This window comes from Coffea arabica, chromosome 2c (genome assembly GCF_036785885.1).
Source record: "Coffea arabica cultivar ET-39 chromosome 2c, Coffea Arabica ET-39 HiFi, whole genome shotgun sequence".
Lineage (NCBI taxonomy): Eukaryota > Viridiplantae > Streptophyta > Magnoliopsida > Gentianales > Rubiaceae > Coffea > Coffea arabica.
The window spans coordinates 74923494-75052700 of NC_092312.1; the positions used below are offsets into that span (position 1 = coordinate 74923494).

At 36.4% G+C, this 129207-nt stretch overlaps 15 protein-coding genes and 1 long non-coding RNA gene across 22 annotated transcripts; 9 read left to right on the top strand and 7 right to left on the bottom strand.

The window, feature by feature from the left end:
* Positions 1–26764: 26764 nt before the first annotated feature.
* Positions 26765–29409, bottom strand: LOC113728040 (endonuclease 1-like). Its single transcript, XM_027252510.2, has 7 exons — positions 28787–29409; positions 28200–28295; positions 27992–28075; positions 27811–27906; positions 27590–27654; positions 27376–27449; positions 26765–27266 (listed from the first exon to the last, which is right to left on the bottom strand). The coding sequence occupies exons 2-7, from the start codon at positions 28257–28259 to the stop codon at positions 27112–27114; spliced, it is 534 nt and encodes a 177-aa protein (XP_027108311.1). The 5' UTR covers positions 28260–28295; positions 28787–29409; the 3' UTR covers positions 26765–27111.
* LOC113724696 (uncharacterized) lies at positions 29393–31352 on the top strand. Its single transcript, XM_027247574.2, has one exon. The coding sequence runs from the start codon at positions 29615–29617 to the stop codon at positions 31070–31072; it is 1458 nt and encodes a 485-aa protein (XP_027103375.2). The 5' UTR covers positions 29393–29614; the 3' UTR covers positions 31073–31352.
* A 2061-nt stretch (positions 31353–33413) lies between these two features.
* Positions 33414–45838, bottom strand: LOC113728042 (K(+) efflux antiporter 2, chloroplastic). The gene is made up of 21 exons (XM_027252511.2): positions 45536–45838; positions 42839–44578; positions 42519–42690; positions 42318–42408; positions 41902–42038; positions 41740–41799; positions 41506–41625; positions 40667–40735; positions 40465–40530; positions 40000–40089; positions 39640–39744; positions 39399–39527; positions 38833–39042; positions 37501–37650; positions 37054–37107; positions 36851–36909; positions 35476–35542; positions 35225–35401; positions 34945–35001; positions 34009–34083; positions 33414–33895 (listed from the first exon to the last, which is right to left on the bottom strand). Exons 2-21 carry the CDS (start codon positions 44494–44496, stop codon positions 33773–33775), a joined length of 3669 nt encoding a protein of 1222 aa, XP_027108312.1. The 5' UTR covers positions 44497–44578; positions 45536–45838; the 3' UTR covers positions 33414–33772.
* A 3664-nt stretch (positions 45839–49502) lies between these two features.
* LOC113728043 (LIM domain-containing protein PLIM2c) lies at positions 49503–50564 on the bottom strand. Its single transcript, XM_027252512.2, has 5 exons — positions 50430–50564; positions 50206–50305; positions 50092–50117; positions 49901–49990; positions 49503–49787 (listed from the first exon to the last, which is right to left on the bottom strand). The coding sequence occupies exons 1-5, from the start codon at positions 50562–50564 to the stop codon at positions 49503–49505; spliced, it is 636 nt and encodes a 211-aa protein (XP_027108313.1).
* Positions 50565–55309: 4745 nt separating this feature from the next.
* Positions 55310–61823, bottom strand: LOC113728045 (uncharacterized). The gene is made up of 14 exons (XM_027252513.2): positions 61590–61823; positions 61209–61268; positions 60907–61108; positions 60518–60592; positions 60301–60402; positions 60111–60142; positions 59617–59730; positions 59138–59252; positions 58837–59027; positions 58608–58724; positions 58003–58083; positions 57559–57791; positions 56385–56424; positions 55310–56048 (listed from the first exon to the last, which is right to left on the bottom strand). Exons 1-14 carry the CDS (start codon positions 61806–61808, stop codon positions 55479–55481), a joined length of 2151 nt encoding a protein of 716 aa, XP_027108314.2. The 5' UTR covers positions 61809–61823; the 3' UTR covers positions 55310–55478.
* Positions 61824–63619: 1796 nt separating this feature from the next.
* On the top strand, positions 63620–68701 carry LOC113728046 (acetyl-coenzyme A carboxylase carboxyl transferase subunit alpha, chloroplastic-like). Of its 3 annotated transcripts, none has more exons than XM_027252516.2 (11): positions 63620–63805; positions 64320–64734; positions 64954–65028; positions 65183–65290; positions 65377–65537; positions 65925–66039; positions 66138–66292; positions 66513–66564; positions 66644–66712; positions 66962–67039; positions 67526–68701. In XM_027252516.2, exons 1-11 carry the CDS (start codon positions 63774–63776, stop codon positions 68540–68542), a joined length of 2277 nt encoding a protein of 758 aa, XP_027108317.1. In that variant the 5' UTR covers positions 63620–63773; the 3' UTR covers positions 68543–68701. The 3 variants fall into 3 exon arrangements, with proteins under 3 accessions (XP_027108317.1, XP_027108318.1, XP_027108319.1); XM_027252517.2 differs by having other exon boundaries at positions 63638–63805; positions 64301–64734; XM_027252518.2 differs by having other exon boundaries at positions 63638–63805; positions 64343–64734.
* A 1846-nt stretch (positions 68702–70547) lies between these two features.
* On the top strand, positions 70548–76791 carry LOC113733155 (DEAD-box ATP-dependent RNA helicase 8). Its single transcript, XM_027259345.2, has 10 exons — positions 70548–71026; positions 71576–71636; positions 72567–72801; positions 73546–73784; positions 74507–74758; positions 74834–75014; positions 75175–75263; positions 75354–75427; positions 75538–75668; positions 76445–76791. The coding sequence occupies exons 1-9, from the start codon at positions 70770–70772 to the stop codon at positions 75614–75616; spliced, it is 1467 nt and encodes a 488-aa protein (XP_027115146.2). The 5' UTR covers positions 70548–70769; the 3' UTR covers positions 75617–75668; positions 76445–76791.
* Positions 76792–78631: 1840 nt separating this feature from the next.
* Positions 78632–82125, top strand: LOC113728048 (transcription factor MYB17). Its single transcript, XM_027252520.2, has 3 exons — positions 78632–79780; positions 80572–80701; positions 81175–82125. The coding sequence occupies exons 1-3, from the start codon at positions 79645–79647 to the stop codon at positions 81848–81850; spliced, it is 942 nt and encodes a 313-aa protein (XP_027108321.1). The 5' UTR covers positions 78632–79644; the 3' UTR covers positions 81851–82125.
* A 1119-nt stretch (positions 82126–83244) lies between these two features.
* On the bottom strand, positions 83245–86576 carry LOC113728049 (remorin). The gene is made up of 5 exons (XM_027252522.2): positions 86299–86576; positions 85143–85193; positions 84810–84897; positions 84224–84305; positions 83245–83769 (listed from the first exon to the last, which is right to left on the bottom strand). The coding sequence occupies exons 1-5, from the start codon at positions 86423–86425 to the stop codon at positions 83572–83574; spliced, it is 546 nt and encodes a 181-aa protein (XP_027108323.1). The 5' UTR covers positions 86426–86576; the 3' UTR covers positions 83245–83571.
* Positions 86577–88128: 1552 nt separating this feature from the next.
* LOC140035444 (uncharacterized) lies at positions 88129–89225 on the bottom strand. The gene is made up of 2 exons (XR_011839669.1): positions 88686–89225; positions 88129–88304 (listed from the first exon to the last, which is right to left on the bottom strand). It is a non-coding gene; the product is annotated as an uncharacterized lncRNA (long non-coding RNA).
* A 2426-nt stretch (positions 89226–91651) lies between these two features.
* On the top strand, positions 91652–97416 carry LOC113728051 (tRNA-specific adenosine deaminase TAD1). 3 transcript variants are annotated; one of them, XM_027252526.2, is made up of 11 exons: positions 91652–92092; positions 92201–92321; positions 92830–93020; positions 93120–93248; positions 94043–94141; positions 95003–95163; positions 95253–95329; positions 95415–95534; positions 95802–95889; positions 96755–96868; positions 97147–97416. In XM_027252526.2, exons 1-11 carry the CDS (start codon positions 91870–91872, stop codon positions 97192–97194), a joined length of 1371 nt encoding a protein of 456 aa, XP_027108327.1. In that variant the 5' UTR covers positions 91652–91869; the 3' UTR covers positions 97195–97416. The 3 variants fall into 3 exon arrangements, with proteins under 3 accessions (XP_027108327.1, XP_027108325.1, XP_027108326.1); XM_027252524.2 differs by having other exon boundaries at positions 91656–92092; positions 95003–95172; XM_027252525.2 differs by having other exon boundaries at positions 91658–92092; positions 94049–94141; positions 95003–95172.
* Positions 97417–99722: 2306 nt separating this feature from the next.
* On the top strand, positions 99723–105198 carry LOC113728052 (uncharacterized). The gene is made up of 6 exons (XM_027252528.2): positions 99723–100446; positions 100612–101171; positions 101904–102096; positions 102859–102923; positions 104004–104214; positions 104715–105198. Exons 1-6 carry the CDS (start codon positions 100261–100263, stop codon positions 105078–105080), a joined length of 1581 nt encoding a protein of 526 aa, XP_027108329.1. The 5' UTR covers positions 99723–100260; the 3' UTR covers positions 105081–105198.
* Positions 105199–107902: 2704 nt separating this feature from the next.
* On the top strand, positions 107903–110477 carry LOC113723749 (uncharacterized). Its single transcript, XM_027246726.2, has 5 exons — positions 107903–108225; positions 108998–109190; positions 109507–109571; positions 109704–109914; positions 110115–110477. The coding sequence occupies exons 1-5, from the start codon at positions 107918–107920 to the stop codon at positions 110475–110477; spliced, it is 1140 nt and encodes a 379-aa protein (XP_027102527.1). The 5' UTR covers positions 107903–107917.
* A 935-nt stretch (positions 110478–111412) lies between these two features.
* LOC113724697 (uncharacterized) lies at positions 111413–114653 on the top strand. The gene is made up of 6 exons (XM_072077323.1): positions 111413–111818; positions 112172–112695; positions 112834–113026; positions 113595–113659; positions 113744–113954; positions 114148–114653. Exons 1-6 carry the CDS (start codon positions 111699–111701, stop codon positions 114496–114498), a joined length of 1464 nt encoding a protein of 487 aa, XP_071933424.1. The 5' UTR covers positions 111413–111698; the 3' UTR covers positions 114499–114653.
* A 1388-nt stretch (positions 114654–116041) lies between these two features.
* LOC113728053 (actin-depolymerizing factor 7-like) lies at positions 116042–118494 on the bottom strand. 2 transcript variants are annotated; one of them, XM_027252530.2, is made up of 3 exons: positions 118281–118494; positions 117046–117311; positions 116042–116540 (listed from the first exon to the last, which is right to left on the bottom strand). In XM_027252530.2, exons 1-3 carry the CDS (start codon positions 118281–118283, stop codon positions 116390–116392), a joined length of 420 nt encoding a protein of 139 aa, XP_027108331.1. In that variant the 5' UTR covers positions 118284–118494; the 3' UTR covers positions 116042–116389. The 2 variants fall into 2 exon arrangements, with proteins under 2 accessions (XP_027108331.1, XP_027108330.1); XM_027252529.2 differs by lacking the exon at positions 118281–118494 and adding an exon at positions 117520–117788.
* A 4173-nt stretch (positions 118495–122667) lies between these two features.
* On the top strand, positions 122668–128053 carry LOC113728054 (FT-interacting protein 7-like). Of its 2 annotated transcripts, XM_027252532.2 has the most exons (3): positions 122668–122910; positions 123918–124001; positions 124501–128053. In XM_027252532.2, exon 3 carries the CDS (start codon positions 124590–124592, stop codon positions 127602–127604), a length of 3015 nt encoding a protein of 1004 aa, XP_027108333.1. In that variant the 5' UTR covers positions 122668–122910; positions 123918–124001; positions 124501–124589; the 3' UTR covers positions 127605–128053. The 2 variants fall into 2 exon arrangements, with proteins under 2 accessions (XP_027108333.1, XP_027108332.1); XM_027252531.2 differs by lacking the exon at positions 123918–124001 and having other exon boundaries at positions 122771–122910.
* Positions 128054–129207: the final 1154 nt, after the last annotated feature.

The following is a 129207-nucleotide window of genomic DNA, read 5'->3' on the forward strand; positions in this document are numbered from 1 at the left end:
AAGAGGGTAAGGAGAAGCGTTTTTCGGAAGTTGAAAAAGAAGAAGAAAAAGAGAAAGAAGAAGAAGAAGGGAATGGTGGATTTTTCTTTAAAGGTAAATATTTTGTTATTTTTACATTTGTATATTTCATTGGGATCTGTGCATAATCCGTTTCGATCTCTCTCTCGCCACCCCCCCACTCCCTCCCTCCCCCCAAGGTATGGATAAGATGGTTAACAACCATTTTCAACAAGCTTTTCGCTGCCACCGTTAGCAACAAGCTCGGAGTTCAGCACCTAGCTGCAAAGATCTTGGTTCTTGCTGGCAAGGCCCTGTCACGCTCCATTTTTCGCGATGGAAAAAATAAGAGGTAAAAGGTGTTTATAAAATATGTAATTTTATTTTAAAACAAGTGAAAAAGGACCTAGAATGGGACTTTGAAAAATGCGACAATTTGGGTACAGAATTTAGCCTAAAAAGGTTTTTTAAAAAAGAGAAGTCGCCACTTGGTATTGAGTTTTGGTGTACCAAGTCACCCTAAAAATATTTTTTGACAAAAATAAAATAAAACAAAACCCTTTTTGACAACTCCAGATCTTTGAAAAACAAGAGAAAATGGGTTTGGGAGTCACGGTTGAAAAAAAGGAAGGCAAAAGTTCGATTAACTCAAACCTAAGACACCCTTTCAATCTAGTCTAAGCTAGTTGCGAGGTTTAGTCAAAATTTTCCTAATCTAACCCTTAATTTTATCACGTTTGGATGTTTCCTACATGGATGCAAATATAAATTTATAAAAATATCGAAAGGAACAAAATATTCATTCAAGGGTTTAATTGAACCAATCACATTAATTGCGAAGGCCAAAATAATTCTTTGAAGGGATCACGAGCATGCATGAATGAAATTAAAAGAAAATAAAAGAAAATTAAATTATATACATAGATATAAGTGATAAAAAAAAAGGAATGCAACATAATGGTACGGGAGGCAAAAACTTGTGACATAATAGTTTTTATACAGGGATTAATGGGGTATTTAAACTAAAGAGTTGTAATCACCAATTTCCCATGTTCAAAGAATAATTCTCCTAATATGAACAAGCAAATAACAGTACGTTTAGTGGTAACGGATGGCTTCATGCACCAACACTACGACCGAAATCATGTTCATTCTGGAAATCAAATCCATAATAAGAGAGCGAGTGAAATCAAATCCATTCCTGTATCATTCTGGAAAGACACCATGTCGCGAAGCTTGTTGAGAAGAATTTTTGCCGTGCACCTTCCATTCCCAACTCCTAACTCCACTGCCTTTTACCGCCTTCCACCACCACCATCCACCACCATCACCCCATTAAACTCCCTCTTTTCGTCCTCCCCAACTCCCCAAAACTCCTTCCCCGTTCCATCCAATTTCGATGGAAATCCAAACGGCCAACTAATCATTTGAAGCGAAAGGAGTTCCGATTTTTAACTAAACAATGCCGCTGCAGAGAAGACAGATGCGGGAAATCTTTTAAAACTCCCAAGCAACTGGATGATCATTATAAGCTTAAGCACAAGATTGCAGAAAAGCATTTGATTCGCTGCACATGTGGGAGCCGCTTTCACTTAGCCCAATCACTGTCCGAACACAAGATGAGTGACTGCCCGGTAAAGAGTTTCAGAAATTTGAAGCACTATCGAAAATATGCTACAAGCAACAGACGAAAAAAATATAACGGTCCAACAGGTATAGCTAGATGGGAAGACAAAGAGGAAGAAGAAGATGAGGAGGAGAAGGGAGAGCCTAAAGAGGGTAAGGAGAAGCGTTTTTCGAAAGTTGAAAAAGAAGAAGAAGAAGAGAAAGAAGAAGAAGAAGGGAAGGGTGGATTTTTCTTTAAAGGTAAATATTTTGTTATTTTTACATTTGTATATTTCATTGGGATCTGTGCATAATCCGTTTCGATCTCTCTCTCGCCACCCCCCACTCCCTCCCCCCAAGGTATGGATAAGATGGTTAACAACCATTTTCAACAAGCTTTTCGCTGCCACCATTAGCAACAAACTCGGAGTTCAGCACCTTGCTGCTAAGATCTTGGTTCTTGCTGGCAAGGCCCTGTCACGCTCCATTTTTCGCGATGGGAAAAATAAGAGGTAAAAGGTGTTTATAAAATATGTAATTTTATTTTAAAACAAGTGAAAAAGGACCTAGAATGGGACTTTGAAAAATGCGACAATTTGGGTACAGAATTTAGTCTAAAAAGGTTTTCTAAAAAAGAGAAGTCGCCACTTGGTATTGAGTTTTGGTGTACCAAGTCATCCTAAAAATATTTTTTGACAAAAATAAAATAAAACAAAACCTTTTTTGACAACTCCAAATCTTTGAAAAACAAGAGAAAATGGGTTTGGGAGTCACGGTTGAAAAAAAGGAAGGCAAAGGTTCGATTAACTCAAACCTAAGCCACCCTTTCAATCTAGTCTAAGCTAGTTGCGAGGTTTAGTCAAAATTTTTCCTAATCGAACCCTTAATTTTATCACGTTTGGATGTTTCCTACATGGATGCAAATCTAAATCTATAAAAATATCGAAAGGAACAAAATGTTCACGTTTAATCAAAATTTTACTAATATAACCCTTAATTTTATCACGTTTGGATGTTTCCTACGTGGATGCAAATCTTAATTTATAAAAATATCGAAAGGAAAAAAATGTTCAGTCAAGGGTTTAATTGAACCAATCACATTAATTGCGAAGGCCAAAATAATTTTTTGAAGGGATCACGAGCATACATGAATCAAATTAAAAGAAAAGTAAATTATATACATAGATATAAGTGATAAGAAAAAAGAAATGCAACATAATGGGTACGGGAGGCAAAAACTCGTGACATAATAAATTTTATACAGGGATTAATGGGGTATTTAAACTAAAGAGTTGTAATCACACATTTCTCATGTTCAAAGAATAATTCTCCTAATATGAACAAGCAAATGAACTAACTTAAATGAGATGGAATTCTAAATGTTATGATTAACACATATAGATGATAGGCGATAATATAATAGGAAATATCATGCAAATGAGAAAAGATTCTAAAAATGAAATTATGTATGAAAATGTAATGAATATCACACAAAAATGAATCTAATCGTACGAATGATCTAAGGTTCTAGCATTGGACTAATCTATTTCTAAAAATCCTTACTAGCGTTGGACTAGCAAGCAAGCGGAGGGGGAAAAGCCACAACTAGCATTAGATTAGTGTGGTGATATCATACATTTTAAATACATAATATGACAAGTAGACTTAAATTAAAACAAATAAGCACATACAAGAGCACGTAGCACGTAACACATAGACATAATATTTAGATGTAAAGATCCTAAGGAAAATGGGTAAGGCACGTAACACATAAGCCACATAAACATACAACCTACCTATTACATTGGGGAGCGCCTAACTACAATCTAAAAGGGAAAAATATAATAAAACAAATCTAATTATCCTATCTCTTACATTTTTTTTGAGGTATTCAAATGCCTCTCAAATAATTATAAAATTAACTAAACAAACATAAGAAAATTTAAATGAACATTCAAATCAAATAAACAGAACATATAAAAATATGTAAACACATAGGAACACGTAAGAGCATATAGAAGCATGTAATTGACATTGAAATAATAATAGGGGTACCTCCCTTTTGAAATGGTGACCAAATGGAATCAAATTGCCCTATTTATACTCAAAATGAACAAAAGAATCATGGCACCAATTTAATTGAAAATAATAATAATGATAACAAAATACTAAATTAACCTTAACATGTCAAATGTAAGGAAATTTAAGAACATCTAAAATTACAAGTTAAATATACTCAAAAGTAACATAATTAGCTATTTAAGAAAAGTAACAATTATAATAAAAAGAGACAAAACTCACTAGGGACTGAATTGCAAAAATTGAAAATTTTTAGGGACAAATTATATTTTTACAAAGTTTAGGGGTCAAAATTAAATGAAAGATAAAATTCAGGAACCAAAATGCAATTAATTTAAGGATCTAAGTGAAGGAAATCTAAAATATTCTGGGCCACAGTAAAATGACTCCAAAGAAAAAGGGCTAAAGTGCAAATTTTACTAGCAGATCTTCTTAAGAAAATAGGTCACTGGGCCATTTTCTATTTTTCCAGGGCCAAAGGCCACTCGGCCCAAACGAAAGTTCAAGCCAAAATACCCAGAGCAGCCCGTCTTTTTGTTACTCAAGCCTAACCAAAAAATACATGGGTTCCAACCTCCTAACTCAACCGAAACCCAAAAGAAATGAACAAAGATCTAGTCCCAAAAACCCAACCAAAACAACCACCAGCCCAACAGAATAAAAGACATTAGCCCAACCATTTCTTTTCTTCTCTTTCTTTTCTTTTCTTTCTTCTTCCTCCACTTCCCATCCGTTTCTTTTTCTTCTTCTTCGGCCAACTGAAGAAGTTTCAGCTAGTGGCCATGGTGGCCGCCGGCGACCGGTTACCAAATTTCACCAAAATATGTCCCCTCACTCGATTTTTCGCGTAGAATCCATTTTTGAAGTTACTTTTTACAAAAAATGACTCGAAAGTGGCCAAAAAAGCAAAAGACAGACCGGTGGTTATTTTTTCAAATCACCATATCTTTCACTAAAAATTATAAAAAATATACTACAACACTCCTTGTGATTTTTACAACCTAACTATGAACTGAAATCAATAAAAAGCAACAACAAATGTGACAAAATTAAAATAAAACAGTCCAAAATGAAGAAAAATTATTCATATGCTTCTAAAGTTCAAACTCCCAAAATGCTTGAGCGACCTCACGTTTTCAGGCCTTGCACTAACCATAATTATCTATTTTAACAAACAAAATGCACGATAATGGGTACTTTAATTCGGTTTTTGATTTAGGCATTTTTTCAAACACCTAACATGCATATACAAAATCTATTTCCCTTTTCCCTAATCTAGCTCAAGCTATTTCCCAAATTTTCATCCATACAACACCAACAAAAACCAGCAAAAATAAGCAACAAAAAAGGTAACCACACATACATTCAATCTAGTTAATTAAAAAAAGAAAAGTTGGAAAAAAGGGAGACATATACCTCAATGAAGAGTTTGGTCCCTTTGCCAAGGTTTTTGATGAAATTGCCAAACTCCAATCCAACCGATTGCTGCCTTGTTGTGTGCAAATGTGTTGGAAAAAATTTGGGAGAGAGGAGAGCTGAGAGGGAGAGAGGAGTTTTTCTTTTTTTCTTCTTCTTTTCGGTTGAGACAAGAGAGAGGGCCGAGAGAGTTTTTTAGGATGAAGAATGCCTTGCTTCTGTCCTGTGGGAGAGAGCCGAAAGAGGAGATTTTGTAGCCAAAAGTAGAGCTTTTGTGTGTGTGTTTTCTCCTCCGGAAAATGTTGAGTGTTGAGAGAGCCAAAAATTCATGGCCGAGAGGGAGTCAAACGGGTTTGGTTTCCTTCAAAATGATGGCTTCTGCCAAATGAAAAGAAAAGTCCATGGGAATTGAGTGTAGAATGGGTTAATAGGGGTTTTGGTAGAGAAAATGATTATGATGATTTTTTTTAATTTTTTAATTTTCTTTTTGTTGTTGTTTTGTTTCGATTTTTTTTTGTTTGTTTGTTTGTTTTTTTTTTGTTTAAAGCAAACCTGCAAAAATGAGAAAAATGCACATTAAAATGCTAGAAAATAAATAATTCATTAGATAGAAAAATCTTGAGAAAATATTAAAAATTTGACAAAAATTTGGTGTCTACAGACCCAACAAGAGGAATTTGGTGTCGGTGCTATGTTGTGCATCTCTTTTGCAGGGGAGCTCCTCCAAAATGCTGAGGACCTCATCGGAAAATGGGTCTGGACCCCAGCACTATTTATGCAATTAACGAGGTTTCTTCCCCTGCCGCCATGTTTAATGCCTCTGCTACATGAGTTTAATCAAATTCTACGAAAGATGTGTTCGGTTATTCAGTCTGCTCCGAACAGCACTTGTTTTCTATTAACTGTGAAAACTTCCAAAATTTCTGGCCGTGCTTGTTTTTAAGAGGTTTCAGATCATGGCAAATTGTTTTATGCTTCTCATGACGAAAGTTAGGAAGGACACTACTCTTGTTGATTTATATATGATTGATATTCATTCTTTATCAGGAGCATTAAAACTTTGCAATCATTCCTGCAGGTTGCTATATTTGCTGGAGGTGTTGATACAACCGCCACAGAAACAAAAGGAACTGCCTTAATCCACAAAGCTCAACAGGCATTAAGGGGGGCTTCTAGTCCTTTAGATATTTGTTCGTAAAGACCTGAACATGGTTTTTCAAAGACTAAACCCGTTTTCACATGGTATTTATAATGTTCATCTATTTTGTTTGCTTTTGTGGAATTCTGGAGCATTTAGTAATCTATTCTGCGTTAATGCGCTCTCGTCTCAGAGTCTGGTAATTGTTAATCTGTTCTGCTTTTGCAGGTTGAAAATTATGCCAAGATTGGAGCAGCTAAGGTTGGGGAACTCATAAAAGCAATTGCAGGATCTGGTGCAAAGGTTATTGTTAGTGGAGCAGCTGTTGGAGAGATGGCACTACATTTTTGTGAGCGTTACAAGTAAGCCATTTTCTCAGCCTATTGCTTTTTTTTTTCCCTTTATGTCTACAGAGAAATGAGAAGTTGAGTGCCTTTTCATTTCTGCTAACCTAGCCCATTGATGGAATGGCTTAGTCTCCTAGTACAAAGAGAGTTCTAGTTTGCCTTTGTATCTCAGTATGAGGTTTCTGTACAGTAAGAGAGAGGTAAGAATATCATGTCCTTATGGGAATGAGGTAGGGCCTGAAAATATTGGCACATTCTGCATAGTAAACTACTGAAAGAACGTGTGTATTGGTCACTTGTTTTGACTACTTTACATCTGCTTAAATTTCTTGGGAAACTCGAATAGGCAATTAATCAGCTTGAAACACGATTACTTTCCTTTAGCTTTGTGTCATTTTACGTTCCCTTACTCACCTTGGATACACTGCAGAAATTTTCCGTTATTAAGCTATTTTGTACAAGAGAAGATGTGTAAAATCTGCTTGTTCCTAACTTTTTCCATTATCTCTATTGTTTTCCAATTTTTTTTTTGTTTTTTTGGGGAGGGTGGGGTAGGTTGTGGGTTGGTGTTTGGTGGGACACGGTAATCATATTTGGAGTGTTGGACGATTTTGTGGTTTTCCTTGACCTGGATCTTGAATTGCTATCATCATGGTTCATCTTTTCATATGCATGCACAATACTTGCATCTGGAATATCACGTCATTTTGCTTAATTGTCTACTTGCCTGTGAACCTATTATGTTGAACAACTGATTAGCTAGTACATATTCTTTACAGGCTCATGGTCCTAAAGATTAGCTCCAAATTTGAGCTTCAACGGTTTTGCCATACCACTGGTGCTGTTGCTCTTGTAAGCATCTTGCAGTCAGAGAGTATTAATGATACGAATACGCGGATCTAGACGAACAATCAAGTTGAAAAGGCGGCACGTATGACCCCTCTAAACCCCGAGTTGATGAACTAAGATGAATCTCAACCCAACAACTAACGATTTAGTGAACCAACGGTTTGGGTAGAAGAACGTCACAATCAAGGAGTATACTTGATTGATAAGTTCAATTTGAATAACTCAAGAAAACTCTCAAGTATTCAAGCAAAGCTCTCTTGGAAGAGAAAAGTGAATAAACTCACAAATATTATGTAATTTCTGACCCCCCTTAACAAGGAGGAAGTATGGCTATTTATAGCCTTTACAAGAATTATCCCTAATCCCAAAATTGACTAAACTAACCCTACCAATTAATGAAAAGGATTCGGCCAGCCCTAAGTTCATAATGGACTGACTTTAATTAATATTTATTAACTATAAAAGGATAAATAATAGAACTAACTTAACTCCTCCTTAAGCGTGACCCCTATGTGAAGGCACGCCTAACTAGCAACAGGCGCTGGAGGGTCTTCTACTTGGAGCAAAGTGTAAAGTTTTGAATCTTCATTTTCCAAACCTTCAATAATCTTTAAATCTTCTCCAATGCGACCTTGGATTGTACTCACAAGGGCTTGTAAAGATTTACACATCTTCTTGGCACGAGCTCTTGTGACTGGACCACTTGGTACTTGAATGACTTGTGCAACTTGTTTGTGACTAGCCTTGAGCCCCTCATCAATCCCCTCCTCTTGAAGGCGATTTGTCCCCAAATCAAGCTCGTCATCTGCATGAAAAGGACTCAAGTCAGCCACATTGAATGTAGCATGTACTCCATACTCACCTGGAAGGTCAAGTTTGTAGGCATTATCATTGATGCGCTCCACAACTTGAAATGGGCCATCACCCCGTGGAAGTAGTTTGTTGCGCCTTTGGATTGGAAAACGCTCCTTTCTCATGTGTATCCAAACCCAATCACCTGGTTCAAACACCATCTTGCGACGTCCTTTGTTGGCACTTTGGATGTATTGAAGGATACGTTTCTCAATATTAGCTCTAGCTTTGGTATGCGAATCCCGCACGAACTCAGCCTTTTTCTTACCATCTAGGTTAACTCTCTCAGAAATAGGTAAAGGAGACAAGTCTAAAGGTGTGAGAGGGTTAAATCCATAAACAATTTCAAAAGGTGAAAATTGAGTAGAAGTATGCATAGTGCGATTATATGCAAATTCAACATGAGGCAAGCAATCTTCCCAAGATTTAATGTTCTTTTTAATAATTGCGCGCAACAATGTAGATAAAGTCCGATTAATCACTTCAGTTTGTCCATCAGTTTGTGGGTGACTAGAAGTAGAAAAAAGCAATTTAGTCCCTAGTTTACACCACAAAGTCTTCCAAAAGTAGCTAAGGAACCTTACATCCCTATCAGAAACAATGGTACGAGGTACCCCATGTAAACGCACTATGTCTCTAAAGAATAAATCAGCCACATGTTTAGCATCATCAGTTTTATGGCAAGGAATGAAGTGAGCCATCTTTGAGAAACGATCAACTATCACATAAATGGAATCATACCCTTGTCTAGTTCTAGGCAATCCAAGTACAAAGTCCATAGACAAATCTACCCAAGGTTCATGTGGAATGGGTAAAGGAGTGTAGAGTCCATAAGGATGTACCTTTGACTTTGCTTGGTGACAAGTTACACACCTTTGTGTATGCCTCTCGACATCCCTCTTCATGCGAGACCAGTAGAAATGCTCTTGGAGAATTGACAAGGTCTTGGCCACTCCAAAATGTCCCATGAGGCCTCCACCATGAGCCTCTCTAACCAACAAAAGTCGCAAGGAGCACATTGGTATACATAGTTTACCTTTGTAGTACAAGAACCCCTGCGACACAGAATAATGCTCACGAGTAACCCGTGGCAAGGTGGTGAAAATCTCACCAAAGTCTAGGTCAGCTGTATATAAATCCTTAATGAATTCAAAGCCAAGCAACTTAGTGTCTAGTGTAGTGATTAGTGTATACCTTCTAGAAAGTGCATCCGCCACTACATTAGTCTTTCCAACCTTATATTTGATGACAAAAGCAAAACTATCAATGAAAGCCACCCACCTCGCATGCCTTTTGCTCAATTTGGTTTGTGATTTGATGTGTTTGAGCGATTCATGATCAGTGTGGAGTATGAATTCCCGAGGTCTGAGGTAGTGTTGCCAAGTTTGGAGAGCTCGCACCAATGCCATCAACTCCTTGTCATAAGTTGAATAGTTCAACGAAGCACCATTCAACTTCTCACTAAAATAGGCCACCGGTTTCCCCTCTTGAATGAGCACAGCTCCAATACCTACACCAGAAGCATCACACTCTACTTCAAAAGCCTTGTCAAAATTAGGTAAACTTACTACAGGTGCATGTGTGAGCTTGTGTTTAAGTAATTGGAAAGACTTAGCTTGTTCTTCTTCCCATTGGAATGACACATTTTTCTTGATAATGGCTGTAAGTGGGGCAGCAATGGTGCTGAAATCCTTGACAAAGCGTCTATAAAAGCTTGCCAAGCCATGAAAACTCCTTACCTCACTTACACTGGTTGGTATTGGCCACTCATTTATGGCCTTCACCTTTTCTTGGTCAACTCGTATTCCCTGGTCACTCACAACATAACCTAGGAAGACAAGTTGATTAGTGCAAAAAGTACACTTCTTAAGGTTAGCATAGAGGCTCGCCTTTCGAAGTGCATCTAAGACCATTTGTACATGCACAACATGCTCTTCTGCACTCTTACTATAGATCAAGATGTCATCAAAGTAGACTACCACAAATTTACCAATAAAAGAACGCAAAACATGGTTCATTAACCTCATGAAGGTACTAGGTGCATTAGTTAAGCCAAAAGGCATGACCAACCACTCATACAGACCATGTTTTGTTTTAAATGTTGTTTTCCACTCATCCCCTTCTTTCATTCGTATTTGGTGATAACCACTTTTCAAGTCAATCTTAGTAAATATAATAGCACCATGTAACTCATCAAGCATGTCATCTAATCGAGGTATGGGATGGCGATACTTTACCGTTATGGCATTTATGGCTCTACAATCAGTGCACATCCTCCATCCTCCATCTTTCTTTGGCACAAGTAGGACAGGTACAGCACAAGGACTTAGACTCTCTTGAATCCATCCCTTAATAAGCAAGTCCTCTACTTGCCTTTGTTGCTCCTTAGTTTCCTTCGGATTAGTCCTATATGGTGCCTTATTAGGAAGGGAAGAACCAGGAATGAAATCAATTTGATGTTCAATTCCCCTCAAAGGTGGCAACCCATTAGGTATATCCTCAGGAAATACATCTTGGTACTCCTGTAAAAGATTAGCAATAGCACTAGGCAAAGAAGCACCAAGTTCATTAGTGAGCAAAGACTCTTTACAAAACAAGATAAGCAAAATCTGGTTAGAGTGCAAAGCCTTTCTCACATCTCTAGTTCTAGCAAGCATGATGGATTTCCTCTCCTTTTTTCCTTCAATGGCCGAATGTGAAGTGTCAATTTTATGAGAAGATGGTTCGGCCATTTTGCTCTTTGTATCATGCAAATATTTCTTTTTAATGTCACAATGCATGTCATATTCCTTTTGCAACCCAATTTGGTCCTCATGCACTTGTTGAGGTGTAAGAGGTGCAAGTGTGATCTTTTTAGTATTGTGCACAAAGGAATACTTATTCAAGAATCCATAAAAAATGACCCTTTTATCAAATTGCCATGGCCGACCCAAAATAATATGAGTAGCTTGCATAGGCACAACATCACATAAAACATCATCTTTATATCTACCAATGGCAAAATTAATTAAAACTTGCTTATGAACACGTACCTCACCACTATTATTCAAACATTGTAGTTTGTAAGGTCGGGGGTAATCACTTGTTGGCAAGTTCAATCGTTCCACCATGAGTGCACTAGCAACATTGGTACAACTCCCTGGGTCAATTACCAAGCTATAAAGCTTGTCCATCACATGGCACCTTGAGTAAAATATGTTCTCTCGTTGAAGGTCATCTCTACCAGCTTGAGTAGTTAGAGCTCGTCTTGCAACCATACCAACTTTACCATGAGCTGGTATCTCCTCAAATTCCTCATCTTCCTCAACCAAGGGAGGCATGTCCTCACACTCATCCTCCTCATCCGTTTGTACTTCCCCATTTGGTAGCATAAGCATAACCCTTTGATTTGGGCATTGGGAAGCAATATGTTCAAATCCTTGACACTTAAAGCACTTAGTGTCTCGGTATCGAACTTTGCTTACCTCATGAGTAGGCCTACCATCGCCTCTTGAGGGTGGTTTCGAGGAAGTTGCATTCGGCCTTAGTGATTCCTTGGTTGTCCCACCTTGTTTGGTCAAAGGGAATACACTAGAGGGGCTGACCTCCCTCTTGAAGGGTTGGTTTCTCCAATTTCCAACTTGAAAGTTGGAATTTTGTCGAATTGGACCTCTCCTCTTGAGCCTCCTTTCAATCTTAATAGCTTTGTCTAGCATATCATGGAGGTCCACATAATGGTGCATCTCCACTTGATCCGCTATTTCAGGCCTCAATCCACTTAAAAATCGTGCCATAGTAGCTTCCCGGTCCTCGACAATGTCAGCCCTTAACATGGCTATCTCCATCTCCTTATGGTAGTCCTCCACGCTTTTGGTTCCTTGTGTCAAATTTTGAAGTTTGAGGTACAAGTCACGGTGGTAGTGACTAGGAACAAAGCGTTTTTTCATGACACCCTTCAATTCGGTCCATGTAGTGATAGGGTATTCACCACTTCGCCTTCTACTAGTAGTGATTTGATCCCACCACACTATGGCGTAGTCGGTGAATTGCATGACTGCAAGTCTCATTTGCTGCTCCTCGGTGTAATCATTGCAATCAAAGATCAACTCCACTCGTTTCTCCCATTCCAAATAGACATCGGGGTCGGATTTGCCTTGGAAAGTAGGCAATTGCATTTTAACGCCTTTGATTGGATCCACACCAGCTTTGCGGTGTTTATTCCTCCATGTCCTCGACCCATATTCCTCCTCGGAGTTGGAACTTTCATAGTCACGGGTTGGTGCATTGTGTCTCCGGGACTTAGAATTGGTTTGGGAGTGTTCGAGACTATCCATCCTCTCATGCAATGGTTCTAATTCCTGTTTCATTATCTTGAGCAATTTTTCAGTCATAGCCTCCATCACAAGTTTAATATCAAAAGGAGTAGTTTCCGTCCCTTCGGACATGTTGAGGTATTCCTGCAAAAATAGGGTTAGTGGAAATAACACCTCACTCACTCCCTTAGTATATCACTCACACTCGTGTTTCACTCAAGTGTATTAAAACACTCTAATGATCTCACCAATCACTTCTCAAGTCACTAGGTTGCTTTTCTTGAAGAAATCAGAATTTTCTTGAAGAAATTCAATCAAACTTGAACCAAATTACACCCAAGTGTGGCGGATGAAGGCTGTGATTTTTGGAAGTTTATTGGACTGATTTGAAGACACAAAAGGAAATGTATAATATGCTGGAAAAATACCCTAAGCTGTCCGCCCAAGAAAAGGGAAAGTGTGGATTGTGACTAGTAGCTAATTTTAGGAGTTAACTACCAAGTGGAATCCAAAACTGATTAGGACTCTTGGGACTTGTAAACCACGTTTTTATTGGCTGGAAATACTATAAAATATGCACCAAGGATCGGCTGGGCAGTTGGCACAAACCACAATCAAGAAACAAAAGCAAGAGGTGGCTACAAAGTAGGAAACCCCTATCTTATCTTCCCACCTTGTGTGGCTATTTAATAGCAAGGTTTCTTGGTTGTTTTGGGGTGTTAATGGCTGCTGGTTTTCTGGTATTTCGTGGACAAAGAGAGACGGCCAATAGTTCAAGATTGAAGGCAACAAGGTTTGTTCTTTCAACCCAAGCTCGGCTAGGCTACCCAAGCAAATTATTTTCTTGTTCTTGAAATCCGATTTGTGTTTTCTTTTTCTTTCTTGTGTTGTTTTTTTTTTTTTTTTTTTTTTGCAAGATGGATCTTTCTTTCTTTTTCAATTCGGATCCTACACACAAGAAACAAGATCTTTGTGTCAAATTTGAGCAAAGGCAGCTGCAAGTTCAAGACAAGAATTTTCGGATGAACAGTGTTTTCGGGTGAATAGTACCCGATGAACACTAACCTTTTTTTTTTTTTTGGATGACTCTATATGAATTCAAGACTTCAAGATACAATACACAAGACCCACGAAATCAAGACACACGATGGATGAATTGCGGACAACAACCAACAAACAATCAACGAAAACAAGATAAACAACAAGAACACAAGACAAAACCCTAGCCGCTTATGGAATTCCTATACGACCAGAATTTAACACTATAAGAAACGGAGAAAAAAAAATTTTTTTTTGTTACTTTAAGGAAAACTTACAAGATGCAATGGGATATACTTGATGTCGTCGACTAACTCTTGATACCAACTGATACGAATGCACGGATCTAGACGAACAATCAAGTTGAAAAGGCGGCACGTATGACCCCTCTAAACCCCGAGTTGATGAACTAAGATGAATCTCAACCCAACAACTAACGATTTAGTGAACCAACGGTTTGGGTAGAAGAACGCCACAATCAAGGAGTATACTTGATTGATAAGTTCAATTTGAATAACTCAAGAAAACTCTCAAGTATTCAAGCAAAGCTCTCTTGGAAGAGAAAAGTGAATAAACTCACAAATATTATGTAATTTCTGACCCCCCTTAACAAGGAGGAAGTATGGCTATTTATAGCCTTTACAAGAATTATCCCTAATCTCAAAATTGACTAAACTAACCCTACCAATTAATGAAAAGGATTCGGCCAGCCCTAAGTTCATAATGGACTGACTTTAATTAATATTTATTAACTATAAAAGGATAAATAATAGAACTAACTTAACTCCTCCTTAAGCGTGACCCCTATGTGAAGGCATGCCTAACTAGCAACAGGCGCTGGAGGGTCTTCTACTTGGAGCAAAGTGTAAAGTTTTGAATCTTCATTTTCCAAACTTTCAATAATCTTTAAATCTTCTCCAATACGACCTTGGATTGTACTCACAAGGGCTTGTAAAGATTTACACATCTTCTTGGCACGAGCTCTTGTGACTGGACCACTTGGTACTTGAATGACTTGTGCAACTTGTGTTTGACTAGCCTTGAGCCCCTCATCAATTAAGTTGTGAAACTTTTTTGTATTGTTTCTGATTTTTTTTGTCATCTCGATACAGTTGAAACTTAGTCCGCCAAATCCAGATGATCTTGGATATGTTGATTCCATTTCAGTGGATGAAATTGGTGGTGTTAAGGTATGATAAGACAGCCCGTGGCGCTGTTCCTCTCCAATATGTAGTTGTTTCAACTGCTTGTATATGATTTTTATGAATGATGAATAGGTTACAATTGTAAGAAATGAAGAGGGTGGAAATTCAGTATCCACAGTTGTTCTGCGAGGCAGCAGTATATTAGATGATCTTGATAGAGCAGTTGATGATGGAGTTAATGCATACAAGGTACCCTTTGCTGAATATAAAAGATATACATATGGAATGATGGGTTGTCTTCTAGATGCCTTTGCAAGTTGTTAACTATTTGCTTCTAGGTGATTTGCAAGTTTTTACTTGCAGTTGGGATCTAATAGACTTTGCTATTTCCATCTATACCAGGCAATGTGCAGGGATAGTCAAATAGTACCCGATGCTGCAGCTGCTGAGATTGAATTAGCCAGAAGACTAAAGGAGTTTTCTTTCAAAGAAACTGGGTAATACACTTCCTTGCAGTAAAGCATGTCTTGTTTTAGGTTATTGCAGCTGTGCTGAAGTGCAAGATATACCTTCACATGCTTGAGCAATTATTCTATCCATTTTGCAAGTGTATTTTTATAGTCCTTGTTTAGAGAAGTTTATGTGCATCTGCTTGTGGCTGCCAACTGTAACATACATCTTTCTACTATATACGTTTGTTTGATTATTTGCACGGGATAAGTTAAGGTTGAATAAATTATTGGACTTGCTTGTTTCTCATGCATTTTTTGGCTCAACTGCTGAATGATCCGCTTGAAGAGTTAGTGTTCTGGCTCTATATGATTGAACAGTGTGCTAATCTGAGTTAGAGGACCATTTTATTGACATTAACTTGATGACAAGTGCTGCAATCTATTTCTGAAAGTGTTTTTGTTGAATGTTTAATATTTACTGGCTTCTCATAGCCGTTGGCATACTGTAACTCGTCTAATGTTAGCTTGATTTCTTGTCAATTAGTAAACTGAATTGTAGATGATTCGTTTGGTTGAGGCTCAGATTTTTCCATTGCCTTGCAGCTTAGATCAGTATGCAATTTCCAGATTTGCTGAAAGTTTTGAAATGGTACCTAAAACCCTGGCTAAGAAAGCTGGGCTTAATGCTATGGAGATCATAGCATCTTTGTATGCCGAACCTGCATCTGGGAACACCGGTGTTGACATCGGTTTGGAGGAAGGTGTCTGCAAAGATGTCTCCACAACCAGTGTATGGGACCCATATACCATAAAGTAAGCTTTTTTCTTATATTGCTGAAATCCACATTCAATTTTTTTCTAGCATAGAGGGTTCAATTTTGAAGATTAATAGCAATTTTTACTTTTAAAGTCATTCTTGGAGTAAGCATTAAACCCTGCTGGTGAAGGTTGTTCAGAAGATTGTTTAGCAATTTCTAGTGACCTGCATATGTCATGCATATTAAAGGCTACCACCTAACTAAATCTAGCTTCTGTGGAGCAACGTAAACAAAAGCTCAATGGAGATCCTGAGCTCTGTTGATCTTGGTCATTGGATCCTCAAAATTAATCAAAAGATCCAAGCAGCCCAGTTGTGCATGAGCTTGTGAAAACTGGAGCTGATACTCAAGTGCTTGCCTGCTTGGGTTTTTTTCTGCCCATGAAGGAGATCTTTTTTAGTTTACTCTCCTTGGGATTGATGCATTCTAGAATATTCTTCAGCAACTCGAGCTACTCTGAAATATCGAATTTAATGAAGTGTCAGATGGTTCTTAACTAGGGATTTGATTCAATTGACAGGTTTTTTTCTCTCAAATATGCTGCTAATGCTGTTTGTACTGTCCTGCGTGTAGACCGGGTGAGGCATTCTTGGCATCTTTACTTTTCTTGTTTGTAATGTTGTTGTCATGATACTGGTGGTGAATTACCCGTTTTTGTGGTTTATTCTGCATTTAGTTGGTTTTTTTTTTTTTTAAATATGAAAGAGTTTCACTTGGTGGTAGAGAATTCAATGTAGTTTATGGAGCGGATATGCAATAATTGGCAGGATTACTTGGTAATTGGTGCGTAGGTGATGGCCATGGTTTTAGGTATAGGTTTTCAGTTGATCAAGTTATTCTGTGGGTTGTGTGATTGTCTTTTGAATGCACTGCCTAGAAGTTTCCCTTATTGGGGCTAAGTGAGGATATAGGTGAATTTGCAGACTTTCCAAGTGTGGAGATCTTAGATCTCCTAAGTGGATCAGAAGTCATGCATGATGACAGGATTTCTTGGGCATGCTAAAAAGCTCATACTATACCCTATCACTAGTTTCAAAAGAAGGCTTGGGTTAACCACAATATTTAAGTATAGTTGGAGATTCTTGTAGTTATTTTGCCTTAGTTTGGGACACTAAGGTCCCATAAGGAGGGTCTAAACGGCGCTGCTGTTGTTAATAACTGTGGATGCCTTTACTGGAAATTTTGATCATAAATCTCATCTGACTTTTAGTAGGTGCAGTGCAATATTTTCAATTGCTTTGATATTGCTACAACCAGCAAAAGGAACAATATTTTCCATCAAAATCCACAGCAATGCATTTTGGTCTAAAACATGTGCATTTGTTCCACCCACAGAATGATGGAAATGGTTCTTCTCATGTTTCAACGTTAAGAAGTTTTCCTCATCTTTTACAATAATTGTGATTATGTGCTGTGTATTGGTTTCCCGATACAGATTATAATTGCAAAACCAGCTGGTGGTCTGAAAAGAGATCCTCCTGTGGAGATGGATGGATGGATGGATGATGGAGTGTTGAATATGAATGTAAGAGTGATTTAGATTTTGCTTCTAGTTTTCTGGGCCTCTAGTTTCCTGTGAATATGAAAAGAGATCCAACAACTGAAAGCCCATTGCCCATTGCAGTCGGCTCTCACACATGAAGCTGGTGCAAGGTTTTTGCCTGCAACAGATGAAACTTAGTAGTATTATAATTTTAGTACAAAACTAAGACAAAATGAATTTTGACAAAGATAAATAAATAATTAAAACAAAATGGATTGATATGTTTTTAACACTGAGAATAATCATTCATACACACCTTAGCTAGCTAGTCTAAGTGTATAACAACAAATCATAGTAGCGGGATTGCCGGGATCTGGTTTTATAATTATGGGTTCTGCATTTTTGCCTAAAATTTGGAAAAGAGAGAGAGAGAGAGAGAGAGAGGTTTGGTAGAGTACCTTGGGGTCTCCGCAAGTGAAGGAGCAATCAATTTGTCCCGGGTTTGCATTCTTGATGACCATAACTAGAAGTGACAAAATATATAACGACATGGTGAGTTGTGTGTGATTTAAGAGAGCTATTCATACATTTTTGGTCGACGGTCCGTGTAAGTTGATGGCTTGGCCAAATAGTAGACATTGTGAATCCCTCGAGTTGATGACAACTAGAAGTGGCAAAATGGATATATGGTTGATAAATGATTTTAGTTAAATGGATAATGGATCAAATTGATCCAATCTAATTAAAACCATTTAATAAATGGATCTAAATGGATGTCATTTAAATGGATAGTGTAAACCATGATCAATCCATTTATCCATTTACTCTCCCAAATGCTAAATTTAAGATCCAAATATTTTTTTCCAAAAAATACAGATCCCCAAAGTTCTATCCTTAAATCACCTAAAACATTTTGGTAATAACAAATGCTTGTACTATACTCTATTTCAGTTCTTCATAAAATTAGTTTAGTTCCAAGAAAATTTATCTGCTGTAGTCAATTTAACCTTTCATCATTACTTTAAGTATCATTTTGTAAAGTAATGCACAATTAAGAACTTCGCTACATTTTTATAACTTTTGGGTGAATTGAATACGGCTTTACAGTGAAAGAAGTTTACGTTTCCAATTTTTTACACTCCTATTCAAGTGGGATGCCTTGAATAAAAGTGTAGTTCTAATAAGAAATCTTATGTTATTTGACAAGTAAAATATTTTCATCACATGTGCACGTAGTACCTAAAAATGTATAAAATTTCTTATTATACTATTGATATACAAGCTACATTATATTACTTAGTAAATTATGTGTCTTTTTTTTTTGATAGTTGGGTTTGATGATAAGGGGAGAGGGATTGTAAGTATGAGAATTTGGATTCAAAACCTTCAACTTATTAAAAAAAAAAAAAAAGAAGGTGTCATTTACGTTTCTTAACCAATATTGCGGGGTACTCGTTAGAAAAATTCTTTTTATAAATAAAAGAAATAAAAAAATGAAAAACTATTTTAACTGGACCCACCAAAACCCATCAACAGCCGTACGTTGCATCACATGTCGCTAAGTCACCTGATTGGATTTCCCCAAGAAGAAATATCATCTGATTGGAAGGTGCAACATTGTATAATCCCATCCTATTTCACCTTAACATAGCTCTTACCCAAATAAATGGGTCTCTTTGGTAACCGGCCCTTGTGGGGTTGCCATCCCACATCGGTTCCGAGGGGGTTGGGTTTGGGTTTATAAGTCCCCAGAAGAACCTCAAGAGTTGCCGGCTTTTGAGGTTTCTTCTGGGAGTTAGGTTTATAAAAGCCGAATTTCTAACTTTTGTTAGAAAAGGTTAAGAGCGGTAACTGGGCCCACTAATGCTTGTTACACGTACAAGTGTCACGTGTCCAATTAATAGACAACATGAGCGATACGGTTAAAGCTCTGATTCACTCAACTAATGAAAACAGAAATAAGAAAATCCACCCAAAAAGATTTGTAAGCACTAATTAGCTCCTAGTCAATCCTATTTATGTTGACTGTTTTTTAAGTTAAATGGATGTATATGGATTACATGGATAATCCATTTAAATCCATCAACATAATTGGATTTAAATGGTTATCCATTTAAAACCATAGAATTTATATGGATCATCCAAATCCATTTAAAGTTGGTTTATATGGATGGATTGGTGGATATGAATCCATTTTGCCACTTCTTGTCAATATCAACGTATATATAAAAGTAGCTATTTTAATCATAGTATTTCTCACTCCAATATAGCATGCCTAATTGAAAGAATGAATGAATTATGGGTCACTTGAGTTTTATCCATACTGAATCATATTTGAATTATATTATGTGTTTAAAAATTATCTCTAATTTTAAAATAACTTTAAAAAATAACTAATCTTATCTTAACGATATTTGCTTTCTATCAAATTATTAAAATGATTATATTATATGTTTAAAAATTATCTTTAATTTTAAAATAATTTTAAAAAATAGCTAATATTATCTTAATGATATCTGCTTTTTACCAAATTATTATATAGAAATATAATAAAACCTTTTTGAATCACAATCATTGAAATCTTACAAATCCCATAAATTACTTCCTTTCACCACTATATCATTGATTAGTATTCAAATTTTTCATTATCTCTTCTTAATTTTGAATTAATTTAGTGTAAAAAAGAGAATTAATTGTTACACCTATAAATTTATCAATATTACTGAAAAATGAATATTTATTGATGAAGAAAAATGGATTAATGCATCTTTTTCTACTTAATTAAGTATGAATATATAATTCTAGGTTTATGGTCATTATAAAAATTTAAATTTTCTAAAAGAATATTTATAAAAAAGAATATCTACCAAGTTTTAGATATGGGGTACATTATTTGATGTATACTATCATATCATAGTGAAAAGTATGTAAACAAATTTTTAAAAATTAATAAATAATTGAACATTTAAAATACATTAATTTTTTAAAATTAATATGAATGAATATGTAGAACTGTTGTTAATTTTTATATTTAAATTATTCATATTTGTATAAATTCACCATAAATAAAAAAAAAAGGACCTTAAAATTCTAGTATCCATTTGATTGCTAATAAATATTAGAAACCATTGCTTGTCGGATAATGTGTGTGTGTGTGTGTGTGTGTGTATAGGGATAATTTTAGAAGCCTCCCTTGAGGTTTGTAAAATTATACTAACCTCCTTTGAAGTTAAGGTTTTGATAACAAAATCAATCCAAATCAGAAAAAGTACCATTAAAAAAGTGTTTTGAGAAAAGAGATAGTATTTTTATTCTACAAATGTCCTTTTATGCTCGTGTATAAGCTGTATTGTAAAGGAATGAAATACATATTAACAAAAGTGAGGGAAGATAAGTGCAAATAGCAAAGAGTAAAAATAAGCAGTAATTGATTTTCTCTACAAAGTTGGACTTAGGGCTAGTGCATTGGATTACAACAGTTATTTTTTCACGTCTTTATCATTTTGCATATAAAAGGCAACAAGAAGCATTAAAATGGATCTCACTTTCACCTAAAGCAGTAAAATTTGAGGTGGGAAAATAGTGATTTTGTGTGGATTTTGCAAGTTGAAGGTGAAGTATATATGTAGAAACTATAGCCCCATTAAGCTACATGAGGAAATCGTAAAATTCACTCATATCCTTTTACATCAAGAACAAATATTGCAAGCGTAATCACAAGATAGTTGTGAAGATTTTTGAGAGAATAAAAAATTCAAACAAATTACTGTTAGTGTATCAATTCAGACAAATTCAACTGTGAAGATTTTTGGTGTATCAATTTCTGAAAGTGAACACAGATTTGGTGCATGAATTGGCACCATTTTGTAATTACAGGTTATTGTTCATCATTAAAAATTTTCTAATAACTATTTTTGTTAATTAGTTAGTAACAGTTAATTAGCGCCCTAATTACTTAATTGCCAGATATTAATTTCCAATAAGACATAATATCTTAGGATATATGAGTAATTTTCCTCCAATAAGACACTATAAGGGAAGTTAGTATTACTTTGCAAAGCTATTACTAATTTGTAACCCAGTGGACTATTTTGCACATTACTCAATTATTTTTGGTACATTTTTCTTATTATCAAGCAATTATCTTACTAATTCATACATGAATGACAGTGAAACTCGTTAAGATATTTAAATAACACCTAACTTACTATGTTATTATATATACTTACTTATACTGCTCACTTGCACTTAAATATTATCCAAGAATAAATATCGTTTGTATAGTTAAATCACACATAACTCACCATGTCCTTATATATACTCATTTGTAAATTGTGATGCTAACTTTCAATTAGATATTATCCAGGAATATATTTTCTTATTTTTTATTTTAGATAGATAAAATTTCATACAAATGATTTAATGAAGATTTGATGAAGGATAGGAGAGCTCGTTAAGATACCTAAATAACACCTAACTTACAATGTCCCTGAATATATTTAGTTGAATTGCTAGATTGCATTTAGATATTTTATCGAAGAACAAATTTTCTTGCTTTAATTTTAGTTACTATTTCATGCAAAATGCTCGCTTGCACTTAGATATTATCCAAGAATAATTTTCTTACTTTTTATTTTAGACGAAATTTCAAGCAAATGATGGTTTAATGAAGATTTCATGAAAGATTGGGGAATTCATTAAGATATTTAAATGATACTCAACTTGCTATGTCGTTACATATACTCACTTGTAATGCTCATTGACACTTAGATATTATCTAAGAACAATTTTTTTTTTTACTTTTTATTTTAGATAAAATTTTTTGTAAGTGATTTAATGTAGATTTGATCAAGGACAGGGCAACTTGTTAAGATATTTAAATTATACCTAACTTACTATGTTATTACATATACTCGTTTGTACTGCTCACTTGCAATTAGATATTAATTATCCAAGAACAATTTTTTTACTTTTTATTTTAGATAAAGTTTCATGCAAATAATTTAATGAAGATTTGATGAAGGATAGAAGGACTCGTTAGGATATTTAAATAATACCTAACTTATTATGCCGTTACATATACTCACTTGTACTGCTCACTTGCATTTAGATATTATCCAAAAATAAATTTTCTTACTTTTTATTTTAGATAAAATTTCAAGCAAATGATTTGATGAAAATTTGATGAAGGATAGGGGAACTCGTTAAGATATTTAAATAATACCTAATTTATTTTGCCGTTACATATACTCACTTGTACTGCTCACTTACACTTAGATATTATCCAAAAATAAATCTTCTTACTTTTTTTTATTTTTGTTTTAGTTACCATTTCATGCAAATGATTTATCCTCGAATGCAATACCATATAGTAAAGTGATATCAAATATCATCTTGCAATATACGTGTGCTATTTTTTTCTAGTTCTTTCTATTAATATATATATTTGTAAAATGCGAAGTTACAGAAAGAAAATGATGGTTATTCTCGACTTTTAAGATTTTGAAACTACTTACGTTTGTACCGAACGATAATTACGGATTGAACCATTAGGCAAAATATGCCTTACGAAGGCCTTCCTAATTAAGTTTCAAGTTTGCCCATCATGGATCAACCTTAAACAACTTTAAATGTTAGAAATGTTAGAAACAGCTCCACCATTTTGTCGAATTCTACTATTGTGAACAGAACTTTTCTTTTGCGTGCTGCTCATCGTGCCTGATCTGGAAAGTCCAAATTTTTTGTAACAGTCTTCGTTTTTTCTTCTTTTGAAGTTAAAACTTTGACACGTGGTTGACAGCACAAAATTTTGTCTTGCCTATAGGGGAACGAAACGGGGCATGGATCTAACAACCGTTCATAGCTCAGTAGTTGTTCAAGAATCAAAATTTCAAAATATTTAGACCCTGTTTAATAACTCAATACAACACTTAAATTTAATGGATTAAAATCTTAATTAATATGTTCAGACGTGTTTAATAATAAAAAATTAAACATTTGAATTAATTAAGTGGCATTGAATTTTCTAGACAAAAAATTACTTATAAAATAAGTGATGAACTATCCACATATCACTTAATGTGATATACACTCGAATGTATCAGATTTAATATTTAATAATTTAATGGATTCATAGTTCAAATTTCAATTTTGAGTTTTAAGACTTTGGTTTTATTAAACGCATCCTTAATTCACATGACACTGTACAAACCCTATATGAAGCGTAAACTCTTTCATCATCTATGGAATTCAATCAAAGAAATTAGGAGATAAACTCTTTCAAGTTCTAAATTATGGTACAATTTTCAGATCTTTCAGTGAGAATATAATTTTTTATTATGTTTCTTTTTTTCTTTAGAGTTTTTTTTTAGCAATTTCCAAGATTTTGTTAAACATTAACATTTTGTTCACGTTTTGTTTTCATAAACAAATTGCATTCATATTATTCATTCTCTACAAATCGCTGAGTTTGCATTCTGGTTTGGAATACTGCCATGTTTGGATTGCTTGTTTCCGTCAGAAAATATTGTCGTTTTTCGTGATCACATTTCCCTATCACCTTTTTCCCTCACATATATCAAATCGCTACAGTAATTTTTCCATGAAAAATGACGGAAAATGCAATCCAAACACAACCAGTTTTCAGTTGAGTTGAAACATCGCAATTCGACTCTTATATGTTAGGAGTCATCAGTTTGAATAATGCAACAATCACTAAAGTCAATTACACAAATCAATCAACTCATTAGCAAGGCAAACAATTACAGAACAAACCACACCGTTCAAACAATTCAAATGCAATATAAACCACAATATAAAAGAAGCAATTACAATAGTTTTTTGATTGACCTTATTCCAAATACTCCCTGCAATTAAAGCTTCTTTGACAGTTGCTCCAACCCTATTCCAATAAACCAGAGCATTTAAATTATGCACACCAAATACAATCCTAATTAAACATTTAACATAGCAGTAATCTGAATCTAATATGAACTGGATTTTACTTTATTACAAATGTCAACCAAATTTGGAATGAAGATAAAGCAAATCAGATTATCCAAAAAAAAAAAGAAAGAGAGAGAACCCATTTCAAATTGAACCACCAAGAATAACTGCATTGGAGAATCATTCTCAAATTGAGATGGCAATGGCAATTCTGTTAACCATTAAGGGAAATGCAAAAAGAAAACGAAAGAATTTGAAACATATGACATTCAGAGGGGTAAAGGTGAGAGATGCTCAGACATAAAGTTGTTTCTTACCCACGTTCTCCTCACTTTAAATGAGGTAAAAAAAATGCCAATAACTAATCTGTAGCTTGGTCTTGGTGGTGTTTTATTGTCTCCTCACTTTAATTGTGCGGTAAGGTTTGGTTTACGTTAGTGTGTTTTATGTTAACCAGCGGTCATAACTAACACTGAACTAATACTAAGGATGGCAATGGGGCTGGGTTGCCTACAAATTCCCGCCGCCCCCACCCCACCCCGCTTGTCCAGCGGGTGCTTTCGTGGGGCTAATACAAATTTATTATAGTTAAAATTTATCAAATAATCAAGGACTAAAATATCAATATCACCAAGTTATTATTAATTGTAATTTCACAATTAAAACTTATAAAAACAATCAATCAAAAGTTATTTGAATATAATCCAACATGATAAAATAAATACATCTAAAGTAGTCAAGTTTTTACTTTTGGCACAAATACAATCACTAATTCATTATTGTACTTGTGCTTTTTTTTTTTTTTAGAAAAAAGGGTTATTGTATTAAGTGTAATTAGGAATTTAGTATAAATGTATTAGTAAATTTAGTATAACTAATTAATAATTTCTATTAGTATATATATATATAATTATTAGTATAATTGATAATATCAATTATATTACATATACTAATATACATTATATAATACATATAACTAATAATATCATTATCATAAGTTTGTTACTAATTAAATTAAATATTGTATATTATTATATACATATATATATATATGTATATATTTTAAACGGGTGGCGGGGCAGGGGAAAAAAATTCCTCCTGCCCCGACCCTCGCCCCATTAGCCTCCTGCGGGGCGGGTGCCCACGACCACCCGCCCCATTGCCATCCTTAACTAATACTACTAATGAATGTCTCATGAAGGACATTCAAGTAATTTCACCGACATATAAGCCAGTGGAAGCTGTACCCATTACACAAAAGAGGACCAAATAATCTCATGTTCCCGATAAAAAACCCAAATTTCTAGCCAACGCACCACTTCATATGAAAAAAATACAAAGCCACTTTCGTAAATACATCAAAATCCGTGCTACATTAAGTAATACCCAATAATAAAATTTCACTCCAAATAATCCTACATTTCCAAATACCCCCATCCACGCAATTGAAATTCAAAATCACCTTTGACTAAAAAATACATATATATATATATACACACTCGCCCACAAGAGAAAAAATGGCCCAAATGCGAATTCGACCTAGGGTAAATAAGTCTTTTTAACAGATGGCATACGGATAATAACAGGCGGGAAACCATTGAACAAATGGAAGGAAAACCTATTTGGCACGCACGCTTAGGGTGTCATATACAAATACTACTTAGAAGTGAAAAGAGCGTGGCGCTGGCCATCAATTAGCACTTGGTATCCTCGGTAACATGTTTTCTATGCCAATCCAATGTCACCTATAATATTGTACCGAGTGTCCTGTTATTATTTACACTTAGGGTACGTTTGGTTCTACAGAATTAGAATTGAAATTCTATGAATTGGAATTCCAAGTCATTTCAATTCTTTCGTTTGGGAAATGCATAGAATTGATACGGAATTTATTTGAAATTTCAAATTCTTTGTTTGTATGAGAGAAGAATTCATTAGGAATTAGAATTGTTTCCAACTAATATTTCCTTACATAAAAAATTTCTTTTTTTTACTATATAATAATTTTTTAACATTTAGCTAATTGTTACTAAAGCTTTAAGGAAAAAACCAATTAGTACCTTTAATAATTTATTTTTTCTTGCATTTAACTAATTGTTAATAAAGCTTTAAAAGAAAAAAAATTAATTCCTTTTTTGCAAAAATAAAAAATTCTTTTTTTAAAAAAAATTAAATTATATTAAATAAAAAATAATTGTATATTCTAACTTAAAAAGTAGTTAATATTTATCGAGTTAAAACCTTGATACGTTTTTAAAGTTAAGAACTTTAAATTTTAGAAAATCAAAAGCCTACTCTATGATATGAATTGGGAGGAAAGTCATAACTTGTACCTATTATAAATATTTGAGTTTTGTATCTTACAAGAAATTTCAATATAGGAATACAAGAAATAGAGGAATACGCAAACAAAGTGTTTTTAGCCAAAAAAAAAAAAAAAGAAAAAAAAGCACAATTATACATTGCTACTATTTTTCAATAAATGGCCATTCTAATATGAAATTAAGTTCGAATAAATTCCTATCAAATTTCAACTTCCATGATGGCCTTGTCTAATTTGATAGTCAATAAACATTGCTCGTGCTAAAGCATTCCTAAATTGTGTCCACTCGCTAGTTGGTTGTACTGTTCGAATTCGATTCTCGTTAACAGCATTTACACCACCATCATTATTTGGACCATCATCTTCCATTCCATTTTCCTCATCTTCATCTTCCATTTCATCTTCATCATCAACCTCATGTTGTACTCTTCGCATCTCAGCATCAACTTCATCCAAGTAAGGGGCAGTCTAGAGTTGAAGTAATCGTCTGTAATCAAAGAAGCCAAAGCATTATTCTTTTGGCTTAACAAGCAATAACAACAGATGAAATGGAACTTTAGTTTTGGATTATTAGAGGATCAAATTATTTGTAATACCAGAGAGAGTCTCTCCAGCCTCAACTCCCTTGTAACCCCATTTGCAAGCAATATTGATGCTTTCTGCTGCATACCTGTGTTTATGAGGAAAAACATCCGTCAACAATTAAAGCCTACGTCTAAATTTTGGCACCAGAGAGTAGAAGCAGAGTGCCTTCTTCTCACTAGATCATTTTCTTGGCTTGCCTAAAAGAGATTCAGGGAGAAAGCTCACTTGGTTACACAGGTATGGAGATCACTGCAGTCCCTCCAGGAGTCAAGATCGTCAGACCAGATTCCCTGTTCCATGAAGCAATCTATAAATTTAGTTAATGGAAAAAGTGGCCCTAAAGACTATGAATGTAACAGGCAAGAAAAGCCATGCTCAATATGTTAACCAAGCTCCCAAATTATATGTTACAAGTAGGATACAATCCAGTTTATTTAGATACTTACATCTGTAAAGTTACTTTCTATGTCTTGCTCAAGGAGGTCGACTTCCTTCCCGTAGTAATCTGCAGCAGCCGTAAGAATAATCTCTCTGTCCCAGACCTATATGCATAGATGTGAATAATACGTGACAGTTATCTCCCAAATTTGTGATTTCATGACAGGTTAGATCGATGTCAATACTCACATGGTGCAGATTGGATTTGTGCCTAAACCAGCGCAAATTTATGGTGTTTCCTCCTTCATCACTTGTAAAGCCTACATGCATTGGCTGAGAGAGTAAAATGAAACAGAAGCAACAAATTGCGTTAGATATTCACAACTATCAAATACAGTGGCAACATGAACACTAAACTAATTGAACAAGAGAGAGAGAAATTGTGCCAGTGCCTCACTTGATCAGGCCATACACACAGGGCTGACAAGTCCCCGTTAACATAGTCGGGCAACAACATTTTGACCGCATGGGCTGCATCAGGTTCCAGGAGATCCTGTTCTCAGAGAAGATAAATGTTAGAGTCGAAATTATTTTCACTATGTTTATCTAATTATTTCTCGTATAATACGATTAACCAATGAAAATAAATGATCCTACACATAATTCCTACTCAGAACTTCTTAGTTCATCTGCTTTCCATCTAAAGGGCTTGGAGCTTCAAATTCTAACAGCTCATACAGATAAACACGTCAATTCAATCCCAGCTCATACCACTAGAAACATGAAGAAGATGGTATCAAATTGACGAGTTTCCCCAATCCAAAATATACCTGCTTACCGGAAAAGTCAATAAAATTCTCAAATTGAATCATATTATCCAAAAACCCCAAATTAGAAGCTAAACAAAAGATAAAAGAAGGTCGCGGAAAGTCAACTGTATACTGTATACCCAAAACATCTGAAAACGAAGATGGAACCCATCATTCCTTTCACAAATTCAAGTAATGGGTCATTTACGACATAAAGAAGTAATCAAGTAGGAACCTTGTCGGATTCTTCCTCCGCTCCACTTCTATCCGGATTGCTGCTGTCTTCAGGTAAAGAATTCGGCGAAGAAGGACGATCTTGAACTAAAGTATCATCAGTGGAAATATCATTAGATGGAGCTGTGGAAGCAGCCACCGCAGCAGACGGAGCCTCCGGCAGCTGTATCGTCTTCCCAAACAGCGTAAATGAAAGTAGATGTTCAATGCTGGGAAAAGGCAGAGGAAGAAGATGAGTAAGAGGAGAGACAAGGCGTCAGAGATGGAAGTATAGGTGGTGGCAGAGGAGGAAGTATGGGAGGACTGAGGAGGCGGAGAAGGAAGATGCGGAGAAGAAAGAGCTACAAAGAAACGGTGGTTGGCCTGTGACGAGAGAGAGAGAGAGGGGGGGAGGACTTTCATTTTCAGTTTTGTTTTTGTTGATTATATGGAGATCCGTTTTATTGATTTAATCTACTTAGGATCCGCGTACCAACCCGAATAGAAGATGAAATTATGGAATTGGAATTGTGATTCTTAGGTCTTACCAAAGAATTGAATTTGTGGAATTGATGGCCCATAGAATTCGAATTGAATTCTAATTCTCTGGCATTGCCGGTGTCCAAACTGAAAAATTGGAATTGGGACTCCAATTCCAATTCTAAACCCCAGTTCTATGGGAAACCAAACGAACCCTTATATTAAATCAAACCAAATTGAATTATTAGAAAATTAAAGTGTAAATAATAACAGGACACTTGGTGCAATACTATAGGTGGCATTGGATTGGCATAGAAAAACATGTCACTGAGGATTCCAAGTGATCAACTAGTGTTTCAGCATCCAACAGATGAGATCTATGTCTAGGGCGAAGTCCTCCTACATGCGAGACTTGGTCGGAAGATGGCCGGCAGGGTGTTCGGGAGCCGGTTCCCTTCTTCGTCGGCATTCCAACTACAACAGTTTCTACCGCTGTTTGGGAAACAGCAGCGGTGTTACTGTGTGTACAAGTAACGAATCACCTGCTACCATCTTCTTCGGTAGTGGTGGTGGTGGTGGTGGTGGTCTTGCGGATCAATTGTTACAAAAAACAAAAGTTTCTCCTTGGCTCCTAATCCCTCCTCCTGATGCTGCCGCCTCCGCCGGAAATATCGTCGGCAACAAGCAGAGAAGTTGTTTCTATGACTATTATTACAGCCTGGCGGAGAACAGAGTGAAAAGCATCACGGCTGCCGAAAGTAGTTGCAGTGGCATGCAGAATTCAGAAGATGATGCTCTGTGCATTGGGTCATCTCACGGGTGGCTAGCTATCGTGAACCGGCTCAATGATTCTGTTTTCCTTTTCAATCCCATAACACAGCGTAGGATCGAGCTTCCCTCCATCCGCACACTACCAGTTCATGATCCAATTTACCGCACACTACCAGTTCATGATCCAATTTTTTGCAAAACTATTGGGGCTATTGCTGCCTCGTCATCGCCAGAAGCGGCTGCAGAGGACTGCAGATTCATGATCTCCTACTACTCCGTGGAAGCAAGAGGATATAAGCTGGCCTTTTGCTGTCCCTCTCGCGGTGAAAAAAGCTGGACTTGCCTCCAAAGTCCTCTGGTAGACTATAACTGCATAGTTTATTCCAGAAGGCACCGAATGTTTGTCGCGGTCAATACAGATTTGGAGATGGAGTGTTGGGATCTTTCTAATCCTCTGTCCCCGAAAAGGACTCGCATTAAGAACCTAAAAGTGGATGTGGAGGAATATCCTTGCTATGATTCCTTAAGAACTGAAGCTGAGGAAGAGGAATTCCTCGAAAAATTGGTGTCCCACGATAGGCTTTTCTTGGTCCCATATGCTGATCATGATTCCTCCTCCTCGTCGTCTTCGGGCCAGTTCTTTTGGGTAACGAAGTACACTGCGTACAGCGTCAACCAGGAGGACGGTTCTTTTGTAGATGACCCTGATTGGACTCTTCCATACAAGACTTGGACTTTTGACGTTCATAAATTTAATCTCACTGATAAAGTGTTGAGGTACATGGACAACTCTTTGGAGGATCACGCCACTTTTATTGGCATGAATGATAGTTTCTCGCTCTCTGCAAAGGATTTCCCTGAGGTGAGGCCTAATTCCATTTACTTCACTGATGATTACTATCTCTCATCTGGAAGAAATAAGTCTTGGGGAGGTCACGATGTTGGGATCTATAACTACAAAGACAAGACCTTCGAGGACTGCTATTTCCCGTGTGATTACAAAAACATTAGGAGGATCGAACCCTATCCAATTTGGTTTATTCCTAATCCACTCTAGGCTGCCCCTTCCTCTCCCGCCAATGCCGTCTGTGGGTTTCTTTTGCTATATGGTACTTGCGTGTCTTGTCCGTTAAGTTTTATGCTCAGAAATTTCTTATGTGTGCTAGGTGTAACTGTGAAATTGTTGCCTCCGTTAATGGTGGTTTACCTTTTTCAGTTAACAAAACTTCTTATGGAGTCACGTACCTTCTGGTTTTGGTTTTTAACATGGCAGTCAGTAATGTATGTCGTTAAGCATATGCCTTGAACTTTGCTTAATGCTACTTACAACTTACTTATGGTTTTTACATTGCAGTTATTTAATCGCGGCTGTTTGACAACTCTATACATACATATCAATTAGAAGGAGGAACAAAGATTGAAAATTTTGAAAAGTGATGAAGAAACAAAGATATCAACATGAAGAGGATGTAGATTTTGAAAATATAAGAAGAACAAAGATTGAAAATATTGAAAGGTGATGAAAAAACAAAGATATCAAGATAAGGAGGATGTAGATCAAGATCTTTTCAGATAAAGACCATGCTTGTGTCTTCGTTTTTGTCAAGAGACTAAATATAGCCTTGTTAGCATTAATAATTAGAAGGAATTTTTTTTTATATCAAGAATCGATGATGGAAGTGTTGGAAAAACTTTTTTTAACTTCTACGAAGTTCTGCATTTGGATGATTTTTATTGGATTTGATTTTGTTAATATGTAATCACGGGTTGGTGGTGGTTGAGATTCTTTTAAGTATAATGTAATACTTTAGTTTTATTTTTCCTGAATAATCAGAAGAATCCAAAGAATGAAATTTCTTTCTTGCTTCGTATCTTTTTTCTTTCTTTTTCTATTTTGGGAGAACAATGGCGATTAGATAAGGGTGTTTATCGCCCGTAATCAATTATTCAGTAAAAAAAATAAAGCCAATTTTGTTTTTCATCAAGGTCACATCTAATTAAGAATTGGCAGTCAATCAATTCCTTCACCGTACATCTGAAGAAGTAATCCAAAAAAAAAAAAAAAAATAGCCAACATCAAAAAATCACAATTTATAGATAATGAAGGAAACCGAAAGGTAAGAATTATTACAATTTGCATAGAGCAATAGAAGTCAAATATGGAAACACAAGATTAGATGTATCAATCACAACCCAAATATGTTGATCTACCCAAACTCGTCCATCAATAATCCGTCCAATCCCGCCCATTAATTTTGAATGAGTCTAAATGGATGCTCAATTAAACCATTTTAATGGATGGGCAGTGGGTTGAATTGATTCACCCATGTATATCCATTTAAAAATAATTATATATTTAAAACTCAACTTTTAGTGAGCGTTAAACAAATAAATTTGAATTTCTTATCAATCTAATAACAATAAAAGACCATTATTTCTCATCAAACAACATTAGAAAAAAAATAAGTAGAATTTTGAGTAACTTATAAATGAATAATTAGATATACTCATACCCATTTATTAAATAGGTATAAATGAATTATACTCGTTTATTTAAATAGATATAGATGAATTGATCCAATTATATCTATTATCTAATTATAACCCACCCAAACCTTGCCCGATTCTCCCATTTTGATACCTCTTGCACAAGATAATCATAATCGTAAACATGTACTTGCTGCTTGGATATTGAATGAGATGTGGAGTCTGTTTTGAAGCGTGTTTTGATTCTTCTAGATCATTCATTTAAGCATGAGGCATTTCTTATTAGAGAGCTATTCATACATTTTTGGTCGACGGTCCGTGTAAGTTGATGGCTTGGCCAAGTAGTAGACATTGTGAATCCCTCGAGTTGATGACAACCTTTTCTATCCAAATACTCGAGGTGAATAGTAGGGGGTTCAAAGTTACCTCTCGGGTTGATTTTTTTAAGTTACATTCATCAACTCTCCCAATGAAAATAACAGAACTGTTCTATTTTGGATGAACACAGTTCTCTTACCTATGGTCATAAATAAGGGTGTTTATCACCGGCAAGCGGTTATTCGGTTAAAAATAAAGCCAAGTAAGAATTAGCAGTCAATCAGTTCCTTCACCGTACATTCGAAGAAGTAATCCACCAAAAAAAAAAAAAAAAAACCCAACATCAAAAAATCACAATTTATAAATAATGAAGGAAGCAAAAAGGTACGAATTAGTTCAATTTGCATGGAACATTAGCAGTCAAAATATGGAAACGCAAGATTAGATGGGTCAGTCACATTCCAAATATGTTAACTCATCCAAATTCGACCACCAATAACTCGTCCAATTCCGTCTTTTAATTTTGAATGAGTAGTTTTTTTCCCCCAAACGATAACATAATTTTGAATGAGTTTAAATGGATAAAAAATAAGTTGACTGGATTCCCTCTATATATATCTTATCCATTTATTGTAAGAATTAATTGATTCATTCATACATCTGCTCAGAAGTTTTTTCAGACCACTCCCCAAGTCCACCACCCTCCACCACCATCACCATATCAGCTTCACATCTGCTTTTGCCAATTCGTGTTTTTGTCATTTTTTGGCAAGCGGCATGGACCTAACCCTAAAAGCGTGCTATATGGGGTACAAGGAGACTAACTGAACTGTAGACAATCATTGGACTTTGATCTAATGGCTAAGAGGAGGCCCTTTGATCTAATGTCGATCCTTTTTGGGATCGACAAAAATCCCCTCTTGGTCTTTTTGCTCCCATCAGGCAAGATGAACTATACTGCCAGTATTTCTTCATTGACTTGATTATCGTCAGAAGACTCCGGTGGCTGCAATTTCGGTTTGTTCATGATCTTTGTAAATCCATAACCAAGAGAACTTCCACTAGTTTCACAAAGCTGAAAATAAGAAACAGAAATTCAGTTGAAAGCCGGTAGAAGAGGTAAGCCTGATTAGCGAGTGGTAGATCAAGTAATAACTCATCCAAACATGAAGTCCAAATTTACTATACCTCAGTAAGCTCTGAAAGATGTCGTGACCTAAACTCATTGATTGCTGCTGCAATCTCTGACGCAGGCAGTTTAGCCTGGAAGAAAGGTAAAGCATATAAGCAGTAAATTAAAATGTCAAAAAGCATAACTAACTATGATCAGTTATCAAGGCTGCCAATGGCACTATGGCAGTTTTAAGAATGATCATCTCCATTAACTGATCCAACTTTCCCATTTTTTAGATCATACTGTAGGGGGGCACAGACAGACAGAGAGAGAGAGAGATCATACTGTAGACCTAGAGCTGGTCAAACTGCCATCAGTTCATTGCATTCCCATAATAAATCAACATAATAGTAACTACCAATTCAAGGAAAAGGAGAGTTACGGTACAAAAGCCCCAACAACGAGACGCTTGTTCATACATTATATGTGGATAAACGAACCACAACATTTGATTTTTTTTTTCTGCAGCAGAATTCCCAAAAGCAAGGAAACAATTGCAAAAGAAATTCATTACACAAAACTCAAAAAACTCGTGACAAAGAAATGAATATTGAGACCCCTTTTATAATTAAAAAATCATAAACCAGTCTATATTATTCCAAGACAGTCCCACTTCAAGAATACAATAAAGAAACAAAAGACAGATGTTTGAAATTGACCCAGCTCCAGGACATAAATATAGACTATGATTTTTTTCTTTTTCTTTTTTTCAAGAGGGTCAATAGTGGTTCCCCACTTAACCCCCCTTGATGCCTCGAATCCATGACCTATCTGTCACCAACTAGGTTGCGCTTCCTTGTCAAAAATACTATGATTGCGTACTATTTATGAGCCATTCGACAACAAATTTTTGCTTATAAACGACTTAAAAGACCAATCAAAATAGTTCAGCTAAAAGAGGTGCAAAAAAAGGAGCAAAAATGACGTATTCTAATATCCTATTGACTTACTTGTGCGAGTACTGCAGCTGCTAACTGTAGACTTGGTTCCAAAGTCTCTGGAACTACCTGCAAAACTTCTTCAATTCAGAACTCAAAGGCGAAGCATGAATTCCCCACTTTTACTGAAGTGCAAGTTATATGCAGAAAGTTGACATGGCTCTGAGGGGAGAATATTCAAAGGAAAAAATCTAGATAATGTAATCCTGAAAGAATTCGTTTATGTTCCAGTCCATGCAGGATTGAAAGAGTGAGGGAAAATGATAAGAGGTTCAAGGTAAGAGAGAGATACCGCTGTTGCCCCAGCCTTTTCCAAATTGAGGCCATGATCAACATCATGAGCACGGACAAATGTCTTGACATTGGGAAAATACTTGCTTAGAGCCCAGACAGTTCTGTAATTTGCACCAGGAGTATCTAAAGTAATTGCTGCCGCACATGCTCTTTCAGCACCAACTTTATGGAGGACCTAATTTTCAGAAAAGGGAGTGGGTCATGACAAGAAGGTGCAATCAAACAAGAATGATGCAATGGTGTGTTTACCTCTCGACTGCCAGCGTCACCAAAATATACTGGAAGGTCAAGTTGACGACCAAATGCCACTCGATCACTGCAATTGTAAACAATAGTATTAACAATGTGGGTGTAGTTGATGGGTTCACTAATGCTATATTTTTAACCTTCTACTTACAGACAAAATCAATCTCGATGTATAAACATTTACTGTAATTGTACGCACTGCAACATGAAGCAACAACCGAACATTTTTGTGAAAAGACTAGAGATCCATGATTTTGTTCAGCCTTTGAAAGCATTGTCACTGGCTCCCACCCAACCACCCCCCCCCCCCCCCCAAAAAAAAGACCCCAATAAAAAAAGTTAAATTTCAAAGGAAAAAAATTAAAGAAGCTTCAAGCCTATCTTCACCTTCATTAACCTTTTCCCCCCCTTTTATTTTGCATTTTAAGGGGTGTTGGGCAGCCCAGGGAGTTCCCCCACTTGCAAACTACACCCTAAAAAAACTTGACCAAAAAACACTCTTTTCTTGTGTTCTAAGCCATTCCAACATAAATGGCCATGATGGTGGCAAAGAAGTTGACTGGACGATGAGATAAATAGATACCTAAAAATAAATAAGACAAGCTAAGGCGATATAAAGTAAAATAGCTTCTGTAATTTGCAAGTGATTACTTCGTCGCCTTCTCTATTGCAATTTTAGTGTGAAGTAAGTGGTCACCAGCAAACAAAGGAACTGCTTTGCAAGATCTCATGGAATCAGAAAGGAAAAGGAAACAGAGTTTCCAAACTCTGCATGGATGTAGCATATAAGAATGGTGAACAATCTCCATGGATTCAGCTTCTTTCAGAGACTATACAGACTGACTCTCAGACATTAAGACTCCAACCAAATTCCTTGTTTCCAATCACTTACTGTATTATATGCATCAACATCGTTATATTTTCTCCACCCATAGTGTCATGTTTATCATGTTTGTTAGTTTTTAAATCTTTAATGGAAACATTTTGTAAAATTTGATTGAAATCAAGCAACCAAAAAGAAAACTATCCATTCATACCTAGTTTGCTTGCTTCAGCTGATTTTCATTATCAACAAAATTATCTCTACATTGATTTTCATGCAAATTTAACAGAAGGAACTAGCATGAAGGATACTTTCCTTGCTGTCTGCACTGACATTTACTAGTATTAGTTTCTCATTCATCTAGTTTATCGCTCCATTTGAAAAACTATCAAATTAAACTGCAAGTCTGATCAACATAGCTAATATTATCTCGAGACAACATCTATAAAGAAAACCAAGTTAACTACCCAGTACATCAAAAGAAATTTTATCAGAAAACAAGTGCCATGTTATTTTGATCTACTTCAACATAAAAGAAATCCAGTAGATTATTACCTCCTCACATCAAGAGCAACAAATGGAATTAGCCGTTCTGAAAGAAGCTGGGCAATGATCTGTTATAAGGAGTTGGGCAGATCATTACTCTGAGAGGTAGATAATACAGATGAACTTTCAAGAAAATACTAGCATATGAGACTTCCAATGCAAATGATTTAAAACAAAGCAAAAAAAAAAAAGGTATGGATATATGCACAAACCTGACCAACACGTCCAAATCCACAGAGAATGATATGACCTTGCAAATCATCAGTCTAAAAGTGCAAAAAGAATTGGAAAGAAAAAGAAAATTCTTCAGATGTATGAGGCTATTCAAGGAAGTAATTCAATGATCCAAAAGAAAAAGAAACAGGTGACAGTGAAGGCCTAGCGTATTAGGACTCTTCAAAATTGATCAAATACTGGTTAAATTTACAATGAAGTTGGTAAAGGTTAGCTTCAGCAATTCAACAAAAGGAACATAAGGAAATTGGGGAAAAAAAAAAAGAAGATAAATAGGAATGCTCTATTGAGCTCCTTCAGAAGATTATACTCTTATCCTACACACAAAATGAAGTCCAGTAAACTAAAATCAATTTTGTGAACTACCAAGAGGGGCTGATCTAGATATCAGCTAGCATCTGGTAAAAAAAAGTTGAGTAATTCACCTCACTTTCCACAGGCAATAAGCTTCGGACATCATGGAGCTCAAAACGAGAGGCTATTAGCTGGCCTCCAGCAGCTAACCAAGGTGTAAGGGCCATAGAAACACCCACCACGAGAAACAGCAAAGATGATAGCTGAGAAGACATTATTCCCTGAAGACATCAGCAAGTTAGAAAAAAACAGTTAAAACTACAGCTTCAGGGTCCAAAGCTTCTTGTTATAAACTATTCCAAATGAAGTACGTTATGAGCTGGGTAACAGACACGAGGGCCCCATCTGTTTTAAAGCCATTGCAATGGAAGAATCTAGTTCTCTTGACAAGGCAAAAATGTAAATGACACAATTATGGCATACCAACTATTGCAATCTAAGAAAACTGTTATCAATAGAGCAAAAAATCTTACATGAGAATGAAATTTATCCAGAGGGAAGTGGATCATTTTGTATGATATTTTACCACAGCAAATCAAACATGTACAGCAAGTTTACCAGCTAGTAAAGACGCTCATAAAAGCAACTATGTTTCTACCGAAAAAAAAATCTTCAGCTGCGGACAAAAAGTCAAAGAACTAAACCAGATTTACTTTTAAGATCTCTATTTGAAAGAAGAGGCATCTGATGACAAAGATGTAATCTTTGGAAGGTTTATCAGGAGTCGAAATCCACAGGCATGCATGCTCATATTCCATCAGGCACAGGAAAAAAAACGAAAATGATCTACCACTCTCACCCAGATTTAAATCAGGAAAGATGTTGTCAATAATGAAGAAAGGATAGAGGAGGATATTGGTTGTGAGGAGCTCAAAATAGAAAATTGGTACCAAAGCTCCCATTGACCCTCCTCAATGAGATACTTTTCGCCTTATTTAAATCAGTTAAAGAAAAGCCAGCCATACTTCAAAAAGATATATCCTAGCAAAGTCAACCATTTTATCAAGAAATAATCAAATGGCTGCACATATATTTATCATGTTCAGGGTATCATCCCAGGTACCTCTAGAGAATGTCTATGGTATCATTAAAATATAAAAATAAAAAATGAGCTTTTTAAAGAAGCATACTGTTAAAAGAGTAAGGGTATTCTTGTAAATAATATGATGACTAGATGTTTCTCCCAAAAACATATTATCACACACGTACACCAAGATTTCATAATCATATAGTGTCAATAAAGAAAATGACAACATTAACCAAAAGGGAAAGAACTGACAAGTTAGGTGGTAAATCACATAAGCAATGTCCTGAACCTGGTATAAAGTTTATCATATAATAACTTTAGATGGACAGAAGATGAATAATTGTCCACAGATAAGAAGGAAATATTTCTAGGAAACCTGATTAACAGCTTCACCAAAGGCGACAAAGGCAAACTCTCCTCCCGGAGCAAGCAGAAGGCCAACTCTTATAGCTGATATAATTGAAATTCCAAAAAGTTTACCAACTAAAGCAACCAAAATGGTCTTGCCAGCTATCAGAAGTCCTAATGTCCCCGCTATGACAGGAAAGTTAGAAACAAGAAGTTTAGGATCAATTGACATTCCAACCTGCAACAGGAAAATGTACTGCAATTAGATGCAAGTAATTCTGACTTTTGTTAAGAGATCCAGTTCTGCCAATATTATCCTATTCATGCACTTCCATTTGTAAACCTTCTTCTTTAGTCTACAGTAAAAAGAATATTACAGTGTAATGCAAACACAAGTTTACTCTCTCCACTAGTACTCCAGGGAACAAAACGTAAATAACAGTCAGCATTGAGAAAAGCTGGAAAATGTTCAAAAGAAGAATCTGAATGTAGATAGGGCCATTGTGGAGAAGATAAATCAGACAAAATAAGAAACTTGCATATGTGGTAAACTTTGTTCATATTTGACTTACAGTTGGAAACATGAGGACCTACCGTCATGAAGAAAAGGCCCAATAAAAGGCCACGATATGGAGCAATATCTGATTCCACTTGCAATGAAAATTCAGTCTCTGCTAGAAGCAAACCAGCCAAAAATGCACCCAAAGCCATAGATAGGCCAGCCTGTTTCAGTATTGCAGTATCCCCATTATTGCATGAGCCAGAGTAACAAGTAGTGATATTAGACCAAATCCAAGAATAAGTAACAACCAGAGAGAAACATAAATGCACCTACCCTGGCAGTTAGGAGACTGGTTCCCAAAATAACAAGAAGTGTGTTTGCAGAGAATATTTCTGCATTCTGATTCTCAGCTATTTGCTTATAAATTGGCCGAAGCAACTGCATAATAACCAGAATACAAGAAAAACGACAAGTGTTACTCTTGTTGAACCAAAATACAAGATCCACACATCTCATGCAAAATGTAATAACTTAGTATTCTCTGTAAGCACAATAACATTTGAAGACTGTCTTCAATTTGAAAAGCAGCAATGATACATGTATACACGTGTAACAGCAGACAGAAGCTTAAGATATATAAACAGGACTCATTATTGTGATAATTCTCTGTTGCAACAAGCATGTAAAGCTTACTAAGCGTCCTCCAGCAATAATGGCAGCAATAGCAACAATTGCCTTGACAGCAGCCAATCCAAGGGCTTCAGCAATGGCCTGAAAACCAATCTGAAAAGCGAAATAATACTTGAAGGTTACAGAAAACCATGATGATGACATATTTAGACATGACGAAGTTTTCTAGTTAACATTTAGGGTGTGAAAAGCAACTTTAATCACCAAGGTAATACTTAAAAGAGAAAAAATTATCTTTTAATATCACAGTTCCATGAGATAAGTTGCTAAAAAATGTGGAAGTCGCAATTCCTTCTGATAAACTGTAAAAACAATGTGCAATAAAGTTTTAGTTGAAGGTTTCGTGAAATCAAGATGAATAAAATAATCAAGGGACAAAGCAAATTGCGCAACTTTGTTCAAAAAATAAAGAAATTTGGTAGAAAAATTCAGTAATAAAGTCTGAAAGGTTATGGAAGAAATTTTTACCCCTCCTTTAGATGAATTTGGTGAAATAAGGGGTATGAGGATAAGCAAAACCACCACGGCCAGATCCTGTGAAAAGTAGAAATGGAGATTTCACATATGCTACAATTAGCAAAGCATAAGCACAGAAACCATGACAACGAAGCAACAGAAAATGAGAAGAGAAAGGAACTTCAGACACAAGCTTGAGCTTTTGCGTGTGCACCTGGAAAAGTAAAACAGAGAATGTAGCACGTCCATGGCGAGATGTACTCTCCCCTCGTTCTTGTAATACCTGTAAATATCCTATTAATATTATTCTATTGCCTCTAATAGAAAACCAAAAGAGCAAAATTAGTTGAAGAGTGATCATCACATCAAAAGTAAACCCAACCAGGAATCAGGGAACAGAAACAAAATGAAGTAAGAACGCATGCAAGCACATACAGTCAGAAATTCACATTCTTTCAGAATAAGAGTTTAGTTCTCTAAAGACGAGGTCAAAGCACATATGTTCCAAATCTTTCTAGCAGAAATTACTACACCAACAAAACTTAGAAAAAGGTCAATAAGGCCAGTAGTATTTTGCCCAGGCATAACAATTATACACCATGATCAACATGCCACAAGGTAAACCGCATGTGGAAGTCTATGATTAATTCATTCAAAGAAGGTAGGAAATATATAACAGCACCACTCCATTTCTCATTGGAAGTGGAATACAAACATCTAAACAAATATTTATTGGGTGAATTTAAGCTCTGTATATACATGATATGTTTCATAATCCACTTAACCTGGAACAAAGGTTCCTTAGGGGGCAAATACTTTACTAACAATAAAAACCAAAGACAATTGATCTGAAAAGAGCAAATTATGCAAATTCCTGCACATGGAGTAAAGGACAGAGAGTTTGCTGACAGGAAATGCTATTCAGCTTAGTCTAAGTTTTTGTGCATTCATCCAAAGAGGTAAAATCCTACAAATTCAATTATTAAGTTCATCCAAGTCATTGTGCATTCATCTAAAGAGGTAAAAACCTACAAATAGAATTATTAAGTTCACCTGGAGGACAACAGCAGTAGACGATAATGCAAGACCATTACCAATCACAATTGCAGCAGGACCAGCCTGCCCAGCAACAAAATGAGCAACCAAGCCAACTACTACAGCTGTCACCAGGACCTACATTTTAAAGACACAAAATATGCAGAATTAGAAACTACTGCATGTAACCAAATTGATATGCAGCCCTATGGAGAAAGAAGTTGGCTGAAAAATACAAAGTATTTCAGTCACCTGAGCGGAGCCCAATCCAAAAACATATTTCTTCATGGAACTTAAACGTTCAACAGAAAGCTGCAAAAAAGTAAAGGCAAAGATTCGCCTTCCATTGGTATTCAAGTTGATAAATTTAAGTATCATGTAAAAAAATAAAAAATAAAATTTGATGGGCTTCACCTCAAGGCCAATATTAAATAGCAAGAAGACAACTCCAAATTCTGCTATTGCCTTGGTGCCATGTACGTGACGAATAATTGAAAGACCATAGGGTCCAATCAGAATTCCAGCAGCGAGATACCCAAGAACAGGGCTGCCTGAAAATTGCAGCAGTCAAAAAACTCAATCACTAGGCACAAATAACAAAATAAAACTGTTTATTTCATAGAGAAAATCTTATCCAGGGACATGGTACATCTCAAAAAATGAAACAGATAGATTCTACAGAAATCAGAAATCTTATACTTACTGTCATGTTCAACACTGAGTAACAGGACAGGTGGAGAACAATGAATAAAAAGTTTAAAGAACAAGCTAGTAAGAAGTACAAGGCAATCTCTTGCAGGAAAGGAAAGAAAAAAAGACGCATTTATTACCTCCAGGAATTTTTTGGAAAATCGGCACAAAAATAACACTTGCAAGTAATAACCATAACATGTCAAAAAGGGATGCTTCCTCCTCGTTTACCTAACAAGAATAAAACACATAGCCAAAAAAAATAAATCTATAAGTCAAAAAATACAAATGAGAGATTGAATAACAGATTTTAAGTACTAGAAGGCTCTTGAAACACATGCCTCTTGATGTGGAAGCATCTCGATTAGTTTCTTAATCTTTTTAGGCAATTTACGCATTTGTCGAACAAGAGGCTTTGCATTTGTAGAAACTTCATCGATGCTAGAAGTGATGAGATCTGGTGGTTGAAATAGCAGTGGTAGCCTGTCTGCCCGTTTGACATAAAATGCAATCCTAACAGGTTTGAACAGTAAATCATAATGAGTGTAGCTTCCTCTATACTTTGCAAAGTTATAGCACATTATGCTTTTGAAGTGATTAAATGTATCAATCTAATGAGTTGATGCAATAAAAAGTAAATAAGTTTTACAGCTGGACTTACCCTGCTCCCACAAGCAATGACCCAACAACCAACTTTGGCAACTCTTTCCTAGCAGTCTCCATAAGACCGCGAAACAGTGAAGCAGGTGTGAACTCCTCATCTGCAGCTGAAAAAAATGAAGCAGAGAAGAAACGGGATGATTTTTTCAGTAATGCCTTTGGAGCAATCAGTGGTGACCCCTCCTTATTTAATTCTCTTTGAACTTCCTGCTTTTTACTTTGTCCAACTTTAACTTTGTCAGCTTCTACTTCAGCATCTCTTTCTAAATCTACCCTAAATCTCCCGCTCTCTTCATCACTTCCATCAGAAAGACTGTCAGACCTCAGATTGGAAGTATCAAATTGACTGTCAGGTATAGTCTCAAAAACTAACTTATTACCATCACCAGTCAGGTTCATGCTTTTCTCACTGGCACTGACAATTGTTCCTTCATTCAGCTCCTCAACAACTGCTATGTCACCTAGCAACAGTTCTTGGGACGTAAATGCATTTTGCGGCATTGTGGTTTCAGAGATATCAATATCGGAACTGGCTAGATTCTTCTCTGCTCTCTGTAAGGCAATCTCCGCATCACTCACCCGCTGTGCGATCTCAAGTTCAAAAGCAACAGCTTGCTCTGCCAAAAGCATTATGTTTGCTACATCCTCCTCTGCTTTCAAGGCATTCATGTCAGCTAGCTGAGCAACTTGATTCAACCTGTCCACTTCCTTTTGCAATTCTTCTTTTCTACTTTGTAACCGATTCAGTTCAGACTCACAATTCGCTAAATTGTCCTGGCATTCTCTTATATCCTCCTGAGCAGCCAAGAGCTCTTCTTCTTCCTTTCTAAATGAATCTAATTCTTCCCCTCCACTTTCATCACCAGCAGTTTCTCCAGTTTCCAAGGGGCTATTCTTTTCATTCACAGTTCTTAACAAATCAATTGCAACCTGAAGCCTTGCCTCAGCCAAAGAAAGGGCCATGATTGCTTTCTGGACAGCTTCTTTTGCAACAGCCTCTTCATTTACAATCTCTTGGATGCTACTGAGGGTACCGTTAACATCATTCCAAGCATTTGCTGCTTCATCTTTTAATGCTATAGCAGTTTCAGATATCCTTTGTGCTTTCTCCTCAAAAATAGTGCTGTTAACCTTTGCAGCCTCCAACTCATTGAGTGCCTTTTGCAGCAATTCCCGTAATTCCTCCAAACTAGGCACCTCTGGTTCTTCTCCTTCTGGTCCTTCTTTCAATACACTTGACTCTTCACTGGTATTAGACGCAGTCCCAGAGACATCATCATTAACTCCTTCGGAGACATCTAAATCCCTATTACTACCATCAACAAAAGCTACCGAATCATTTCCCTGACAGTGAGGTGGAACTTGCTTTAATGCTTTGAAAACACTCCGAGGATAGTAAGCAGCCGATCTATAGGAATCATAGGGCTGTAAAAAGTTGTTTACTTGGCTTCTAATGATGCCACCGCAATAAGCACTGCTCTGTTTCAACCTCCGAATGGGACATGCTCTAACCAAAAGTCTTGGGTAACCAAGAAATCTAAGATGAAAGCTTTTACATCTAATACCTGGAGAGAGATTAAATTGTTCTAGACTCCTGTAGCTAACGACATTACTTGCATGAATTACATTTGCCTGATTGAAACTACTTGCAAACTCCATGTCTCGATGCCTTTCTACCGAGTAAAGTGAAGAAAATCCATCACCAAGTTGGCTGAGTGTACATATCCGCTACGGAAATTGACTGCGTTGAAGTCAACACTTGTCAAGTAAATGATTATTACAACCATCAAGTGCTACAAATAATTATGCCTGATAACTACGTAACAATCAAATGGTTCCAACGGCATAAGCCAATCACATTAAAGATGATATTCTGATAAATTAGATCAATGTAGTCTTGAGCTAATGGCACGAGAGTATCATCCTCTCAACACTTACAGATATGTGTGTGTATGCGTCTCTGCACGTGCACGCATGCGTGTGAGCAAGTATGTGACTGTATATGGGTGTGCGCTTAAACGTATGCATTACAAACAGCATTTTTGTGCCAAAAACCCAAGTTCAACTAGCAGGACAGCGTTCCAGTCTTTAGAACACAAACTAAAACGGTTTTCATAATTTAGTTGCACAACTTCAATACTTCATTTCCTAAATGCCAAATGCCACGTCTCAAAAAAAAATAATGATTATTATGTCGCAATACAATTCTCAACTCCAAATGCCGTGTCTCATTGCCACCACAAAAAAAAAACTATTAAATTGAGTCCGAATTCATACACACGAGAATTAAATTGGGCGCGGCGCAGATGCACAGTACTTATACGTGTGGTTAATTTTTTTTTTTCCACTCACTTTTCAACTAGTTTGGAATTAAACACACAAGAATTAATGTTTGAAACAAATTTTTAGCGCCATTGGACTGCCATTGACCGCTTCGCAGACCTACACAGAGATCATCGACTCCACAAAGCAATCCTAATTCGACTATCTCGATCGATGATTCCTATACTCAGCTCATTTCAATTCGTAAAATTAGAACATGACAGAAAATGGACGAAAAAAAACACGCACGCAGACACGCATATATGTGTGTGCGCGCGCGCGCAGAAACTGACGAATTGAATGCATAAACAAGTACGCACATGTAAATTTGAAATTGAAATTAGAGAGTTTCGGCGAAATGGAGAGGTAAACTCACCGATGAAGAGAGTGAAGTAGACTAGAAGAAGTTGGTGGCGGAGTGGCCGAGTGGAGGAGCTTCGGAGAAATGGATTTTGTTTTCTGGGGAAAGTTTTAGAGAGAGAGAAAAAATTAAGGGAAGCCGAAAATGGATCGACGGGGCTGGGTCTCGTGATATTTGTAGTGGTACTACTGCACTGCTGCTACTACTTGAATTTATTTTACGATGAGATTATGGAAATTCGTTTCTGGCCTCGCCTTCCTTGGCCTACTAGTTGCCTTCTCCCACCTCTCCACTCCTCTTGCACTCCACTTCCGGTTCAGGAAGAGCAAGCAAAAAGACACCGATGTTTTTGCTGGAAAATAGAAGACGTGGGGGTAAAATAAAAAATAAAAAAAAAGAAGATATTAACAACGGGGACCTATGATATATGGATAATTTATTAGTAATTTTACTAAAATGCCCTCCATTCTCGTATGAATTTTTTCTTTTCCTTTTCTTTTTCCCCTCCTTTGGAAATTTTAATTAAGTCTCATTTCATATCAAGTATAATTGCATATTTACATGGAATTGTTTACTTCTTGTATATAGAGATTTTCGTATGGATGTCATGTTCTTGTCTTCTCTCTTGGTTTGTAGTAGAAGTATATTACCCAATATAAATGGTGGAATGAATGTCGACAAATACCTATAACTTCCTAAGAAAAATATCATATGAGAAATATTTCTTGTAATAAAAAATTCTTTTATTTTTTTTTAGTTGGGAAAGGGTGAAATTTAATAAATTGAGAAGGGACGGAAAATTAGAACTCAGAATATCTATATTTTGAAGTTTCAACTTTAGTCACCGCACTCAAAACTTCCTCGATTTGTAATAACGAATTTATACCCAAAAAACCTACCTACAATTTTCTTCAATGCTGTATTAGGTGATCGTGTAAAAATGAGATATTAAGGCAGTTGAGGTTGACCTAATATCCCAATGCCACCTTGAAAAAGTAGACTATAACATGTCTTAGCAATAATGTAAATCTTACAACCATGCTGCCCCAATTACTTTATTAAAAAAAAAAAAAATCAAGCAGCGATTGTGGTCATGTATAAAAAAATATTTTTTTCCATCCTTCTATAACCAAAAAAAAAAATTTTAATGAAAATAAAAAATATTTCGTGATAGTTGTATTTCAAAAATACGGCCATAATTGAAATATTTTTTGAAATCAACAATATTTCTAGAAATTCGCCCCATATATTATACTTTAGGCCCTCATGCGTTCAGTGCTAATTATATTTTATTCGCTTGTGTTCTATTCGTGAATGCGTCTGCATTTGCGTTTTGTTTCTCTTATTTTTAGTTAATGGTTTTTATATGCACTAATAATTGGAGATGATATGATGTGTGTAAGTAACCTCATGAGTTGCCCGTGTCTTAACTTGCACTTTACAATCAAGATCATTGAGTGGCCATATTTTCTATTGCAGTCAATTTCTACTTGATAGATTTTACCATACTTATTCCTATTAATAAACCCCAAAAAAAAGAAGAAATTTTTTCTCTCAAATGAACTATAAAAAAAAAAAAAAAAAAAATACACCATGGAGTTCAACAACCTTTGCTATGAGAAGAAAGTAGATAACAAAATGAATGTGGTAAAATCTTTCTATGTAAATAGTAATGTACAAATTCTAGGTCATTCTTTAGAATTTGAGTTGAAGTAGAGAAAAAAACATAAAAATTATTTATTACTTCATTACCTAAACAAATGTTGTTGTCAAGATAATCACCGATGATCGTTTTTTAAGATTGACTATATATAAACAAATACTAACAGCGCATAACTGTCTCTAAACATTGTAACTATCAAAATTACAATCATTTTGTGGAAAGAAGATCAAAATAGCAAAATTAGCTTTAGTAATGAAAATTTATATAAAATTAATTTGCAGAAAAGATTCATGCATTTAAGCTGTACACATATTTTTTCAACTCCCGTAATGACTTTTCGTTGAAATAATTAATCCTAATCCCAGATTAACCTCCAAAAGCCAGCAACTCTTGAAGGCAACCCAGGGACTTAACTACCCAAATTTCTCCTAGAACCGATGCGGGACTACTTAACTAGGACCGTAGAGCACCTGCTACTAAGTGTGTACTAACACCCAATACCCCAGAATTCCTAGTTATTTGTCTTTTTTTCAACTCCGGTAATGACTTTTCGCTGAAAAAATTAACCCTAAGCGTGTACAGTACACATATCGCATGTGCCTTTAGCGCTAGTTTGAATTATTCATTCGCCCACAATCAACTGCAACACAAGCTTAGTCCTGGCTGAGTCATCAGTATTAAACTAATGAGCAATTGGACCTTTTTAGCCGCTAACCTACCAAACTCTGTAATTGTTGGCATGGTCTCCAAACAGCCTCGGACCCAATTTAGCCCTTCTCAAATGGTGATGATTATGTCCAATGAGACTTTTGCTCTCTTAGTACAAAAAATTAATTGTATTTAGACGGATCCCATTTTCATATAAAAGTTTTAGACGAAGAAATTGGGAAACTCGATTTAAGGGGGAACTTGGAAATTGTATAGCTAATTTATTTCCTTGTCAATAAATCCTTAAAAAAAAAGGGGGAAAAAAACTACAAAACGCAAACGGCAATAGGTGGCTAGTGTAGTGGAGTCTTCTAATGGTTAGATGCCGAAGGATATTCTCATAATCGGTCATGCCATTCCATTTTTGTTGGCATCTGCGGATGTATGACAGTTTTCTTAGGAGAATAATGACATTTTATTGCACGTTTTATTCTCGTAAGGGCCGCCGCTTTTGGAAAAACGTCTAAACATCGTGATTTCGACACAAATCTGATCTTAAGTAGAAATTGATGTTCAGAAACATGACCTTAAACTTGAACTACCTACCTTTAACTTTAAGATGAGGCAAGTTTTTCTCAGGCACTAATAGAGTACTACGTCACTAGGCCTTGTTCTCGATTATTTTAGAGTTTACAAAATTTGATTATAGAAAATAATTATAGAGAATAATCAAAATCAACAAAAGCTATTTCCTGTTCTCTGTTACTTTAGATTTTTACAGATTTTGATTATAAAAATTAATTATATAAAATAATTAATTAGAATCAGTAAAAAGCTACGTACTATTTGTGTGATTATAGATTTTGACTTTTTTTCATCATAAAAAATGTACGGAGATCAGAATACAAAAGCAATCGAGAATATCACAAACATTAATTCTCTAAAATTGAAATCTATAATCAGTTAAAGTAATCAATACGAAGAATAAGCCTGGCCTGTAGTGTACGTTTAACTAGATGATATATAGTGCAAATGGACCTTACTCCTCTTTTGTCACAAAAAAAAAAAAAAACACACACACACACACACACACACACACACACAAAGCAAAATGGTCCCTTTTCATGAGATTCTGAAGTTTCTTCGGTTCAATAACACAAAGAGTTAATTCATTTTAAAACAAGTTTAAAACTGCTAGCTAGGCTTCAAATTGTAAGTAACTATTTTACTACATTCTTGATCATCATATGCACACGACTCTTTCTCGCCCTTTATAATATATGTTCATTGGAAACGAGACACTGCGGCGGTCAAGAAACAACATGCCAAAAGAACAAAAAGCAAATGATTGGAAGCAAAAGCATCATCAGAAATGAAGGAAGATAATCACTGTAGTTGCCGCTACAAGAATAATTCACTTTAATTAATTAAAACCCTGTACTAAAAAGTTATCAAAAAGGAATATATAGTAGCTTGTACAACCATATATGTGTATATATATAACAAAATTACATAACCCCTTAATACACGCTTTGAAAATTAAAAATAAACTGTCAACAAATAAGACCACATAAAACTGCTCCTCCTCGTGAAGATTGAATTCCAAGAATGGAAAACTGTGGAGATAAAAGAGGGAGATGAGATGAATTGATGAATTAACAAAAACAAATTTCAGGATTGCTCTTGTGTCTGCTCAGCTTCTGCGGCTTGGGCCTCCGCCCCCTCCTCCTTTGCTTCCTCCCCTGCCTCTGGATCGACTGGTGCAACTGCACTTTTCTTGTGGGTTGCAGCCTTGAGTACGTGCTGATAGTTGCCCTTCTCCATGAACAGCTGAGCGAAATGGTGCTTGCAGTAGAGAATCCCATCAAGAGCAGCGTATGATGAATGCGTGAGTGGGCAGCCTCCATGAGCACATTTGAAGCATGATTTATGGTACGATTCTCCTTCCATTGTCACCTATATATGATTCAAGATATATATGTGAACAAAATTTAGCAGATTTTACTGGTTTGAAATTATTGGTTGGTTGTCCCCAAAAAAAAAATTGTGAAACATGCATGCTTGCGCACCTTCTCTAGAGGATAGACGGTTTTGCTGCAGGCAGCACATTTGTCTTGGGTTCCAGAGAACAAGGCAGAGAGTTTGCTAGGGGCCCTTGTCTGCATGAAAAATGTACGCAAGCACATATAATTGGCCGGCTAATTAGTAGGAGAGCAAGCAAATTCAAGCAAATGCACAACCCTAGCTATATAGAACGTACCAAGGAATTTTCCCTCTCATGCTTTCCTGCAAAAAGTGTATTAATCAATGATTAGGAAAATGCAAATCAGAAAAAGTTTATATACACACAAGGAGAAAGCTGTCGGTCTCCCACCGGTATTAAAATTTTTGCTAAAATTTCCAGATTCCTTGAAGAGCTGTTCAAAATGAGGCTTGCAGTAAAGGACTCCATCCATCGAGGAGTAGTTGCTCATCTGCACATTTAATGTACTTTAGCTTAACATTATTAATTTTCATGCCAACATTTATTAAATCCTTTTTGTTGTTGGCCTATCAGGTCAGATAGGTAGAGATGGATGATTGGAGAGTGAAACATACCACAAGAGTCCCTTTGCAGTGGCTGCATTTAAAGCAGGATCTATGAAAGGTTGCTCCATCAGCAGACAACAAATCAACAAAATAGACCGTCTTGTCGCAAGCCTTGCATTTATCCAAGGTTCCTGTGAATGCCATTATTCTTTCTTTTCTGTGTTGATAGATATTTTTCTTCTGCTTGAAAGATCTAAATCTCAATAACTTTTAGTTTGAAGAAAATGTATGATCAGAGAGCTGCTAGCTAGGATGGGCTGCCAAGGAACAAAAGGGAGAAGTTTCAACAAGAAAGCGCTTGGCCCCTTATATCCAACCTTGGTTATTGAGACTAGACAAAATCTTTGTACTGCCATAACAAAACTGATTTATATCAACCATTAATAGCAAATCAACTTATTTTTTGCAATGGTGAGTGGTTGAAGTAACTCTATTTCACCATTAAATCGAGGACACGTGATTGGAGATCCCAGTTTCATTGAGGCAGAGGTGGTGGAGATTAGTGATGTAAATTGTGGTGGATGTTATCATGTTTTACTCTTTTTAAGTCGAGAGATAAAATAGGCTGAAGTTTTGACACTTTCCATGACAATGCGTAGAAAAAGGTACCTGTAAAATGCACATCTTATTAATTTATCGCTGTTGATGTCTAAGTAGTTAATAATTCAAAAAAGTTACTAGGAATTAATAATAATGATATTTGCTTCTTCTTTTTTTTTTTTCTTTTATTAACCCATTTCTCCCGAGGAAAAAGCTTTTATCAGCCAATCTTTGACACCCAATGATGCTACTTTTATCAGTTGTAAAAATTACATCAAGGACTCCATTTGCATTCTAGGACATGTATCCCGAGATACATTTCCATTAATCACAGGGTTTCTCTCCTACGATTTTTCTGGATTTTTTTTGGGAAAAAAAATACTGTAGCGATTTAATAGATGTGAGATAAAAAGGTGATAAAAAAACGTGTTTACGGAAAATGTAAGAAAAATCGCAATCCAAACGGGGCTAGTACTGTACTAGTGTCAAGATTTTTCTACAGCACATAAGTTGGAGACTGAAAGTGCAGTAAATCTTTGTATTTTCCCTAAAACGTTACAGCAAGAACACAGGAGATTACGAAGGTTATTGTGGATTAAGTCCTTTTATTGGACAAAGAAAAGACAAACCAAAACGACGTTGGTTATTCAGTCCTGGTTTTAGATTTAGAAGTTAATTTTACGGCCATCACTGAACTTCGGGTATGGTATATATGCACGAGATGGCAGTCTTGCTACTCTTTTTCGCATTCTCTAAGGCACTTTACTTTTCACCTGCGACCTCAAATTCATCGTTCATTTTGTAGTCCTTTACGGATTAGGAAGCTTTGCTGTGAGAGTTTATTCAGTACCTTGTACTCTTCAATTTCATCACTTAAATTTAATGAATTTAGATTTTAATATATTCAGACCGTTTGATAATAAAAAATTAAAAATTTGAATTAATTAAGTGACACTGCATTTTCTAAGTAAAATTTGCTTTCAAAATTAAGTGATCAACTATTCACTTATCATTGAATATAATATACACTCAAATATATTAAATTTAATACTTAAGATCTTAAGACAACGAAAAGAAAAAAAAAATGCATATGTGACAAAACATTAAGGATAAATACAAGGTATGCACAGGCAACACAACTTGAACGCATAAGCAAATATTGGATTGCAGAGAGGTCTCGCGGTCCAATTTTATGGGGTTGCACAAAAGTCATCCGACTTGCTTCACCGTGTTTCGCGCTGCTTTGGAATTCGATTAAAGCCGAGCACTAAAGTTGAGGAATTCGGTTTGACCAGGTCCTGTCTGAAACATGGCATCGGTTTGCTTTACTTTAACCTATATTTAATCTACTTTGAATCCTTGATCAATGTAGAGAACTAAAAGATTAATTCAAAAGAAGAGAGATTCCATGCAGAGATTCTTTACATGCAGCAGAAAAGAATTAATCTTGGAAAATTGCTTGGACTGCCTGATTACCCTTTAATTCTGATTGAGCCTTGTAATTGCGTTTCTGATCATGTTACAGTTCTTTCTTACAAGGAAAACAATCACATATCAAAGTGCAATAATGAAAACTACACTTGAATTCCAAGTAGTATTAGGAGTGTAAATTAATCAAGTTACTTGACTCAGACTCTCACGAGTAACTCTATTAAAGGCTCGATCCCGAATTCAGCGTTGATCGAATTCATATCGAGTTCGAGCTACTCGATAAAATATTCGAGAGTTGAGTTTGAGTAGAAAAAATAAAAAATCGAGCAATCATCGAGTAATATAATTCTTAATTATTTATTATAAAATTATGAAAATTACTAAAAAATCAAACATGAAAACTCGATCGAACTCAATTAAACTCGATCGAGTTTGAATTGGTCGAATTCGAGCTCAAACAAGATAAAATAAATTCGAGCTCAAACTCAATTTTGAAGAATTCAATGAGTCGAGATCGAGCAAGTATTTTCACTCAAGTAGTGCACTGACTGCTGGACCCGATAGTAGCCCTAACACTCTAACAGTATCTATGTATTGCTGTGGAGCAAAAATAATCACTAGAGTTAATTAAAACCAGAAATGGAAATCGCTTTCAACGTGCCTTAACGAGGTAGCGCGGCGTCTGCGAACAAATACACAGATACTGACCCCCTTTGATTGTTTGACAATTTGCGTTCAGACATTCCATACCAACGTCAACGGCAAGCTGCTCAATAAATAACGTATGATCGTCCTTTTGTTTCCCGGATTTCGTTTTGTCATTGTACTGTCTCCGCCTAGTCAAATACATGTTCTGCAGATTCTAAGCTAATTGATTAAGCTTGTGCAAAAAGCATAACCATCATTCGACTATGTTTCATCTTATTCGTTCCAGTCAATTATTTAGAGCCATACGATTTATTAGCTTCTAAATTGGTATGCATGTACAATGATCCGCTATAAGTTCTCAATTTGACCCAAAAAAGGGGAAGATAAAAACTTAAAGGGGTCCATTTGGGACTTCAAATCAAGTGATCAGAATCCTGTACCAAAGAGCAATTTCAGGGCCATTTGAAAATTTTGCCTGATGAGCAGTGGTTGAAAATTTCACCCCATTAAATACCTGCCTATGTGGTTTGTCCTTGGAAGAAGAAAAACAAGAAGCATATTCTGCAGATACAATTTTCAGTACATAGAAAGAAACTAACTGATGCAGATGTTACCATCCTTGGCCAGTTAATTAGTGCAAAGCTTGGAAGCAGACATAGGGCCAAAACATTATTATCTCGTTTATTAACGTCAGCATCCAAGCTCAGCGATAGAAAATAGAAACACAACTGAAAACATTTATGAACACTCCCTGTAACATCTGAGATAATTAATACTAACTTGATGCTGCTCTGCTGTGCTGTGCTGTGCTGCGCTGCCAAATCATTGATGAATGTGAGCAATAATCATCATATATAAATATTGTAACAAACCCTCCAGAAAAAAAAAAACAGTACTTGAAGACAATTTCGACATTCACTATTAGCTTACTACTAGTATATTTGCCAGTCTTGAATACTATCTTTTTCAGATACAACAATCAGTATATAATCATCGAGCACACTCTAATCTGCTTGATACATGTGTGCTTGTTAAATTGATTGAAATTTAAATTCTTGAGCCCAAAAACAAAGAAAGAAAAGGAAAAAAAGAAAGCCTCTTTTGTCTCGAATGCACATCATCTCCAACAACCACTATATATAAAAGTTAAGGGCCAGCTCATTGATCTCTAAACTCATTCATAGATTGAAATACTATGGAGAAAACTGAGATGAGAACACGGAGCTTTCGCAACGAAGATTACAACAACAGAAGGGCATTCCTGAGAAGTTACCCCCTTTATGGTGGAGGGGATCAAGATGAAGATGTCAAAGCAGAGAGTGAAAAAGCTGCTGCAAATGAAACCACTTCAAAGAAACCTATGAAGAAGATAATCTTGTCAGTGTTTCACTGGGGAGGAGAGAGGGTTTTAGTCTTGAGAAGGTTTAAGCACAAGGTTACCTTCTATGTTGTTACTTGTCTTCCTGTTGGTCTCAAAGCTCCTACTGCCCTCATTTCGGTTTAGCGTCTCCTCAGCTTTAAAAGCTGCTATTTGTCAATATTTGCAGTGCTGTGTCCGGTACAACCGTGTGCATCTGGGGAAAAAAAAGGGATTTTAAGCTTTTCTATGTGCTTACGAAGCAAGGAGGAATTACTGAATCCGAGCAACGATCAAATAGCCATACTTCAGTTTTCCTCTCCTTGTTTGCTTACATGTGAATAGCTAGTAAAACAATAAACAAAAACTTTTTTTTGGAGAAATATGAATGCTATTTCACTTTTTTATACATAGATGTTTGTCATTTTGTCACTTTGTTATGATTTCACTTAGTTATACTTCAACTCGCACATCTTATGAAACTCTCTCATTATCCAATTTTCCAGACGGTTGAGCAAGGTCTAAAGCATTCACATTAGTTACAGTAGCTGACGAACTTTTGTTTGTAAGAAAATCGAAAGATTATGTACTCGGAGGATTATATCAGGTTAAAAGAAGGAAAGAAGTAAGAAAAATTAAGAGAGACCTTGTCCATACCTTGCATGGTTGCTTGGTTCCGAGCTGATTCCCTCCAGAAAAATCACGAAGTTACCCATGAAGAACAAACTTACTCAAGTTCATGCATCACAAAAATTGGTGTGTGCCTCCTCAATGTGTATTACTTGTTAGCACAATGCACATTGTGTTGCAGAGGCACTTTCTTCGGCCAGAAGCGCTTTTTAAATCCCATATTCTAACTTATCAAAGTTGCACGTTTTTAATTTCAAGACCTAAGTGGGTTTAGCCGTGTGGATACCAAAATGTGATTCTTGGTACAAATGGAACTGTTTACTGAAGATCAGGAACAGATTGTACAACGAATTTTCTTTGTTTCTTTGTTTGTTTTCGATTGTATAACTAGTTGAGCAAGGACATGACCCAGAATCATCAACAACATAAGCGTCCATTGCCTCAACCTACAATCAAGGAGGCAACACAACTAGCTGACTCAATATGAGATCAGATACAGATTTGCCATGCCTATCAATTCTCCTTGAGCAATTAACACCACCGTCCAGAATATTACGCACTACAACATTCAAAGAATGAATCCCCCTTGCTTCATAGATTTCCACCTTAACATGTTCATTTACCCACAAGTCTCTTCTTGCAACAGCATCTGAATCAGGAAAGGAACAGTGATTTGACAGAACTGAAACGGCTTCCTTCACCCACTCTGGTGTTATAATCATCTTCAGCCTATCAATATCAGGCGGAAAATGAGGGATAATGGAGAAATTTAGGTCATTCCCTTTATCACCAGCCCTGGAATGAGCGACTTCATAGAGAGGAATCTGCTGACCAGAAGGAGCAGGACAGCCGATTGTCTGTGGCACCAGGAATTCCTCGTACTGAGCCGAAAGTGATTCTGAGACCAATTCATTATCAGTAGAAGTCTGCTTTATATCTTTAAGGCTGGAAGTGTGATCATTTGAGTCCATTATGTTGTTTCTTGCAGCCATAATATGCCAGTGAACATGCTCGCGGCATACCTGAATGAACACAATATACATGCAAATAGCTTACTTCTAGAACTATACTAATTCAGCTTCTAAATTTAATTTGTGAGTGGAGACTCTAATCCCAAATTAAGGGCTATAAGCCATTTTAACTCTACAGGCAGGGTAACATGTATGCTATTGAAAACCATGGGGAAGTCAACAAAGCACCTTGATAACTAGAAATAAATAGAAGTCCAATGCTAAAGCCAAAGCAGGAGAAATTAATGACAGAGCACAAAGCTTTTGCAAATAAAATTCATCTCCTTTTTGTGTGTGTGTGTACTGCACATGCGCATTTTTGAGAGAGAGAGAGAGAGAGAGAGATACCAATCCCTTTTCGAGAATAATCTCTTTCTTGTATCCGATGCTGCATAGGAAAAAAAATGAATGGCATAAGAAAATGCAAGAAAAGGAAACTGAAGGGCAGGCAGAAAAGAAGAAATAAATTGAAAAATATAACCGTTTACAAAAATCAAAACTAGAGTGGCTTACAAAACAAGTTCAAGAACCACAAAATTTGCAAAAATCATATGGGAAGGGGTACACATAACAGGATTTCTAATTAAAAATCACAATATCTACATAGTTGAAGTACAGTGCCAAGAGAAACAAATAAAACATAAAAACAATTCCAATAATAACTTTATCACATTTCTACTCCAAAGTTGAGCTCCCATCAGTACAGGAATTAGGCAAGACCATGTCATGTATAGCAATAATAAACCCAGCTAAAGAGATGACAATCTCATTCAATCACTTTTAGTCATGCCAGTTAATTAGCCGGAGCATTTTCAAAGGTTAGCTTGTGGTAGATAAGTGAAAGATTATTTGCACTTTCGCGGATGGATCACCTCAAATAGTCATAATGAATTTTTCTTTTTCTTCTTCGTATTTTCATCAGATAAGGTATTTTTGACCTTTTCTTTAGTCACAACTATAACTGCACATTCTCGATTACAATCATTCACATCTTTCACCAATAACAGTGAAGTACAAATCAATTTAGTTACCGAGTAGCATGAAATCGATTTGTCCAGTGATGATTGATGTAGTCTGGAGTCATGGACATCTTGGAGGTCACTCTGACATTAGTTATATCTTGGGTATTTTCTATTAAATCTTTTCAAGCCTTTAGGGGAAGGTCTTTGCTTTGGCCAGCATAAAGGAACAATCATAGGTATGCAGCAGATGAAAAAGGTGCTCTGAACGGGTTTCACTTCATCCATTTGGGATCTCAGGACTAAGTTTATTGCTCTAGCCCTAGGTCTGAAGCATATCGAGCTTCTTAACATATCATGCAACTATGTCTAACCAAAATTGGGCATAGAATATAATGGAATGACATAAAAATGACAAAACAAGCCTATGCAATCACCAAATACTGTATCTCATGTAAAAGAAACTTCAACTGGAACAGTACATTAAAACATGTGAAGTTTCATGTCATCAATTTAGTAGCTCTAGTCAAAGGCACACAGACAAGTAATCAGGAGTATTAGACCTGATACCACCACCACCAGCTGGCCCATTTGTGTATAATGCTGTGAACTCCTTTGTAAATTGGATGGCATGGTCTTCTCGCTCAAATAAGCCATCCATGCGTAATCTAATATCTTCAACAGCCCTGGTCAATCCGCCAATCTTGCTGTTTGCCCTTAGGCTATCCAAGCCAATAATATAGGAAATTATGTTGTTGTTTACACCAGGGTATGTTTCTTCCATCCATGCTCTTACCTGAGGCAATTCACAATTTATGTTATTTGATGTACCAAGATTGGAACCCAACATAGTTTGTTTGCTTAAAAAAAAATAAAAATGGAATATTACTCATTTATATTTGTATGATGAAGAGTAATTAATCCACCACAAATACAAGAAAGAAGCCTAGATGTTTGTGTGAGACCAAGCAAGGATCAAAATTCTCCAGTTGATAAATTTACTTTACCAAATGTTCAGCAGCATTCGCACGTTCTACACACTTGTGTCCCCCGTAGGAGATCTCACCCCAGCCTTTCCAGCCCTGATCCTACACACAGAATTATTGGAATATCATGAACAAACATAAACCTTCATGTGTGTCAAATGAGAGTTATTACAACTAAAATAAACAATTTGACCAGTTTTTCTAAGTCTATGCAATAAAAACTGATCATGAAAGAAAGGAAAACACATTTGCTCCAACAAAAACATGAAGCAAAACCATCAAATCAGAAGAAAGAAAGGGCAGGAAATGATACTCAAGTTAGGTTGCTTGTTGTTTGGGGACTCAAAGCAAGATTATTCTTCTGGAATGATCGTTCCAATTGAAGGAACCATCTTCTCACAAAGTGCTTTGTCAATGAAGCTTTCTTTTTTTCTTTTATCTTCCACAACATGGTTATTGCCATTATCGACCAGAAAATAATTTTAGAACTCAATCCATGTGAGCTTTAACGTTCACGCAATTTACTATTTGATGTATCACATATGTTGCCTATATGGAGGTCTTGATGCTGCTAAATAGTTTCTATAAGCAAATAAAGATATCTATGATGCCAAAATTTGCCATACTTTAGAGGCTAATAGCAATAATTTATCAGGTGAGGGTTCAGCAGATGGCTTTGCTCCACTGCAAAGAACTTTACAGTCTGATAATGGTTGAAATGAAACGTCTTGTAAGTTTATGACCTGCACGAGAGAGAGGGGATATCAATTACCTATTTTGTGCTTTATTCTCTTAATAGTCCTTTAGCTCATCGACTCAAACATTTACTGCATGAAATATGCAAATACAGCTTACCACATCTGGAGTGATATAAGCACTAGGATCCCCAACTTCATAGAGAAGCTGTTCAGCACATGTGCTAGGATTTAAAATTCCTCTACTCCCTTCTGCCTTTGCAACACATACTGTCCCATCAAACCTAACTTCAGCAAATGGAAGAGACAAATCCAGCAGGTCTTTAAAAGACATGTCTCTGTTTTTGTCACCTTCAATGGAAAATAAACTAATACATGAACAAATGAAGTGATCAAAAAGAATGAAACAGGATTCTAGCACAGCCTGTAGAGTGGAAGATAAAGTTGAAATGAAAAATCACCTGGGTGCATGTAGTACCCTCCTGTAAGCTGGCAACCACATTCTAGTAGGTGGCCAGCTAGTGAACCTTGGGCTAGTAGCTCATATTCATTCCAATTCCATCCCAGTTCGTAAACCTGATCTTGCCAAAAGGAAGTAAGATAGATTAGCTTCTTAAGAAGCTCTCCACACAAAAAGGGAAAAAAAAAAGGCTCTAATCTGAACCTAACTAGAAACTGGGTAGCAGCAAGCCACCAATGGCACAGAACTCCCTCTGAAACTAGAAATGAAGATAGAAGGGAAAATGAAAAAATAAAAGATTTTTTACCAGATTTTATGGCATTGAAACCTAAAAAAGATATATTCATGCCAGGATTGTTTTCCAAGCAACTATAGTTGAGATGTTAAAAGATCTATTCATGCAAAGTTTCACTTATGCTGCCAAAAAATCACTATCAACTTAGACTTTATATTACAAAGAAAAGCAACCCAAGTTCATACCATTGGAGCCAAAAATAATGCAGCATCAGCAACTCTAGAAGTAATAACTACATTTGGTCTGTACTTCTCTAGACATTTGACAATTGGAGCTGCACCCAAGTATACACTTACGCCCTGCAGAATTAGGCAGAAAGTAAGCCAATAACTTTCTAATTCTGAAATATAACAGACAGAATCATAATATCAGAAGTTTAAAAAAAATCTTTTTTTGGGGGGGGGGGGGGGGTCTGGGGAAGGTGTGGATATCGCTGCTCTATATCTTAAAATTACCTCATCCATTATGGGAGCCAGTGGAAAGAATCTTAAGTAAAATGAAAATGACAAAAACACATTGGAGATTTTTCCTTTAATTAAGCAAGAAAGGCGGCCATGCATTTTCTTTATGACAGCAATGATAAGCACAACACCGAGATAATCAGATAGACCATAAATACCATGGTAAAAATCTATAAAAAGAAAACTTAAAAAGAACAAATAAAAGTACCAAATCTTACACCATCAACGTTTCTTAGATGATCACTGAGACCTGAATGTTTCCCAAAAAAATGGAAGTGTCAGTAAGAAAACTATGGATTTTGATAAAAAGGATCAGGGAGAGTATACTGAATGCCCAAATAACATGAACGGCTCTATGGCAAAAGGCTATAAGCTTTTGCATGGTTATACATAAGCATTGGAGGATACCTGATCTTTGAATTGCAAACTGATGGGCCAGACCAACATTGATACCAATTCCCAGTTTGGTTGCGATTTGTAACACTTCTTCCTGAGCGCCAACAGGATCCTCTTCATCCATTTGCAACAATAAGAACAAAAGTCCATTCAAATAAAGGAATTTTTAAGTAAAAGCTTAGATCAATATTTCAAGAGAGACAGAATTTCAACTCTTTCAGCTTCTTACTTGCACCCATGTTGGCGATAATGCAAACTCCTCTCTCTACAGCCAAAGGCAAGAGCAACTGCATCCACTCTGAAACTGCACAATTACATGACTTTCAGCGAAGAAGCAACAAAACCTGCATTTCCAACCTATTGAACTGGGGAATCAAAGTTGTGCCTAGAAATATTTTCAACTCATCAAAATTCTGGGTATAGTTAATCGGGGATAAATAGGAAGCTTAAAGTGACTTCTCCGCAAAAGAGAAATCACAAAAAGCCCACAAATTTAGCTAATATTAGGATATCAACACATCTAGCAGTGGCACTTGAGAAGAGCAGCAAGAATATACAAACATCTCATCCGTGCATTATCACATAAAGATTAATAAGCCATATGCATTGCAAACATACTTCGAGGATCGTAGCCCTTCCCACCAGACTTGCTTGCTTGGTAGCGCTCAGCAAGTGTGCGCTCCGCTAGGCACTCAAGTACTAGATAGTCTAACTCCTTCACTCTCTGAAGCAGCTTTAGAGCTGCCAAGGGTCGATCTCCACCAAACCCAGCACCACAACCAACGTAAACCTTTTCCTTGCGCCTTTGCGGGTTCCTCCTCTGCAATGCAACAGAAATTTTATAAAAAAGAAACGCATATACAAATTCGCTTGGCTTTGTTTGTTGACTATATATCAAAGAAGTCGAAGAACAAACAAACCAGTCTGACGACAGAGTCATGGAACTCTTGGGAGTCATAATATGGAGTTGCTATTGAGGCCTGAAAATCCCATGTATAAGAATCAAGAATTATTGAAATTTAAAACCCACAATTAATTTAAGAAGATAATCATAAACAGCATTTTCACAAACACCATCACTTCATCGCCTTCGCCAATTTTCTGTGGATGATCATTCTTAACGCTACCTATATAGTAAAAATAGAAACTTCTATACGAAAATGTGCTGTTCTACATAATCGAAGAATGGTTAGCCGATAAAGATTCATCTTTTCCTAAATGATCAGAACTCTTTCCCACAAATACAGTCAACAGTATGGAAAATGGGCAAGAAAATGACATGGAATAAGAAAGATTGGTACAATTAATGTTGAGTCCGAAGCTGAGGGGATGATACTATGTTCTTCCATGGAGGGTCCAGGCAGTCTAAAGAGGAGTGCTGAATCTTCCAAGGAAGAATGAATGTTTAAGTAGAAGCGGCAGCAGAGTCCCAGAAGCAAACCGAAGTCATGCGTTTGGTTAAACGGCTCAAAGATAGGCGTAATTGTCCATTGCGTTTCAGTTTCTTTTGTCCATTGCATTTCCACCCTATATTTTGTCTTGTTAGGGACGCAAAGTAACCGGTAAAGATGTTGGAATGTGAGAAATAAAAGATTGAAGACTATATGAAACTTCAGTGTAGCCAGAATTCAAGTAGGTGACAGGTAAACGTTAATTGCACCTTACATTTTAGTAATTGCACTTTCATAATTTATTTTTTCATATAGTCTAATGTATGAAAATCATATGATAAAAATGACAGTAAAAATGTGATTAATAAGAAGCAAGGTGCGATTAATATTTCTTTAGGTGAAATATGGAATATAGTCTAGTAAGAAGTTATCTATGAAAAAAAATCATTGTCAATTATGAGGCGATTAATTTAGAAGAGATATGACTATGAAGTTTCAGCACGAAACATACTTCTATTGATCAAATAAAGAGTCTTGTACATAGTCTGCATCAGTTTTATTCCACTTCTCAAATTTAATGTCATAATTAAGACGTATTTGAAATCTAAAATTGAAAATTTAGCATTGTCAAGTTTGTCCAATTATTAGCAAGAAACAAGATGATGAATTAAAACAATAAATGTATGTTACTGAAGATCAGTGGATAACAACTCTCCCTTGTGTACTTCATGGATAAAACAAAGATCAAGCTTGTTGATTTTTTCATAATATCATGGACCATGTGAAATAGCATATTATTTTAGATGAAATTGAGAGAGTGATCGATAAGTAGATTGAGCTGGTAGATTGAATTTTGACAAATTAAAAGCCGCGATTTGGAAATGGAAACTTTTGAAGTTGCAAACCACAATTCAACCTAAAACTTGGAACGATATTTGTATTTCACTAAACTTGGGGTGGCAGGGTGTAATTTTAGTGGAGTTAGATGGGATTAACTCACCTACTAGTTAGTATATGGTGGGTCCATAAGTCTTCTTATTGGCATTATCCATTATCCCACACACCCTATCTACGTGTAATAAACCATCCAATCACTCCCGCCCTATTATTCAAACATGACGTGGACAATTACCATGTATCATGTTTGTTAACAAGGACCTGTAATTACATGTAGCATCCAGTATGGCCCCCGATGTAACCAGTGCAGGGTACCAATTACCATTCTTGTTCTATAGTTATTCTAATACTTTTGTTCACATGAAACAGGAAAAGTGGGTCTAAAACATGCAGGAAACAAAAGTTGAAACCTGAAAAGTGGTATAAAGTTGAATTCTTTCTAAAATCTTATAGTTACAAGTCGTTTTACAAACATGTGTCTTAATTTTGATTGTAAAATAACTCACCATGCGTTCATAAAAATTTGCTTTTTAAAGCACCAAAAAAATGTGCTTTTTATATATTTGAGATGATTATTAAGCATTTGCAATAATTTATCTCTTTTTTTGTAATAAAAGAATCTCTGGATATTTCTTTGAAAGTAATAGGAAATTGAGAAACTTTTTATGTACTAAAGTTGTTAAACGAAACCAGAATGATTGGATAACACTAAAGTGCTTGGATGAATTTGTTATAATAACTATTGAAAGTAATTCATCACTAAATAACTGTTCATGTGAATAAGTTATTTTAGACTCGTTTAGAAACTTGTCATTGAAACCAAAAGAGTTTGGTTGGGTACTTGGATTGGTGATAAGGAAGAAGAGATTGTAAGTAGAAGTTTTGGATTTAAAAACTCTCACTTATCCAAAAAAAAAAAAAAAAGAAACTTGTCATTGAAAAATTTAGAAAGCTCAAACTTTGGGGGGTGCAAAACTGATGCAAAGTATAGATACGAAGGACCATTATCGAAATTACCTGACAATATGGTTCTTCACGCTTCCAGTTGAGGTATCATAACCGTTGGTTTGTCAAACTACCCTGCTCGCCATTTCCGTTCAGTTCACTTTGGAGAGACTTTTGGTAGGCTAAAACATTGACAAGAACCAATTAAGGCAAAAAGTGGTTAACAAATAGTAGCAAAAACCCAAAAACTTCATGCTCAAGTTCTTCAGTTTATGTAGCTCATGGTATGTTCTTTCTGATTATTCGTTTCCTTTTTCCATACTCAAATGTGTTTTAGTTAAATGCTAAGTTAAGTGCTTTACTTCAAGACTTTCTGAAATGTTAATTCGTGAAATATGACTCTGCATGACTTAGTTGGTATTTCATTCAAGATTTCTTTTTATGTTTTTTACTTCATAATTTTTCACCAAAATTTACTGATTTGTGTGCCCTTTGCGGTTCAATCATCTTTTTCTCAAGGTTATGATGATTGATCTGATACAATTGGGATTCCTAAGTTATATAATGAAGGGCGCAGCTTCAATTTATTCTGCGTAATAGGTGGCAAAATTAATCCTTTTCTGAACATATTCTGGTCGAAATATTCTACGCAGCTTTTAATTAAACTGGAATGCTAGTATGCTACTACAAAAAAGGCAAAGGATTGCATTTTTCTCTAGTTGGTTCCCTTTCTGCACCTTGAATTTTCCCAATCCGAATTTATCATACTCTGAATGCAGATATTCTGTCTCTGTAAAGCTTCAATTCTGATTGTAAATCAGGGTTTGAGATGACTTCATTATCTATAACGGCTGCAAACTATGGAAGAGGAAGAAGTGAAGAGAATAGCATTCTGGGACACTGGCCAAGTTTTTCTTTCAGAAATGAGCTCTTTTCTAATAGTATTACTGTTGGCGGTTTGTCTGGGTGTTCAGAGGGTGTTTGGTTCAGAGCTGTGCAAGAATCAAGAGTGCTAAGCGAGAAGAAATTTCGGGTTGCTGCTAAAATCAAAAGAGGGAAGAAGCATGATTACCCTTGGCCAGATGATATTGACCCAAACACTGACAATCCATTAGCTTATCTGTCTTACTTTAAGCCTCTCGATGAGAAACCTAAACCAGTCACCCTCGCTTTTGAGAAGCCATTGGTTGATTTGGAAAAAAAGATAATGGAGGTATATATCTTCACAACTTAAGCTTTAGTAACTTCATGCTGATTTACTCTAATTGATGTGCTAAATATATTTCAAATATATGTGACATGAATAGAAAAGTTTTTTGATACATTAGCAATCATACTGCAATCTTATTGCGCAGAAGATTGTTTGTCCATGACCAATGTTGCTGCTCATTTATTTATCTTGTGCTCTCTTTGTCTCTTATTCCTTGTATAGGTATCGCGAATGGCTGATGAAACTGGACTAGATTTCAGCAATCAGATCAATGCTCTTGAAGCTAAGTATGAACAGGTATTTTCAAGGAATGTGATCATATCTTTTTATTCCCTGATTCATAACCAAGACATGGACAAAACATAATTTGCAAGACTTAATTTTTACTCAGTTACAAAAAAAAAGTGACATTCTTATAGCTTCAATTCTAAGCTATCTTGCAAAATTTTAGGCTCTCAAAGATCTATACACACATTTAACACCAATTCAACGCTTGACTATTGCTCGACATCCAAACAGGCCAACTGTTCTGGATCATATCGTGAACATCACAGATAAAGTATGTCTTCTGCTTTTACCTTTTTTTTTCTGGTAATATTTCTTGTATTTAGAGCAAAAATCTTACTCATTTTCAATGTCGTAAAGTGGGTAGAACTCCATGGAGATCGTGCAGGCTATGATGATCCAGCTATTGTGACTATCTTAGGGAGCATCAAAGGTAGAAGCTATATGTTCATAGGTCATCAGAAAGGAAGAAACACCAAAGAAAATATTATGCGCAACTTTGCCATGCCAACTCCTCATGGGTAAGTTTCACAGAAATCATTTTCCAGAAATGCCAAGGTAGAATGTGTAGTATTACTTTACTAATGCTATGAACACTTAAGAAGATAGTTAAACATTTCTAGTAAGCAATAGTGAAACAAAAGGTTCAAATTGGATTGTTGAAATGTTCACATCTGGTTTAGATAATCAGGAGACAAACAGGATGCTTCTTCACTCTTAAAATTGTGCAGTTAAAAGTCAAGAAACGAAATTTAAGCCTTATTCTTTTGTAGAAAAAAAAATTCTCAATTCCTTTTCTTATGTTGCTTTAGTTACAACAGCATCCAATCCAATTTGCACAGTGTAGATCTATTTAGGTAAAAGAATATGCATGATGCCTGACAAACTGTTGCTAACTTTCCATGCAGCTATAGGAAGGCATTGCGGATGATGAAATACGCTGATCATCACGGTTTTCCTATTGTTACCTTTGTAGATACACCAGGGGCTTTTGCTGATCTGAAATCTGAGGAACTTGGTCAGGTGCAATAACTGACGCTTGTCTTGCATTTCATTTCTGCAACTTTAAATTCGCCCTAGAGTGTAAGACATCCGTGTATGATTCAATAAAAAATGTGCAGGGTGAAGCTATAGCCCACAATTTAAGGACAATGTTTGGCCTTAAGGTTCCAATTGTAACAGTTGTGACTGGTGAAGGTGGTTCAGGTGGAGCTCTTGCAATTGCTTGTGCCAACAAGTTGTTTATGTTGGAAAACTCTGCATTTTATGTTGCAAGGTGATGTTTGGTTAATCGCATGCATTTCCTCAAAGGTTTGCTGTTATAAATAGTCGAACCGAAATAAATAATTTTTCCCAGATTACTAACTTTTCCTCATGGAGGCCACAATATTTCTATCACTACCATAAACAAAGTTCAGGCAATTATTCGTATTTAACTATAGGAAAACTTATTAAACTGCCTTTAAAATACTTTTATTCTTGATTTTCTCAATCAGTCCAGAAGCATGTGCTGCGATACTGTGGAAGTCCTCCCAAGCAGCTCCAAAGGTATAGATTGAAACTTTTCATAGAGTTTTTGGAATCTGCAGATCCTAATTATAGCCACATTACCTGTACACTTGAATAGGCTGCTGAAAAGCTGAGGATTACTGCACAAGAACATTATAGGCTAAGGATTGCAGATGGAATCATCCCCGTAAGGACATCATCTTCTTATATTAGCTTCATTTCCTAGTTTGGTAAGAAGTAGCTTTCAAGGGAAGATTGGGGCTATTAAATTTGAATGAGTAATCTAAAGCCAGGAGCATAAATGGTTGCCGGTTGCTTAAACCTGCAAGTTATTTCATTTAGAATAGAGGTTTTGTGCGGAAACGTTGACATTTATTTATTATTGTTTTTGTCAGTGAAGGTATTTCACGAATTTCTGTGCTCCCATTGCCTGCAGGAACCTCTTGGTGGCGCACATGCTGATCCTCTGTGGAGTTCTCAACAGATTAAATTTGCAATCATCCAGGCTGTAGTGGTAAAGTGTTTTTACTCACGTCATTATAAGCTGGAAGCTGTTATGATAAAGGAAAGATAATTCTCCTTCACGAGCTTAAGTTTTCAAGAACCCGAATACAAACACACGCACGCACACATGCACAATGAAAATGAATGACGAAAAAACTGAACAACTTTCAGTCAAGCATCAGCGTGGGAACTAAGTGTCAGAAGGCATGAATCAAAAGACCGCATCTCTCTTTAGAAATAACAAATTACTCAAAATTGCAGCTCATATTTCTGAACATATTTGCTTTTATTACTTTGTTAATGAACTGCTCTTTCAGAAAGTTAGAAAGAATTAATCTCTTTTGTTCCTTTTCACTCTACAAGGCACTAGCCGTCAATATTACCAGTGATGTGCAAAGTATTCAGAATTTGGCATTTTAGTGCGTCACTCTTGAATTCCTGTACTCTGCATTGTTTTCTTCCTCAAGGTTGACTGTTGTTAGCTTAATATATCCAGGAATTGAGCAAAATGAGTACTGAAGAACTGCTTCGCCACCGTATGCTCAAATTTCGGTCAATTGGAGTTGGAGGTTATAAAGAAGATGGTCTGGTTGAACCTGAAAGGAAGCGTAACATGAAGCCATCCGAGGTAAATGCCCCAAAGAATGCTGACATAGAATCTGAGCTTGAAGATCTGAGGAACAAAATTTTTGAAGCAAAGGGTCCATCTGATCCAATCACCATTGGAGCAGTTGGGAAACTTGAAGAAGATCTTGACCGGGAGATGACCAAAGCTTTCATTTCTATGGTCTTGAAAGACAAGATTGAGTCACTCAAGTTGGATATAGCCAGAGCCCGTAAACCAAATCAACCACTTAGCAGGCCTTTACAGGAGAAAGCAGACAAAATAGTCAAAGAATTTAAGCAGAAGTTATCTTGGCCTGGGGCCTATCTTGGATTGAAGCAAAAGCTACAAACTCTTACCATGGCTAGAAGGCTCATTAAGTTGAAAGAGCAAAGTAGCAGACTGAAAACTGAAGTTAACCAGAAAATTACACAAGAGATCAGAGCCAAGATGGATCATTTCAAAAAGGCTTTGGAGAAGTCATCAAGAGGAGATTCATTAGATAGCTATTTAGCTGAGGAATTACAAATGGTTAAGAAAGAACTAGAGGATGTTTTGAGGTCAGCTAACTTGGACATCGTGGGAATAACTAAAAGAAAGGACGAATTCAAACAACCTGATATTAAGGAGAAGGCAAAGCAGATAAACAAAGAGATCAGCCAGGAAATAGAAAGTGCAGTAGACAGAGCAGGAGTTCGGAACAAAATTGAAGAACTAAAGGTGGAATTTGCAAAAGACTCGAGCTCAGAAAAAGTCAAAAAGTTGGAAGCAGAGATAAAACAAAGAGTTGCTAGTGCTCTTAGTGTCAGCCAACTCAAGGAAGAGATTGAGAAACTAAGACAGGAGCTGGCTTCAAGCACAAGAGCAGATGTTGGAGCTGCAGTTGGTGCTGATAGTGGTAGATTATGAGATTCATTAACTTTATGCTTCCTAGATATTGGTGCATGCACACTCATGTAATTACATAATGTTGTAGGCATACTTTTTGCTTTGTTTAGGATAATAGGACAAGGGATGAGAACAAGTTGCTGAAAGGATTGAAGTTTGTATTGTTTTTCATGCCGCCAATGGATTTGCATCTATAGATATCATCTTCGATTCAAGGCAAAAATTAAATGGTCATGTTTTGGCTAGAATACCAGGGCTAGAGATGTAAACAAGCATAATCAAGATGAATATTTTTTAATATTCAAACTTGTTTGATTATTTTAATAAGGTTAAAAATTTTGTACAAATTTAACTTGTTTATTTGTCGAAACAAATTTGAACAAATTTTTTATTGAATTTGAAAGTTATCGAATATAAAATGCTGTTCATATTAAGTTTCACTAGTTGACGAACAAAATTTTTATAAACTCTTACTAAATTGAGCTCGATTCGAAGTTTAATGTTGTCCAAGTCAGTGTTTGATTAAGAACCTTAACGGGGTTGGAACTTGAAATTGAATTGTCCCTTCAAAATTTAAGAAAATTGAATTCACTTGGAGCTATTACATTGTGCAAAAACAGCTCATACTTTTTTTCTTCTCTTTACTTCAGCCAAGATGCAAATTATATAGTAGGTCACAACTAATTGCTAAATTTAGTGACAAGTAATGTCATTTATGAAGTACCTCAACTTTTATTAGGTGAAGTTCAATGAGATTAAATATAATCAAGGAATAATTTCATAAACCTCCTCTAAGGTTTCTAACTCTTTTACTAGTCTCCCTTCAAGTTTTAAAATTTGCACTAACTTCCCTTGAAATTTATTATCTTGTAACATTTAGATCCAATCAACAGTTAAAAAGTGACATTAAGAGAAAGAAGATAATATAATTTCACCATTGTCCTTCATTTACTAAATTATTTAATTAATTTAATACCCACATAAACATTAAAAAAAACTCACTATAATTTGCTGTTTATTATCAGGGATTAAATTGCATATGGCATCAAAAATAGTATATCATTCTATATATTTTATTTAATATAAGATCTAAATTGCTCTTTTCAATTACAAATCCATTATCAAACATGATCAACAACAAATAATTAAAAATTTGCAACTAAAATATTACAAAGAGTGGCTTTTAATGCCTTAAAAGTTTCAATAACTAACCTCATTATGTTGAAAAGGATATTTATGATGTTAAAATTTATTCTCTATAATAATTTGATTGCAAATTTTTGGATTATTTGTTATTAATCATATTTGACAATGGATATGTAATTGAAAAGAATAATTTGAATCTGTATTAAGTGAAAAATATAAAATGATATACTATTTTTTAATACTATATGTGATTTGATTTCTAATGATAAACAACAAATTTTAGTTGTTTTTAATGTGTGGATTGATATTAAATTAATTAAACGATGTAGTAGATGAGAGATAATGATGGAATCATATTATTTTCTTTCTACTAATATCACTTTTTAATTATCGATTGGTCTAAATATTAATTAACTTCAAGAAATGTTAGTGTAATTTTTGATACTTGAAGGGAGTCAGTGAAATAGTTCAAACTTCAGGGGAGGTTTCTGAAAGTATGCCTATAATCAAGGTCATTTTCTATTTCAAAATCATCAACCGTGTGTAATTAACAAAAAAGTGAAGGACGAGCAGCAATTAGGTAAAACCAAATGGTGGCTAGTGCGAATTTTTTTTTAAAAAAACACCGACCAACGACAAATACATATAAATACCGGCCCGACGGTGTAAATTCATAAGATATCTCTGACGCCCTAAAACGGTCACATCCCTCAGGCCCCAATCCCAGCCCACTCAGACCCTCCTCTTAAAAAGCAGTTCTCAATTTTCTCCCTCTTCTTCTCCGATCAACTGCAAAGCGAAAGTTTCCCTAATTTCTTCCATAAAATTCACAAGATTTGTGTACAATTCTTCTCCATTTCCCGCAAAAAGAAAAACAAAATCGAAATTATTCCAACGCCCGGCGTTGAATTCACTCCTTCGGGACTGCAAAATCTGTGGCTCTTTTATTTGCCCACAATTTTGCTTAGTTGCAGAAAAACCCTACCTTCAATAGATCGATATAGTTTCGCAGTTTTCTGTATATATCTCTTGGTTTTTAGGAATTTTAGTTTCACGAATTTGACCGAAACGGTTAGGGTTTGGATTCCGAACATTTTCCGGGATGTATCCGCGAGCAAGGTATCCACCGGGGATCGGTGGGCCAGGCGCAGGTAGAGGTGGTGGGAATATGAACCCGAACGCGAGCCCTAATTTTCAACCTAGAAATCCGCAGCAGTACTTGCCGAGGAATCCAATGCAGTTTCAGAATCAACCACCGCCGCAGCAGCAACAGCAATGGCTCCGTAGAACTCAGTTAGGTAGCGATTCCGCTGTAGAGGAGGTCGAGAAAACCATACAGTCTGAAGGCGTAGACTCGAGGTATGGTTTATTTTTTATAAGTTCAAAAATTTTTATGTTCTTTGAGTTTTGTTATTATTTTCTCGCATTTTTTTTGCTTCATGTTTGTCCTTTTGTATTTCTTCTTGGTCATGGTGAATAAAATCAAAGTTGACTTTTGGAATTTTGGTATTACGGATCTAAAATGCAAGGTTTGTTGTTTGAGAGTGTGTTGACTTTGGGGGTCAGTAGAGGTGAGATATTAAGTTTGTGATACTAGTAGTCTATTGTTTAATACCCTGTACGTATCGTGTAAGGGAAATTAATTGTAGGGCGTAGGGTGAATGCATTTGTCTCAGAGTCTGGAGGGGAATGTCAAGATGGGGTATGCACGTTTCTTGATTTTTACATTGTGGAAGTGGAAGTGAATGTGTGTTACTATGTTTCAGTATTGATCTTAAATAAAGTTCGTCTAATAACTGTTCATCTATGCTTTCGAGTTTTGACTTTTGGCCATTGGACTTTTCTGCTCTTGTTATTTTAGCCTTTTCTGTTAGTGTGTAATTTGAACTATTTTTGTGCATTTTTTAGTTCCCAAGATTGGAAGGCAAAGCTAAAGATACCACCAGCAGACACTCGGTACAAAACAGAGGTAAGATTGTGCCAACATGACTGTGCTTTTAATTCCATTAGTATGTGTATTCTATTCAATAGGATTTTTATGGGACTCATGTGTAGCACCTTTAATTTGCATAATTCATCTCATTTCATTCATGTCTCCCATATATGTTCTTGTGCTGTCAGCAGTTAGGAACTCCTATGTGTTTTATTCATTTTCTTCTGTGATCAATCTAGTATCTCTGGCCTGGTCCAAGGGAAAACCCGTTTGTTTGTTTTTTGGTCTCTTGCTAGAGGTTCAGTATTTCATGGGCTTTAGATGCATTTGTTTATGCCCCAGGGGCAAAGGGTTTGTTGGGATTTCTAGAACCTTTTGACAGGTTTTGCAAATATGCCTTTTATTTTGTTGACGGCAAGAAATCCTTGTTGGCTGGTTAAATATGCCTTGTTCTGGCAAGGTTCAGAAAATCAGATCTCTCTCTCTCTCTTTCAGAGTTAAAAGTTAGTTTGAAAGTGTTTCTGTGCAAAAAGAACGTTCTGAAGAAGAGTAGGATTGATGAATTTATGAAGTGGTTTGAAATTTGTATACTAGAGTTGTTGAGTTGATAAATTTATGAAGGGGTCCGAAATTTGTTAATTAATTGTGTTTCTTTTTAGGTGCCTTCATGAGAGGCAAACTTGTGGTTCAACTTAAATACAGAATTATGGAGCCTTTTTTCTTAATTTATTTAAGGTGCTCTATGTTCTCGCAGCCCTTTTATTCTCAGTTTATTTTGTACCTGCTAAGGTTTTTGTGAATAGAAAACTCTTGGGAATACTTTGTTAAACCATCTGATTACTTTTGTTGGAAATCACTGCATTCTAGATACATGCTTGGTTTTTTCAGGCTTAGTAGGCCTTGCTTTAAAGATATGTTGATCTATTGTATGTACCCTGACCTGTTTTCTTGCTGTTCGCATAACAGGATGTGACGGCCACCAAGGGAAATGAATTTGAGGACTACTTTCTGAAGCGTGAGTTGTTAATGGGAATATATGAAAAAGGTTTTGAAAGGCCATCTCCAATCCAGGAGGAGAGCATTCCAATTGCGCTGACTGGAAGTGATATATTGGCTAGAGCTAAAAATGGGACGGGAAAAACTGCTGCTTTTTGCATCCCTGCCTTAGAAAAGATTGATCAAGATAACAACGTTATTCAAGGTTATCTTTCAACCATTTTATTATGTTTCTTGTATTTTCTCCTTTATTGAAGTCAGTTATGATTGTCGTCACATAGTATTTTCTCCTTCAAGATCGTTTACCTTGTGGTTTTAGGAAGTTGTGGACCTAAATACACTAGAGTGGAATTTGTTTCATTGGGAGGGCTTTGAGGTGTGGGCCAATAACTTTCTCTGAATGGTAGTCAGTTTCTCTGCGCATCATAGGCAATGAAATCTTTTGAAACTTTGGGAAATTTTTCTGCCATGGTGTATGATAACTAGGTCTAGCTGGCCACATGCCATATTGTGTTTACAGTAATTGTTTTTGGGATGGATTTCCATCTTGTGATATTACTTTCTAGTCTATGTGATGGCATATGATTAAAAGCTAGGAACTAACATTAGCATTGCAGGAGAAATTCAATGAAGAAAGAATTAAAATAATAAAATTAAAGTTATATTAGTTTGATTATAAGAAAGTCAATTGATACTATTAGCTACAAGGCAATTTACTTTGTTTTGTTACATATTCTATTTGGCACTAGAGCATTACATCATCAAGTTATTAACTTTTACGAGGTATGATCCTGTCTCACTATCCCAGAATGTCTCTTTTATTAGGACTGCCTTTGTGGAGTTGTCACTGAGCTGTCCATGTTTGTGATGTTACTTTTTCTAGTATGGTTTTCGAGGAGTTGCTTGCTTCAGTTCTTGAATTGCTCTGACTGATGTATCATTTCTGCAGTGGTTATTCTTGTTCCAACTCGGGAATTGGCTCTTCAGACATCCCAAGTGTGTAAAGAACTTGGAAAGCACTTAAACATTGAAGTCATGGTTACCACCGGGGGAACCAGTTTGAAAGATGACATAATGCGTCTATATCAACCAGTTCATTTGCTTGTTGGAACTCCGGGAAGAATCCTGGATCTTTCTAAGAAGGGTGTATGTATTTTGAAAGATTGTGCGATGCTTATTATGGATGAGGTCTGGTACAGTGTCTTTCTATTATCTTCTCCTATTGCTGTCCGTGCTTCTTGTGTGGTCTTCTGTGTTATGCTTGCTTGAGAAGCCCGAGTAATTAAAAGTAGGGCAAAATGTGAAATTGATTGCATTTTGAAGTTTTACTTGTAGCTAGGATTTTTTTTTAAACTTCTGCCTGGGTTCCCTATTTGTTTTTTCTCTTCTGCCTGTTTCTGTCACAGATGCACTTGTGCTTATATACTGTCCTTCTGTGAATCATGTGCTCTCTGTCTTTCCCATTTTTTTCGCTCAAGAGGAGGGAGGTTGATGCTAGCTAGAAGGATTCTTCTTCTTTCATTTTTTTTAAAATATGTCACCATATTGAAAGTTATAAAAGATTGCTTTTTATTGTTCAAAATTAAGCACCTGGAGTTTTGTTAATGTAACCTTTCCAGTTTTACAGTGTATGCAGCCCGACAGCTCCAAATGCTAATTATTTCTTGCTAAATATTATAAGTTTGCAATAGCTCTAGACTAATAAAAATTTTTTGAATTGTTATATGACTTAAACTATGAGTTGCGTTTGTTGAAACCAAAAAGCTTTACTACATGATTTATAACAAGAAGTTTATTAGATTGGTCTTCTTATTGTTAATTAATTTGTGGCATTCTGAACTTTTTCTTATTTGTCAATGTCAATACTATAGTTATTTTCTTTTGATTGCATTTGATTTGGTTTCTTTCAGGCAGACAAGCTTTTGTCTCCAGAATTTCAACCCTCTATAGAGCAGCTGATTCGCTTTTTGCCTGGGAATAGGCAGATTTTGATGTTTTCTGCTACTTTTCCTGTCACTGTAAAGGATTTCAAAGACAGATATTTGAAGAAGCCCTATGTAATAAACCTTATGGATGAGCTTACACTTAAGGGTATAACACAGTATTATGCTTTTGTTGAAGAAAGACAGAAAGTGCACTGCCTCAATACACTCTTCTCAAAGGTTTGGCCTTTTTCTAATGTGTCCATAATTTGATATTTTCTTTGAACAGTTGATATAGTCATACTCTGTCTACAGCTTCAAATCAACCAATCAATCATCTTCTGCAATTCAGTCAATCGGGTGGAACTTTTGGCCAAGAAAATTACAGAGCTTGGCTATTCTTGCTTCTATATTCACGCAAAGATGCTTCAAGATCATCGCAATAGAGTATTTCACGACTTTCGTAATGGTGCATGCAGGAATCTTGTCTGCACAGGTATCTTTGTTGGTCCTGTTATTTTTGTGGCTTAAGTTTCTGCCCTTCCATCAGTTATTTGTGCTCATTGGTTGCTTTTTACTCACTTTAGTTTCCGTCTTGTGCTATGTCCAAGATTTGGTTAATTTTTCTTTCTTTTTTCCACAAATTGTACCTGCAGATCTGTTTACTAGAGGTATTGATATACAGGCAGTCAATGTTGTCATCAATTTTGATTTTCCGAAGAACTCAGAAACATACCTGCACAGGGTAGGTTGACATAGGTTGGACATATATTCAAGGTCGACTGCTGATAGAGCTTAATCCTTTTCTATAATCTCATGATTTTTTATTTAATAGGTTGGTCGATCTGGAAGGTTTGGACATCTTGGATTAGCTGTGAATCTGATCACTTATGAGGACCGCTTCAATTTGTATGGGTCATCTGATTTTAAATTTCTTAAAGAAGGTTACAGTAGGTGTTCATTTTTGTATTTTTTACTCTTGCAGCATTAACTTAGTTTATTATACGTGGATTTTACAGGTACAGGATTGAGCAAGAACTGGGGACTGAGATCAAGCAAATCCCTCCCCATATAGATCAGGCGATATATTGCCGGTGATCTATGGTAATGGCACTTCCGTAGTTCCATTTGGCACATAGTGGTGCTAACAGTGAGTCACTGTCAACTTCCCTCAGTTTTTCGTTTTGTTTTTGGGTGTCTGCTACTACTTGTGCTGGCATCCTTTGAGTGTCCAGAAGTCTGGCGGTTGGCATTTTTGAATTCTTTGAACTGTTTATGTAATATGAACATAATTGCATACTGTACTTGCATTGTCACTACCACTGCTCTTGCATTATCAGGACCTTTTTTTGTTTTTGTTTTTGTTTTTTTGGGGAAAAGCCTGGTTAACTTGATAACAGAACTTATAATAGCCTTCTTGCTTTTCTATTGTTTGATCTTTCTTTTTCCACCTGGAGTAGCTTCTGAAATGGGAAATATTGCTGCTTAGAAACACTATATGCATCATATAGTGTTTGAGTATCCATCATATTATTGCCACTAGTAGTTATGAGTATAAATGGTGGTCGGAATAGGAAAACTGTAGGTTACTTCTATAAAAGAATTTTTAGGGGGGCTTTTATGTTCTTTGGTTATGTGGAATCTGGGATATGATTAAGAATACAATTTGCTTTTGTTTGCCTTGAAATATCAAGGCAGATGATATTCGTGTCTGATTAATGTATGGGTCATGATAGTACACCTGTTAGTACTGTATGCAGATGTTATATTATTTTTGCCATTAGTGCTGTACTGGTTTTTTGAAATTTGGCGATCCGATAGTGAAAAGTATGATAATTTTGGCCACTGCATTTCTCTTTCTTGATATGGTGAGTCTTTTTAATATATGCTTAATCTGACTCCTTGTGGTGGTTAATGCTGCTGCAGAAGTATTTGGCTGCATTGTTTGCTGAGCTGAATGAATTAGCAATCAATAGGAGACTGATGTGCTGTGTAAACTTGAGGCCTTATCCTGTGAGAACTTGTGGTTGGTTCTCCATGCAGAAAAACCTGGAGTTAGCTTAAACCTTGGGCCCTTTAATGCCCTTATGTTTGACGAGGATTTGAAGAAATTTAGAGTCGTATATAGTGTTACCAGATAGATGCCGGATTCTCTCTTCAGTTGGTCTCTAATATCTGTTGGGTTCACTAAGCATTTGCTCTTGGATTGACGTGGCATTGTAGTTTCTGTATTTTTTTTTTAATGCATATGTACTTAAAATCTTCTAGAACTAGAGGTTCTTGGTAGCGTTCTCTCTGTGTTGTGGAACTCTGCCGTGCAGAATATAACCAATGGAATGTGTTTTGATTCTAATCCTTCCCTTAATTGCATCATGACAAATCGGATGGTGTGGACCCTTTTTGACCGGGTCAGGCTCGATGAACAGTGACACTGGAGTTTTGCTTTGCTCCGGACCGAAGCCGCTGGTGTTTGGGATCGAGGATAAGGGGTTTGAGGATTTCTGTATGGTGTAACTTTGTCTAGAGTGCTCTCTCTCTCTCTCTCTCTTGCCGGAAAAAAAAAACGACATGAAGATGAAGATGTAGGTCGCGGATGTGGACTCATTAATATAGGCGACAAATAACTGCTTGTTAGTTTTTAGTGGACTGCTAAATATAGAACTTCATGTGGAATTTTTCCTGAAAAGAAAACTCTCTGTGGATTCTGTCTAATCGAAATGAGTAGGCGTATTTCGTCCGACTTCCAGTCCCCTCTAAACCTCTTCGTTACTTTTGGAACGATTCAAGGGCATGGTCTGAAGCTGTCGAGGCATGAAGAAAATTGTAGTTAGAACAGGGAGAAGATGAAGGCAGCATTCAACAGGAATGGGCTCTGCGAATCCAGTTTAAAGTTGATTCTTTCCATACATATCGAAAGCTCGGGAGTTTCTTGTTGGAAGCTTGACTGCGACGACTTTTATCCGTATCTAACGTTCACGTTGCTACAAGTGTTAGACGTGAACTGTAAACTTTCAATTGTCTGTGGACAGCAGCCACTAGCTAGTTAAGGCAATTCTTCAAGTGTTGAAAAGAATTTTCGTCTGGCGCGGTCGAAGGGTGTGGTGAATCGAAGAATGAACACCTTTTTTAAGTATAAATAAAAGCTGTACTCTGAGGGTGAGTTGCATTGTGAGACTGCTGGGGGGGGGGGGGAGGCTAATTGATTTTCGTCAATGTCGAGTTCCACGCTATAGTAAGACTCATCTTCGGCATGGCTGTACTAACCAAATAGAGTTAAAGTTAAATTTAATTGTTATAGCTTGACTAGCGTTCCCTCAACTTCATAGGATTAAGAGAAGTGAAGTACAAAGCAGCGAACCACCAGCGTCGTTTGGATCGATAGTCACCACTAATGCATTAAAGTTCGGTGGAGTGGGAGGCAAGCGTTAATTTGACACGTTAAAAGTGGCTTTGCCTAAAAAATAAGACGGGTGTACAGTGCGCCTGTTTGATCCGATTATGATAGTCAGTACTTTTCGCATTATTCTTGAATCTCTTCGGGCCTCTTCTCCTTCCGGCACGGGATAATATATCCTATCGATTAAAAGAAAAAGTACAAAACAGTATGCCCAAAAGAGGTACGGGAACTTTAAAAAAAAAAGAAAAAGAAAAAGAAAAAAGGGAACTGTTTGAAAAGGAAAATGGGGATGAAAAGTTTAACGGAGGAGGACCATCGGCCTGATTGATGAACAGAAAGTCGTGGCTCTGGGATGGAGTAAAAATGACCTATAGGGAGGAGGCAGACAGGCAGAGAGACTGTGGCACCGGTCTTTGACTGCATTGATGTCACTTACGTTTTGAAGGTGGAAGTCTTCAGTCCACCCTCCCTCTTCTCTTCTTGCCGTCTCTTCTCCTTCAATTTCAAATGATGGCACTGGAGAAAGTTAGAAAGCACATGCAACATTTTTGCAATCCACGCAAAGCTATCCACCATAATACATACATGGGTATGGGAATGGGAAAAACATAATACTATTACTATTTGAGATAAATACAAGACTTGTCAACATTTGAGACGTCAAATATATGGTCCCCTCATTTATGATCCTACTGCATTTGGTGTATCAATCCGTACTTCCTCCTCTGTGTGACTCCATTAATGCCCCTCCTCTGTGTGCTATCTTTGGCCCCTCCTCCATCACCCTACACATGTGCTTTCCTTATTCATGTTCATATCAATCCTAGCTGCAAATAAAAATCAATAAAAGATGCCAGGACCGGGAGGAGTAGAATTCAGCTTCCGATTCATCTCATAAATATGGTTCCATGTCCTTTCACTTTGATATCAATCTGGCATTAAATGCCTTTCACTTCATCCCTCCCTCCCTGCATTTCTTCTGCCTACCTACGCATTTAATAATACCTCTTTCTGATCAATTCTCCCCACACACATTCACACACTACTTGTCGTTGCTGCTATGTGCAGGATGGCCCAACTTGTTGGTGGTGGAGTATATTGGTGCAACTATTCAAGTCTTTTTTTTTTTTTTAACCATTCGCACAGCGGAAGTTAGGCAAAAACAACCCCAAAAGTTGAGATGAAGAATTAATGTAGTGCTAGTAAATAAAAGAGATTCTCAGACTAAAGAGAAGACGGAGCACTCATTTATTGTAGAATCAAACATTCATTCAATTTTATACTGCTGACCTCTTAGTATGCAATTCAAGTCTACCCCACCACCGCTCCCCCCTTATTTCTCTGCATGTATTTGTGCTTGGAGGAATACTATTGATGAATTTGCAGATAAATCTTATCATTGTATTAAATGCAACCACAGCCGGCTTTGAACTCGCTGAGCTCTCCCTCTTTTTCAGCTGTAGCTACAGTTTTAGCATGATCTACTGTGTGTGTGTGTGTGTGTGTTGATGTAGGAGAGGTCTTTTCACTTTCCTTCTCTTCTTTCGTGTAGCATTCATTCACTTCTTCCTCATCCATTGGTTTATTTTTTTATGTACCAAAGCTTGAGCTTTTGATCTTGCGCTCCGCTGTTGATCATTCCTTCATTCATTCGAGAAGATCAGAAACTCAAGGGCGCAGAGTCATAAGAAAAAGATTGATCAGGAAGAATAAAGTACAGAAGTAAAGTATGGGGAGAGCACCCTGTTGTGATAAGAGGATGGGGCTGAAGAAAGGGCCATGGACTCCGGAGGAAGATGAGAAGCTTATCGAGTACATCAATAAGAATGGTCATGGCAGCTGGCGCTCTCTTCCCAGGAATGCAGGTCAATTTACCTTGCGCCTGAGCCATTTGCTATACTAACACGAGGAGTTACTGCTACCATTTTTTCAGCTTTTTCATTCTGTGGTTTGCCTGCTCAATGCTTGAAATGATAGGAAAAAGCAACCCCTAAAGGAAAGCGGGGAAAATGCACTCTCCGGATCACATGTAAACAGATTATTAACTAGCTGCTGTACCGTATTAATTCTGGCTAATTAGTTCGAACCTGTAATTGTCCCCACAATCAATTGTGTCAAGCTGTTAAAGTCACAACCTTTTTGATACCTTATTTGTCGTACTTAATGCTAATGAAGTTCGATTGTCTTTAATGTTGTAGGTCAAAAAAACTTCATTGTCGTTTGACAAGAAACTATGCCCAATACTTCATTTTTGAATTCCTAAATATTGAAAGACAGGGATAACTAGCTTCGTGCTTTAGCTGGTATGAAAAAGAAAAAATGACTTTCTTTTCGGTGATACTGATGAATGGCACTTGCCATTTGGTAAGCCTTAGCATGAATCCCAGAGTTGTTATTCTTTTCGTATTTCCTTTCTCTTGCTGAATAGGAGCATTGTTTCAGCTTCTTTGATATCTCAAGAACTAAATTTGTGCATGTACCTTGTCATTGGTGAATATCTACTCATTCATCCCTATTATATTTTCATAATTTCTTGGTTTATTTGAAATTAGCCTCTGGTTGTTCCTTTGTGCTGAGGATGCATCTCAGTTTGTTGGTTACAAATCTTGTCCTTTCTGTTAGCGAAGATTATGAAATTTTGTGTATTCCTCCTAAGGTCTTCTCCGTTGCGGCAAGAGTTGCCGGTTGCGGTGGACAAACTATCTTCGGCCAGACATCAAGCGTGGCCCCTTTAGCCCCGATGAGGAGAAGCTTGTCATACAGTTACATGGCATCCTTGGCAATAGGTTCGCTTCATGTTTGATCTCACAAAATCTCTACATATGCTCTTATTAATGCTGGTCGTATAGGATGTCTTCTGTGTTATTCTCGTTTTGCAATTGTGGGAGATTTCATGGCATCTCAAAAGCAATAACTTTTCTGTTCTACTAATGAGATGAAGAATTACCAGCCAAAAGGAACAGAGAATCTTGATATTTTTGGGGCCGCCTGCTTCAGGTCTCATAAAGCAGTGATCTGGATGACAAACTGAAAACAAGAGATTGTTAGGATATATTTACTATAAGCTGGTTTTCAATTAGCAAAGTTTTCATTCTGGTCAGCTCAGGTTCGTTAGGATGTCAGCAGCCTACAATGTGAAGTTTTTCTCAAATCTTTCAAGTCAATAACCTTGTCAAAACAAGAATAACCCTGTCTGTTAATTGTTTTAAAAACATCTGGTGATTATAGTCATTCAAGGATCCTTGTTGTCTGTCTTTAGGTGGGCTGCCATTGCTTCTCAATTACCCGGGCGGACTGACAATGAGATCAAGAACTTGTGGAATACCCATCTAAAGAAGCGCCTAATTTGCCTTGGCATTGATCCTCAGACTCACGAGCCCTGTTCTAATCTAAGTGGCCTGCTGCAAAGACTTCCTGCATCCCCTTCCACCCGTCACATGGCACAATGGGAGAGTGCAAGGCTCGAAGCTGAGGCACGCCTTTCAAAGGAGTCGCTGCTCTTCGTACCATCATCCACAGGGAAGTCTGATTCTGACCATATATTACGAATATGGAATTCTGAGGTAGGAGAAGCATTTCGCAATTTCAATAAAAGTCAGAAAATAGCATGTGAAAGTTCAATTTCTCAAGCATCTTCATCGACTAAGTGTGGATCAGCAGCTTCAGGCACCATAGCAGAAAGAAGCCTGTGCTTAGCTGGTCCCTCGGTTGCTGGAGTAAACCAAATTGAAGATACAAAATGCCAGAGTAGCAGGTCAGCTTTTGAAGATATTCCTCCTCGATCAGATTCTGCTAGCTCAAATGACTTGGAGGATTCATCTGAATCAACGTTACAGCTGCTTCTGGATTTCCCTGGCACCAATGACATGAGCTTCTTAGCAACCACTGATGACTACATGATGTATTCTGCCAATAATGAGTTAAACGTCCTTTAGTTAGTTACTGTCTTTTCTAAGACTGCAGATTCGTATTCCTGGATTTTCGGTTGGTTTCAGACCTCTGTACTTAACGTTTGAGCTGGTTTCTTTTAGCATCTCCAGCTGTGAAAGCAGGGTACAAGCCACCATATGTATGGTATTTTAGGCTTAGTGGCACGGCCAACTGATGCAGGGATATTGCGAAGAGTTGCATATCCCGTTTATAACAGCAAACGGAACGTAGTAGGCTTTATTTAGTATATATGGTAAACAACTACTAATCTGTATGCAAATATGATTTTAGCTGCAAAAATTGCCTGTTGTAACTGTCTCACTTGGTTGATTGTGCCTTTCGTGCAAGACTTCAATTTTCGGGGTTCAAAATAACTTGGTGTGCATCCATCAGAAGTGTGATCTGACATGTCTGTTGCAGAAAACTTTCAGCATACATCCATCACTTTGTAGTAGCATAAGCTTTTATGGCTCTACACAATCGGATGCACGAGATTATTGTCAGCTTGAACCTTGCAAAGCATATTTAAAACCGTGAAGACTAGAATTCCACACGAATATTGGATTTTGTGTAGGAATGGCAATTGGAACGGGTGCCTGGAGGAGGCTAGTGGGGCGGGGAGATTTTTTCTCCTCTCCCACCCGTTTAGTTTAGAAACGGGGCGGTATTCCCCCACTCCATTTCCACCAGCTACTCGTTAAAAAAATGTGTGTGTATAATTATGTATATATATATTATTATTTAATTAGTTACAAATTTATAATAATATTATTATTAGTTATATGTATTATATAATACATATTAGTATATATAATATAATTGATATTATCAATTATATTAATAATTATACATGTCTACTAATAGAAATTATTAATTTGTTATACTAAATTTCTAATTACACTTCACATAATAATATTTTTTTCAAAAAAAAACACAATAATAACTTATCGATTGTATTTGTATCAAAAGTGAAAACTTGACTATTTTAGTTATATTTGTTTTATCATGTTCAATTGCATTTAAATAATTTTTGTTTGATTATTTTTATGAATTTCAATTATGAAATTACAATGAATAATAACTTCATGATACGTTGATATTTTAATACTCAATTATTTACTAAAATTTGATTATAATGAAATTATACGATAAATTTTTATTAACTCCACCAGTGCCCCCTACGGGAGAAGCGAAGCGAGATGAGGGGAACGAGGGGAATTAGTGGGCAGCGGGGTGGAGTTCCTAATTCTGTGTGTTAACCGTTAAAATCTATTTATTAATGACTCTGTTGTCAGTAATGAAAACAACCTTAAACTGGAAAATGCTTCGGTTCCACCGGACAGGCAGAGCTTGTCCACAAATTCAAACAAGAAAAATTAACAGAAATGCCCGCTAGATGTCGATGCAAGAAATACCATAAAGCACATATTCTGCAAGGAAATCTTAGTTGTTGCTGCAAATACAAGTATCCAACCGAGCAGGAGACTTGCAGAAGCAGAATGCGTTCATGAACTGAGAGAATTACAGAGGAGCAGAAATCGTAAACATAAGCCTTGCTTTCACAGGCTTTAAGCTCCTTTTCTATACAAACCACTTAAAAAGGGGAAAGAAAAAAAAAAAAACATGTGTCCTCGCATCCATAAACACGCAAGTTCAACAACTAATAGACAAATTTACAAGGATAATGAAACTTGTTCTTCATGCTATATTAGAAGCCCGGAGAAGCTTAGCATCCAAAACACCCCACCTGTTTGGGAGCTTGATTAGTTGCGCGGTATTTAGCAGACATCTCATCTGCTTGAAGGATTTCTTCACGACGCCTGGCTTCAACCATGGCTTTTTTCTCTTCCGCCTGCTTGTGAATCTCAGCAATCTTGTTTTTAATTGTTTCACCATAATCTGCTTTTTTCTTCTCCAGTTGTTCCTGCAGGTATCAGAACAATTAGCAACTGACAAAAAAAAAGGGAGAAGAATATTAATGTTTATCTTGGTTCAATTGCTGAATTAAATAGGTAACTTGAGAAGAAAGCACTTATTCTGCCTCTATAGTAATATTCTCTGGACTACAGCATAACCGTGAATGTGATGAAGCAAAATCCACCCCCTTCAGCACACTAGTGGCCACCAAATTCAGAAAAAAGGGAACGGAGGGAGCGAATACAACAATTTTCGGTTTACATGAATTATGGATACCCAAGAGGTCAAAGCATGGTTGTAATTGTTGAGGAAATAGTTGCAAGTCAGTTAAGTAGTATAAAGCAGATGGAAATGCTGTTTGGACCACCTTACGAGCCCAAACTTCCGCACATTCAACTGAAAATGTCTCATTGCTGAAGGCACTAGTTTTTGAGAATGCCACTTATGTGCTGCCTGTTTACCTCAATTTTCTTCAATTTAGCTTCAATAGCTGCTTTCTTGGTATTTTCCCATGATGAAACTTCAGACAACTTCTTTTGAGCCCTGTTCAATAATTTGAAAGGAATTACTAGTGATGTGGAAGTTGAAATCCTTGAGCAACAAATACATCTGCCATAAATGGTAGATACAACCTCACAAAATGACAAGAATTTTATTTAGTAATGGTGAAGCAAAACAAGAGATGAAGAGCTACAAGTAAACATTTTCATTGTCTAAGTACATTAACAGTTTGGTTAGAGTACCATTCAAAATTCTTCAGAAGAAGAACAGTGCTTCGTCATGTTCAAAAACAAAATACAATGCAAATTAGAGGGTAGAAGCCAGTGACGTGCTTTTCCCAGCATTTTCATCCTTGAATGCAATGTACCAACACTCTTTCCCTTGATGGTATGAAACAAAAAAAAAGGTAAAAGGATGAAAATTGAAGCTGCATACATGTAAATTTCGCAGCTATTTACTATAAGATCAAGAATCCAAAATAAAAGAATTGGTAAGTTCAGCCTCGTGGAAATGGAAAGTTAACGACACAAGTTGGTGAAACCTTACTTGTTTTCTGCTTTAGTTTTTTCGCTTTCCTCCCATGCCTTGATAAAGGACAACCTTTTCTCATTTTCAACCTCGGCAAGAGCAACATCTGGATACGCCAACATGATTGTTCACTTAGTAGGGTTACACATGATGGAACATGAATCATACACGGGAATTTTCATAGCATCAAATGTTCAGCTAAAAAATTAATTAAGAAGTCCTCCTTATAACAGCTTTTTAGACAAATTCATTAACACCCTATATAATATAAGCACACCAGCCTTTGATCTCAGCATTTGGTTAGAGTAATTACTGGTGCTAGAAAGTTCTAGATGAACTTTTGGAACATACCCTTGTCAACAGATCCTTTGGAGCTCTTCTGCACTGAAGGATCTGAAGCTTCTGGAGAAAAGAAAAAAAAAGAAAAAAAAAAGAGTCATGTCACTATGAATAAAATTTTAGTTGGGCAGTCAAGGAACTGAGTATCCAATAAAATCAAAAACTTTCTGAAAGATCATAATATACAACAAATGCGCATCTTGGTAGGAACTGCATTTTTGTAGAAGAAGCAAAAATTCGTGATCATTTTCACAAGCCATGTCAGGTTACTGGTTTTCCTTAGAGAATATTTAAGAGCATAATGCAGAAAGAAATTACCCTTTTTTTTTTTGGCAGAAAGAAATGAACTTCAAACGACTCTAGAACAGGAAAAGGATGATGATATAACGCACCAAGAAACCACTGGTCATAACCTTGAGACTGTTAATCAACAAGAAGCAGAATGTGCAGCTACAGTAATATGTCATCCATGGTATGATATCCATGTCAAACACTAGAAAGCAAGCATAGAGAAATACATCATTTTTTACCGTAATACCTTTCTTGGGCTTAAACATGAATTCTCTAGGAACACTCCTCGTAGAACTTACAAGTACGTCCGAAAACTTTCCAGGTGGCTGCTCTTCGCAATACAACTAGTACTAGCGCGCCACGCAGAATAGATATATATATATATCCCGCTAAAAGAGGTATTACTCCCAGTCCAACTAAAGATACTACTTTTCCTTCCTAAAAACGCCTCTTCAATTCTTAATTCTTTATACTCCATTTCTACAAAAAAAAAAAAAAAAAAAACCACCACCACTGCCAAGAAAAAATATGGCGTTATACTCTTCTCGAATTAGATCCCTATGATAAAATATAACCACAATCAAAAAAGCAAAGGCAACAAAGCTTAGCTTTTCTGAGGTGGAAAACTAAAATATATAAATAATCTTCGAAAATGTATGTACCAAAAAATAAACATCACCAGTTATTCCTATTCAAGCGTTCAAAGACAGCAACAATTTAAATAGCACAAGATTAGAAAATTTTACATATTCCAAGCATCGCATTAGCCCATCCAATCAGCAAGCATTAAAGCAAAAAAAAAAAAAAAAAAAAAAGAAAGAACAAAAGATTTAACAGAGAAAGAAAAATAAATAGAAAAAGTGTTGAGACTACACACTTTCGGCCTTCACAATAGCCTTCTCCTCGACGACGTCGTTAGGCGGAACTGCCGACGCCAGAGGCGGTTCAGCTGCCAAGGGTGCAGCAGGTTCAACAGCCTTAGCAACGCCTACTTCCTCCGCCATTTTTTCAAATCGCAAATTCTACTACCACTCTTTCTTTGTTGCTAGCTAGCTTTATAAATTTCCCAGAAAGGCAAAAAGCGAAAAAATAAATAAATAAAAATGGAAATCTCGTCACGCTCTCTATCTATCAATCCCCAGATTCTTCTTCATCGATATCAACGTCAGCGACACCTACTATATTTAGTAGTCCCGCAGCGTCACTCGAAATTACTACAACAGTTGCTTTGCTGTACAGAAGGCAATGGTTGTGTGGTGTGCAGTGTTTGAAAGTTCCGCTGGTTAACTGGATCGTGACCGCTAATCATGATTCAGATGGATTGTAGGTTGGTCCGATGGTGAAGATCTGTTTGAAGTTGTTTGGTGTAGCCAGATGGCGCAAGGGTTAGACGTAGGCTGTATGTTCCTCCATGCCGACAGGTGCGTAGCTAGTTAGTGTGACCGTCGTGCGTGTGCTAGCGCTGCATCGATCGAGTCGAGCTCCACCTCGCTGAAGTCGAATTCGAACTCGAATTTAAAAATAAATTCGGTAGTTCACGAGTTGGTTTGAGCTCAATTATGTAATGTTTTTATTTTAATAATAAAATTATATATATAATTTTTTAATATTTTATTATTTATTAAAAATTTATTTTTTTATTTATTTTTTAAAAATAAAAATAATTATTTTTTTAAACTCGTGCTCGAGTTCGAATTTGGCATTTTGAACTCGTTGAGTTTAAATTTTGTAAAATTATATTAAAACTCGATTCGATTATATCGAAACTTAACTTGCCTAAGCGTGTCTGCGTGGAAAGTGTGTCAATGTAGGTGTTGGAGATGTTAAATAAAGTAGACAAGACCAAAATGGAGCATAATGTCAATTGCTAGAAGGAAGATCATGATTATGGTTATGGGCTCAGCCAATCTGCTCCACTAATCAATTGGCCACAGGTTTTTTAGTTTTTTTTTTCGAAACGATAATTTGTATTGCTTATGTCAAAAATATGTACAATCTAAACAAAAACTCAAGGATACTTTACAAGTTGTGCAACTTAGCACAATGGAACTGGATAAGTCCATTCTGCATCTTGATTTCTTGTGACGATCTAACCTCCCCTAGGACTTATTTCAGGGTTTAGTGGACTGCCTGTCCAATTCTCGCCAGGATTCGATCACTCTTAACAAATAAAATAAGATATAACCTCAAGAATAAGTGAAATAACAGTTCACAAACTTGGAATGTGTACTTACATTCATATCTTTCCCACACATACGCAAATTATTAAATGTAACGCTTCCCTGATTTCTATATCTGATTACTTGTTTGGAAATCTCACTAAGTTTTTAACTCATTCCACGACATTTGTTTTTCTTACCGGGGATACAAGTAAGGTGTGAGACTGGTACATGCTAATATAGTTTAATTTTTGAAAATTTGCAAATGTACTCGCGCTAGTGCTCGGTTAGGGTTGAATGTATCTCGAATTCACAACTTTTGTTATATTTGGGATTGTATGAATGTATGGGAAAGATATGAATGTAAGTACACGTTCCAAGTTTGGGATCTGTTATTTCACTTATTCTTGAGGTTATATATTATTTTATTTGTTAAGAGTGATCGAGTTCTGGTGAGAGTTGGGCAGGCGGTCCGCCAAATTTTGGGGTACGCCCTAGGGGGAGGTGGGGTCGTCACATTTCTGCTCAAAGCTTGAGTACTAATAATGTAACTTAAATCCGTATTTTCTATTCCTATCAAACAAAAGGAGCACATTCGAAACAAAATACTCAGTGCTTGTATATTTTCCAGCAACGTAGCCACCCAGTTGTTCCTGTTCGCATTCCTTTGCAGTTGATTCAGCAGCTCCTTACTGGTTGTTTCAACAGTAATCACGGTCCATTCCTGTTGCAAGGCTTTAATTAATGCCACAGGGTTTTCAATTAACAGTTATTCATTTGACGTTCATACAAGGGGAAAAAAGAAATCATAGGTGTTAAGTTTATAAATATGTGAAATTAATTTGAGAAAATATCTAAGGACGAAGAGATAATAAAGGTGTTTTTTTTTTGTGTTTGTATAAAATTTGATTGTAACTTACTATAGAATTTGTAAAAAAAAAAAAAAAAAAACTTTTGTGTATTTAGGATTTGGAAAATTTAAAAACTTTCTATTTTTTCTATTTGGAAGTGTGTTTTTAAGGAATTTATATTAGACAAATTTTATCTACACTAATCAGAAAAACACCCCAAAATCTTCAAAATACACAAAATATTAAAAGCGTACACACTATCTTTCTCTTCTATCACTACCCTCCCGCCTCATCCTGCTGCGGCCACCTTCCTACCGTTGTTGGTGCCGATCATCCATTTTTTCTCCCCTTCTTCCTTCTTTTCTCGCCACCCTTCTCGCTGACCTTGCCCTCCGCCTCCTCTCGCAAACCTTATCTCGTCCTACTCCCTTCCTCTTTCCTCTCTATTCTAAACCTAATGATGTATACTCGGGTGAGAGAGAAAGGGTGGCAGGGGGAAGGGGAAAGAGGAGAAGGGGAAGAGGAGAGGAAGAGGTAGAAAAAAGGGAAAGAGTGAGGAGAAGAGGGAGGAAGAAAGAAAAAAAAAAGGAAGGGTGAGGTGGCAGCAGCGACAATAATGGAGGTTGATGATGGTGGGTGGAGATGGAGATTGATGAGATAGAAGTAACAACGATGAAAGTGAAACCAGTAAGGAAGTGTGGTAGTAGAAAAGAGAAATGACAGTGTATTTTTAAATATTTTAGAATGTGTATTACAAAAAATTTTTTAAAGGGATTTTATAGATAAAATTGTTAAAAAACTTGTATGATAGGAAGACCCATAAAACTAGGGTGCCAAAAGACCCTTAATCATTTGAAATATATAAACCTCTATCAGGATATTGAGATACAAATTGAGAAAGTGGTTTCAAAAGGGAGTATAGAAATTTCCACAAAATTAATCACATACTACTATAATTGATATCATTTTCCACTTTAGGTTAAAATTTGGTTCGTTTAGAGGGGACAAAATCTTGTACTTTGTAAGAAATTGTTCCCCTGCAGATTACATCATAACAAAAAATTTCTCATTTACACATTAAATGACTCACACCTTGTTTTCTATTTACTTGCTTCAAATATTGTCATGATACTGATTTTCAAATATTCTTTACCAATAATTTAATTTAATTTAATTTTGGATCTGGGTGTTCATTGAACAATTTTTAAGATGTATTTCAAATGTCATACTCTTGGAAATATAAGATTAATTAAAGAAAGCAAATAAATACAAGGGAGGGTATGTAAGATTAAATAGGTAGTGTATATAAATGTAAGGAAAGGTAATAATTATTAATATGTGTATATATATGATACGTTAGATGAATTTTAAGTATGTTAATGGAATCGGACACCTGTTATTATAAAAAAAAAAAAAAAAAGAGGGCACCCATTAGATGGTCCCTCATTTAACATCATGATTGACTTCACTTTAGTCATTAGTGCATAGGAATAAATTACCAAAGAAAAAAAGCAGTTAACAACAATTATTAAAAAATGAAAAAAAAGGAGAATAATATCTTTTTTCACGATTACATAGTGCTCCACCGTATCAAATAATTTATTCTTGTATTTTCTTTTTATTCCTATTTAATAAATTTGACGCTCTATCTCCATTCACTTATGGCCAAGAAACACAAGGATGAGAGGGAGAGGGGAGGGGGAGGGGGAGGGGGAGGGGGAGGGTCATAGGGAATGGGAAGGGGGGGAGAGAGGTGGTGAGGGAGAGGGGGAGAGGGAGAGAGGATAAACGAGGAGAGAGAGAAAGGGAGTGGGAGAGTGAGAAGAGGTGCTGGCCGGTGTTGGTCGGCAGCGGAGGTGATGGTGGATTAAGGTGGAAGAGGAAGACAAAGAAAGGAAAGAAGGGAAATTTTTTGTGTGATTTTTGATATTTTGAAATTTGTATTTTAAAAATTTTGAAAAGTTTTTTGAAATTACTGTAACTAAAGTTGTTAAGAAACTTATATTAAAAAAACTAGGCAAAAAACTCTTTTGCCAAATAGGGCCTTGATTTTGCTATCAACTTTCTCCCTCTCTTATTACTTAATTTAAAAACAAAACTATTGAGTACAATAGAGGCAATAAAAACATTAAGAATAGTATCTTATACATGCCTCAAGGTCATCATTCTTTCCCCATTTGCTTTTGTCTTACTATGTGTTTTTTTGAGCAAAACTAAACTTTTTTTTTTTTTATAAGAACAATGATCTTGTACAAAGAAATCAGAAATTTCTACTACGTCAATTAGCTCTACGATCTATCTATACAAACTGAATCAATTGAAACACGTAAGTTGAATGAGAGATTTCTTACTTTGTGTTAGTTATAACTTGTATTTTGTGTAATACTTTAATCAACAATCTTAAAATTTTTTTATTATTATGCAAATTTACTTAAAATGCATTTAAGATTATAATCCAAAGTCCGAAAACTCAATAGGGTTGATGGAACAAAACAAACTTCAATCAGTGAAAAGACAAGATTTATGTTCTTCTTCACTGTTTCAAAAGTAGTCCATGCACTTTATCCGGTGTTGTCACCCGTTCCTCCGTGACAAGAAGATGGTAACAAGGTACTCAACAAGGTGAAATGCCAAAAGAGAGAAGAAGACGAAGTACTGTTTCGTGGTCACATCTTGGATAAGCTTTCGAATTACCTGTATGATATTGTATATTTTCTTCCAAATCGTAGCGAAAATTTGGATGATATTGGAGTATAATTACAATATTAAAAAAATAAGATTTGGATGATTTTCTTATTAAGAAGTGTATTGATTTCATTGTTAAGGAAGGTTCTCTCTCCCTGATTGATTAAGGGCATTATCTACACGTGCTGACATTCAAATGTAAAGATTTTTTTTTTTACTCAATCTTTCGATCAAATTAATTTCTTAAGATTGTGCAGAGATTTGCTCTAAGAATATACGGTGAAATAGCATATGAAAATCGATCACAGACCTATCAGTAACTACCATATTACAACAAAACTAGTCGAACTACCTGCAGGGGCAAATGTAAAGATCCAGGGGTAGAGATTTATGAATCATTGCAAGTAGGGGCAATTATAGCAAAACCACACTCTAATCGGAATGGTTACAAAAGAAACTACTCTATACACTACTAATGCGTTCTCAGTTAATTAAATAATGAAGTATTTTTGCACTGCACGGAGGAGGATGCAACGATTCTCCAAAACAGGAAAGTGAGAATTCTGTACTACAGTCAACTATGTGGATGAGAAGAACAACGATTTTTGAAGAAAAAAAATACTTGACGAGAAGAATAATTGAATTTGCTATTTTTGTGACAAAAATGCCTTTTAATTTTGAATTAAATTTTTTACGTTACCAAAACGACAGCAGACCGCGTTCGCCTGTCGTATCATTAGTTCATCACTGCTGATGGATTCTGCTGGGCTACATTTGCTTCAACAACAGCTAACCTCCTCAACGACGTCGTCTCCGTCTCCGTCTCCTTCTTCTTCCCAATCCCAACCGAAAAAATGGGGTGAGAAAGTATCAGAAGCAGTATTATCTGCATATAATTCTCTTGCGAAAAAGGGCAAGCCTCAGGGTCGCGAAGTCACGGTCTTGGCCGCTTTTCTCATCTCTTCCCCGCTCAAAGGTCCCATTGTTCAAAATTCCTCCTTTTTTTCCCCTGTAATTCTGATTTTTATTCTGGCCCAACAAACGGTTTTAAAAATTTTAGCTAAAAGTTTTGTTTTTGATGTAGAATTGGAAGTGCTGGCGCTGGGAACGGGGACCAAGTGTATAGGGCGGTCTCGGCGGAGTTCAAAGGGCGACGCTGTCAATGATTCTCATGCTGAAGTTATAGCAAGAAGAGCTCTGTTGAGGTAATTGTATTTGGGAATTTCTTGATTTTTATATGTAAGTAATTGCTAAATTTGTTTAGAGAATTAATCTTTTTGCATTTTTAGTTGGTGTTCTGTTGATACAGCAGTTTGAAGTGGGGATTATGATATGATTAGTATGAAGATGGATTGTTTGGGGAAGGTGGTGGTTGAAGGAGAGTAAAAATTTTTTGCTGCCTCTGTTTTTTCAATTATGCTTCCGAGATTTATTATCCGTACTTTTCCTACAATACTGTGTTTATCTGTCGTGTTGTTGCGATGACTTCATCTAAAATGACTTTCCGTTGAGTGCTGTAAGTTCTTGAATCAATAGTGTTGTCAAATCCTGTAATGTTCATCTAAAACAAACTTTGCTTCGGGAAAGGATTTTGATTTTAGAACTTCCACTTGCACCCAGAGATGCATAAAGGTAGATGGCATGATGCAAAACCTGTGAAATAGTTACTCTTTGTGAATGAGTTAATTGAGGTGTGAACCACAATCCTACCAGGTACTTTTATTCAGAAATAGAGAGTCTTTCTGAGTTGTGCAAGAAGTGTAGAGATAGTTGTGGAAGGATACCATTAGAGGGTGATGATATTGCGACGCCGCTTTCCTGTGTGGAGAAAAATGGATTTAGTCCGAAAAAATTCAAAATGAAGCAGGGCTGGAAATTGCATTTATATGTATCACAATCACCTTGTAGGTATTAACAGTTAACACGCTTGGGATCCCTTCTATAATTGCTAGAATTAGACTTTTTCACTTTTAACCAGTTGGTTGCTCTGTACTTCTTTGCAGGTGGAGAGGCCTCTGTCAGTTCTGAGACTTTGCAGGATACTATTTCAAGTGGAGAGATTTCATCATGCTTTTTTGGAAGAGTTAGTAATGTAATAGTGGGAGTGGATGAACCTAATGCAGGACATAATGGTAACATTAAGTAATTATCGATAGTTCTTTGGAACTATATGCTATGGGCCCATATAGTGATTTTGGCATTTTCTCATGGATATATTAGTCCTCTCTGCAATTTCTATAAGTTTGGAGTGCAAGTGGCTGGTTCTTTGATCTTAAGCTGCATAATCTTGCTGAAAAATCTTATTTTTCTATGTGTAACAGGTCAATGATCCATTGATATAATTGGCACCTGGTTATTAGGCAGTAATCGTATCACCATTCATCAGAAAATCTTATATTACTCTGCAAAAAAGATGTAGATGCTTTCTTTAAATAAGTAGCAAATGGAGAACGGGGAGCATGGCAATGATGAAATAGGGCGTTGATGAAATAGGGCGTTTTTGGGCTGTTTTAAAGCGAAAAAGCTATGGGTCAAATAGGAGAACTGGAACATTTGTTCAAGTTATGGTCCCTTGGAGATTCTTAATTGTGTTATTAACTTGTAAAGACATAAATTTATACAATTTAGCTGTACCAACCAAGGCCACTTACAAAGCGGACCATTTGTACTATGAATTTAAGTCCAAAAGGATTCTGATAGGGGAAACAATGGGCTGACATAAAGAAAGAAAACTTGTATAGAGTATCAATGATTATGAACAAATATGACTCAGGAGAAACAACATATTTGAACTACCTTGTCATCTTTGTCTTATTCACTGTGATATCCTGTAATAGAAAAGCAGTTTTTGTATTTTTGCTTCTCTCTCTTTCCAGTCTGTACGGAGTATTTTCTTTGGTTTATCCTTCAGGTAATTTTTCTTAAGTTACAGGCACGGTTCAGAGGAAGCCTGGTCGTGGAGATGCAACTTTGTCGGTTAGCTGCTCTGATAAGATTGCCCGCTGGAATGTTGTGGGAGTTCAAGGTTTGTTTTACCTTGTATTCAGCTTTAATTACCATGACAAAATTTTTAATTACCTTAAAGGTTTATATTGTGATTGTTATTTACTTGGGCAATAATCAAAGAGCTTCTCTCTACTGCTCAAACACGTTCCTCTTGTTTCCTTAATACCTTGAAGAAGAGATTTGGCCTGATTTAACTTAACTTTAATTTATATCTTTTGACTTAATTTAATTGTTGTATTGATCAGTTATTGTAATTTCTGTAATTTTTTTGCTATTATGTTTTGATAGCTGTATGGTAACTCATGATGTCCTGTCTTGATCTGACCTTATTCTCCTTTTCTTGTGGTCAAACACTTGTGAACTGGACCATTCATTCCTTGCTTGATGTATTTTTCATTATGGTTGTTTTCTGATGCTCCCCCAATGCTGGCACAGCCCTTTTGACACTGTTATTTTTGTATAATGAATCAAAATGTTATTTTATTTCATTCAAATCGAATTAAGCGTTTAGATCTTATTCATCAGAAGGAAGATTTAAGAATTGAATAAATTCAAAAACCTTGTTTGGGGACTCTGGTTTTTCTGTTTCTTTGAGTTTGTGACTTGGTTTTATTCACTGTTGTAGGGTAAGGAATGGTGTTTGAATCTTGTTTCTTATTTTAGATGGTACTTTGACTATTTTGTTGCAACAATAATGATGTAATTCAGCAACTATTTTCTTATTTGCTGTTTTACTTGATCTTAGATTAGGGGGACTTATATTCTTTAGGGATTAGTCTCTTTGGTTTTTTCTTTGATTGGATCTGGACGTTCTTTACAATCTATTAATTGGTTGCTGGTTTTAAATTGTTCAGTACTTATGTCCTTATTGTTGCTGCAGGTTCTTTGCTTTCTTACTTCATGGAACCAGTTTATGTATCTTCTATTACCATTGGCCTATCCCATGTAAATACTGAAATTTCTGTGATGGAAAATAACTTGAGAAGAGCTTTACATGAAAGGATCCTGCCATTGGCCGACAAGTTAATAGACCCATTTCAGGTAAACAAGGTATGTATTCAGCATCTAATCTCTCTGTTTTGTTACATATGGTATTTTTCTGGTGAACTCAACCTTATTGTAATTGGCAGCCTGTATTTTGCATTGCTGGAGTGCCCCCTAGGGAGTTTCAGCATTCGGAGGCAGCTCTGAGCACTCTTACTTGCGGGTAACCTTGACTGGCATCTTCCAATTCTTAGTCAATAGATCAATAAATAATTCAATTTTTTGATGTGTGTATTCCCGATTGGCAGATACTCAATATGTTGGAATAAGTCTGGCTTACATGAAGTCATACTTGGGACCACTGGAAGAAAGCAGGGCACATCTGCAAAAGGAGCAATATACCCTTCTACAGAGTCCAATTTATGCAAGTAAGAAACCATTAGTTACTTTCAGAAGTCGAGGAAAAAGTTGGAGCATCACGGCCAGTAGTTACCTTGTTCTGATGGAATTTGACATTAAAAATAGATCTGCATGTAAAAACGGTACTTAATAGTTATAATGTGAGAGGCCCACATTATCTTTGCTTCCACCTCTTTGTGAAGCTAATATCTGTGCAGAATTGATAAGATATCGTGGTGCTAATAAGTTTTTTTTTGTGTATTTATTGCTCATAGGTTTGCTTAATGTCTTCTCAGGAAGCGCTTGTTGGACTCATTCTTGTCCCTAGCAGATCAGTGGGCTGCTGAATATGCAGTCAATAAGAAATCCTATCGAGAACTCAAGGTCAGTTGATTAAGTGCATTACTGAAGATTTTTCTTGATTGCTTTTGTTGCATTTCCCTACTAACACTTTTTATCGTATTCAAGGCATAGATGTCACCTTGTCTGTGTCACAAGAGAGAAGATGCCTCTCAAACTCCAATTTCTTTCCTTTCAAGTTGTAATCAAAGAAAACCTGCACAATTTTAGCAGGCAATTTATTGTTCCAAAAGGTTTTGCTGCCATAACTGGTGCCTTGTACCGTGAAGAATCTTTCTATAGAATTAATACTGACAACTCTTACTCTTTCTTTATTTGCTACACATTACTAAATTTTGAGCTCCTGTCACCTTCAGATTTATTTCCTGGTGTTTATCTGAAATAGTTTCCGGCGGTCCTTGAGATATCCAGATAGTTTTGCAGTTAGGAAATAATTCTTCCTCAATGTAACAGACCGAAATGTATTTTGCTGGCTATTCTACTCTGTATGCGGGATCTGTTTGCACAAACTCATGAGCCGATGGCTAAGATCATCGTTTTACAGCTTAAAGTTTTCACCTTCTCTGTTGAATATTAAGGACTCTTTTATCTCCTATTAACCCATTTGGTTAGTATTTCAGTGTTCTTTCCATTTTAAAAAATTTCAGGATTTTAGTGATCTGTTTAACTTGTTTGCCCATAGCCCACTGTAGTGCCATTGCTGCATGACTCTCTTTCCTTGTCCTGAGTCAGATGTAGTGACCTGACAAAATAAACATTTTCTTCTTGGAAGGTGACTTTGTTAGAGAGTGCATGAACATATAAGACTATTAATTAGTACTTTTCTGTAGAAGCTTTTATGCATCTTATGGATTTATTATTGTTGACACTTCTTTTTTTTATTTTGCAGGATAGAGCTTCTGACTACAGTTTCACTTCGAAGATTTTTAAAGGAAGCCCCTATTTTTCAAACTGGTCTGTTAAACCTCGGGAGTTTGAGTCCTTCATAGTGCAGGATAACGAGGTTAGTTCATGAGACTGACTTTTTACCATCCACTTCTAAGGTTACACTTGGGAAATTGAACAAAAAAAAAAAAAGATTTTACTACAAGGCCTTGTGGTGATGATGGAAGGGGATAAGTGTAATTAAATATAATGTTGAGGGAAAATCTACATAGGTTAATTCAATATATATATATATTTTTTGGGGTGGAAGAAAAGGTATAATGTTGAGCTCAACTCAATTTCGCTTTGTTGATTTTGTTCGATTAGATCTTAAAGCTTTGATTTTTAATTCTACAGGGACCTACTAGTGAAGGAAAAAGTGGAATGGTGAAGAAGAAAAACTGAGGATCCCTAGTGGCTCAATTTTGTGATACTGTTTCCATTTCTTCTGTCCAAAATTTGAACGATTGAGAGCAAATTGGAATATGATTTTATCAATTTTGAACTGTCTCTTCAATCATTAATGCTGTATTGAGGGGGAACTAATTATGGATGATCATCAGGGGTCATTCTTTATTGTCCTGGTTAATGCAACTTTGGGAGTGACTTCCATTCCTGCCGTTAAAAGCCTTCTTCTGGATTATCCAAGGCCAGTAAAGTATCATAACTGGTCTCTTGTTTTTCCTCGTACACATGCGTGGGGTGCTTTTTAGCGGCGTAAACGAGTTTAATCAAGTTGAACAGTAATATAATGTTCAAATTTGTTTAGGTAATTTAACGAATCTGAAAATTTGTTTAAATTTAACTTGTTTAGTTGTCAAATCGGATGTGAAATCAAATAAAGATATATTACATGCTATTCATACTGTTTAGCTGATATCAAATAGATATGTATATGGATTTTTTTTAAAAAAAAGACTATTCGTACACATGGTCAATGAGAGATGAGCAAATTCATTTTGTGAAATGTGAGGGATAAAAAAATTCATTTTGTGAAATGTGAGGGACGAAACAATTCATTTTGTGAAATGCAAGGGATTCATTTTGTTAAATGCAAGGGATTATAGATGGATTATGTAAATTTTAATTCGATAATTTTGCCCCTAGATAATGATCGCATGCAAGGCACGTAATGAATTTTGATAAAAAAAAAAACTAGTCGAAAACCTAAGTAACGATCAAATTTGACCAATGTGAATTTATAAATGACGTAAAATTATATTTTTAAAAGTAAGAGACAAAAAAAGTTATTTTACAAAAATGTGAGGAACGTTTTAAAAGATTTTTCCGAAAGTTTCAGCTCAGATAAGCTCCTGTCAAATCGAGCTCGATTTGAGTATCGAATATCTTGATTCATCTTTTAATTCTAAAGTTTTGTTTTGATCACATTAGCGACTGAAACCATTTCTTCTTCTTCACCTCCCTAGTTTCTCAGTTATTCTATCAATTTGAGTTTTTTTTTTTTTTCCGCTTGGAATATATCAAGGTCCAAAAGGGGTTTCCAAAAGTCAAGTCTCCATACCTTTTTAATGTTTATTTCTTATGTGTTGACGTGGTACACATAATCCTATGGTCCTAAAATGAATTTACACGCTGAGGCTGATTTTGATTCGTTTGCACAAACTCTATGGTCCTGAGCTTGCGTATGTTGACCGCAACTCAAGACTAATCTAATAGGTGGTGAAATAACCACCGGGCCAATGTCTCGATGGCTATCAGGAGAGGGGCTTAAATCCCTTCTTGAATTGTAGGTGACGGTTCAAGTGAAAAAAATTTAAAAATTATGTCGTAATACTCTCTTGATCTAGTTGGATCTGTATATCCACTAATTCCCTACCACAGCCTCCTTAGACTCCCCCTCCTCCTAAATTAGGATAGAGTAGGTTATACAAATGTATCGTTGTTGAAAAAAAAAAAAAAGGTGGTGAAATAGTCAAATCCAACGGCTGCAAAATTTTAATGTTTCGGCTCCTAATACAATGCATAGGCTTCGGGTAACAAAGGAAATAAAACAGAACAAAAATAAACACAAAAAAAAAAAAGGAGATTGGTTGGTGTCAATCATTAATTTGGTGTTTTGAAAAGAAAATAAAGGAAAGAATAAGCATAATTTGGAAAACAATATCGAGTGTATTTGGATTGTCAATTATTACACCTTATTTACACACACTGATTTGCTTGTATCATCGACACATTTTTCAATCACTTTTTTATCTCATATACATCATATCAAAAAAGTGCTACAATACTTTTTCACAAAATTATCTCAAATAATTTATAATCCAAAAAAAAAGAAAATAATAATACATGTAGATTTTAGCTTTTATTCAAGAAACCTAAGCATTAAATGCATAATCTGTCTCTTCAGCAAAAGAAAGGAGATTGGTGTCAAATTTTCATTTTTGGAAGGAAAACGAAAGAAATATTACTAAATATGGATTGGACCACAATAGACGTGATGTTAACTCCACGGCTTATGGTGGATGAATCGTGATCGTCAAATGCATAATAGTAGTGTAATACTACATCTCTTCAACCACTCCTATCTCTTCCTTCATTTCACTTCCCTGCCAGCCTAATGAGAACCATAGGATTTCTTACCTTCAATTTTCGTTGAGAAGCCTAAATATGCCCCTAGCATTTCTTTACTAAAAGAAATATTAGTGAGATGGGATGATGCACATGCTGAACACTATAATATTCCCCACCAAAAAAAGAGCACCATGAGTATCAATTCGGGCTGTGAAATAATATAACCAAGAATATATGCACAGAATTAATCTTATACATTGATATTGTTATACATCAACACCGTTAGATATATGTTGTATATGCAAATATCTGAAGTGTTAATATATATATTATGAGCGTATACAATATTAATCTCTCTCTATATATATTGTGTGTATATATATAGAGAGAGAGAGGGGGGGGTGTTGTAGACCTTAATTAGTAGTTTGTACGAGGAAAAAATCTCTTAAACCAGAGGAGGATATTTACTAGGAAGCTGACACTGAAAGAAAAACTCTAGAACACTCCGATATTACCTATGACTAATTAAATTTCCTAGTCTCTATTGGATGAACGACTTTTGATCTGTATTCTGGTCTTCAGTTCTGTGTCTAGCAGCTACGTTTTCCATGAGAAGAACGCTCATGCAGATTTTCGCCGCCAATTGTTGATGCCAGAGGAAGCATTCCAACGTGAACTGAACTTGACTTTAGGGACAAGGGAAAGGAACCCCCTCTTCATGTTCTAAGCCTCTTCAACTTCACATGATCCACCAATCTTTATTTCCGCCCCTGCCTGCGGGGACAGAAAACCTCATTTCTCTCCATAGTCAACTAGGGAGGAAATTTAAAGATTGTAATAGCAACCGATAATTAGAGGCTATCGAGAAAATCTCCGGCCTACATAACTGGGATTTCTAGGATTCTTCTGCTTGAAGCAGACAGACGCAGCCGGTCAAGCATGAAAGCTGAGGATGAGAAATTGATGAATATTTTCTGGCTCAGGCCTGCTTTTCAGAAAAACTCATGGAGAGCAGGAGGATGGTGCTCGTCGTCAAGCAAGACTTTGGCGTTGACAACCACTGTGCTTGTGCTCTTGATCGTATTAGTCGTTTCATCCTTAGCTTTTGCGGGTTGGGTTGATCTAGTGAGTACATACCATATCCTTTCCTTTTTGCTCCAGGACCTCATTTCACGAGCTCCCCTCCTTTTGATTGGGTGTTTGATTTATTTATACCAAATTTACTGGTCTATTTTCATGCCTATCATTTATAGCCAATTAATGAAGCCATGATTTATGAACTTTTTGCAGGGTAACTATTCTGGAATTTCCTATGAAAATGCCCTGAATTTGTTTGTCAGGACGCCCAGTTCTCCTCCGCCTCCGCTGGAGTTTCCTCTCGACTGCACTGCATGGAATCAGAGCAAGACATGCCCAAACAATTATCCCATCAAATATGAACCCACGAATCTCGACCCTTCATCGAACACGACGTGCCCTGATTATTTTCGATGGATTCACGAAGATTTAAGGCACTGGAAAGGGACAGGGATCACAAGGGAGATGTTGGAGGGAGCAAGAAGGCATGCTCACTTCAGACTGGTGATCCTGGACGGGAAGGTCTATGCAGAGAAGTACAGGGAATCAATCCAGACCAGAGCTTTGTTCACCATGTGGGGGATCGTACAACTCGCGAGGTGGTACCCTGGAAGATTGCCTGATCTCGAGCTGTTGTTTGACTGCAATGATCGGCCGGTAATTCCATCAAAGGCCTTTCGTGGACCCAACGCTGGTCCTCCACCTTTGTTCCGGTATTGTTCGGATTGGTCGAATTTGGATATTGTCTTCCCAGATTGGTCATTTTGGGGCTGGTAATTCTTGAATAGTCCATTCTCAGTTGCTATCTCAAATTCAAATATGCTAATAATTTTCTTTGTTCTGTTTTCTTGACCTTAATTTTGTGTGAGTTGGACATTAGACAATGCGATGTGGTCAGTTAGTGTAATGCTTAAGAAAACTAGAAAAGTCAAAGTGGAGCTTGTATATGTAGGCTCTAGTCAAGCCGCATGACCCGCATTAATTGAATCAAGAAGCACCAAGTAGACCTTGCACCTCAAGAGTCGCCGGCTTTGAGGTTTAATCGGGGTTTAAGTTTATAAAATCACAAAAAGTCTTACGAAAGGCTTTGACAAAAAAGATAATCGCCTGGATCGGGATTAGTGGGGTCTCTTTAGGTCTTAGTAGCAACTGCCCCCCTTAGGTGGTTATCCCACATCGGGGCTAGGAGAGGATTTGGGTGGGTTTATAAGTCTCCTGAAGAACCTCAAGAGTTGCCGGCTTTTGAGGTTTACTCGGGGTTTAAGTTTGTAAAGTCACAAAAGTCTTACGAAAGGTTTTGACAAAAAAGACCTTGCACCAAGTGTTTAGTAGTATCAAACTTATATATATATTACAAAACAAATTTCGAGTTATTTCAATCTTGGCTAAATAAATTAAATTTAAATTATTATTGTATACAGCTATTTTAATTGTTATTTTCTTTTCCATTGAGAGTAAAATTTTTTTATTAGGCAGATTAATTGGGAATTTTGTTTTTGAGGTAGGGCTGAGACGCACATAAGGCCATGGAAAAGTTTGTTGAAGGACATAAGAGAAGGCAACAAGAGGATCAAGTGGAAGGATAGGGTACCCTATGCGTATTGGAAAGGGAACCCTCATGTGGCTCCATGGAGGGGTGACCTTATGAGATGTAACGTTACAGAAAAGGAGGATTGGAATGCTCGTCTGTATGTCCAGGTACCGAATTGTCACTCAATCTGATAGTGGTATTATGCAATTATTAAGGGTTTGATTAACTCAACTTGAATTTTTTTTTTTTTTTGTCAATCTCTGCTACATATGTATATATAGGGTCAACGAGTTCATCATTGAGAATTATTCATGTGTTAATTGTTTTTTTTTTTTTTTGAAAACGCAGAAATTTAGTGGAAAAAGTGTGTGCATTGGAAGAGGAAGTATAATTGTGAATCTATATATTCACATAGTAGATTCACATAGTAGTACACTAGAGTATTAATTAGAAAAAAATTAACCGTGCGTATGAATTGTAAGAGAAAGCATAATTATGAGTCTGTGTATACAGGATCAACGAGTGCAAATGGGTACTCGCTAATACGAGTTCAACGTTTGGAATAAATTTAAAAACTGTATAAATTGTAAGAGAGAACATAATTGTGAATGTATGTATTTGCATGGTAATATACTAAGGAGTGTTTAGCAAGCACCAAAAAGAAAAACGACCCATGTGTATATTTCCGATTCTATAGGCACTCTGAACTTTTTGATTAAGGAAAATGGGAAAAAAAAAAAAAAAAAGAGAGAAAGGTTTCAAGTCAAACCAATCTCTTGTATCATTTCATGTCCTGTTCTGTTGTATAATGCAGATTAATGAACAGAGGCAACCATTTGGGCTTTTCTTTTTCTAATCTAATGTAGAAAGAGGACAGCCATTGACGTCCAAATCAATTTTCTAACCAAATTCTATATTGTTTCTCTCAGGACTGGATCAAAGAAGGACAAACGGGATATAACCAATCAAATCTTGAAGACCAATGCACTCACAGGTGAATCTCAAAATCCTGAACGTTGAACTCACTCTGCATTTTCTTAAGAGTCTGTCTCTATCGGATTGAATGTTAATTGATTCTTCATAAGTATGTTTTACTTCAATTTGTATTTTATGTTATATAGCATCTCACTCTTAGGGATGTAATCGAACCGAACTGCTCGTGAGTAGCTCGCGAGCAGCTCGGTCAAAAGCTTGACTCGAACTCGATCAAATCGAGTTCAAGTCGAGTTCGAGCAGCTCGATAAGGTTATCGAGTCGAGTTCGAGCATCCAGAAGCGATGCTTGAAGGCTCGACGAGTCTTATCGAGTATTTTAATTTTAATTATTTAATATATTATTATTATAAAATTACTCTTATACCCAAAAGAATTATCGAATTTACGAAATATTTTAAGTCAATAAAAATTTTAAAAGGGCAATAATGTCTTTTCGCTAAAAAATTATCAAGAAAATGAATTTTAATAACTCGAACTCTTTGGAGCTCGATAAGGCTCGCATGGACTCGAGCCCATGTGAGTCGAGCTCGAGTATTGAGAGCAAGCATCGAGCTCGAGCTCCAATAATGGTACTCGCTCAACCTCGAGCTCGAGCAGCCTTCTTGCATGTCGAGTTGAGCTCGAGTATGGCGATACTCGGGCTCGACTCGACTCAATTACAACCTTACTCACTCCTATGTTTCAACTACATCTGGCTCGTCTTTGACCGTCGTTTAAAAGTTGAATGGAACTTCCCATAGCTGTTAAAAAAAAAAATGCAATTATATGACTTTTATATATAAAAAAAAGAGATTTTTGAAGCCTTTTTTCTTTTTCGAATGATTGTATTGGTGGACGATTTATAAAAATCCCTGTAAGTAACTTCCCGTCTGCAGGGCATGATGTCCTTATTCGTGGTGGTGGTGATCGGAATCGAATCCATCCAAATTTTTTTTTGGAAAAAAAAAAAGAAGAAAGAAGAAGTCTTTTCTTTTATATACGTTACATAGTGCTATTGTTGTAAGCTTCTTTTCTGCAAGTAGCTTAATTTATTAGATCTAAACAATTGATAATGGGATTTTTTTTCCCATGTAATGCAGATACAAAATTTACATAGAAGGATGGGCATGGTCCGTGAGTGAAAAATACATCTTCGCATGCGACTCACCGGTGATGCTAATAACTCCCCGTTTCTATGATTTCTTTATAAGGGGCATGGTGCCGCAGCGCCACTATTGGCCAGTTAGGGACAATGACAAATGTAGATCTCTTAAATTTGCTGTTGAGTATGGCAACAATCACACAGAAAAGGTACACTTTTCCCCTCATAGTTTTGGAGATAGGTACTACTACAATTAGAAGAAAATGAAAATGAAATTCTAATATGCCGCATAATCCCCTTTTAAGATCCACAAATAATATGAGTTAGGTAAGAGTTGAAAAGATTTTCATAAATGTAGTAATAGAATAATTTTGTATTGTCAGTGTATATATTTAGAATTAGTTTTTTGTTTTTAAACACGGACAGTTGCCATGACTGTCGTCAGCAAAATTTGAAATTCAGATTCAAATTCAGATTAATTTTTTATGCATATAAGTTCGCTAGTGTATGTATTGTCGGTGTAAGAAATATCAATCCATATAATTAGGCTAATTTCTACACATGGAATATCAATTAACGCTTGGATGCTTTTTTATGCATATAAGTTCGCTAGTGTATGTATTGTCGGTGTAAGAAATATCAATCCATATAATTAGGCTAATTTCTACCCATGGAATATCAATTAACGCTTGGATGCATGCATATACAGGCAGAGGCCATTGGAGCAGCAGGAGGCCGCTTTATACACGAGGATATGAAGATGGAATACGTTTATGACTACATATTCCATTTACTCAATGAATATGCGAAGCTCTTGAAGTTTAAGCCTACCATTCCTCCAAATGCAATGGAACTTTGTGCAGAAGCCCTGGCATGCCCTGCAGATGGAAACTGGAGGAAGTTCATGGAAGAATCCTTGGAGAAATCTCCCAGTCTTCACACAAATCCTTGCACATTGCCTCCACCCTATAGCCCTGAAGCCCTAAAAGCTTTTAATGACGAAAAGTTTAAGTTAACCAAGGAAGTCGAGAACTGGGAAAATGAATACTGGGACAAGCCAACCAGCCGTCAATGAGGTTTAGTTGTATGACTTGTCAGCTAATTTTTTGTTGATTTATATTTTTCTCCTGTTATTTATGACGATCAGATTAGTCATTCAATTATTTTATATTAGTCTTAAATTATTTTTTGTATTTGCATTATCCTATCTGTCCTCCTCTCTTCTTTTCCTAATTTACTTCCAACTCTATCAATCTAGTCATCACATTAGGTTGTTCTAACATTGAAGCTAGTGAAGGTGCATGACGACCAAACTTTTAGGTTGTTCTTGAAAATTCGGTATTCGGTATTGACTTTTTGATCTCGCATTTACCTTTTTGTGACGTAGTATTCACTTGGAATAATTTACTTTTAATTTCAGTGAATTCCTGACTCGATAAATATTGAGACGCGTGGAAGTTTGGCATACTTCTAGATTTTGATCCAAGTAGGGCTGCCATTGAATCGAATCTAGTTCGAATGCTCGAGTTCGAGCTCGTCAAATTCTATAAAGTTGAGTTCGAGTTCGAATTCGAACTTATTTTACCTTGAATTTGACTAAATCGAACTCAGTCGAATTTAATCGAGATTAATATTGAATTGAATTCAATCGAGTTTTCAACCTGAACTTTTTTTTAGTAAATTTCATAATTTTACAGTAAATAAGTAAAAATTATATTATAGATACCCTACTCAATAAAACTCAACAGGTACTAGAGTTTTGTTTTTTTCCCCTCGAATTCGACTCGATTACTTAAGTAGATCAAACTTGATTCAAACTCGATTAGCACTAAGTTTAAGTCGAACATTTGACCAAGCTACTGGTGAACTCGAATCGAGTAGCATGATTAATTTACACCCCTAGTTCAAATTATCTTATATGATTTATGCAAAAATTCTTCCATTCAATTGAAAAACTTATTTTACTCAAAAGGAGTTCTTAATGGCATTCTCTTATTTGTTAATGGTATTTTCTTTGATAATTTATGTTAATTAGACAAAAATATCCTTCATTTCAGTATATTTACAACAACCCATTTAATGATAGTGATTTTCATTCAAATGTGTTAAAGAAAAGGTCAATTATAGTGCTATTGACAAGCACCTTGTATCTTGGTTTCAAACCTTTCCTTAAACTTATTCTAGATTTTCACTCTTTCTAAATGCTCATTAGAGTTAAACTACAATATTGCTCAATCAACCAATACATCATAGTGTATACAAGTGCTCTGAATAAAAAGATTCAATTTGGATGCAATGTTGTATTGGTTCACGAATAGTTGAACTCAAATAACTCCATTCACGATTACATTAATAAAAAGTAGGCAGTGAGAGCTGCTAGCGGACTGTCCTCCAATAAATTGTGATTGAATTTCCGGAGATTTTTGAAGAGTTTGCTTACTCCATAGGCCCAATGTTTTGAAAACCGGATCAGACCGGCCGGTTCGATCGGTTGAATCGCAAATCAACCATGCCTCCGGTCCGATTCAATTAAAAATCCAAAGAATTAATTAAATCGGTCAAAATCGATCAAGAACCAATTGAATCGGTAAAAATCGAAAGGTTCAACTGATTTTTATTAAGTATTTATTTTTTAAAATAAAATTAAAATATTTTATTTTATTCAAAATTTTTAATACTAAAATAAATAAAAATTTATTAAACCTTTGAACCAGAATCGAACCGATCAAACCATGAACTGGAAGGTTTTCCGATTCACTCTCCGGTCCGGGTATAAAAATATTGCATAGGCCATGGTCCAGAACTACAATTTAGGGTATCACTCAAGACTACCCTATATATTATACAGCAAGGAAAGCATTTAATACTTCACCATATTCACCAACTTCCGTTCTATCAAGGACTTCCTCAACTGCAATTCATACACATTTTTTGTACGCATGCATGCACATCAAATTATCAATCGAGACCAGGGCTTTGTAATACTACATATCAGACACTTTTGTATCGGAATTACAGGGCTATAGGTTCACTAGAATTGTGGAATTCTTTCAAGTATAAGAAGCAGGAGGCTCGAGCATGAGTTTCCGGGATGAGAAGTTGAAGAATATCTTCTGGCTAAGGCCTGCATATCAAAGACGCTCATGGGGAATAAAATTGCACCCGTTGAAAAATGGCTCTACTCTTAGTCTGACCACCACTGCACTTCTTCTCCTCCTTTCTGTCTTAGTCGTTTCACTCTTAGGTTTGGCGGGTTGGATTCATCATTTTGTGAGTTTATATTTCTTCCCACTCAATTCCAACTTAACTAAAGTGTATCATTAAAAAACGTAATTTTAATGATGAAGTCTGCACCAATGACGCAAGTGTATCTTGCTCGTTGCAAAACTTATCTCATATACCTACATGATATATATATATTTTTTCATTTTAGGTTTTAACTGTTCTAAAATTTTCATCATTTTCGAAAAGTCCACACTATAATTCTTATCAGCTTTCACTTGCATCATTACTTTGATTGTATATTTCGTGGTTTGAGGGTAGATTAATGAGGGATTGGATATATACTATTACAATCGGACGTTTAATTATTGACTAAAATTTTCATGCATTTTTTGAAAAATTTTATTTACTCATGTGTTGATTAATTTTCAGGATGACTTTTCAAGCATTTCCTACGAAAATGTACTCAAATTGTTCGAGAAAACCACGAGATTCCATCCTCCTCCTCTTGAGCACCCTCTTGACTGCATTGCATGGGATCAGAAGAACAAGACCTGCTCAAGTAAATATCCCACCACTTACGAACCAATGAATGATCACTACCCTTCCTCATATCCGACATGCCCAGATTATTTTCGGTGGATTCATGAAGATCTAAAGCCCTGGAAGGGGACAGGAATCACTAGGGATATGGTGGAGAGAGCAAGAGAGCCTGCACACTTTAGACTGGTGATCCTAGACGGGAAGGTTTATGTAGAAAAGATTAAGGAATCAATGCCGACCAGAGAATCATTCACTATGTGGGGTATTTTGCAGCTTCTGAGGCAGTACCCCGGAAGACTGCCTGATCTTGAATTGATGTTTGACTGTGACGATCGGCCGGTCATCCCATCCAAGGACTATCGTGGACCCAATGCTGGTCCTCCAGCTTTGTTCCGGTATTGCTCCGATTCACAGAATCTGGATATTGTCTTCCCAGATTGGACGTTTTGGGGCTGGTAATTCATTTACACCACATTGAATTAATCTCCATATTTTCTTGTTCCAAAATCTTATAATGATGGTAATTAGTACTAATTCAGAGGGCAACCAAAATTTGATCACCATATCAATTAATGAAGGAAGGATTTCTTGTCTGCCCATATTGACAAATTTTTCTGGTATTCTATCTGAAACGCTTGTACTAACAATAAAAGATTTTTTCTTGGTTGTAAAATTTTGCGAGTATACGAAGCTATACTTTAAAAACAGGATAGGTTAAAGCAAAAAGTTTTTGGAACACTTTCCAGTAATCTTTCTTCAATTGTGTACTTAGCTTTAATTTTGATTTCTAAGATAACAAGAAGAAGACTTTGCATGATTTCATTTTGAGGCAAAGGCTTTGTTAGTCAAATGGCTTTTAAGGCCAAATTCAATTAATACTGAGATTTGTCCTCTTGGTAGACCAAGACTTTTCAGTGATTATATTTCTGCCCTTCTAGAGTGCACAAGAATTGATGCAGTACTCATGCACATAAGGCATAACACAATCACTTGAAACTTTTTTCATTGAAGACTGGATCCTTATTCAGGTTTTAATCGAGTAACATAACCCTCGTTAATTCTATGTTTCAAAGAACGAAAACTCCAATTGATACATAGGGCTGCTTGAAGTGTATAGGGTATCCAATTTTCTTTTTTCTTCTTTCTCAAAATAAATTCTCAGAGACATCTTGGGGTTCAAAAAATGCGTGATTAAACAAATTCAAGTAAAAATTTCATCTTGGGTAGGCCTGAGACGAATATAAGGCCATGGAGAAATATTCAAAAGGACATTAAAGAAGGGAACAAGAAAATCAGATGGAAGGATAGAGAACCCTATGCTTATTGGAGAGGAAACCCGCATGTGGCTCCTTGGCGGGGCGAGCTTATGACGTGCAACGTTACGGACAAGGATGATTGGAATACTCGCTTATTTTTACAGGTACTTGCTTTTATTGAGGCATGCATCTCATATTGAAAAAGTTTAAGATTGAGAACATATACCAAACAATATTTTTAGGTTGCATGACTATTTCAGTTTGGTTTGTTTGATGGAATGCTGTTTAATTTGAGAACATTGCGGTACTAGTATTTTCAAGCCAGGGGAAGGAATTTTGTCAATACAAGGATCAAAGAGTATGGGCCAATCTGCTAGGCTTTATAGGTCCAAGAAATCATATGAAAGTTCATCTGCATATTTTTCAGGATTAGTATTGGGCTTAGACTGATCATCTTGTAACCAATGCCTTGTTTTTCAGAACTGGGAGGAAGAGGCAAGAACAGGATTCAACCATTCAAATGTTGCAGAACAATGCACCTATAGGTGAATCCTTCAGCTTCAGATGTTAACTCGTTCATATATGACATTATTATTCTACATTCTCCTCATTTTTAACACTACCCAGAAATTATTGTGTGTAGTACTTACATCCTCTTTATGGTGCTGGAATTGCAGATACAAAATCTACATCGAAGGATATGGATGGTCAGTGAGCGAAAAGTACATTTTTGCATGCGACTCTGCAGTCTTGCTGATGACTCCTCGTTTCCATGACTTCTTCATAAGAGGCATGCTGCCACAGCGACATTATTGGCCCGTAAAGGACAATGACAAATGTAGATCTCTCAAGTTTGCGGTTGAGTACGGAAACAATCATACAGAAAAGGTACTAGCTACCCTTCTTTCCAGGCCAAGAATGTTTGTTGGACTTTTATCTTCAACTAGAAAAGACATACTAATTTACTCAATCAAATAACAATGCTTGTCTGAAAAGCACTATGTTCATACTGTATAAATTATAACGTACAAGGTCAAACATTTTGATGGAAAATTAACTCTGCCAAATGCTTTCGGATGTTTATGCAGGCAGAGGCCATTGGAGCAGCAGGGAGCCGCTTTATCCATGAGGGTATGAAGATGGAATATGTTTATGACTACATATTCCACTTACTAAATGAATATGGCAAGCTTTTGAAGTTTAAACCTACCATTCCTCCAAATGCGATTGAACTTTGTCCAGAATCCATGGCATGTCCTGCAGATCAAAATTGGAGAAGGTTCATGGAAGAATCTTTAGTAACATCTCCTAGCCATACGATTCCATGCACATTGCCTCCACCTTACGACCTTGAAGCCCTTAAAGCTTTCAATGATCTGAAGTTTAAGTTAACCAAGGAAGCGGAGAAGTGGGAAACTGAATACTGGGAAAAACTAATCAAGAATGAATAAGGCCTTCTCATTAGTCTGTCGGTTTCCTTACTAATTTTTTGTTAGTTTCGATCTTTATACGTACACTCAGGAAGTAACAAATTTAGTGAAAATGACTTTAGTCAGCCAATTATTCTTTTATCTTTTTTCTTGTGGTCGAACTTCAAATTACCTGAGATTGTCAACTTTTATTCCTGTCTAGTTAAATTTTAAAAACACCCAACATGCAGTGTTTGCAATATATAAGGAGGAGGGAGTAACTATATGTGACAAGGAACTTCATGCATGCATTAGTACTTCTACGACAAAATAAGGAAAAAGAAATACACTCTCATTCCTGTATTTGTTGGAAACTCGGTCAAGTTATTCACATCTCAGTATACAAACCCCCTATAAACCAGGACAACTATCAGTTTTTTAAGCAAATGGATCTATGATTGACCTCTCAGGCAAAAGACCGAATCATCACTCTACTTGTTTCCAAAATCTATCTCCAATGAAGCCAAAGAACTTTGATGAGAGCCACTTTTATTCCTGATGACTCTCTTTTTTCGGGGAAATTTTCGCAGTGAATCTTTTGCCCAACTTTCTATCTTAATTCTCACTCGTGTCACCGTTGTATTACCATTTCTCTTGCACAGACTTCCTATTTTCATTTTTCTTGTTTCCTTAAATTACCATAGCTTCTAACGGGGTAAAAAAAAAATGCAACAGGTTATAAAATCAATATATATATATATATATATATATATAAGTAGAAACATTGTATGGGATTGTGAGAGGATATGCCACATGGCATCCAATCCAATGATCTCGTAAAGTTAGTAGAGTATCTTGTCTCTTCCAAGAAAAAGAAGAAGCGGAGCTTATGTTCTTGTAGCTATCTATCACACCTCAAATCTTCAGGTGATTAGCACACTGAAGTTTCACCTTTGTTTACGGAAAGCATGTTACACTGGCCAATGGTCCATCAACTGTGACTGGAGAGCTTTAATCACAATTCGCACGCCACAACTCAATATACCCAAAGAAAAACCAAACAATTTGCATTGCCAACTTAGAGTCCAAAGAAAAACCAAACAATTTGCATTGCCAACTTAGCCCAAATGTGGAAGAAGGATCAAAGAGGATGATAATCAGACAGATTTTCATAGGACTAAGTCATGGAAACTGAGTCCACCTCGTTATATCGCTAAGAAGGTCTTTCTGCTGTTTATGGTATTATGATCGCATGGGACTAGAATGAGTTCCGGGATGTTAAGAGTGACAGATCTGCAGAGGAAAGGTGGGATCCAAAGTATTGGAATTGTATTTATTACAATCCTAGTTTTCTCTGCCATAGCAACTAAACGAATCAAAATTGTAAGTCTCCTTGAAGAACTTCTTGTCTTCATTTTCTCTTTTTGACTGATTGAATGTTGTGTTCTTTTTCCCTCGCTACTTGTTGAATGACTTGAAATGATCTTTTAATGCATCAAGAACGAAATTCTGATGAGCGGACCGAAAATGGTTCGGTAGTTCAGATTCTCCCCTCCAAACCTTTGACCAGTTATGATTCAGTATGTTGGACCTAAAATTTAGTATTTTGGATGCACCTCTATCAAAACTCTTTTGCACACTGCAAGCTAGGAATGTGGCAAATATATCAATTCATTAAGCTATGATTAGCAAACAAAGTTGAATAGCTACACTTGACTAATAATGCTCATTTTCAGTCCATTAATGCAGGTTCTGTCCCAAAAGAAATTCAAGAGACTCAAACCTATATAAAGTTTATAACAAAACCTGAATGCTTCCTGAATTGTTTGGAGAGTTTACCTGTGGCACAAAATGCTAACCATTCGGGTGTTGAGGAGGAATGTCCAGAGTACTTTCAATGGATCCATGAAGATCTAAAACCATGGAGGGCCACTGGAATATCAAGGGAAATGGTAGAGAGAGGTAGAGTTCTAGCACATATAAGAGTAGTCATAGTTGGTGGGCGAGTGTATGTGGAGAACTACAAACGTGCCTTCCAAACAAGAGATGTCGTTACAGTGTGGGGTATATTGCAGCTTCTAAGGTTTTATCCTGGTAAATTACCAGACTTGGATCTAATGTTCGAGTGTGGTGACAAGCCAGTCATCCAAAAACAGGATTATGAAGGATCTGAGGCCACGATTCCACCACCAATGTTTCATTACTGTGGAGATAATCAGACTTATGATATCGTTTTTCCTGACTGGTCCTTCTGGGGTTGGTAAACATTTTATCCTCTTTCAGTTAGTCTGATGAGAAACACAGAACATCAAATTTCAGTATGTCAAGCACCTAATTTTGCAGCTATAAGGGGCATAGATATGTTTGTTAATTCTTGATATGTCCTTGGACTTTTCAGGTCAGAAGTCAATATAAAGCCATGGGAGCTCCTGAAGAAGGATTTAAAAGAAAGCAGTGACAAAATTAAGTGGATGGACAGAGAGCCTAACGCTTACTGGAAGGGCAACACATTACTAGGTCCACAGAGACGTGGTCTTGTGAAATGCAATGTCTCAAAGAATAAGGAATGGAATACTCAAATCGATGATCTGGTAGAAAATGCTCTCTCTGTTATAACAGACTCGGGATCTCCATAATTATGTGCCATGAGATATTAGCAGGCAATTAGATGGTTAACATCAGAAAAATGTGAACGTCTGTCCCAGTATCTTTTTACCTCTTCAAGATGGAAAGGAACTAACTGCATAAACTTAAGGCAGAAAAAACCATAAGGAACCTCAAGAAGAAAAGAAATTAAGACTAATAAGGAAGCAGCATTCAGACCACACTGCAGTCTATTGCTGCAAAAATCTGTCATGTAGTGTTTCAATTGTGTCCACACATTCAAGGATTGGATATTACTGAATATGAATTGCCCTGGGAATTACATTCAGTATACCTTGCCATTTAACTACACCGCATGGCAGGTGACCAAAAAAGTTTAGGGTCTCCCATCGTGGTTCTATAATGAAGGAAACGAGCATACTAAGTCCACTTTACCAAGAATCACCAGCAAGCACAAGTAGTTACTAGAGATGTGATCATGCTTCCTCTAGTCACAGAATTGTTCTTTTGAATAACTGTCTTTTACAATCTCTTAGGCATTTAAAATGATGGCAGGACTGGCGACGTGAGCGCAAAGAAGGCTTTAAAACTACAGATTTAGCAAGCCAATGTAGACACAGGTATTTGGCTTGCTAGCTTTTTTTAACATTCTTGTCCTAACTATTCTTCATTTTCATTTTGTTTACTTGAAATTGCCTATGCAGGTACAAAATATATGTTGAAGGACATGCATGGTCTGTTAGTCAAAAGTATATATTAGCATGTGATTCTATGAGTTTGGTCATAGATCCCCACTATTATGATTTCTACTCCAGGGGTTTGCTGCCCACAGTTCACTATTGGCCAATTACTGAGAATGAGATGTGTGGGTCTATTAACAATGCTGTAAAGTGGGGGAACAAACACGCAAAACAGGTAACTTTTTTTTCTAGCATTCCTTGTTGACTTCGTTGTTCATATGTTGATCCCTTGTGCCGGCCTCTGCCTGGTCGCCAGTAATTGAAAATATTTTTCCCATCCCATTGGTTCCAATGAATTCATTGATATATACGTAGTTTAATTAATTGCTCTAATTCTTAATTTAACTCCATATTTGGCTGATAATCAGGCACAAGAGATTGGAAAGGCAGGGAGCAGGTTTGTTCAGGAAAAGCTAATGATGAGACATGTTTATGACTATATGTTTCATGTCTTGTACCAATATGCAAAGCTCTTGAAATACCAGCCTACTGTTCCTAAAGGTGCAGTGGAAGTGTGCTCAGAGACATTGATCTGCAATTCGAAGGGATTAAGAAAGAAGTTTCGGTCATACTCCATGGTTACTAATCCTGCAGAGTCAAGCCCTTGCACCCTGCAACCTCACTTTGACCAGCAAAAAATTCAAGATCTTCTTAAAAGAAAAGAACATCTAAAGAAGCAAATTGAACCGTTTAAAGCTGGTGAAAATATCAGACGATAGTATTCTTGAACTGCTTAAGGTATTGTCTGGTAAAATTCTGAATATATATAAGCAGATCATTTTTTCCTCTTTTATGTCAAGACGTAGCAATTTATCTGCTGTTCAGATCTGTATGTATATCAAATGCAGCAATGTCATGCCTTTTTTAGAAGCAACCATTCATATTAATTGGCATGATGTTACAAGCATACATTTAACAGAGTTGAATGGTGTCTGGGGAACTGTTCCTTTCTTGGTTCACCATAAGTAATGGCCTTTCATTATTTAAAGATGTTCCAACGCGCTCTTCTTCATAAAAGAAAAGAAAAGAAAAGCCAGCCAGAGGGTGACCTTCAGCAAAGAATACAAATTGGAATTGAGAATCATATGTATTGCAATGAAACAACCTTCTGGCCCGTTACATAATAATACATCTCTCCATATTATCTACTATATTTCAAGTTTCATCTAGATATGTTAGCTAATTTTGTTGATGGTGCAATATATTATCCATTTCTACTAAGTTTGAACTCTTGGCAGATATATTTTACTGCCAGTGAACTGCTACCAATACGCGGCATTTTGGGTGACGAGTTGTGTTTGGCAGATACTTCAGTAAATTATATGCACAAAGTTTTCATTTCGAATTCCATGGCCTGGAAGAAGAAAGAATGTAGTAGTTTTGTTTGCTTAAACCATTAGAAAGGGAACGAAAAAGAACTGAATTGTTTGAGTGGGAATGGGGGACAGAAGTCTCCTTTCATTTGCATGGTCAAGAGGAGATATCTGCTGAGGAATTATTCAGCTCTTGTTCTTATTCTAGACAAGCGCAAGAAGCAAACTCTGTATTTGTTGGATGATCAATTAAAGAAGACCTCATAACATTGAAATAAAGCTTGCTTAGCTGCTTTGCAATTTTCTGAGACATGGTTTTGAAGGCTATTTGTGAATATTGGCTCATTCTCATATAGTCTTGTGCATTGAGAAGTAAGGAAACACCAAAGAATCTTCAAAGGAAAGTGTACGAGTCTTCGGTCATTATCAGGTTTCTAAAGCAGAAACATGCAAACTGTTTTTTGGGGGGTACTGTAAAAATCCAAAGTGCAGTATTGACAAAGAGGACGCCTCCTTTACTTGTAGGATTGATGAATGTGAAACATTCTTCCATTCTTTGATCATGACGAATTCCAAAGCATTGAATTTTACATTCTTTCTTCTAGACAGAAAGTTGAAAATGTAAAATCAGAATACAGCTCTTCTTATTCTCATAACTTCTACCATCTCCATGCAGTTTATTCAAATTTCTGATTCGTCTCCGATTATGTGGTTTGCTTTATATTAGTCGCTGCTACATGATAATGTAACTCAATTCGTTTGAATGGCATTTTGTAGGTTGCGACTCATTTCATTGATACTACATGCAAAAGGGCAGAGAAAAATCTTGCAAGAGAAGAGGCATAGCCTCTGAAATAATTACAGGTCGAGGCTATAACTCAAAATAAGAACATTAGGCAACATACTCGGTACGACTGAAGTAAACTAAAGCAGCAGCAGAAAACAGAAATTTCTTGATTCACATTCATCACCATATTTTGTGACAGAGAAATGCACCAGTTATTCAGTTTGACAACAATCAATGTCATGACTCATGAGCAATAAACACTCTACGCGTGTATATATCTAGTATCAAGTCAAAACAGATGAAGTTCCAACTAGTAGCTTACACAGCATACTCCACTAACACTAGATGTAATGTAACCTCTCTCAAGTCAGCCAAAACAAAAAGTAGCATTGTTGCTTCAGAGTTGAACTGAGGCTGAAGTCTAGTATTTCTTGCACCCCATCCAACAAACAAACAAGCGAATAGTAAATAGAAACTAAAATTGCGGTGCAAGTGAAATTGTTTGAGAATCTACAGAGCTCGTGATCTGATGACATCCAAGCTCATCTCACTAGGATCAGTAGCTTGCAACTCAACCTGAATACCATCTAATTCTCTCTTGAATCTATCTTTGGAGCTTGCGTAGACCATCTTAGCTCTGATCTTTGATGTGTCTGGAGACCTACAAAGTAGACAATTGCAGCAGTATGAGACTAAAATTGCATCCCAGTTATGAGAAACATAAGATGTGCAAAAGCATTATTCATGAGAACAATCACAGACTTCAGATAATAATTAGTCAACAAACCAGACCTACAATACTAAAATAAACACTTAAACAGATTACAATTCATTGACTCGTCAAGATTACAACTAGGCCTATAAATGGTAAGATAAACACTAACGTGATTTAGACTAATTAACCCACAACTTGTGAGACCTTGAACCTCGGATTTTGATTGTTTCACCACAAGGTCAAGGGCCCACTGGTGGCTACTGTTTGATAGCAAGAAATATGAAACAGTATCGCAGATTGTAGGAGTTACTGATATCTTGGAAAATACTGAAACTCAATTTTGGTCGGCTTTGTTTGGATAAGGAGACGTGTAGCTGAAAATTCTAAGTAGTAGTTTAGATGCAATGAAAGAAGTCAAGCAAATAATAATGAGAAAGGAATATGCTATTACCATGCTATGAAGTAAATCTTGCTTTTATGGCAGTTTTCTTCCGTTGTGAAATCGTAATCGAAAACAGCATATCGACACTGATCAGCTGGTAAGCTGTTAGTGAAATCTTCATAGGTTTCATCATGACTCCCGAGCTTCTCTATTGCCACTTGCTTGGATATATCATCGATCTTGAACACAATATATCTGTAATTCCTCTTTGCTTTTAGCTCCAGGAATTTCAGCTTGCATTCATCATGAACAGCAATACCAGAGACCGAATTTGCCTAGCCAACATATTTGTCACAGACGAAGCAGTCTCATAAAATTAGCAGTCTCATAAAATTAGCACGCATACATCATTCAAACTATTACCAGAGAGGGTAAGGAAAGGAAAAATGTGGAAAGAAATGTAGACCATCATCACATGAAATATGAACGCATAATATCTATCTGCATAAATTAACCTGCCAATGACAAATTTCAATTCCCTACCATGATGTCTAACTCCGAGAACCTTTGGCCACCCCGTTTTCCTTAGAAATTATGTACACTTGACAATAACTGCTTTAGGGGTCTAGAGGGGCAAGAAGCTCAGTGCCATCGATTTACACAGCATTGCATACGTTGTATACACCAGTTGAATAACAGATTGTACAAAGAAATGCAAATTGTAACCCTACTTATTTACAAATTCTGAATCTTTAAACAGATAATGACCCTTAACCTTCCCATGTAATTACTTCTGGCAATCACTGAGCCCTCTGTCCTATCTTAACCCAGAGGTACAAAAAAAGTAATGTACCCTGACAGGGCCAGAGGTGCAAAAATGTAATGCACCAAGACAGTGCACCAAAACAACCAAACGTGACAAATAAGATTAAAAAAAATGCCTTTTTGTTTTTTAGTGTAAGTGGGAGATCTCGAATTGCTACAGTGTAAAAACAAGACTTTTCATTTATACTTCTTCTCCCCCATATCACTTAACTCATTTTTCCTCTAGAAAAAAAAACACCTTAATATCGTGCAGTGTAAACAGAATGAAAAAAAAATGTCACGTCTTGTGTTCCACGCTAGAAAATAATACCTCCTTAGATGGTTGTGAATAATTTAGGTGAAACATTTTGAACTCAATGATTTATGCTTAAAACGTCTCACCATGCATGTGCAATCAAAATTTGTTTCTACAATTTTAGAAAAGATGGAAAACATACTCACAATGGATGATGCATTTTGTAAATGTAGTAAGGGCTTACCATTTTGTTCTCTTCAATGTGAGATGAACCTCCAATGAGAATGAACAAAGGCAAAGTGGAGAAGAGAGAAACAGGAAGATGTCAAAGGGAAACCAAGTCTCTTGTCTTGGTCCTGGGGTGTATGCCTCATTTTGGATTTGCTCAGGCGTTACTTAGGAAGTATTCCAAGGGATGAGAGACATTTTAGGGGGTATACCGGAAAATTAAGGGTGTGTATCTCCTTGAAACTCTGGTCCTCACCTTGCAATTCAACATATATGACAGCCACAAGTTTAAAACCACTCTTGTATTTTACCTTAACCTGAAGGAAAATTTTTTGACAAAGGAAAAACTTAAGTAATCTCATAAACAAAAGCAATATGTAGAATTTGTAATTAATTACTCCTATAATAATGAGAGGGATTTGGGTAAGGGGGCACTCATTAAAGCGTTATGTACTCTTTAAATTGTTATAGTTAGACCCCTAATTAAGTGGAACTGAATACGGGTTCAGTACATTGAGGAGATTAACAAGATAAATTTTGGTAGGATTAGTACATTTATTAGGAAATAGCAATATAATTTTGTGAATTCTCGAGAATCGCAAATTGCTTCCCTGCATCCAAATGGCTAGTATAAATGGTGGATGAGAATTTTATTCTTGGATTCAATTTGAAGTGCCAATTATCCTATTCTATTTTCCGCCTTCCTTTCTCTCCTTTAATGTAAAAATTAAAGAGAAATGGATTGTATGTTGCAGAAAAGAGAACAAGGACATATTTATAGTTGCTCGTGTTGACGTACACAGCATAAAAGTTTAGACTTGTTACCCTATTCCCACAATAAAATGTAGTAATAAAACGAAAGTCCTATGCAAAATATTTCTTTCATACAGGTAAAATTACTTCCAAGAAACAGAAAGGATACAAGTAAACTCGTTTCTTGTGCACATCTTATTGTCTACGTTCTTAAAAATTCAGACTTTTCTGAAAATATCGTTAGCAGGTGCGTAGGCATCCATTTGAACCGATAATAGTTTAATTCCCTTCGAATTGTCCTTGGATTTCTTCAGATCTCTTCTCCCTCTAGTATAAAGTAACGGAGGTCTATCGTATCTAATTAAATAAAAATCTCCATCTTTCCTGTTTGCCTGATTAAACAATTGAGCATTAAAACAGTGAATTATGTGAAAAGGTGGATCAGTCATAGAATAGGACAGCATGTGAATTATGTGTATGATAAATTAACCATCTCCATGCTAGTAGCACTTTCCAGTTTCTGGTGAGTGAAGTAAATTAAATACACGTTTGGTTTCCTGAAATGGTCATCCTTTTTGCTTTGGTCCCCTTCTAAAGTTTTAAATTAAGCAAAGGTTCCCTTTCCAGCTCCTGTTATATTAAATGTTAATGCCTTGAGATTGAATTCAAACCTGAACAGCTGAACCCATCATCATCCTTCGGCTACCCTTACCACTAGGATTCTGTAAGTACCTGCAACTGTTCATCTTAGATTTCTGAATTCCAAATGAAGCAATTTAGTCAGAATGACTCTTAATTTTACCAGATGACCAGATGATTCTTCGCAAAGAATGCCTTTTAGTTTTAGGCAGTAGCACTTTGAAGAAGAAGAATTGGGGGCCGTTTTCAGGACCTAACCTTTTCCAGGGCCTGGGACCGGTGAGACAGGTCAGGTCACTTTTGTACCACTAAAAATCTGCACTAGCAACACTGGAAAATTCCATTGGTTCTCAAGCCAAGCCAAGGGGGATGCATCATCATATAAAAAGTAAAAATACAGGACAAGATAGAGAGAAAAATTGGAGGCCACATAAGACTCATGAGCTTATCATTTAGTAATTCAAAGTACCGACCAGCAGAAAGCTAAGTGTACATCTCTATTTGTCCACTTCTATGACGGGATGCAACACGAAACATTAATAAATAAATAAAAAAAAAAAAAGATACTTAGGTAACAAGTGTTCATCACCTGATTTAACTTAATTGTCCAACCATTAATTTAATTTCTCTTTTGCTTGCGTAAAAGCCTATTCAAAAATATTATTCATTGCAGAGCACTATGATCCACCTATAATTAGGTTGAACAGGCACATTTTCTATTAGATTTTTTTTTTCTGGTAGTATTAATCTTCTTGGCTAAGGGTCCAAACAAAAGTTTAAGAGTGAACCCATATATATACCTTTTCTTTACGTTCAAGTAGCAGAAAAGGTTATAGGACCAAGGAGAGGAGAAACTCGTGCAAAAAATGGATCTTGATACTGACTATGACTGCCGACTGTCAACGGCTATTTGGTCTGTTGGTCATCATCAAAACTTATAATAGTCCGTCGTCTCTTCTTCTAGAATAGGACAGAGTAAATTATACAAATATTATCATTATCGAAAAAAAAAAAATCCTCACTATGACTATTATCATGATCTTAAAGAGCTACAGCCCATGCAGAATGAAGTACCGAAGCATCCAAAGGTGAAAGAAGCAGTAGGGATTATTACTTGACACAGACACGAGGAAAAAGGAATTGATTTCTGGGCATGTACAACTAGCTGGTCCACAATGGACAAAGATTACTCGCTTGTCTCTCAAAGAAGTCATATCGCAATCAAACTCTGCGAGGAAAGAAGATTGTAATGTTACACCAGCCATTGGACAAATAATCATCGTTGACACAATAGTTCCCTCAAACTTAATTCCTAAGCCACGCATCAACCAGCGTTTATCTTCTCCAAACAATATAGAAAACCAGAATTTAGAAGCCACCACTTCAAAAAAAAAAAAAAAAAAAAAAAATTTGTCATTTGCTTTGATGTGTTAATATGAAAAAGAAAAAAAAAACACAAAAGAGAATATTTGCACGCAAAAAAGCCAAAACATGCTAAAGAACAAGAAATGAGAATTTCTTGAACTATTACACTAAATAGTTCAAGAACTCCCCTGAGTTATAGCCACTTTTGCGCTTTGTCCCTAAACGTAATTTAATTTTCACTTTATCCCCTTAATCGCAATCAACTTTAATATTGTATAATGGTGATGTCAAAAGGGTCTCTATACCTCTAAGAGATAGCTATGGTAAATCCCCTTAATGTACAATTTGTTTTGCGCTTTATCCCCCTAACATCATTTTTTTATTTGTTACTAAAATCATAAGTGAACTCCAGTATTTGATAACACACAAGACAATTAATATCTAAAAAACATAATAATAAAAAATGACATTTATATATATATGGTACTAGTTAAATTTCAATAATTGCACTTTTTTTTTTAGATTAGGAGAGTATCTTGCTAATTTGACTTAATAATGGAAAAAAAACAAATAAAAATTGTTATTAAAAAATTAAAATGTAAAAATATTTTAAAAATCTAAAAATGACTGAGATATTGTTAGTTTTTCTTTTAAAATGTGTATATGGCTAAGCTTTTTTTTTTTTTTAGTAGCCAAATAAATTAAGAGAAAAATGATAGTAAACTGCAAAATAACTTGTTTATCTTAGAGGGATTTACTGTAATTAACCCTTAGGGGTATCAATAATCTCATTTTAACATTTTCACTACGCAATGTTAGCGTTAGACTAGCGGTTTAGACTTTTAGAGGGTAAAGCGAAAAAAAAAATAACTTCGTTAGAAGTAAAATGCAAAACTTTTATTAGTAAACCTCAAGGGAGCTTTTGTGATTTAAAAAAAAGAAAAAAAAGAAACAGCAACAGAAAAGCATTTCTGTCTGCAGGCACAAATACTGCAGGCACAAATACTGTGCATTTCAATTAATAGTTATTGGATCTTAAGGAAGCAAGAAAGAATTAAAACATGATGTTTATGAATGAGAAATAGCAATAAAATAAAAAGTAGGACAGAGAGTGGCACAGGATGTGGGACAGAAGATCCGTTGCGCTAGAATTTTGTTTAGTGTGGGCCACATGAAATAATACTAATCAACAATAGGAGTGATGTGATATATCCATTTCACGCCACTCGGTTAGACCAACCGCGTGCCGCGCGTGACATGTGTTCGTTTCTCAAGTGTTTGTTTTTTCTTTCTGTAACATTACACGTTAGTTAGACAGCAAAAATCAGTAGCGGGACGCCAGAAATAAAAACCAAAATAATAATGAGTTTCTTTTTTCCTCCCACCGGCACCGGCACCGGCACCGGCACCGGCACCACCTACGTTTACAAGACCTGGAGAGTGGACTTGGACCCTTCTTTCTTCACCTTCGTCTTCTCTTCTCTTTTGTAAATTGTGTGTAGTAATTTGTTTGTTTTCAAGTCTACTGCTTTTGTAGTTGTTTTCCTGCGTAGGTTGTCGCTACTTGGGAGAGTAGTAATTAATTTCCTTCTACATTGACATGTCAAATCAATAAAAACCTGACGTTCTTATTTCCCACGTCTCTGTTTCTTCTCGCTCTCTTTCTCTGAACCAGCTCAGAAACCACTGACGTCAGAAAGTTTGTAACTTTTCCCATCCTCCTTCGTCAAATAGTAATACGGCCCACAAGACTATACCAATATTTGTTGATATATATATTATATTCATCTGCTTCTCTTCGTATATTTAGAGAAAGAAAGAAGGAGAAGCCCAACTAGAAAGAAAAGAAGGGAGCTGTTCGCCACAAATTCTAAAGCCTTATCAAGCAGGTATTAATTTTATTATTTCTCCCTTCTTTTTTTTTGTGGGATATTCCTTAATGCGTTTTTTGGGTATTTGAAATGTTTTTTTTTAAAAAAAATTTGTCTGTCTCTCTGCGTGTGTGTGTGTGTGTGTGTTTTTTTTTGTGTGTCTAACTGTTGACTTCGTAAATGTTTGATCAATGAATGTGTGAAGGTTTTTTAGCTTGAATTGTTATAGCAAAATTGGTTCTTTTTATGAATTTCAGAGCATGTAATCTGGTCACAAGTTTATTAATTTAAATAAGACTTCACGGAACTCAAAAAGGCATGCTGCTTATTCAAGCTTTGCCCCGGTTTTGGACTTGTTTTTTCCCTTTGAATTTGTTAATTACCAAAACCCTCTGCTTTTTGTGCGCCATTGGAAAACTGGGGTGAGTTTATCATGCAAAGAGTTACCTTGTTTGGCATAATCTGGCAGTTAGGTTCTTCATTTGAAGAATAAGTTTGAAAATTTGAAGCTCATGAAGGCTTTGTGTCTCTGGACACTTGAATAGGTTAAAGTTTCTGGCTTTTGCTGTAGATTCTCTGAAATCCATCTGATTGTGTCAATTTACTGTCTTCTGTTTGATTTTTCATTTGGATAGCTATTTCGAAGAGTGACAAAATGTTCTGGGATATTCTATTAACTTATTTAGCTTTTGCCTACGTATGGTCTTTGGGCCAAGTAGCATGTTAGTCTCTGCATATTCTCTACCTTTTCTGAAGAATCAGATGCCAAACTTTGTGTTTATATGTTTTTCTGATTTTTCCGACAAAAACAGATTGACTCAGTTGCAACATACTGGGTGGCATCTTTATCCCTTGGTCGTTGTTTACTCTGGCAGCTCATGTAAATATGATGATGTTCCTTTGGTGATTCTAGGCCCCCATCTTTTTGCACCTCAGAAAACATGTCTGATTTTGTTGGACTGCCTGCTTGGTTTTACTTCTTCAAATGTTTTATTCTTTTTCTTTCTAATTTTTTGCTGATTCAGGGGTAGAATAAGCTCTGTTTTTGGATAACGGGAGAGGAAAAAAAACTAGCCTGGGAAGTCATCCGCTTGACGTTGAAATTACTGGTCTCTGTCTGCTTTATTTGCCACATTTATCAAACAGGAAAACTGATTGACTAGTGTTATATCATCCTTAAGGATACTTTTAGAGGCTTTTCTGTTCTCGTTATCAACTTTTCTGTGATGTTTTTTCATGCTCTCAAATGGTTATTCTTAACCGAGGTCTTGTATCACACTAGAATCCAAATTCCGAAGATTGTGGGAGTTCATTTGATTAAAGGCAGATCTTTGAATTTAAAGGCAGGTCTTGTATCACACTCATTGTGTTAATACATTAGAAGAGAGTAAATTTGGACTTTTTTCTTCCAGGTGTGATTTTTATATCCATTCATTTTAGCATGCCTCTTCAATTCAATGGATATGTTTGAATCCATGAGATTATGGGAAGACATTATAGTCCTCAAAATATTTCATTCTGTTGTCTGTGTATGACTTTTCTTTAGTTACTTTGCTTCTGAGTTTCCGTGTGCCAGCACTTACAACAATATCCTCTATTCATCTCCAGGGGGATTCACTTTGACTACTCTTACCAGAAGATTCCAAGTTTTTGCATTATTCTCCATCACTGTTGCAAATTTCTTGTTTTAGAACTCAATGAGCAATCTCAAGCTTGGTGTCGAAGTTGTGAGTGCACACAACCTCTTAGCTAAAGATGGCCAGGGCTCATCTAGTGCCTTTGTAGAGCTCAAGTTTGATGGTCAGAAATTTCGTACGACTGTCAAAGAAAATGATCTCAACCCTTATTGGAATGAGACCTTCTGCTTCACCATATCAAATCCAGATGAACTGCTGAACCACACTCTTGTAGTCCATGTCTACAACAACAATAAGAATGGCCAACCCAAATCCTGTCTTGGCAAGGTACAAATCAGTGGTACATCATTTGTACCCTATTCTGATGCTGTTGTCTTCCATTACCCACTGGAAAAAGTGTCCATTTTCTCACGTTCTAGGGGCGAGCTTGGCCTCAAAGTTTTTATTACAGATGACCCTTATATAAGGTCCTCCAACCCACTTCCTGCAATGGATTCTTCTTCATACACAAAGTCACGTTCAACACAAGCCCAAGCTCCAGAAACACAAGCTGAGGGGTTGATTCCCGAGACAAAGTCAAATGGGAAAAAGGGTTCACGACGCACCTTTCACCACTTGCCAAATGCAAATTATCAGCAGCAGCTTGATTCTTCCATTGCTGCATCCCAGCAAGCAATTAACTATGGGGTTGAACAGCTTAGACCCGAGCTTAACGCAGCACGTATGGTGCGCACGTTCTCAAATTTGTTTTCGCAACCAGTTGAATATGCACTTAAAGAAACAAGCCCTGTCCTCGGAGGAGGACAAGTTGTTCAGGGTCGGGTTATACGAGCTGACAAGCCAGCCAGCACTTATGATCTTGTCGAGCCCATGCAGTTTCTTTTTGTACGAGTTGTGAAAGCACGTGACCTTCCTTCCAAGGATGTTACAGGAAGCCTCGACCCTTATGTTGAAGTGAGAGTTGGGAACTATAGAGGAGTCACAAGTCACTTTGAGAAAAGGCAAAATCCAGAGTGGAATGCAGTGTTTGCCTTTGCAAAGGATAGGATACAGTCATCTTTTGTGGAAGTTGTAGTCAAGGACAAGGACATGTTAAAAGATGACTTTGTTGGGATGATTCGATTTGATCTTCAGGAAGTTCCCATGCGTGTGCCTCCAGATAGTCCATTAGCTCCGGAATGGTATCATCTCGAGTCTAAGAATGGGAAAAAGAAAAAGGGGGAACTAATGCTTGCTGTCTGGATGGGCACACAAGCTGATGAGGCTTATCCTGATGCTTGGCATTCAGATGCAGCTGGTCCTGTTGATTCCTCAGTGTTTTCCTCACTTATCCGCTCGAAAGTCTACCATTCCCCGAGGTTATGGTATGTCCGAGTCAATGTTATTGAGGCACAGGACTTGATTATATCTGAGGAGACTCGATTTCCAGATGTGTATGTCAAGGTCCAAGTAGGTAATCAGGTTCTTAGGACAAAGGCAGTCCAAACTCGAACTATGAATGTACTCTGGAATGAGGATCTGATGTTCGTTGCTGCTGAACCCTTAGAAGATTATCTAATTCTTTCAGTTGAAGATCGTGTTGGTCCCAATAAGGAAGATGTCTTTGGAAGGGTCATTATTCCATTGAAGACTGTTGAAAGGCGTGCTGATGACCGTATTGTCCACTCAAAGTGGTTCAACCTTCAAAAACCAGGTGCAACTGATGTGCATGAGACAAAGAAAGACAAGTTTGCTAGCAGGCTTCACCTTCGTGTCTGCCTTGATGGAGGGTACCATGTGCTGGATGAATCTACTCACTGCAGCAGCGATCTTCGGCCTACAGCAAAACAGCTCTGGAAGCCACCTATTGGTATCTTAGAATTAGGAGTTTTAAGTGCCAATGGCCTACACCCAATGAAGACAAGAGATGGAAGGGGTACGTCAGACACGTATTGTGTGGCTAAATATGGGCATAAGTGGGTTAGAACCCGGACAATCATTGACAGCATGAATCCCAAGTACAATGAGCAGTACACATGGGAAGTTTTTGACCCATCAACCGTTCTCACAGTTGGTGTTTTTGATAGCAGTGATGTTGGTTCAAATGGTAACAAGGATGTGAGAATTGGTAAGGTTCGTATTCGACTATCAACCCTTGAAACTGGTCGGGTATACACACATTCTTATCCGTTGCTAGTGCTTCACCCTTCGGGTGTTAAAAAAATGGGGGAGTTGCATTTGGCAATACGTTTCTCATGCACATCAATGGCGAACATGATGTTTCTTTACAGTAGGCCACCGTTACCAAAGATGCATTACGTCAGACCATTGAATATAATGCAGCAGGAGATGTTGCGCCACCAAGCTGTCAATATAGTGGCAGCTCGGCTAAGCCGAGCTGAGCCCCCTCTAAGAAAGGAAGTAGTGGAGTATATGACTGATGCAGATTCACACCTTTGGAGCATGAGACGAAGCAAAGCCAATTTTTTCCGCTTGATGTCTGTTTGTAATGGGTTATTTGCAGTTGGAAAATGGTTTGGGGAAGTCTGTATGTGGAAAAACCCAGTCACTACGTCTCTGGTGCATGTTCTTTTTGCGATGCTGATTTGTTTTCCAGAATTGATACTGCCGACAGTGTTTTTGTACATGTTCGTCATAGGGATTTGGAACTACCGCTACCGGCCAAAATATCCACCTCACATGAACACCAGAATATCCTATGCTGATGCTGTGCATCCTGATGAGCTTGATGAGGAATTTGACACATTTCCTACAACTAAAAGTTCAGACCTAGTTAGAATGAGGTATGATCGTTTAAGAAGTGTGGCTGGTCGAATACAGACTGTGGTGGGTGATTTGGCCACCCAAGGGGAGCGGATCCAAGCGCTTCTGAGTTGGCGAGACCCGCGTGCCACTGCCATTTTCGTGACCTTCTGCCTAGTTGCTGCTATTGTGCTGTATGTCACCCCTTTTCAGGCACTGGCTCTCATGGCTGGATTTTATGTGATGAGGCATCCCCGGTTCCGCCACAAGTTGCCACCAGTACCATTGAATTTCTTCCGTCGATTGCCAGCCAGGACTGACAGTATGCTATAGGTTGCTTGGTGTCGTTGCAGGGGTAATGTTTATTAATCCGTTCTATACTGCTAGTGGTTTCAGCGCTGTGGTCCAAAAAGTGTACAAAGATTAAAGATGTCGGAAATCGGAACTTGTATCTTTTGTAAAGTATAAGTTAATTCTGCAACATCTCATGCCTTTGAAGAGTGCTGATGGAGGAAAACAGTTTCAAAACAAGAAGGCATCTCTGCAGGCCAGTTGCAGAGTTTTTGTTCAACTTGCTCTTGAATCGCAAGAGAGTATTACCTAACCAATGGCCCCTGGATGAAAAAAACGAAAGGTGTATGAGAGTGTTTTGTTTTGTAAATTAAGAAATTTCGGACTTGAGAAAGATTGTATTCCATGCTTTTGTATGGTTTGTGTGTCTGTTTTCTTGAGAAACTCTTCTTTACATGCTGCAAAATTTTATTGGTACGCGTTTCGCAGAACTGCTGCTGAAGAAGTGATAGCTGAAAGTTTTTAAAAGATGCATGCAGTGACCAAAACAGGTCAAGCATGTACACTTTGCTTATGGTTAGAATTCTCAGTCCTGCAGTTGCTTTTGCAATTTTACCGGTAAATTCATAACTCTCATTAGAATCTGGAAAATAGATTTTCATCCAAAAGAGTCAACTTGATGCTTCCATTAAAAGCTGTAAAGAGTGAAATATGAATTTTCTTTCCTCCAGAATCGAGTTCATCTAAAATTCAATTGCCAGGAAGAGCCGAATTTTTTGTTGGTATTTTTTGGACAAATAGCACAAACAATCCTCCAACTTTTCTATTGAGACATAGTTAGTCCTCTAATGTTACTTTGCCCCAATTTAGTCCTTTATCCTTTAATTTTTGGGTGAAATTCAATTTGGCACTCCAGAGTAGATCAATGTATCAATCAATCCAGCACTTGAAAGTTTTGTTCCAGACGAACCCTTTCGTCAACATACTTGGCCAATAGCATTTGGCTAAGCTTTAGTGGTAAAAATAACATCCTACCATCTTTTTAGGGACTTTAAAACAAAGAATTTGTCACCAAAATGAGCAAAACAGGATAAAATATATAGCTCTAATCTTATAAAATGTTGCTATTTACAATTTTCAAAATCTGATTAAAATAGCACTATTTTGTCCTTTTGAGCTGATTTGTGTGGAAGATTTGGCATAACATTTCCAGTTTAGAATGTTTAATTGGAACTTGTTCATTTTCAAGAGCTGAATTGAAACTTTATTTTATTTTGGAAGGCTACATCAAGATTTACCCTTAATTTTTTAGCCAATTTGATTGATGAGGGATCTGGAGCATCCAATGCCATTCCCATAGTATAATTTGCGGCCCAAGTCGATGTGGCTCGATTTGGGCCATAAATTTCAATTTTATTTTATAAAAAGTATTTTCATGTTGAAAATTTAATTACTCAAATTTGGGTCACATCAGCTCGATCTAATTTAGGATTAATCACACTTTATTCCCTTTACGTATGGACGATTTCTCAATTTACCCCCCAACGTTTGTTTTTTCACAATTTACCCCAAAGACTAACGGTCAACCTTAATGAAAATAAAACAGAATAATGAAAAGACAGTAATACCCTTATGAAAATAATGA

Excerpts from the sequence above, each read along its gene's own strand:
- LOC113728040 (XM_027252510.2), bottom strand. The coding sequence starts at position 28,259 with ATGTTGTTGCCCGACTATGTTAACGGGGACTTGTCAGCCCTGTGTGTA. Across the intron at positions 28,076-28,199 it reads TGTGTGTATGGCCTGATCAA|CCAATGCATGTAGGCTTTAC; the intron begins GTGAGGCACTGG and ends TTACTCTCTCAG. Across the intron at positions 27,655-27,810 it reads TAGAAAGTAACTTTACAGAT|GGAATCTGGTCTGACGATCT; the intron begins GTAAGTATCTAA and ends TTCATGGAACAG.
- LOC113724696 (XM_027247574.2), top strand. The coding sequence starts at position 29,615 with ATGAGATCTATGTCTAGGGCGAAGTCCTCCTACATGCGAGACTTGGTC.
- LOC113728042 (XM_027252511.2), bottom strand. The coding sequence starts at position 44,496 with ATGGAGTTTGCAAGTAGTTTCAATCAGGCAAATGTAATTCATGCAAGT. Across the intron at positions 35,543-36,850 it reads GTTGCTCTTGATGTGAGGAG|TGATCGAGTGGCATTTGGTC; the intron begins GTAATAATCTAC and ends TTACAATTGCAG. Across the intron at positions 35,402-35,475 it reads GTGACGCTGGCAGTCGAGAG|GTCCTCCATAAAGTTGGTGC; the intron begins GTAAACACACCA and ends TCTGAAAATTAG.
- LOC113728043 (XM_027252512.2), bottom strand. The coding sequence starts at position 50,564 with ATGGCATTCACAGGAACCTTGGATAAATGCAAGGCTTGCGACAAGACG. Across the intron at positions 50,118-50,205 it reads TAGCAAAAATTTTAATACCG|GAAAGCATGAGAGGGAAAAT; the intron begins GTGGGAGACCGA and ends CACTTTTTGCAG. Across the intron at positions 49,788-49,900 it reads CCGTCTATCCTCTAGAGAAG|GTGACAATGGAAGGAGAATC; the intron begins GTGCGCAAGCAT and ends AATCATATATAG.
- LOC113728045 (XM_027252513.2), bottom strand. The coding sequence starts at position 61,808 with ATGCAATGGACAAAAGAAACTGAAACGCAATGGACAATTACGCCTATC. Across the intron at positions 59,028-59,137 it reads AGGGTACTACATGCACCCAG|GTGACAAAAACAGAGACATG; the intron begins GTGATTTTTCAT and ends TTTCCATTGAAG. Across the intron at positions 57,792-58,002 it reads CGAATGCTGCTGAACATTTG|GTAAGAGCATGGATGGAAGA; the intron begins GTAAAGTAAATT and ends GAATTGCCTCAG.
- LOC113728046 (XM_027252516.2), top strand. The coding sequence starts at position 63,774 with ATGCTCAAGTTCTTCAGTTTATGTAGCTCATG. Across the intron at positions 64,735-64,953 it reads TGGAAAAAAAGATAATGGAG|GTATCGCGAATGGCTGATGA; the intron begins GTATATATCTTC and ends TTCCTTGTATAG. Across the intron at positions 65,029-65,182 it reads TTGAAGCTAAGTATGAACAG|GCTCTCAAAGATCTATACAC; the intron begins GTATTTTCAAGG and ends GCAAAATTTTAG.
- LOC113733155 (XM_027259345.2), top strand. The coding sequence starts at position 70,770 with ATGTATCCGCGAGCAAGGTATCCACCGGGGATCGGTGGGCCAGGCGCA. Across the intron at positions 71,027-71,575 it reads TCTGAAGGCGTAGACTCGAG|TTCCCAAGATTGGAAGGCAA; the intron begins GTATGGTTTATT and ends TGCATTTTTTAG. Across the intron at positions 75,015-75,174 it reads CAGGAATCTTGTCTGCACAG|ATCTGTTTACTAGAGGTATT; the intron begins GTATCTTTGTTG and ends TTGTACCTGCAG.
- LOC113728048 (XM_027252520.2), top strand. The coding sequence starts at position 79,645 with ATGGGGAGAGCACCCTGTTGTGATAAGAGGATGGGGCTGAAGAAAGGG. Across the intron at positions 79,781-80,571 it reads CTCTCTTCCCAGGAATGCAG|GTCTTCTCCGTTGCGGCAAG; the intron begins GTCAATTTACCT and ends ATTCCTCCTAAG. Across the intron at positions 80,702-81,174 it reads CATGGCATCCTTGGCAATAG|GTGGGCTGCCATTGCTTCTC; the intron begins GTTCGCTTCATG and ends GTCTGTCTTTAG.
- LOC113728049 (XM_027252522.2), bottom strand. The coding sequence starts at position 86,425 with ATGGCGGAGGAAGTAGGCGTTGCTAAGGCTGTTGAACCTGCTGCACCC. Across the intron at positions 85,194-86,298 it reads GGCTATTGTGAAGGCCGAAA|AAGCTTCAGATCCTTCAGTG; the intron begins GTGTGTAGTCTC and ends TCTTTTCTCCAG. Across the intron at positions 84,898-85,142 it reads CAAAGGATCTGTTGACAAGG|ATGTTGCTCTTGCCGAGGTT; the intron begins GTATGTTCCAAA and ends TGGCGTATCCAG.
- LOC113728051 (XM_027252524.2), top strand. The coding sequence starts at position 91,870 with ATGGATTCTGCTGGGCTACATTTGCTTCAACAACAGCTAACCTCCTCA. Across the intron at positions 95,173-95,252 it reads ACCCATTTCAGGTAAACAAG|CCTGTATTTTGCATTGCTGG; the intron begins GTATGTATTCAG and ends TGTAATTGGCAG. Across the intron at positions 95,330-95,414 it reads CTGAGCACTCTTACTTGCGG|ATACTCAATATGTTGGAATA; the intron begins GTAACCTTGACT and ends CCCGATTGGCAG.
- LOC113728052 (XM_027252528.2), top strand. The coding sequence starts at position 100,261 with ATGAAAGCTGAGGATGAGAAATTGATGAATATTTTCTGGCTCAGGCCT. Across the intron at positions 100,447-100,611 it reads TTGCGGGTTGGGTTGATCTA|GGTAACTATTCTGGAATTTC; the intron begins GTGAGTACATAC and ends AACTTTTTGCAG. Across the intron at positions 102,097-102,858 it reads ATGCTCGTCTGTATGTCCAG|GACTGGATCAAAGAAGGACA; the intron begins GTACCGAATTGT and ends TGTTTCTCTCAG.
- LOC113723749 (XM_027246726.2), top strand. The coding sequence starts at position 107,918 with ATGGTGGAGAGAGCAAGAGAGCCTGCACACTTTAGACTGGTGATCCTA. Across the intron at positions 108,226-108,997 it reads GATTGGACGTTTTGGGGCTG|GCCTGAGACGAATATAAGGC; the intron begins GTAATTCATTTA and ends CATCTTGGGTAG. Across the intron at positions 109,915-110,114 it reads GAAACAATCATACAGAAAAG|GCAGAGGCCATTGGAGCAGC; the intron begins GTACTAGCTACC and ends ATGTTTATGCAG.
- LOC113724697 (XM_072077323.1), top strand. The coding sequence starts at position 111,699 with ATGAGTTCCGGGATGTTAAGAGTGACAGATCTGCAGAGGAAAGGTGGG. Across the intron at positions 111,819-112,171 it reads CAACTAAACGAATCAAAATT|TCCATTAATGCAGGTTCTGT; the intron begins GTAAGTCTCCTT and ends GCTCATTTTCAG. Across the intron at positions 113,660-113,743 it reads GCAAGCCAATGTAGACACAG|GTACAAAATATATGTTGAAG; the intron begins GTATTTGGCTTG and ends TTGCCTATGCAG.
- LOC113728053 (XM_027252530.2), bottom strand. Across the intron at positions 116,541-117,045 it reads AAGATTTACTTCATAGCATG|GTCTCCAGACACATCAAAGA; the intron begins GTAATAGCATAT and ends TCTACTTTGTAG.
- LOC113728054 (XM_027252532.2), top strand. The coding sequence starts at position 124,590 with ATGAGCAATCTCAAGCTTGGTGTCGAAGTTGTGAGTGCACACAACCTC.